At 41.7% G+C, this 144,179-nt stretch overlaps 3 protein-coding genes across 12 annotated transcripts; 2 read left to right on the top strand and 1 right to left on the bottom strand.

Annotated features, from left to right (window-relative positions):
- Positions 1-33,068: 33,068 nt before the first annotated feature.
- CPSF2 (cleavage and polyadenylation specific factor 2) lies at positions 33,069-77,032 on the bottom strand. Of its 3 annotated transcripts, none has more exons than XM_003832778.7 (16): positions 76,639-77,032; positions 72,579-72,637; positions 67,633-67,815; positions 64,590-64,749; positions 64,405-64,510; positions 63,264-63,393; positions 60,419-60,534; positions 56,406-56,593; positions 55,461-55,751; positions 44,308-44,408; positions 43,446-43,646; positions 42,133-42,285; positions 40,883-41,108; positions 39,490-39,789; positions 37,528-37,662; positions 33,069-37,122 (listed from the first exon to the last, which is right to left on the bottom strand). In XM_003832778.7, exons 3-16 carry the CDS (start codon positions 67,779-67,781, stop codon positions 37,030-37,032), a joined length of 2,349 nt encoding a protein of 782 aa, XP_003832826.1. In that variant the 5' UTR covers positions 67,782-67,815; positions 72,579-72,637; positions 76,639-77,032; the 3' UTR covers positions 33,069-37,029. The 3 variants fall into 3 exon arrangements, with proteins under 3 accessions (XP_003832826.1, XP_014203176.1, XP_063452456.1); XM_014347690.5 differs by having other exon boundaries at positions 76,417-76,807; XM_063596386.1 differs by lacking the exons at positions 64,590-64,749; positions 72,579-72,637; positions 76,639-77,032 and having other exon boundaries at positions 67,633-67,766.
- NDUFB1 (NADH:ubiquinone oxidoreductase subunit B1) lies at positions 76,987-82,938 on the top strand. Its single transcript, XM_003832779.5, has 3 exons — positions 76,987-77,122; positions 81,424-81,568; positions 82,832-82,938. The coding sequence occupies exons 1-3, from the start codon at positions 76,987-76,989 to the stop codon at positions 82,866-82,868; spliced, it is 318 nt and encodes a 105-aa protein (XP_003832827.2). The 3' UTR covers positions 82,869-82,938.
- Positions 82,939-92,402: 9,464 nt separating this feature from the next.
- Positions 92,403-135,716, top strand: ATXN3 (ataxin 3). 8 transcript variants are annotated; one of them, XM_034938028.3, is made up of 11 exons: positions 92,403-92,517; positions 102,283-102,447; positions 102,984-103,028; positions 105,284-105,369; positions 105,793-105,859; positions 110,344-110,431; positions 115,955-116,087; positions 116,747-116,913; positions 118,145-118,241; positions 128,213-128,349; positions 134,884-135,716. In XM_034938028.3, the coding sequence occupies exons 1-11, from the start codon at positions 92,494-92,496 to the stop codon at positions 134,976-134,978; spliced, it is 1,104 nt and encodes a 367-aa protein (XP_034793919.2). In that variant the 5' UTR covers positions 92,403-92,493; the 3' UTR covers positions 134,979-135,716. The 8 variants fall into 8 exon arrangements, with proteins under 8 accessions (XP_034793919.2, XP_063452453.1, XP_034793920.2 ...); XM_063596383.1 differs by having other exon boundaries at positions 128,213-134,950; XM_003832776.5 differs by lacking the exon at positions 102,283-102,447 and having other exon boundaries at positions 92,441-92,517.
- The last annotated feature ends 8,463 nt before the right edge of the window (positions 135,717-144,179 follow it).

Here is a 144,179-nt window from a genome sequence, read left to right as displayed (position 1 = left end):
GCCCTTCGTCTCCTCCTTCCTGTTCCTTCTGGATACTGATTAGACTCAAAGCTCCAGCCTCAGGCATGTGGGTGCAGGGAGGAGGTGCCTCTCCTGCTCCTCCTTCTGTTATTAGGGGACTTGTCTGCTCCTAAGCCAAAAAAGGACGTACCTCTTTTTTTTTTTTTTTTTTTTTTGAGATAGGGTCTGACTCTGTCACCCAGGCTAGAGTGCAGTGGCACAATCTTGGCTCACTGCAACCTCTGCTTCCCGAGCTCAAGTGATTCTCCTGCCTCAGCCTCCCAAGTAGCTGGGATTACAGGCACACACACCACACCTGGCTAATTTTTGTAGTTTTTGTTGAGACAGGGTTTCGCCATGTTGGCCAGGCTGATCTTACACTCCTGACCTCAAGTGATCTGCCCACTTCTGCCTCCCAAAGTGCTGGGGTTACAGGTGTGAGCCACTGAGTCTGGCCTAAAAAAGGACATTCCTTACATGGTAATGAAGGGCCCTCATGAGACCTCAGTGTGGGCAGGGCTGACAGGACCAGCTGAAGCCATCGGGAAGCCCCGAGCTCTCCACTCTCATGGTGGACAGGGTGCATGTGTATATTTCATAAAGACTTATGAAAATAAAAAGACAAGCCACAGACTGGGAGGAAGTATTTCTTTTCTGGGAGGAAATTCTGTCTTTTTAGTTTCATAAGTCTTTCAAAGAGCAGAAGTTTTAAATATTGATGAAGTGCATCTTATTATTTTTTTCTTTTATGATTCATGCTTTTTTACCTAATCCAAAGTATCAAAGATTTTCTCCTGTTATTTAGAAGTTTTATAATTTTAGCTTTTACATTTACATCTATGACCTATTTCAAATTAATTTTTTTTTTTTAGATGAAGCCTCGCTCAGTCGCCCAGGCTGGAGTGCAGTGGTGTGATCTTGGCTCACTGTTAATGCCCATCTCCCGGGTTCAAGCATTTCTCCTGCCTCAGCCTCCCATATAGCTGGGATTTCAGGTGTACACCACCACACCTGGCTTATTTTTATATTATTAGCAGAGATAGGGTTTCACCATGTTGGCCAGGCTGGTCTCGAACTCCTGACCTCAAGTGATCTGCTTGCTTTGGCCTCCCAGAGAGCTGGGATTGCAGGTGTGAGCCACCGCACCCGGCCTCAAATTAGTTTTTGTTTGTGGCATGTGGTTGTCTGCCCACAGTTTTTAACCTGGAACTAAGTGGCTCTGGATCCTGGGAGCATCATTTAGGCATTGCCTTAAGATCTGCTACGTAGCATGCAGTTAACTGCTTGGTCCTTGTTGGAAAGATACAGTTGGAAAGATACAGTTGGAAACCCAACTTTCATACTTACTGGCCATGGTGGACATTTATTATTCTGTTTCCCAGCATCCGAACCCCTTTATTTTATGGTGAATCTCCCATCTGAAAAGGTGGAGCCTGCTTCCCACTCTAGCAGTTGAAAATGCCAGATTCTGGCAGGGTGTGGTGGCTCACACCTGTAATCCCAGCACTTTGGGAGGGCAAGGCAAGCAGATCACGAGGTCAAGAGATTGAGACCATCCTGGCCAACATGGTGAAACCCCGTCTCTATTAAAAATACAAAAAATTAGCTGGGCGTGGTGGTGTGCACCTGTAGTACCAGCTACCTGGGAGGCTGAAGCAGGAGAATTACTTGAACCCCGGAGGCAGAGGTTGCATTGAGCTGAGATCACACCACTGCACTCCATCCTGGCAACAGAGCAAGACTCCATCTAAAAAAAAAAAAAAAGGAAGAAAATGCCAGATTCTTCCAGTCCCTGCCTCCCTCGCTTCTAAGGCACGGGAACATGACCCAGGTCCCATGTATTCCTTGAATTCAGCCTGTGTGTTGACTGTCTCTGCTTGAAAACCTGGGGTGTTTTCTGCTTTCCTGGCTGAACACTCGCTGATGCTGGCTGAGCCCATATGCACTGTGATTCAGGCATTTTCATGGCCTTTGTGGCTTCTCTGGCCCACCCAACAACCTTTCTTTTTTTTCAGGTTCATTACAGTATATTTCATATGAAGTGATATTCACTCTTTTTAAGTGTACAGTCCTATACATTTTGGCAAAATTATACAGTTGCATAACCACCCCCACAATTGAGGTATAGACTATTTCCTTCACACCAAAAACTTCCCCTTTGCCCCTTTGCAGTCACTCCCCTCTCCCAGCCTCCAGACCCTTGCAACAATTGACCTGATTTCCTTCCTGCAGTTTTTCCTTTTCCAGAATGTTATGTAAATGGAATCATGCCGTGTGCTGCCTTTTGAGTCTGGCTTCTTTTACTTGGCATCATGTTTTTAAGCCATTCACGTTGTTGCATATATAAGTAGCTTGTACCTTTTAACTGCTGAGTAGTAATTCCATTTATTTTATGAATTTATCAGAATGTGTTCATCTCACCAGTCGATGGACGTTATGAACATTTAGGTTGTTTCCAGCTTGGGGTGATTATGAATGAAGCTGCTGTAAACTTTCACATATAGGTTTTGGTGTGCACACGTCTTTATTTCCTTTGGATACATACCAAGGAGTTGAATTACTGCATCGTATAGTAAATATATACATATACATAACTTTATAAGGAACTGCCAGTTTGTTTGCCAAGATGGCTGTACCATTTTTCATTTCCACCAGCAATATATGAGAGTTCTAGTTGTTCCATATCCTCACCAGTATTTGATATCGTCAGGTTTAAAAAATTTGAGCCATTTTATGGCCAAGAAACATATGAAAAAATGCTCAACATCACTAATGATCAGGGAAATACAAATCAAAACCACAATGCGATATCACTTTACTCCTACAAGACTGGCCATAATAAAAAAAAAAAATAGGCAGGGTGCAGTGGCTTACGCTTGTAATCCCAGCACTTTGGGAGGCCAAGGTGGGCGGATCACTTGAGGCCAGGAGTTTGAGACCAGCCTTGCCAACATGGTGAAACCCCGTCTCTACTAAAAATACAAAAAATTAGCCGGGTGTGCTGGTGGGCGCCTGTAATGCCAGCTACTCAGGAAGCTGAGGCAGGAGAATCGCTTGAACCCAGAAGGGGGAGGTTGCAGTAAGCTGAGATCACGCCATTGCACTCTAGCCTAGGCAACAAGAGCAAAACTGCGTCTCAAAAATGATAAATAAATAAATAAATAAATAGTAGATGTTGGCAGGGATGCAGTGAAAAGGGAACACTTCCACACTGCTGGTGGGAATGTAAACTAGTACGACCACTGTGGAAAACAGTGTGGAGATTCCTTAAAGAACTAAAAGTAGAGCTACCATTTGATCCAGCAATCCCACCACTGGGTATCTACCCAGAGGAAAAGAAGTCATTATTCAAAAAAGATACTTGCACACACATGTTTATAGCAGCACAATTTGCAATTGCAAAAATATGGAACCAGCCTGAATGCCCATCAGTCAATGAGTGGATAAATAAATCGTGGTGTATATATATATACCATGGAATACTATTCAGCCATAAAAGGGAACAAAATAATGGCATTCGCAGCAACCTGGATGGAATTGGGGGCCATCATTCTAAGTGAAGTAACCCAGGAATGGAAACCAAACATCATATGTTCTCACTCATACGTGGGAGCTAACCTATGTGGATGCAAAGGCATAAGAACGATACAGTGGACTTTGGGGACTTGGAGGAAAGGGTGGGAGGCAGCTGAGGGATAAAAGACTACAAATTGGGTACAGTGTATACTGCTTGGGTGATGGGTGCACTACAATTTCACAAATTAACACTAAAGAACTTATGTGACCAAATACCACCTGTTCCCCAAAAATCTATGGAAATTTTAAAAAATTAAAAATTAAAAACATTTTTGAGCCATTTTATAGGTGTGTGGTGATATTTCATAATGATTTCAATTTGCATTTGTCTAATTACAAATGCTGTTGAGCACCTTTTCATGTAATTATTTGCTGTTCTCATATCTTCTTTGGTGAAATATCTGTTTTTTGGTAATTTTTTATTGGGTTTTTTTTTTTATTTTTGAGTTTTAAGAGTTCTTTATACATTATTGTTACCAGCCCTTTATCAGATTTTTTTTTACAAATATTTCCTCCCAGTCTGTGGCTTGCCTTTTTATTTTCAGAAGTCTTTCAAAGAGCAGAAGTTTTAAATTTTGATGAAGTTCATCTTATTATTTTTTTATGATTCATGCTTTTTGTTTCCTAAGAAATATTTACCTGACCCAAAGTATCAAAGATTTTCTCTTGTTTTCTAGAAGTTTTGTAGTTTACATTGACATCTATGACCTATTTCAAATTAATTTTTGTGTATGGTATGGATGGAGGGTTTTTGTTTTTTTTTTTTTTTGCTTATAGATGTCCAATAGTCCCAGCACCATTGTTGAAAAGACTATGCTTTCTTTGTTGAATTGCTGTGGCACTTATGACCAAAATCAATTTATATATGTATGGCTCCATTTCTGGGTTCTATTTTTGGTTGTATTGATCTATGCATCTACCCTTTCACCAATATCAAACTGTACTGATTATTATAGTTATATGATAAGTCTTGAAATCAGGTAGTATGAATCCTACAATTTTGTTCTTCTTTATCAACACTGTTTGGGCCAATTTAGGTCCTTTGCTTTTCTATATAAATATTAGAATCAGCTTGTCAGTTTCTCCAAGAAGCCTGCTGAGATTTTGATTGAGATTGCATTGAACCTGGAGATCAATTTGGGGAGAACTAGCATCTTGACAGTGTTGAGTTTTCAGATCCATTAACATGGTATATATCACTTAAGTCTTTTTTTTTTTTTTTTTTTTTTTTTGAGACAGAGCCTCACTCTTGTTGCCCAGGCTGGAGTGCAACGGCGCGATCTCAGCTTACTGCAACCTTCGCCTCCTGGGTTCAAATGATTCTCCTGCCTCAGCCTCCCGAGTAGCTAGGATTACAGGCATGAGCCACCATGCCAGTTAATTTGGTATTTTTAGTAGAGAGGCGGTTTCTCCATGTTGGTCAGGCTGATTTTGAACTCCTGACCTCAGGTGATCCTCCCACCTCAGCCTCCCAAAGTGCTGGGATTATAGGCATGAGCCACCTCGCCCAGCCCACTTAAGTCTTTTTAAAATTTCTCTCATCAGTGTTTTGTAGTTTTCAGTTTACAAATATTGCACATTATTTATCTTTAAGTACTTCATGCTTTTTGGTACTATTGTAAATGGTACCTTTTTTTTAAACTTTCATTTCTAATTGTTCATTGCTAGCATAAAAAAACCAACTAAATAAATACATAGATTTTAGTATATTTATCTTGTATCCTGCATTCTTGCTACACTGACTTGTTACATCTAATAGTGTCTGGAAATTCTCTGGACTTTTCTATGTAGAAAACCATATTGTTTATAGTTTTATTTCTTCCTTATTCTTATGCCTTTTATTTCTTTTTCTGATCTCATTGTACTGACTAAGATATTAACTAGGAGTGGTAAAAGCAGACATCTTTGCGTGTTCCCCAGTCTTTGAAGGAAAGTGTCCAGTGTCTCACCACTAAATGTGATGTTAGCTATAGGTTTTTTTAGATGCTCTTTATTAGAGTGAGGAAATTTCACTTTAGTAAACTCTAGTTTTTATCATGAATAGATGTCCAACCTTTTAGTACATTTCTTTTATGCTTAAATCAGCCAGAGATGGTGTCTGTTTCAAGTAGAAACCCTGACTGATATACCAGCCTTGCAATGTTGGGTAAGTTCCTTAACCTCACCTGATCTGAACAGAAGCCTAATGATGAAAATTTTAAGTCCTCTTAATTTTACCGCCCAAACATAGTCACCATAACAATCTTCAAACATATCCATTGTGTTGTATAAATAGCTTGACTTCAATTTATTATTTTTCTCCCACTCCACCCTCAGTCACTTTACTGATTATATGTAATTATGTAAATAATATATACCCATTGTAAAGAACCTGAACAGTTCATTAAGATATAAAGAGAGCGAAGGTCACCTGGATGTCACCATCCTGAGATAACTGCCATTAACAATTTGGTGACCATCTATCTTCCAAGCCCCTCTTCATACATGCTCACACATACATATATGATCTTATTTAAATGAGCCCAGGATATACATGCTGTTTTATCCTCGGTGTGTTGCCGCCTCCCCGCCCATCCCACATCAGAACCCCACTTGCCTCTCTCATGGTCCTTTGGATTGACTGGGCTCAGCTGGGTGGTTCCCATATGGAGTTTCTCATGCAGTTGTAATCAAATGTTGGCTGGAGCTGTGGTCATCTGAATTCTCTTCTGGGCTGGATGTCCAAATTGGCTCACTATTGTGACTAGCAGTTGATGCTGTCACCTGGGACCTCTGCTGTAGCTGTTGACTGACGTGCCTACATGTGGCCTCTTCATGTGCCTCAGACTGTTCAAAGCAAGAAGGCCAGGTTCTAAGAGGGAGCATTCCTGGAATAAGAATTTTAAGAAACCCCAATGGAACCTGCAATGCTTCTTGCGACTTGGCTTCAGAAGTCCCAGAACATCACTTCTGCCACGTTCTATTGGTGATGCAAGTCATTAAGGCAAGCCTGAATTCAAAGGGAGGAGAATTAGACCCATGTTTCAAATGAGAGAATTAGCAAAGAATTTATGGCTATCTTTAACTTGCCACATTTATCAAACAATATGTATGTATTGAGCACCTACTACCTGCCAGGCACTATTGCAAGTGCTGAGGATACAGAGGTGACAAGACAAAGTTCCCGCTCTTATGGAGCTTACATTTGAGTGTGGGGCCACAGACAATAGAGAAGTGAACAAATAAAGCTAAACAAGCAATATATGGCCAGGCACAGTGGCTCACACCTGTAATCCCAGCACTTTGGGAGGCCGAGGCGGGCAGATCACTTGAGGTCAGGAGTTTACGACTAGCCTGGCAAACATGGTGAAACCCCATATCTACTAAAAATACAAAAAATTAGCCATATATGGTGGCGGGCACCTGTAATCCCAGCTACGCGGGAGGCTGAGGCAGGAGAATTGCTTGAACCCAGGAAGCAGAGGTTGCAGTGAGCTAAGATTGTGCCATTGCACTCCAGCCTGGGTGACAGAGTAAGACTCTGTCTCAAAAAAACAATAACTACTAAAAAAACAAGCAATATATATATACTTACACACATATATATTGAATTAGCTAATTAAATTTGTCTCCCTTGCTCCGAAGTCCCAGAAGCTTTAGCTGTGCTTTGCTTTGGGCACTGTTGCCTTTCTCCCTTGTACTTTGGGTATTGATTTTCTGGTCAGTATATATTTTGGGGGATTGGCCATTTCTATCCCAGCCATCTCTAAGGGCTGCGTGGGAGCAGACTTTCAACAGTGACTGCACAGTGTGGCGGCTCCAAGCATGAGGGCTCTGGAGTCAGATACTGTGGGTGAAATCCCAGCTCTGCCAATCTGCCAACCGTGTGGCCTTGGGAAGTAACTTCATTTCTCTGTGCCTCAGTTTCCCCACCCATAAACAGAGGAAGTGGGGATAATCACAGAACCAATTTCCTAGAGTTTTTATGAGAACTAACATTCCTGACCCTCTCACAACAGTGCCTGGCACATAGGGGGTGCTAGATCAGTGTTTGTTGAATGAGTGAACAGCTCTTGAAGCCTCTGACAAACCTGAGTCAGCTCTTCTGCTGCAGGTGGTCCAACCAGCATGTAGAAGCCACCCACCCACAGGCTGGCCAGCGCAAGCGTGCACAGGAGCCAGGCTAAAGTGGGCTCCATGGCGCATGTTCCCAAGTGAGCCTTTACAATGGTGATGAGCAGGCATGCTGCACCTGTCATTTCAGGAAAAATAAGCAGACATTCCCCTCAGGGGCTGCAGGGAGGCCAGCTCCACGGCCAGCACATCCCCAGGAAGGCAGACAGGCTTCAGGAGCAGAAGCAGGCCTCACTGATAATTAACACCTCACAGCGAGAGATTTTTTGCCACAGTCAGAGCTTCGTAGTGCAGTGTCAGAATCCAAATCCCAGAACTGCATGGCCCAGGACAGCGACTTAGCCGAGCACAGCCTCAGTTTCTGGTCTGTGAAATGGGAGGGCCAGCACTCGCCCTTCTGTGTGGTTTGTGCCGGCAACATGTTGTGAGTTCTGAGTGTCTCCACACCAGCGTTAAGCTGAATGGCTTACCTCATATGCCTTACAGGCCCGGGGAAGTAGGCTAAGGCCAGCCTGGGAAGATTTGCAGGGAATTAGAGTGGGAGAGAGCAGGATTAGGGCAACCTTCCAACCAGGGGCCCAGCAGCTCCCATCTGCAAAGGACTGGTGCTCCCTTTAGCTGAGAATAGGCACTTGCTGCTCTAAATGTTTACAAATGGTTGACAGGAGGAAAAGTCAGTCATGAGGTAGAGAAGCCAGCTGAGGGGATACCCTCACCTAAGGACGCAATACCTTTAAGGCCAGCACTGCCCTGTTCCCCACCTGGCCCTCCTCCAGGACCTCTCACCAGCAGGGTTACAGCCAGCATGCACCAGTTCTGCAGACGATGGCTGGTGTCATCCGGAAATGAGGAGACCTGGCTGGGTCCCTGCCCTGCCACTCACCAGGAGACCTGGGCAAGCCACCTTCCCTTTCTGGGTCTCATTCCTCACTTGTATAATAAGAGTGCTGGGCCAGTGACCTGTTCAGCTGCCTAGATTGCATGCTCTGAGACAGCATGATTCAAATGGGAAGGGAAAGGATTGAGAAGAAAGGATCCATTTGGAATTCCTACCAGGTTTCAAGGCAATAACAACAAAAAAAGAGACCAAATTGTCACCTGCGGAGAGACAGATTCACAGTCGAACAATGATATGGTTTGGATCTGTGTCCCCACCCAAATCTCATGTTGAAATGTAATCCCCAATGCTGGAGGCAGGGCCTGGTGGGAGGTGATTGGCTCATGAGGGCAGTTTCTCATAGTTTAACACATCTCCCATCGGGTGCTGTTGTCGCGATAGTGAGTTCTCATGAGATCTGGTTGTTTTAAAGTGTGTGGCACCTCCCTCCTCTCTCTCTCTCACTCCTGCTCCAGCCATGTAAGACGTGCCTTGTTCCCCTTAGCCTTCTGCCATGATTGTAAGTTTCCTGAGGCCTCCCCAGAAGCAGAAGCCACTTTGCTTCCTGTACAGCTTGCAGAACCGTGAGCCAATTAAACCTCTTTTCTTTATAAATCACCCAGTCTCAGGTAGTTCTTTATAGCAATGTGAGAGTGGACTAACATAAATGAATAAATGATGAATGAATTAACGAATGCATAAAAGAGGAGATGAGGATGATGTACAGGACTGACCGCTAACAAGCAACAGACTTTCCTCCCAAGGACATGCAAAGGATGTAACTCAACTTACCTCCAAAGGTAAATTACAGAATCCACATGAAATCAACACAATCAGAATTATTCAAACTTTTAATAATATAAATAATTTGCATTTATTGAGCACTTATTTTTCCAGAAGACATTGTTCTTTGTGTTTTACAACTATAAGCTCATTTAATCCTTGCAATAATATAAAGTAGGTAATATTATAACCCCAATTTACAGATGATAAACTGAGGCACAGAAACATCTAAGGGTAGTCTTGTAGTCTTGCTTCGGAGCTCATGGGCTAAAACTCCCAGTACTGCTTCATGGTAGTCAGAATGGCACTGAGCCCAGAGTATCCCCTGGCTATGATATTACTGAGGAGGGCACTGTTTACCTGTGCCCCCACCTCCATCATTCTCTCAAGAGTCAGAGTCCTCCACACCAAATGGGGCCAGAGAAGTTCTGAGCTTTGGGACCCCTGGCTTCTCCAGTTAGAAACCCTGGTGTTCCCCACTGTCCTGCACCAACTCTGCCTGGTGCCACCCTCATAAGTCTGCTGGCCACAGGGGCAGTCTGGGACCCAGAGCTTCCTCCCCAGACACCAGCAGAGGCAAGGCAGAAGCCTTCGCTTCCCTGCAGCACACACAGGCCCGGTCCCCAGCCAGGATCCATACCCCACCACCAGAAGTGCATTCCCTCAAGATCAGGGGTGCCAGGCTTCCTGCAGGATGATCCCACCGGCTCAGAAACCCCCAAGTCTTGCATAACAGCTTAGGGGCCTAGAAGGGTAGATAAGAGTTCCTGTTGAGTTACGGTCTTCATGTTAGTTCCACTACTTAAAACTGACTTCAGGCTGTAATCTCAGCACTTAGGGAGGCCAAGGTGAAAGAACTGCTTGAGGCCAGGAGTTCAAAACCAGCCTGGGCAACACAGCGAGACCCCATCTCTATTAAAAACAAAACAAAACAAAACAAAAATCTCTGAATTCAAGTAAGTCACAGGCCTTTCTCTGACTACCAGGACACACTCTCCTGGTGAGACTGGAGAGGACTGAAATATCAGATGAATTCTTCTTTTGTCACACTCTTGTGATTTCAAGCCCACACAATAACCCTAAGGGGTAAATACATTACCATTTCTCATCAACTCTACGACCCACCATTATTTTATATACCACTAAGAAAAGGGAGTACCTCTAATGAAACTTTGATGTGCAAACAATTGTAACACTTTCCCAGTTTCAGAGGTGCTGTAATATGGGCATATGCGCTTCCTGGAATTGATGAAATGTGGTGTAATCCCCATTTTATGGATTAGGAAACTACAACTTTGGTATAGGTTATTGAGTCAAGTTCATGGGGAAAATAAGGGCAAGCGGTTTTTGAGGTTTTTGCTCTGCCACCAAATCCCATGTCTTCCACCACCTGACCCGCCTTCCTTAGGGGTGTGTAAGACAGAAGAAATGGGCAGGCCATCTTTGCAGAGACACACACATCAGTGATGGGCTATTTATGGGGAATCAGACTTTGCCTCAGGCTACCTTGGGACACTGTAATTGCAGCGAACTCAGAGAGCAGATAGAATGGGGTTGGCATGCAGCAGGCAAGGCCAGGAAGGGATGATTGAAGAGCAGGGAGGAAAGGCAGGAAGAGCCCTGGGAGGAAAGAGAAGAGGGATGGTGGAGCCCTGGACCCCGCCCTCAGCTCTCCCATTCATCAACTGGGTGATCCCTGCCCTGAGCCCCATTAACAGAAGAGGAGCTAGGCATAGTGGCTCATGCCTGTAATCCCAACAACTTGGGAGGCTGAGTCAGGAGGATCAGTTGAGGCCACGAGTTTGAGACCTGCCTAGGCAACATAGTGAAATCCCCATCTCGGAGTGCCTCTGCCCGGCTGCCCCGTCTGGGAGGTGAGGAGCACCTCTGCCTGGCCGCCCATCGTCTGGGATGTGAGGAGCACCTCTGCCCGGCCGCCACCCCGTCTGGGAGGTGAGGAGCGCCTCTGTCCGGCCGCCACCCCGTCTGGGAAGTGAGGTGCACCTCTGCCCGGCCGCCCTGTCTGGGAAGTGAGGAGCGCCTCTGCCAGGCCGCCCAGTCTGGGAAGTGTACCCAACAGCTCCGAAGAGACAGCAATCATCGAGAACGGGCCATGATGACGATGGCGGTTTTGTCAAAAAGAAAAGGGGGAAATGTGGGGAAAAGAGAGATCAGATTGTTACTGTGTCTGTGTAGAAAGAAGTAGACATAGGAGACTCCATTTTGTTCTGTACTAAGAAAAATTCTTCTGCCTTGGGATGCTGTTAATCTATAACCTTACCCCCAACCCCGTGCTCTCTGAAACATGTGCTGTGTCCACTAAGGGTTAAATGGATTAAGGGCAGTGCAAGATGTGCTTTGTTAAACAGATGCTTGAAGACAGCATGCTCATTAAGAGTCATCACCACTCCCTAATCTCAAGTACCCAGGGACACAAACAGGGCCGAAGGCCGCAGGGCCCTCTGCCTAGGAAAACCAGAGACCTTCGTTCTCGTGTTTATCTGCTGACCTTCTCTTCACCATTATCCTATGACCCTGCCACATCCCCCTCTCTGAGAAACACCCAAGAATGATCAATAAATACTAAAAAAAAAAAAAAAAAGAAATCCCCATCTCTAAAGATACACTTAAAAATGAGCCACGTGTGGCAGCACACATCTGCAGTCCCAGCTACTCCACAGACTGAGGTGGGAAGGTCACTTGAGCCCAGGAGTTTGAGGCTGCAGTGGGCTATGACAGCACCACTGCACTGCAGCCTGGGCAACAGGGCAAGACCCTATCTCAATATAAAACAAAACAAACAAACAAAAACCAGAAAAAGCCACGGGAAATCCATTTGAGGAGAATCTTCAATGAGATGCTGAATAACAATGCACTGTAAAAATGATAAAGCATTCTGGCTGGGCGCGGTGGCTCACTCCTGTAATCCCAGCACTTTGGGAGGCTGAGGTGGGCAGATCACCTGAGGTCAGGAGTTTAAGACCAGCCTGGCCAACATGGCAAAATCCCGTCTCTACTAAAAATACAAACATTAGCTGGGTGCAGTGGCTGGCACCTGTAATCCCAGCTACTCGGGAGGCTGAGGCAGGAGAATCGCTTGAACCCAGGCGGAGGCTGCAGTGAGGCGAGATCACACCACTGCACTCCAGCCTGGGGGACAGAGTGAAACTCCATCTCAAAATAAACAAATAAATAAATAAAAATAAAAAATAAAGTAAAAATTATAAAGCAGTCAGCAAATTTAAATTTCCTAAAATAATAAGTAAAAATACACAAACCCAAGCAGCATGTGGGACCCATCTCACAAAAGAAACCCCAAAATGAACTGGAGGATAGAACACTATCACACTTAAAAGAAACCCCAAAACGAACTGGAGGATAGCACGCTATCACTCTTAAAAGAAACCCCAAAATGAACCGGAACGCAAGATAAGTTTTTTTGTTTTTGTTTTTGTTTTGAGACAGAGTCTCACTCTGTCGCCCAGGCTGGAGTGCAGTGGCACAATCTCAGCTCACTGCAACCTCCACCTCCCCGGTTCAAGCGATTCTTCTGCCTCAGCCTCCTGAGTAGCTGGTGGCACAGGCATGTGCCACCACACCTGGCTAATTTTTTGTATTTTTAGTAGGGATGGGGTTTCACCATGTTGGCCAGGATGGTCTAGATCTCCTGACCTCATCATCTGCCTGCCTCGGCCTCTGAAAATGCTCAAAATGCAGGGATTACAGGCGTGGGCCACCGCGTCCGGCCAAGTTAAGTCTTTATTTACTCTCATCTTTTGAAAATTGCCAAAAAGAAATTACGTTCTCTTGCTTGTCTTGTGTGACACAAGTTGTATCTCTTGCAACATCAACCGGAAGCTGTGCTGAAACTCCATTCAGGCTCAATCTGTGTCTCCCTCCCTCCCTTCCTTTTTCTCACCTTGAATTCCCAAAACTTAAAAGAAAACCTAACCTAACCTAACCTTATGAAGGCCTTTCTCACAATTCCTCACATTTCAGAATCTACCCTTTTTCTCTTGCAGGCAGATTTTTGCCCTTTAGAAAAAAACCCAACATTTTTTTTTTTTTTTTTTTTTTTTGAGACAGAGTTTCGCTCTGTCGCCCAGACTGGAGTGCAGTGGCACGATCTCGGCTCACTGCAACCTCTGCCTCCCGGGTTCAAGTGACTGTCCTGCCTCAGCCTCCTGAGTAGCTGGGACTACAGGCGCCCGCCACCACGCCCAGCTAATTTTTGTATTTTTAGCAGAGATGGGGTTTCACCATGTTGGCCAGGCTGGTCTCGAACTCCTAACCTCATATGATCCACTCACCTCAGCTTCCCAAAGTGCTGGGATTACAGACATAAGCCACTGCACCCAGTCTCAATCTACATTTTTTTGACCCTTAAAACTTATTTGATTTCATCCACCATCATAGTTAGCACACCAACCACCTAGGCCCAGAAGCTGCCCACTAGGCGAGGGTGTGGGGAGCATGTTAATACTTCTTGTTCTTGGCATATAAACATAAGCATCAAGGATCTCTTGACCTGTCACAGAGCAGCTGTCAGATTCCTGATTGGGAGGTAGGAATAATGCAAGGTCTAAGTTCTCCCAGTGACTGTTTTTAAGCTATTTCTATGGACACACAAACTTAAGATTTCTCCCCAAACTATCCCTCAGAAAAAGGGAGCTGCCTTATATTCAAGTCCTTACAAAATCTAGCATGTTACAGAAAAAGCTCTCTTGTTATCTTGAACATTAAAATACTAAGAAGATACATTAGTCTGAAGAAAATCAGTCAATGACAATTTGAAATGCTTGTAAAGATTCTGATAATCGCACGATAGAAACAATGAAAAAGGAGACAGAAATACTTAATGCTGATTTAGTCCTTACAGGGAAGGGCCTTACAATTTTGTGAGAAGTTGTTAAAAACACACACACACACACACACACACACACACAGCCGGGCGCAGTAGCTCATGCCTGTAATCCCAGCACTTTGGGAGGCCGAGGTGAGTGGATCTCCTGATGTCGGGAGTTCAAGGCCAGCCTGACCAACATGGAGAAACCCCATTTATACTAAAAATACAAAATTAGCCAGGCATGGTGGCTCATACCTGTAATCCCAGCTGCTCGGGAGGCTGAGGCAGGAGAATCACTTGAACCTGGGAGGCGGAGGTTGCGGTGAGCTGAGATCGCGCCATTGCACTCCAGCCTGGGAGACAAGAGCGAAACTCCATCTCAAAACAACAACAACAAAATAACACACACACTTTTAAAAGACTATAGTGCTTATGATATAGAAGTCATAAATATGTTTCCACAGGAAGAATCATTCCCTGTATTTCTGATGACAGCATCATATATAGTTTCAAAAGATGTGGCCTCTCAACCAATGTGTACTAAGGTATGAAACTGTTAGAGGACTCCAGGGAATGAGGATGAAGATGCTGATGTCAGCCAGGCACCGTGGCCTGTGCCTGGAATCCCAGCACTTTGGGAGGCCGAGGCAGGTGGATCACTTGAGGTCAGGAGTTCGAGATCAGCCTGGCCAACATGGTGAAACCCCGTCTCTACTAAAAAATTTTTAAAAAATTAGCCAGGCGTGGTGGCATGTGCCGGTAATCCCAGTTACTTGGGAGGCTGAGGCCGGAGAATAGCTTGAACCCAGGAGGCGGAGGTTGCAGTGAGCCAAGATGACGCCACTGTACTCCAGCCTGGGCAACAGAGTGAGACTCCATCTCAAAAAAAAGAAAAGAAAAAAATTATTTTTAAGACATTTGATTTTGCCGGTTGTGGTGGCTCACGCCTATAATCCCAACACTTTGGGAGGCCGAGGTGGGCGGATCACCTGAGGTCAGGAGTTTGAGACCAGCCTGGCCAACATGGTGAAACCTGTCTCTACTAAAAATACAAAAATTAGCCAGGCGTGGTGGCAGGCGCCTGTAATCCCAGCTACTGGTGAGGCTGAGGCAGGAGAATTGCTTGAACCCGGGAGGCGGAGGTTGCAGTGAGCCGAGATTGTGCCATTGCACTCCAGCCTGGGGGACAACAGCGAGACTTTGTCTTGAAAAAAAAAAAAAAAAAAGACATTTGGTTTCATCTTTTGAACTATGAATATATATATATATGGAAAATATCTGATTTGGCAATATTTCTGCTCTACTTAGAATTCTCTGAAGACTTTTTGGTTAGAGAGAACAGTTGACTGCAAATTATCTACCGCTATTGTTGTGTGATGTTTTGATTTTTCAAAGTGCTTGTTGGTCTGTCATATTTGATTCCCATCCCCAGCAACCCTGCATGGTAAACAGGACACTCATCTCCAGTTTACAGGTCAGAGGAAGCTTAGGTTTAGAAAAAAATAAAAACTAACAAACATTTGTGTGGCTCTCACAGTTGTTTGGTTCTATGGGGTGGGCACTTTTTAGTGAGAACTCTTCCATTGCAAATTTTGGAAAAACCAGCTCAAACTAGCTCATACGAACAAACAAACAAACAAAGGCCGGGGGAATTCACTGGTTCATATAATAAGTTCAAGAGGTGGATTGAGGGGACCTCAAACAATATCATACTCTCTCCCTGTCTCCTGTGTGGGTGACATTCTCAGGTAGGCTGCCCCCAAGATGTGACAAAGAGGCAGATGATCACCACCCCCAGGATTGGATCCTGCCAGCTTTGCAGCCTGGTAGAAGACAAGGTCCTCTTCCACCACTGTTTTGGTTTGTTTGTTTGTTTGTTTTTGAGATGGAGTCTGGTTCTGTCACACAGGCTGGAGTACAGTGGCATAATCTTGGCTCACTGCAACCTCCACCTCCCAGGTTCAAGCGAATCTCCTGCCTCGGCCTCCCAAGTAGCTGAGACCACAGGCATGCACCACCATGCCCAGCTAATTTTTGTATTTTTGGTAGAGAGGGGGTTTCACCATGTTGGCCAGGTTGGTCTCGAACTCCTGACCTCAGGTGATCTGCCTGCCTCGGCCTCCTAAAATGCTGGGATTACAGGCATGAGCCATCGTGCCCGGCCCACCCACCACTGTTTTTGAAGGTCTGGTGCTGGGACTCTGGCCTGGCCCAAGTCACGTTCTCAGCCCTGAACCAACCAGGCAGCTCTGCCTTGTGTCTGTCGCAGGCTCACCGCTGGCGCTGGGGGTGTGGTCCTTCCCCTCAGTGCAGGGAAAGGATTGGTTTCTCAGAGGAAAACCAGGTGTTGTTACTAGCAGGAGGAGGAATGGATGCTGGATAGGCAGAAACTGCAGATGTCCATTACAGTCACCATGCTCACCATTCAGCTGAAGCAAAGCAGCATTGCCCTGGGTCCCATAACCAGATCGCAGACTCCAGATCTCGTGGCCCATTTCTATATGGGTGGAGACAAATTCATTCACATGCCTTAAAATGGTTGAACTGATAGCAAAACCCAGTCCATCAGCTCTCTGGCTTTAAACTCACACTCATTGTCAGAAATCCCAGCTTGCCCCCATCCTACCATGCCTTGCATTTCTGGCAAATCACCCACGACCGCCCCTGTAAAGCAACACCTTTCATTTAGAAAGAACATATTCCCAGGTACACAGTAAGTCAATGGTCGAGCCTCCCTAAGTTCTTCCTTTAGATTTGCTGGGAGGCAAAGGGAAAGCCATCCAGGGCCCAGCCTTGATTTCTACTTCTAAGGTTACCCCAACCGAGGTACTTTAATAGTTCTCCCTGCTTCCCTGTTTGTTTCCATTGCCCTGCTCTTGAGCATCTATCTATCTGTCCAGTTCTGATTGATTGAAGAGACTGCTCTGTCCATGTTCTTACACATACAACTATTCCAGTGCCAAGACTGTGCCTGATTTGTTTTTCCTCCCCCAGATTCCAGCACTCTGCATGTAGGCCACTTTCAATAAATGGTTCTAACTTGTACCAGCCCCACTTTTGGGGTAACTTGAGGGTTAAGAGGCACAATGTAAGATAGACATTAGTCATTTCTATTTCTAGATTTTCTGATAACAGGTTGTTCCAGAGTGGATGGGAGCAGTTCCATAGGCATTGCATAGGAAGCAAATCTGTCTTCGGGCTGTTTTGTTAATCAAAGCATCCTTTGGTTGCTTTATGGTATTTTTTAAACAGCAATTTCTCTGGATGGTGTCCTTCTTTAGCCTAGCTCTTCCCAATAAAAAGCTCTTCTTTTGTATATCTACATTCTTTCCAGAAAGGGATATTGATGAACTGATATATTTCGTTTCTCTCAAATATTTAAAGGGCCAGGCACAGTGGCTCATGCCTGTAATCCCAGCACTTTGGGAGGCTGAGGCAGATGGATCACGAGGTAAGGAGTTCGAGACCAGCCTGGCCAATATGGTGAAACCCTGTCTCTACTAAAAAATACAAAAATTAGCCGGGCATGGCGGCACATGCCTGTAGTCCCAGCTACTCAGGAGGCTGAGGCAGGAGAATTGTTTGAACCTGAGAGGCAGAGGTTGCACTGAGCCAAGATCACACCACTGCACTCCAGCCTGGGTGACAGAATGAGACTCTGTCTCAAAAAAAAAAAGAAAGAAAGAGTTTAAAGGGGGAATTAATGTTTTTGAAGCCCTGCATGAGTTTTCAAAAATCTGTAGGATGGTGCATTTTTAGTAACTCCAATTAATTACCCTTCTTAAGATCAGGCTGAAACCTTTAGGTTTAGCACCATTGAAAACTACCAATAAAACCAATGTATTATGAAGAGAATATGGTTTCAATATGAAAATACCTCCAGGGGACAGCCATTTGTACAAGAAAGATTTTCCCCTGTTCAGGTTTGAGGAGATCTATAGTAAATCCATCCAACAAAGGAATGTTCTTTGTAAGTGTTAAAATTATGTACACAGCTTTCTTCTTTGCTGAGAACACTGGGCTGAATTAATGTAGTATTTGTTTTCTACTCAGTAAATTATGATGGTAATGAGGAAGGGGAGGGCTGTGTGGAGGATGACAGCTGTGGAGACCCAGAAAGGCACTCTTTTACCAGGTTTCACTTTTATTACCTATTCCCCAGTGTCTTGGATCTAAAAAATACGTGCCCTATCTATTTTTGGCATGCCCTAAGCAGCACAATATATTTGTCTTAGATGGCAGAATCATAAGGTAGAAAAAGATCTCATAAATTATCCAGTTTAACCCCACCTGTATTAGTCCATTTTCACCTGCCATGAAGCAATACCTGAGACTGGGTAATTTATAAAGAAAAGAGGTTTAATTGACTCACAGTTCCGCAGGGCTGGGGAGGCCTCAGGAAACTTACAATCATGGCAGATGGGGAAGCAAGCACATCCTTCTTCACAAGGTGGCAGGAGAGAGAAGTGCCAGCAGGTGAAATGCCAGATGCTTATAAAACCATCAGATCCCATGAGAACTCACTTCCTATCATGAGAACAGCATGGAGGTAACCACCCCCATGATTCAATTACCTCCCACAACACATGGGGGTTATGGGAACTACAATTCAAGATGAGATTTGGGTGGGGACACAGCCAAACCATATCATCACCCAGGGTCCATTTTACAGATAAATAAACCATGAGTCAGAGACGGCAGAGATTTAATCCCATAGAAAGCGGGAGCATCAAGCCTTCCAAATCTCTAGTCAGTGTTCTTTCTACACCAAGTACTCATCTGTTCTCACTCACCATGACTGCCATTCATTTTGGATAGCCAAGGCCTACAAGACCCTAAATACTGGGTGCCAAAGAAAGTGTACATGTTCTTAAATCATCTCACGTAAAACCGTATTTAATATCAGAACTTGTCCAGACTTTTAAAAATGCAATGAATCATGTATTGGAAATGAGAGGGGCATAGATTGGACTACATTGCGATGTCCTCAGAGACAGGGGTCCACTTCATGCAAGGCTAGGCAGTGGGGAACCCTGGGGGAAATGCCTCCAGGCAGTCTCCTCTGCCTCCTGCTCATTCTTCTTCCTCCCCTCTTTCTCCATCACCTCCTCTACTGCCTCTCTTCAGCTCCATTGTATACTGGCACTGAGGACAGAGGAGGTAAGGATTTTCGTGTGACATCCATATCATTTTCTTTCAGCTTAGGTACTCATTGAGGAAAAAGAATTAGTAAAATTCATTGAACATGTGGAAAATTTTCATCTTTAATGCAGACCTGGGTTAGAATCTTTCCTCAGCCATTTAAATATATAGGTTCTTTCCCTTTCTTTCTTCCTTCCTTGTTTCCCTTTCCTTCCTTCCTTCCTTGCTTCCCTTTCCTTCCTTCCCTCCTCCCCTTCCTTCCTTCCCTCCTCCCCTTCCTTCCTTCCCTCCTCCCCTTCCTTCCTTCCCTCCTCCCCTTCCTTCCTTCTTTCCTTCCTGCCTTCCTTTCCTTCCTTCCTTCTTTCCTTCCTTTCTCCCTTTCTCTCTTTCTTTCTGAGATGGGCATCTCACTTTGTTGCTCAGGCTGGTATTGAATTCCTGTCCTCAAGTGACCCTCCCACCTGGGCCTCCCAAAGTTTTGGGATTACAAATATGAGCCACTGCACTCAGCCTCACACACATCTTTAGAAAATATATTACTCTGTCAAGACCAGCCTGGCCAACATGGTGAAACCCTGTCTCTACTAAAAATATAAAAATTAGCCAGGCAGTAGTGGCATGTACCTGTAATCCCAGCTACTCGGGAGGCTGAGGCCAGAGAATCGCTTGAGCCTGGGAGGTGGAGGTTGCAGTGAGCCGAGCTCACACCACTGCACTCCAGTTTGGGTGACAGAGTGAGACCCTGTCTCAAAAAAAAAGAAAAAGAAAAAAGAAAATATGTTATTCTGCAACTTACTGTCATTTTAACATAAACATCTTTCCAGAGTAGTATGCAATATCCATCTCTCAATCTAAATTATTTTTAATGTGTTAGATATCCTGCATATAGATATACATTATCAGCTCAACTACTCCCCTATTTATGAATGTAGTTGGGCTTGCTATTGCAAACAATGCCGTAATAATGTGCCTAGCCCTGCATCTGCCATATAATAAGCCCAAATGTTAGGTTTCCTATCTTCCTTAGCTATTTTGACGCCTTCACGGTCAGAAAGGGAATTAGAATGGACGCTGAGGTTAGCAACTCCAAATACCCCACTACTAATTGTTTTGTACATCTCTCCTTGCTGAGTCTGGAAGTTTCCTTGGTTTCTGAATTCGCATTTGGCACTAGTCCTTTCCCTACTTTATTTCAAAGGCAGAGATCTCAAAATGTTACATCTGTCTGGAGTAGCTCTAACAGCAGTAGAAAAATGCTCCAGAAGCGGGACAGGTGGAGCAGCATCACGCTGTGAAAGCATTTAGAACAAAGAAAACACCATGCAATTCTGGATTAAACCCCAGCTTTAACTAAGGTGACCATTGTTTCTATTTTGAAAGGGTGGTGAGGAAAAGCAAGTCAAAGCCCTAGACATAAAAAGATCCTGAATTCTCAATCCAACGACCAGAGAAGCATGGAGGTTTCCTTTTCAGAAGTATAGGAAATACACTCGTCTTGTTTTATAAGTCTCCTTTCAATCTATACAAATGATTCCTCTTTTTTGAATGCCTATTTATTGCCACATTAGGTCTACAATTGTAGTTACTCCCTTGAAAACCTTAACTATCATAGCCCAAGAGTGTGAACTTTGGAATACACAAATATTCAAATCCATATCCTGGCTATGGCTCTTATTTACTAGTGACTGATACCCAGAGAAATGCTCAGCCTCTCTGGGTCTTCACTTACTCATCTGTATAGTGGGGATAACTGGTTAGATCTGGCATGGGCTACTAGCAAAGGATTAAACCAAAGTAATGGATGGTAAGTATACGATGCATTGTAAGTGCTCAGTAATAGTGCTCTTCAGTCTAGGCCAGCAACTAAATGGAAACACTGGGCCTAGTGTATTAAAGAATGTATAATGTGCCCTATCACATGGCTTACAATGCATTTGCTGTCCTTTGATTTCCATGGAATTGCCAGTAGAAGTTAATCCTTTGAGAGCACTCCAGAGCTAACTAAGCTGACACTGGCCTCACATCCAAGGAAACCTAAGTTATAGAATGAAGAATTCACCCAAAACGTGAGCACTGGCATTTCTTGGGATGTCTGCTTGCGGCTAAAGCCTATGGGTGAGTTTTGGACAGTTCCACAACAGCCCTGCTTGTTCCCATTGTGAAACATATTAAATAATAATTAGGGCTGGGTGCGGTGGCTGACACCTGTAATCCCAGCACTTTGGGAGCCTGAGGCAGTCAGATCACCTGAGGTCAGGAGTTTGAGACCAGCCTGGCCAACATGGCAAAACCCCGTCTCTACTGAAAATACAAAAATTAGCTGGGCATCATGGCAGACACCTATAATCCCAACTACTCAGGAGGCTGAGGTAGGAGAATCGCTTGAACTCGGGAGGCGGAGGTTGCAGTGAGCCAAGATTGTGCTGTTGCCTTCCAGCCTGGGTGACAAGAGTGAAATGCTGTCTCAAAAAATAGTAATAATAATTAGCAATAAGGTAATGAGGAAAGTGACAGTTCTAACAAATCTTTTAAAACCTTGTTCTGTCTTTCCCCGGCTGATCAGGGTCTAATATGGTCTCATAAGTTTTATGAGAGAGAGAAAGAAACCTTCTTTAAAAAATAGGAGGAGGAAAGGCAAATGGAGATAATTAACTTATAAGATGCTGGCACAGGAAGCAAATTCTTCAAGCAGTGATGTATTTGGGGATGACGGTGGTAGACTACTGATGCTCTCATTTAGTTGGTAAATGTTGAAGACTTACCTCCTCTTTCCCAAAGAAAGAGAGTTTACTACATGTAGAACACAGAAAGCCAGGGCATGACTGGGCATGAAGGAATGCTGCAATTTACCTGATCAGCTTCGTGGATGCTTTTAGTGACCCTGAGCTCATTCCTTCATAAGGTTCTCTCTCTTCCAAAAATGAACCCTACTGCCTACTCCAACCTAAATCAAATACCCTTACTTCCTATTTGTTATTGTTTCCAGGTCCTTCAACAAGCTAGTTTCTCCCCTCTGGGCCTAAGTCCATTATTAATGTTACTAAAAAGTGGGATTCAGGGGCTGGGCACAGTGGCTCACACTTATAATCCCAGCACTTTGGGAGGCTGAGGTGGGCAGATCGCTTGAGCCCAGGAGTTCGAGACCAGCTTGGGCAACATGGCAAAACTCCATCTCTAAAAAAAAATAAATAAATAAATACAGAAATCAGCCAGTCTTGGTGATGCACACCTATAGTCCCAGCTACCCAGGAGGCTGAAGTGGGAGGATCACTTGAGCACGGGAGGTAGAGGTTGCAGTGAGCCCAGATTGAGCCACTGCACTCCAGTCTGGATGACAGAGTGAGACCCTATCTCAAAAAAAAAAAGAAAAGAAAAAAGAAAAAGAAAAAGAAGCGGGATTTACCCTATTTGCAATGATTTGCTAGTATCCACCATGAAGCATAATTTTATTCACAAATGTCTGCATTTCAGATTAGAGAAAAAATTGGAAACCATCCAAAAATTGAAGAGAACTGAATAAATAACGATATAGCCACATGATGGAGTATTTGCAGCCATTAAAAGATGTTTTAAAGACAAAAAATGTTTATAAACATGGAAGATTTTTTAAAAGACATGATACAAAATTATATACATATTATATAAACATTTCGCAGAAAAAAAGATGGAGATACAACAAAATGATAAAAGTACTACATTTAGTTGCACTTTCCTGTTTGTTTTTCTATGCCTTCTAAATTTTCCATAATGTGCATGTACTACTCGTTAGAGTGGAAAGTAAAATAAAGGAAGAGAGAGTGTTTCCTGAAGGAAGGGCTTTATTCAGGGTCTTTCTTACCAGTAGAATGAAGCAGCACCACCACGACCTTTATTTTAAACAGTGTATTAGCAATTACAGAGTCTGTTCGTTTCTTAGTAATGTGGCCCTAAGTCCTTTACCTTTTTCGGCTGCTATCTTTATACTCAGCTTATAGTCCAACAAAACCTTTTTTGTAAAACCTAAAATTCTAGACTTTATCTCTCCATTATTTTGTACCATTGGTTTAGAAAGACAGGTGACATTTCATTTTATTAGGTTTAGCCCATTGTCCAAATTTGTCAGGATCCCTTTTGGTACCAACTTTGTCTTCTCATACAAGAGCTACTTCTTCCAGTGGCAGGTCATTTGCAAATTTTCTTAACCTGCCACCAATATCCTCAAATCAGAAATTTATTAAAATGTCACATAAGGTAAAATGAGGACAGAAACTGTGATTTCACACCAGCATAGATCCATCAATGAGCAACCTTTGAAAACAGCTTTGGAAGGGTTAGACACCCACTTCATTAAATCCCTACCCAACCCTCATCTCTCCCTCTTATCCAAAGATTTTATGAGAAATTGTTCAATGACTCTTTGGAACCAACATATAAGCATTCCTGGATAAACATGTTATAAGATTCTCATACAGCCTGTGGATTTTCTTATTTTTGACTAAGGGATACTTGTTTTCTGCTATTCTATGGGAAATAGCATAAAATCAGCAGTAAAGATAAGATTCAGTATCTCTAGATTCATGCATTACCACATTGACCAAACCAGAAAGTTTGCTGTATTTAAATTGTCTTAGGGCCAGGCATGTTGACTCACACCTGTAATCCCAGCAGTTTGGGAGGCTGAGGCAGGCGGATCACCTGAGGTCAGGAGTTCGAGACCAGTCTGGCCAGCACAGTGAAACCCCATCTCCACTAAAACTACAAAAAATTAGCTGGGTGTGGTGGCGGGTGCCTGTAATCCCAGCTACTCGGGAGGCTGAGGCACAAGAATCGCTTGAACCCAGGAGGTGGAGGTTGCACTGAGCCAAAATTGTGCCACTGCACTCCAGCCTGGGCAACATAGCAAGATTCTATCTCAAAAAAAAAAAAAACTGTCTTAGAAAATGTCTAAAGATAAAAATGTGTTAGACCTCTATTAGGTCATATGGTATAAATTCCACTGTTATCTAGAGGAAATTATAATACATTGGAAGTTATCTTAAAGGATTCTTATCTACAAGCTAAAAGGATAAATACTAGAGCACTTATTGGTAGGTAACATAGCATGGTAAAGGTACTGATTCACCAGTGGTCAGCTGCGTGACTGAAAAAGCCACTTGGACCCCCTGCCCCAAGAGCAAGCTTCTTTAAATTGCAAAAATGGAGATGATACCTAGCCTTAGGAGATGTACTAAAGACAGAATGAGGCAATTAATAATTGTTAACATATATTAAGGTGCTGTGTGCCACACTCTACTACTTTGCACGGTTCACATCATTTAGTCCTCACATGACCCTAGGAAGTGCTATGATGACCATCCCCATATATTCGACATGCTAAGATATAAAGTGACTGGCCTGATCCACACAGGAAGTGGTGGCCCTGGCATTTGAAGCCCCTGACTCCAGAGCCTGCACTCTTAGGACTACATCCACAGAGTTAGTATTTATTTTTTGCCTCCCAGCATCCATTCTTCCACCTTTTCGTAATAGATCCTTAAATTCTTAGAGTCCCCCTGTCTGTGTCTAATCCTGGTTAAGACTAACAATCAGGATGTTCATCTCTCTAGCCATGACAAAAGCCAGGCTGGATTTCCCTCATGACATTATACATGGAGGGACCTGATTCATTCCCTCAGGAATGCCTTGAAAGCCTACTGGGGGAGGCCACAGTGGCTCACACCAGTAACCCAGCACACTGAGAGGCCGAGGCAGCAGGATCACTCAGCCCAGGAGTTTGAGACCAACTGGGCCACATGGTGAGACTCAAGTCTCTACAAAAAATACAATAATTAGGCCAGGCACAGTGGATCAACTGAGGTCAGGAGTTCAAGACCAGTCTGGCCAACATGGCAAAACCCCATCTCTACTAAAATACTAAAAATACAAAAATTAGCAGGGCATGGTGGTGCACACTTGTAGTCCCAGCTACTCAGGAGGCTGAGGCAGAAGAATCGCTTGAACCCAGGAGGCGGAAGTTGCAGTGCGCCAAGATTGGTGCCACTGCACTCCGGCCTGGGCAACAGAGTGAGACTCTATCTCAAAAAAAAAAAAAAAAAAAAAATATATATATATATATATATATATATATATATATTAGCTGAGCATGGTGGTACATGCTTGTAGTCCCAGCTACTCGACAGGCTAAGGTGAGAGGATCACTTGAGCCCAGGAGGTTGAGGCTGCAGTGAGCCATGTTTGTTCCACTGCATTCCCGCCTGGACAAGAGAGTGAGACTGTGTCTCAAAGAAAAGACTATTGGGCCTGCTGCCTGGATCCAAAGAGCTACCTGTGGTTACTGTCCCAATAAACCCTTTTTTCCTAAGTTAGCTAGAGATTGTTTCTTTTGCTCAAAACTGAAGAACTGATATGTCAAAACCACTACACACTGTAATGCGTATCATGTGTGAGAAGTGGAGGACTACCAACGACTATAAGCCTCAGTTTCCTCATCTGTAAGTGGAAATAACAGTACCCAAACTGCCCACAACTGTCATGATTAAATAAGACAATGCATGTGAAGTGCTTACCACAGCATTTGGTAGGTAGAAAATACTCCGTGACACCTACTGCTGCTAAGTGCTCAGTTATTTTTTAGAAAAAGGGCACTTGAGCAATTATTCCCATTAGGTGAACCAAATCTCTGAAATGGAAATAATTATGGCCAAAGACTCCATTTTCCCACAGGTAGAGATAAGTTCGAATGATTATTATGCAGGTTGCCCACAGCTGTTACGTAATTGGACTCCAACCTGAGCTTTCCAAGGAATTATTTGTCCAGGGGCATATTATTCCTCCCACTACAAATTATTAAGATTGAATAGCTGACTGTTTAATAAAAGGACACCTCAGCACTCAATACAGCTAACTTGGTCCTGACACTCCTAAAACTTAAGAGTTAAGTGGGTGGATGATCCAAATGAACTGACAGGCAGTTTTGTTTTGTTTTGTTTTGTTTTGTTTTTGCAAGGACAAGTATAAAATAATATTAATACATTACTTAAGATCTCTAACTGTGAATGTGTCCTGGCTTAGACAGCATTTTGGATTCAGACGGCTACTCCTGCCGTACCCATTTCTCCTCTCAATACTGGATTTACGCCTTCTTCCTTTTCATCTTTTCCTTCCTAACTCCTCTCCACAATGATCATTATTTCGTCTGACGCCTGCTTGAACATTATGTATAAGGCTTAACTATAGAATAGAAAGTCATCAGGAAAACATTTTAACAAAATAAGCAAGACAAAAACCCAAAGACTATACACAGTCCAGGACAGACCTTCAGAATCTGTTTATTTCACAATTGCTAGAGCACCATGTGAATTGGAATGCCTGTTTTGGCACTGCCATCTGAGCCAAAAGTGCCTTCTTTAAAATTCCCACTGTGGGGTTCAACTGGCAGGTGCTGTCATGGATCGAGGAAAGGGAGGAAACTCGGTCCTCACAGCAGTGATGTACGGTAGGGGGTGAGGGGCAGAGATGGAGCAAAGGAGACAGCCACGTGGTCAGGAGGTTGGTTAATCACAGGGAAAATGAACAAATAAGCCAATGTATTGAAGACTTTGGAAGTCCAGTTTTTAAATATAGGGTAGAGAAGATACAATTGTGGAAAGGGAGAAGACTAGAATAAACTCTGTGGAGTAGATGTGAAATAGGTATCAGTGTGTACTTGTTTTTAATATATATATATGGATGGATGAGGTAACAAGCACAGACGCATATATTTCCAAATTTGTCCACTGGGAGAACGCACAGTGGCAATGCTAGCACAGGGGCAATGAGCACAGCCTTTAGCATCCGGATCTTGGTTTTAAATACCATTCTCCACTAATATGAACCAGGACTCTTTGGAGAAATGGCTGATGTCAGGAGCGGGGTAGGGAAAATAAAAGACGAGCCTGGAACATCTTGTGGTGCCAGAAAGCAAGGAAGTGCTCAATGAACCATGGGGTATGTCCAAAGGACACAGGAGCTAGCTGGAAAGTGCTCTCGCTAGTCAAATCTTGGACAATGGGGGCATCAAAATAAATCATAACTTACAGATGATAAAACAGGAACCCATGTTCTATACTGATATAAATATTGAATAAATGGGGAAGAAGAGACCCCATTTCTACAAAAACTTTAAAAATAATCTGGGTGTGGTGATGCATGCCTGTAGTCCCAGCTAACTCCAAAAGCTGAGGGGAGAATGGCTTGAGCCCAGGAGTTTGAGGCTGCAGTGGGCTATGATCTCATCACTGCACTGTAGCCTGGGCAACAGAGCAAGACACTGTCTCAAAAGAAAAGAAAAGAAAAGAAAACTACCATTTGGCTATAACTGATCCAGACAAGGATCATCAATGGATGCTAAAAGTAAAGGGTAAAATTTTGAGAAATAGGATATTGACAGTCTCAAAATAGCTACCCACAAAATACGTAATTCCTCATTAATTAATAAGTACCTGTAATAATCATTTCACTATGGATACATATACCAAAACATCATGCTGTACTTTTTAAGTTTATACCAAAAAACAAATACAAGTGGAGAAAATACTAACTTAACAGTGGAGAAATCTTGAAAACATCGTAACCAACTGTTAAAAATTAACATCACCAGTAATGGAAAAAATTGACATGATGTGCCTCCTGATACAATGCAGAGAAGAAGACAGCATCACCTCTCTGGTATTCCTGCCAAAAATTCACAACCTGAATCTAATCTTGAGGAAATATCAGACAAACCCAAAGTGCACATCATTCTACAAAGTACCTGGCCTGCATTCTTCAAAAATGTCAAGGTCACAAAAAAGGAAAAACCAAGGAACCACTCCAGATTGAGGAAGACTAAAGGGAAAATGTAACTAAATGCGTGCTTCATCCTGATTGGACTGTGGACCAAAAAAGGAAAGGGTTATTGTAAGGATATTTTTGGAGTAAATGGCAACATTTGAATGGGGTTCGTGGATCAAATGGTAGAATTTTATCAATGCTGGTTTCCTGATTTTAAGTACCGTGGTTATGTAGGAGTGTCCTTGTTTTTAAAAAGTATACACTTAAGTATTTAGTACCAATGGGACATCACAATTGCAACTTAGTAACAAACAGTTCAAAAAATAATGTGAATACATAGCTAGAGAGTGGTATGGAAAATATGGCAAGATGTTAACAATAGAAGAATCTAGGGGAAGGATATACAGGATCTTTTGAACTATTCTACTTTTCTGTAAGTTTAAAATTATTTCAAAATAGTTAACAAATAAGACAAGTAGTATTTGAGCTGTTAGGAATTTGTCACACTGAGATTTTTGTTGTTTTTGAGACAGGGTCTCACTCTGTCACCCAGGCTGGAGTGCAGTGGCGCGATCATTAGCTCACTGAAGCCTCAATCTCAAGGGATCCTCCTGCCTCAGCCTCCTGAGTAACTGGGACTACAGGCATGAGCCACCACACCTGGCTAATTTTTCTGATTTTTAATAGAGATGAGTTCTCACTAAGTTGCCCAGGTTGGTCTCAAACTCCTGAGCTCAAGCAATCCTCCTGCCTTTAGCCTCCCAAGGTGCTGGGATTACAGGTGTGAACCACTGTGCTGGGCCTACACTGATTTTTATACTATTAGAAAAATCTCTACTTAACGGTTTCATTATCTTAGGTAAAAGTATTCAATAGAATAGTTGAAATAAATGTGAAGCTTTTCTTAATAGGCAGTAATTAGATAAAATGAACAACATTCTCAATCCTCCTCATGCCACATAATTCTCTCCCTGCAAGTTTGTCTCAAAAAAAAAAAAAAAAAAAAAAATCACATATAAGAAAAACCTTGAGAATTTGAATTTGGTTTTTCCTTATAACTGATAAAGAATTTACACAATCTCTTTAGACATTTATGTTTTGATATTTAAATATGAAATTTCAACTATACCATGACCTATGGGTGAAGTTGGAAATTATAGTAACCTTATAACTTCGTCATTATCTACATAATTTGATACTTTATAAAAGTATAATTCCACTACTTGTATTTTAGTTATAGTTGGATATTAAATAGTTAATGTAAAATTAAAAAATCAACCACGGTAGCAAATGTTTGTCCTGAGAGGGTTTTTAAAGTCCTTTTTCTTTTTTAGGGGGTGTGGGGGGGTCATGTAGTAACAAGTGGCAATGCCACATGAGGCCAAGACCACAATGTGTTTCTAAAATAATTTACAATATTCCTAACAAGCTTATTAAATAGACCTGAAGAGAAATGAAGTTCCAAAAATATTTAAAACAAGGGCAGTGGCAGCACCCTTGGAATAAAGTTTCCCACAGAGTTACGTCTGATAGTTTTGAATGTACAGTATGTGGTTCTTTTTGTTTTTAACATAACAATTGTCAGAGAAAAAAGAAAACACCTATGATACATTGGATATTAAAGTCAACATAACCTCAGAGAATGAGGTAGGAAGGCCTCACGAATCCTTTATATATTCTCCACTTGAAATTATCACTATCAAAAATTTTAGTAGGATCATGGAATCCTTAACAATTTCACAAAAAAAGCACATACACTTTTGGTTCTCTTTGACTATATGGAGAGACAAAGAGAGATGGATTCATTCATTCAAGACTCAGTGCAGTCTCAACCTCCCCAGGCTCAAGTGATCCTCCCACCTCAGCCTCCCAAATAGCTGGGACTACAGCCACCACGCCCAGCTAATTTTTCTATTTTTTGTAGAGACAGGGCTTTACCATGTTCCCCAGGCTGGTCTTGAACTCCTGAGTTCAAGCAGTATGCCTGCCTTGGCCTCCCAAAGTGCTGGGATCACAAGTGTGAGCCACGGCGTCCAGCCACGAGGAGAGATTTCAAACTCTTCAAACTTCTATTTTGCTCTTTGGAATCCCATTTTGACTTCAAGAGCTAAAATGAAATGGAGTGAATAATGAATGAAAAGCACCAAAAAATAGAGCTATGTGTGCATGTGCGTATAGTGGTGGGGAGGAAAAGGGAAAAGCCAAGAAGATACTCTCACTTCCAGCAAAGCCCTGGGTTTTTAAATTTTGGTAATTTTTGGTATTTTCCCATAAACACAAAGTGTTTCAAGTGAGACAAAAACCAAAGAGGAGGTAAAAAAATAAACATTTGCTTGGAACCTGCCCAAGTGGGAAGATTTGAATGTTCCTTCTCTAGCCACTCCCCCTGCCCTTTTTTTTTTTTTTTTTTTTTTTGGAGACAGAGTTGCGCTCTGTCGCCCAGGATGGAGTACAGTGGCATGATCTTGGCTCACTGCAACTTCTGCCTCCCGGGTTCAAGCGATTCTACTGCCTCAGCCTCCCAAGTAGCTGGGATTACAGGCACCCGCCACCACACCTGACTAATTTTTTGTATTTTTAGTAGAGATGAGGTTTCACCATGTTGGCCAGGCTGGTCTGGAACTTCTGACCTCAGGTGATCCACCCGCCTCGGCCTCCCAAAGTGCTGGGATTACAGGTGTGAGCCACCACGCCTGACCTTAGTTCCCATTATTGAATCCAAATTCATTCTACATTCATTCTATGGTTACCAGAAAAAAAAAAAACCTGCAATCAACCTCTCAATCACTGAATTACTACCCACTGTTTATACCCTTTAAGTGATAATCAGTCCATCAATATTTTAAAGGACAATAATCTTCTGATAAAACTCTAGACTCTTACATTAATCAAAGAAAAGTACAGAAGAAGATAAGATTTACTCTTTCTCCCCCGACCTTTACTGGACACAGTATAGAATAGAAATCAATCTATTTCTCAGCATGCCATTGTCCTAAATAACAGCTGCCATTCTTAGAGAAGATAAACTGAACATATTACTCCTAAGCAAAGTGAATGTACACTAGGGAACCAAAGCAATAATGCAGTGTAGAAGCAACAATGGATTCTCTAAGACTTGGTTCCAATCCCAACTCTGCCTTTAAACAGCTGTGTGGATCTCAAGCAAATCCCTTTCCTTGCACAGGGCCATTCATTCAATACTAAAATAAATGGGTTGAATTAGATGAGTTCTCTAGTCCCTTTCAGCACTAACATTAAAAGACTCTAAGTTATAAATGTCAACTGCTTTTTACCTCCTATTAAAAACGAGTGGGCTTTTTTGCAGAAATTGGTAAGCTGAATCTTAGGCTGAGTATAGTGGCTCACGACTGTAATCCCAGCACTTTGGGAGGCTGAGGCAGCCAGATTACTTGATGTCAGGAGTTCGAGACCAGCCTGGCCAGCATGATGAAACCTCATCTCTATTAAAAATACAAAAATTAGCCTGGCATGGTGGCATGCGCCTGTAGTCCTAACTACTCTGGAGGCTGAGGCAGGAGAATCTCTCGAACCCAGGAGGTGGAGGTTGCAGTGAGCTGAGATTGAGCCACAGCACTCCAGCCTGGGTGACAAAGCAAGATGCTGTCTCAAGAAAAAAAAAAAAGAAAAAAAGAAATCGATAAGCAGAATCTAAACTCACATGAAAATGCAAGAGACCCAGAATAGCCAAAACAATCCTGAAGGAGAACTAAACTTGGGGAACTCACACTTCCCCAATTTCAAAAGTTACTACAAAGCTACAGTAATGAAGACATGTGGTACTAGCATAGATATATAGATCAGTGAAACATAATTTCAAGTCCAGGAACAAACCCATACACTCATGGGCAACTGATTTTAAACAGGGGTGGCAGAAAAAAATCAATGAAGAAATAGTCTTTTCAACAAATGATGCTGGGACAACTGGATATCCACATGCAAAAAAATGAAACTGGACCCCTACCTCACACCATATACAAAAATTAATGCCAGGAATGGTGACTCATGCCTGTAATCCCAGCACTTTGGGCAGCCAAAGTGGGAGGATTGTTTGAGTCTGGAAGTTTGAGATGACCAGCTTGGGCAACAGAGTGAGAACCTGTCTTCACAAAAAAATTTTAAAAATTAGTCAGGCATGGTGGCACACACTTGTAATCTCAGCTACTTGGGAGGCTGAGGTGGGAGGACTGCTTGAGGCCAGAAGGCTGAAGCTGCAGTGAGCTGTGATTGCACCAATGCACACAAGCCTGCGTGACAGAGACCCTGCCTCAAAAAGAAAATAATAATAATAATAATGATAATAATTCAAAATAAATGAAAGACCTAACTATAAGAGCCTAAACTGTAAAACTGTTAGAAAAAAAAAGAGTGTAAATCTTCACGACTTTAGATGAAGCAATGGTTTTTTAGATAGAAAAAAATTAAGTGTAAACCTTCATGACTTTGAATGAAGGAATAGCTTTTAAGATATAAAACCAAGTCCAGGCAAGGTGGCTCACACTTGTAATCCCAGCACTTTTGGGGGCCAAGGTTGGTGGATCACTTGAGGTTAGGAGTTCAGGACCAGCCTGGCCAACATGGCAAAACCATGTCTTTACTAAAAATACAAAAATTTAGCCAGGCATGGTGGTGGGTGCCTGTAATCCCAGTACTCAGGAGGCTGAGGCAGGAGAATCCCTTTAATCTGGGAAGCAGAGGTTGCAGTGAGCTGAGATCGCGCCACTGCACTCCAGCCTGGGTGACAAAGCGAGACTCCATCTCAAAAAAAAAAAAAAAAAGATATAAAACCAAGCACAAAGAACTGAAGGGAAAAAAACAAATTGGACTTTATCAAAATTAAAAACTTTTGTGCTTCAAATTACACTATGAAGAAAGTGAAAAGACAAGCCACAGAATGGAATAAAATATTTACAAATCAATATATAATGGTTTAGTATCCAGAAAATATATTAAAAAACTCTTACATCTCAACAGTAAAGATAAACAAATTGAAAATGGACAAAGGATATGAACATAAAGATAAACAAATTGAAAATGGACAAAGGATATGAACAGATATTACTCCAAAATATATAAAAAGTCAATAAGCACATGGAAAGAGGCTCCACATCATCAGTCATTAAGGAAATGCAAATCAAAACCTCAGTGAGACACTTCTTCACCCACACTATGATGACTAAAATTTAAAAAGGGAGTAATAAATGTTGTCAAGAATGAGGGGAAAATGGAACCCTCAAACACATGCTGGTGGAAATGCAAAATGTTGTAGCCACTTTGGAAAACAGCCTGGCAGCTCCTCAAAAGGTTAAGCAGAATTACTGTATGCTCCAGCAATTCTAATTCTTAGATATATATCCAAGAAAATTGAAAACATATGTACATACAAAAAAAAAAAACTTGCACATGAATGTTCAGAGCAGCATTCTTAACAGCCAAAATTTGGAATCAACTCAAATGTACATCAACGGTTGAATGGTTAAGTAAAATGTGGTATATCCATTCGGTGGAATAATATTCAGTCACAAAAAGGGTACTGATACATGTTACAACAGTGATGCACTCTGAAAACATTATGCTAAGTGAAAGAAGTCAAACATAAAAGTTCATATATTGTATTATTCAATTTTTATGAAATGTCCAGAAAATGCAAATTCAAGGAGACAAAGTAGATTAATGGCTGCCAGGGGTCATAGGAAGGGGGCATGAGGAGTGACTGGTAGTGGGTATGGTGTTTCTTTTTGGAGTGATGAAAGTGTTCTGGGATTATATAGTGGTAATAGTTGTACAACTCTGTAAATATACTAACACCAATGAATTGTACACTTTAGAAGAGTGAACTTTATGGTATGTAAGTTGAATCTCAATTTTTTTAAAAAGCCAAATGGCTCACCTTAAAAAATTGATTTCCTCACTTCTGTTTCAGGCCACCCAAGATATTTCTAAAAATATAGAAATGTTTACAATGATATTTGACATTTATAATCCTACAGCAACAAATACTACAATCAAATTTCTTTTTAACCAAATTATTTGCAGATATCAGTTGATAGTCTACGTTATACCTATACTTGCTTCTAAATAACAAAGATCTGAAAATTCCGTCTACAGTCATACCACCCTGAATGCGCCCCATCTCATCTGAAAATTCCACTGAGTTCATGATTTATCTCATAGTCATTTTTAAAATTTATATTTTCTGAAGTAATTGAAGCTAAAACAAAGTCTTCATTTGAGAAATTTTAGTAATATTGTCATCTAGAAACAGGTAAAAGTATTGCTCTTGCAATGATTATTATTTAGCACAGCCATCTTAAGGCAATACTTTAAAATTTAATTCCTGTTCATAGGACAAGGTGAGGCAAGAAACAATTTTTCAGTATTGGTATTCATATTAGTCTGTTCTCACACTGCTATAAAGAATTGCCTGAGACTGGGTAATTTATAAAGTAAAGACGTTTAATTGACTCACAGTCCCACAGGCTGGGGAGGCCTCATGAAACTTACAATCATGGTGGAAGGGGAAGCAAACACGTCCTTCTTCACATGGCAGCAGGAAGAAGTGCCGAGCAAAGGGGGAAAATTCCCTTACAAAACCATCAGATCTTGGGCCAGGCACAGTGGCTCACGCCTGTAATCCCAGCACTTTGGGAGGCCCAGGCGGGCGGATCACCTGAGGTCTGGAGTTTGAGGCCAGCCTAACCAACATGGAGAAACCCCGTCTCTACTAAAAATACAAAATTAGCTGGGCGTGGTGGTGCATGCCTGTAATCCCAGCTACTCGAGATGCTGAGGCAGGAGAATCGCTTGAACCCGGGAGGCAGAGGTTGCGGTGAGCCGAGATCGTGTGCCATTGCACTCCAGTCTGGGCAACAAGAGCAAAACTCCATCTCAAAAAACAAAAAAAAAAACACCCATCAGATCTCATGAGAACTCGCCATCACAAGAACAGCATGAGGGTAACCACCACCATGATTAAATTACTGCCCACTGGGTCCCTCCCACAACACGTAGGGATTATGGGAACTATTAACACAATTCAATTTGGTGGGGACACAGCCAAACTGTATCAGTATTACAATACAATATGTAAACCAGATGCTTTAAATCATAAAACAAATTCAGATTTTCGTTCCCCTGGAATATAAATAGCATTATAGGGCTTAATCTATACAGTAATAAGAGTTTAAGTGAAATTTTTCCAAAGCACTAAAAAGAAAACATACTCTTTATATTTGCCTTTTGTAACATTGTTTTGTTTATCTGGTTTTCCATATCAAAAGCCTGTAAACTTTACATTAACACTATAATCTACAATAGTAGCTTTGTAAGCATTTGAAATAGAATGAAATAGTAATTCGAGTCTGATATTACTGGGTTGTTCCACACATAGTTAAATAAGATCGATCCTTCCAAAAATCTAAGGGTAGGCTAGTTGTGGTGATTCATGCCTGTAATCCCAGCACTTTGGGAGGCCTAGGTGGGTGGATCGCTTGAGGTCAGGAGTTTGAGACCAGCCTGGCCAACATGGTGAAACCCTGTCTCTACTAAAAATATAAAAATTAGCCAGGTGCAGTGGCATGTGCCCGTAGTCCCAGCTACTTGGGAGGCTGAGGTGGGAGAATCACTTGAACCCTGGAGGAGGAGGTTATAGTGAGCCAAAATCTCACCACTGCACTCCAGCCTGGGTGACTCTGTCTCAAAAAAAAATTAAGAGTAAAGAAGAGGGCTTAACCATTTGAGAAATAAACATCAAGGTCTGCCATTCCAAAAAAAGCATTAATGGATTACAATAGTTTCAATAGTTTACATGGTTTTCACTCTTTAAGTTCAATGAAAATTGCATATATTGTTTTTACTCTTGAACACAGTGGTTAATACTATATCAGCGTAGTTAGTCACAAGAAAGACGCAAACACAGAAAGGATAACCTTATCCAACTTCAGTATTATTTTAGTAGTAATGTGTATAAAATCCAACCACTGCTTGGGTGACCTTAGGAGACAGCAAGCCTAAGAGATGAAAACATTTACACCTTTTAATTAAATTACACTGTCACCACATAAAAGTGTGAGGTTCAACATTTGTTTCCTTAAAAACAGAGCACTAAACAGTTTAACACAGGACCTAACTTACAGCTAAGATGTTTCTAAAATGTATGCAGAACCCTTAAGACTATACTGCATCAAGTAGTTCTTTTGAATTATGTATACTCAAATGATGGTGTTATAATTTACATTGAAATGCCACAACAAAATCTTGATAAAACAAGATATAGGAGAAATAAAAATTAATTTCTGAACCAAATGTGTACTACCTTACCCTAGAGTAAATCACTGGGAAATACAGGCAGAAAACAGACATCCTGCCTGTGAAAACAATTGCATATTCAAACTGGAGAGAGTCATAGCACGTATGCTTTTAAAAATAAGCTTCGAAAAACTGTTTTATCAGTTTTGTTTTTGTTTTGGAGCATGTCTTTTCTAAATAATTCTCACTGATCATTCCAGAAAATATAACAAACAGTTTGTAAGAACTCATGCAAAAATGTTTCTCTAAGGCCATAAATTGGTTTGCTAAGTTGCATTGTTTTATTCAAGTAAAAAGCCCTTCTAGAACAAGGAGTCTGTAAAGAAAACCAATCACCTTCAACTCTTGGGCCTGTACACCTGTTAGGAGCTCTATCACTCTGAAAGCCAAAAGACAGAATGCTCATTTGAGCATTTGCAAAATGTTCTCTATTTATATTTTTAAAAATCTAATACATGTAAGTTTTTCTGGCAGATTCTTTTTGTATGTTACAAAACAAAACATCAAAAGCTCAGGGTAAGATAAGAATCCCTTTTTCTTAGAAAGGTCAAGCAGATATTTCTTGACATCATGTCCTTTATACAATGGCATATTGTTCATATAAAAGGTCTCTTATCCTATAAAAATCTTGACAAAGGCAGCCTTCTAATCCAATGCGTCCAGTTTCCGTCTAGAAACCAAATAAAAAAAATTCTTTAGTACATTTTCTATTCATTAATATGCAGACATAATAACCAAAATATATGAAATAGATTACTTTATGATTGGTCAGGACATGGGTTGCTCTCATTCACAGCATATGGATATAATATTGAAGTCATGAATTTTACACAGACATAAATGTCAGAAGATTCAAATAATTAAAATTTACAATAAAATTATATATCATTTCTTCAAGAGTCTTTCATAAGCCTTCAAGTCAATAAGACTTCTGTAAGCCTTTGAGGTCATGATCATGAATATAAATTACTGATCTTCAGTTTTGTGAAAATACCAATCAAGAATTACAGAATTTCAAAATGACAAAACATCAGACATACGTGTTCAATTCAGCCCTTATTGAAAACACACTTACTCTGCGGACTGCTACTTGATTGTTGCAAACAAGTACACCTCCTACAAATTCAGCTTGAATCCCCTCCCGTAAGAGAACTTGCTTGAAGTCTGACAGCCTTGGTTCATTCATAAAAACTGACTGATGTCCAGGAACCTTAGATAAGGTCAAAGGGGAAAGAATAACTTCAAGTAAAACACCAGACATACAACTGTACTGAATAAAGTAAAATACTACATTATCTCTAAGAGATTTTCTATTATTCCCTGAAGTCCTTTGACAGATCATTTCAAGACTGTAAATCACATTCCAAGTTGTTATTCTAAATTTTACCCCATTATTTAACATTATTTAACAAAGCCCTTCACATTTTCTGTTTCACAATCAGTTTTGTTAGTCATGCCTCATTATAACAGAGACGTTTGGTAATGTTAGGCTCTTCACTCACCCACTTGCGTAATGGGGTCAACTAGAGTGCCATGGGCAGGACTGAACCAGAAATTCATTTTCTAGATCCCAGTCATTTGGTTACTTCAAAAGACATTTCCTCCCCAATCCCATTTTCCCTGTCCCTCCTTCCTCAGAGCAAATGTAATGGATGCCATAGGTTCTACAATCAGTAACAAAAGTGGTTCTTGCCTAATGCTGCTGCTTTCTGCTTTGACATTACTTTGAAGAGCATTAGCTTTAGCACAGAAGAAAAAAATATTCTTATTCCTCCTCCCAATTTTGAGGGTTGTACTAGAAGGGAATCCAACAACAGAGGCTATCTCTCTATTCTTAATTTCATAGTAGGGCTGAAGACATCACTTGACATGCATGTAGGATTCATAGTTTTAATATTTTTCCAAGTTTAATTACCTAGAATCTTGCTAGTTAACTAGATACCTCTCAAGAATATGTAAATGCTAGACTAAATTATATCTATACTTAAAGATTTCTAACTATATCAAAACCAAAAGTTATTTGAACTGAATAACATAAAAAAATGGAGGTATGACTATTGGCTGGGTGCATTGGCTCACGCCTGTAATCCCAGCACTTTGGGAGGCTGAGATGGGTGGATCACCTGAGGTCAGGAGTTCAAGACCAGCCTGGCCAACATGGCAAAATCCCGTTTCTACTAAAAGTACAAAAACTAGCCGGGCCCAGTGGCTCATGCCTGTAATCCCAGCTACTTGGGAGGCTGAGGCAGGAGAATCGCTTGAACCCGGGAGGCGGAGGTTGCAGTGAGACAAGATCACACCACTGCACTCAATCCTGGGCAACAGAGCGAGACTCCATCTCAAAAAACAAAACAAAACAAAACAAAACAGTATGACTTTCTTAGAAAACTATAAATCTCCTGACTGGAAGCAGGCAGGTGATCCTCACAATCATCAAACTTAAAATTTAAAAATCCAGACCAAAAAAAAAAATCATGAAACAATTATGTACCTTAAAAGATTTGCTAAAGATATGTCATTCCTTAGCTATATAGAATTAATATATACACAGAGACATACACACAGAAGCATGTCACAAGTTCTCTTTTTTAAAAACTCCAAAATCAGCCCAAATGTGAGACATATTTTATGTTCAAGACAGGGTCTCACTCTATCATATAGGCTAGATGCAGTGGCACAATTGTGGCTCACTGTAGTCTCGAACTCCTGAGCTCAAGCAATCCTCCTGCCTCAGCCTTCTAAGCTGAGATTACAGGTGCACGCCACCATGCCGACTAGGTTTTTGACAGGGTGTCCCTATAATAAGGCTGATCTAGAGCTCCTGGCCTCAAGCAATTCTCCCACCTCAGCCTCCCAAAGTGCTGGGATTACAGGCGTGAGTCACTGCCCCCAGCTGACATATATTTTAAATGGTTAAAAATATAAAAGGTTCCACAGACCCACTTAGTTTTAGAAGGGGGGAAAAAAACCAAAAGACATGAAAACTAGAAGGATGACAAATTCAGGAAGAAATCAAAAAAGCACATGCTTTTTTTACCTCATGAGGTGGCAAGGGTTCCAAAGTAGGAATGATCTCACTTTCTTCACCTGTTTCTTTTTCATCATCTCCGAACAGACTTTTCATGGCCTTTTGTTGTGCTATAACGCTAGAATCTGAGGGAGCTTCCACTTGCATCTCTGAGTCTTCTCCATCATCCTTTAGTTCTCCTTCTTCTAAAATAACCCCTGTGTCCACTTTGGAAACTCTCATATCTAAGACACCATCTATCCAAGCTAATTCAGCATCTTTTGCCTTACAAAACTGAAGAGAGCTGACAAGTGAGTCTTTTAACCTCACCTAGACATGCAAAGGAGGGGGAGAGAAATAAAACCCACAGAATACATATTAACAAATTAAATATAACCTATTATCATTTTCTACCTCTGGTAATATGTTAAAATTGGAAAATCACTCATCTGAGTCCCACAATGACCTGCAATGACCTCATTACCTGCAGATCATTGGGCCCCTGCCTACTTTCCAAAATAGAGATTCTTAACCCTGACTACAAAATGGAATCACATGGCAATTAGAACAAAAAGTATATCAGAGCCTCATATCCAGTGTTTCTAACATAACTGGTAAGACTAAGACCAGAACACTGAGTCCCTCTGACCCTCACGAAGCTCCCCAGATGATTCTTACGTGCAGTCAAGGTTGAGAACCACTGATCATTCCCATCCTCTAGTACTTGGCATACTTCAGTAGGTACTGAACTGCTTGTCCTTTCCTGAATATACCACAGAATTTCACATCTCCATATTCTTGGAAGGTTGCTTCTTCTTACTCTGCCCAGAATAAATTTCCTGCCTGGTATGTGCACATCCATTTCTTCCAGATATAGACATCACTCTGGCCTTAAACTGACACCATCTCCCATTACCAGACAAAATTTATCTCTCTACTGTGCTAGTCCTATATTTGGTATCCATCTCCATTTGTTCCAATTAGGAGTAGAACCTTGATATCCGGGAATTCTTCTAAAACTTTTGAATTCTTAATCATTTTCCTCACCTCTGTACTTTTGCAAATATGGTTCCCTCTGCCTAGAACGCTCTTCCCCCCCTTTCCTACTCTGTCTGTCCTGACAACCCATCTAAACATCAGTTAGGATTAGTTATCACTTCCTGTAGGAAACCTTTTCTAAACCTCTAAATGTGGGTGGTTTCCCCTCCTGATACTCTCATAGCATCCTGTACTTCTTCTCTCAGTGGCACAACAACATGATAAACGGTATTTCCTTGTTCTAAGCCCCATACCCTATGAGGTCTGCTAGGGCAGGAGACCATCCATGTCTGTCTCACACATCTCTGTATTTCTAATGTTATCTGTCCTAACCTGCAACAAAAAGTACTTATTTCTACTCAATGGCAACTCCTGGCATGTTTACCTGGTAGATGTGAGTTTCACTAGTGGCATCAACTGTTTCATGTAGCTTTGGCATGTACACTTTAATATCTTTCCCACCAAAGGCGCGACAGCACTCTGCCAGATCTTGACTGGCCTCTGGTGGGCCATGGACGATGATCAACTGTCGCGGTTTCATCTGATTAATGATTTTTTTAATGGAATCCCCATCAGAGCGTCCTTCATAGTCTATGTAGGTAACCCGGGCTCTGTAATTAGATATGATTATTCAAGATAACTTTTCTCATAATTCTAAAAAAAAAATGGCTTTTATCATGTATACAATATATAACACTAGGATTTGAGAAATACACATGTGTTATAGTATCTGTATGATTTATTTATTTATTTATTTTCTGAAATTGGGTCTCGCTCTTTTGCCCAGGCTAGAGTGCAGTAGCATGATCTTCGCTCATTGCAACCTCTACCTCCCAGGTTCAAGCGATTCTCCTGACTCAGCCTCCCAAGTAACTGGGATTATAGGCATGCACCACCACGCAGGGATAATTCTGCATTTTTAGTAGAGATGAGATTTCACCATGTTGGCCAGGCTGGTCTCAAACTTCTGATCTCGAGTGATCAGCCTATCTCGGCCTACCAAAGTGCTGGGATTACAGGCATCAGCCACCGTGCCCGGCCCTATCTGTATTATTTAGATTTTATCTACACCCAAAAATATATACTAAATGATATTACTGGACAAATAAAAAACTTTGTTCTCTGATGACTTAAAAGAAATTCCAAAATGATCACTTACTGGTATTATTTAACTAAGTAGAAAGCGGGAGAAAAAAGGTTTCTAACTACTTCAGATCACAACAGTATTTTCCAGACATTAGGGTCTTAGAGATGTTTAAGTCAAGGAGTATATTTTATGAAACAAGCAGTTACTCAGAAAAATTAAACTGTGAGTCACACTATTCCCTTTCACCTGCTTACAGAATAAAAAGGCCAAAAATAATTTTTCTTCATATAAATGTACAATTTAATGTTACAATTTAGCACCCCCCCCACCAATTCAATTAATTTGGCATTCAAATACCATTAATGAAGAGAAAATATCATGCCACCATACTTCACAAGTCTCTTCATACAAAAATAAATTAAATTTTAAAAGCACAAACTTACTAAAGAATATTCAGAAATTTTGCTTGAAATAATGTAAATTATATAATTCAAATGCTTGAAATTTTATCTTATAATGTATTTTCAAAATGTCACAAAAGCACTTACTTTATTTCAATAGACTCTGTTGTAGAAATACATTTAGTAGGAACATCAGATAAATCCTGATCCATAGGTTCATCTCCATTTGTCAAACCAGATTCTAATTTGCTTTTTTCTTCTTCAGTAGCTTGAAGCTCTGGCACTAAGAAATCCTCTGGTCTAAATAATAAGTCTCTAATTAGAAGCAGTAAAAAGCAAGCTAATACTACATAACATATATGACTAGTAGGTGGCATAATTTTTGGAGTCCTCACGTATCTCAAGATTTAAATATACATTTCATCCAAAGCTGATGCAATTTCATATCAATTACCAGATGGCTGTATGTATTGCGTTTTTTGTTTTTTTTTGAGGTAGAGTCTCCCTCTGTCACCCAGGCTGGAGTGTGGTGGCGCCATCTCGGCTCACTGCAACCTCCGCCTCCCTGTTCAAGCAATTCTCTGCCTCAGCCCCCAGAGTAGCTAGGATTACAGGTGCCTGCCATCAGGCCCGGCTAATTTTTTTGTATTTTTAGTGGAGATGTGGTTTCACCATCTTGGCCAGGCTGGTCCTGAACTCCTGACCTCATGATCCACCTGCCTCGGCCTCCCAAAGTGCTGGGATTACAGGCCTGATCCACCACACCTGGCCTGTATCATGTTTTTCTTTTTTTATTTTTCACACAGGATAGTAGTGTTTTCAAATTTGCAATTACAACATGTGATTGCAGTTGTTTTTCTAATAGTATAGATTTTGTAGATTTTTCCATGATTTCACTCATGCTATCTCACATTCCTCTTAATCTCATAAAACTTGTATAATACTTAAGACATAATCCATTGGTAATGCAATCACCAGCCATCCAAAGTTCTTTTTTTTTTTTTTTTTTTTTAAAAGATAGAGATGGGGGTCTCACTATATTGCCTGGGCTGGTCTCAAACTCCTGAGCTCAAGTGATCCTCCCATCTCGGCCTCCCAAAGTGCTGGGATTACAGGCATGAGCCACCACGCACAGCCCCAAAGTTCTTCCTATCCTACATCTTCCTCTCTTTTTAAGTGGGGGAAAAAAGTCTTGATCACGTGATCATGTTTTTAAACCTTTACACAACTAAGTCATAAACTGCCAGTTTTCTCTCAATATTCTCTAGATGTTTCTCAACATCTCCATTTTTATGTTTCAAGTTACAAGTCTTCTGTGTCTTCAGGCTGAGGTACTCAGAAGCTAACCCCATACATGTGACTAGAAAGATCAAGTGAAAGATCAAATTCACTGAAATGAAATGATAACACAATTAATACCTCCAATTTGTAAGAGAGAAAAGTTTGTTTTGCTCACATACTTGATAATCTCTCCGTATTCATCCCATTTAATTCTTTCTTCTGGGGCAGGAAACATAGGATAGGACTTTTTTGCCTGTTTGAAAAAACTTCCTTTACGACTGCCTTCACCTTTCATCATCAAGTCATGCTTCGTCTTATGAGCTGATGGCTGGTCAATATCTTCCTCAATGTCACTCTCATCACTGGAATCTATATCTGCCCTAGGAGGATTTTAGAATAGATCAAGGTCATAAAGTTTCAAAGACATTTTAAATTAATATTTATCAATTTATTACTGAATCCATACTCAATATTATTAATTCAATATTAAACGATAATATACAGTTATGTCGGTCAACAATAGACCACATATACAACAGAGGTCCCATAAGATTACTGTACCTTTTCTATGTTTAGATACATTTAGATACACAAATACTTAACATTGTGTTACAATGGCCTACAGTATTCAGTACAGTAACATGCTGTACAGGTTTGTAGCCTAGGAACAATGGGCCATATCATATACTCTGGATACACAGTAGGCTATACCATCAAGGTTTGTGTAAACATATATCCTAATGTTTGCACAATGACTAAATCCCCTAACGACACTTTTCTCAGAACTGTCCCCATCATTAAGTGATGCATGACTGGAATAACATTCAACATTATTGGACTGACATTTTATAAAACATAACAAATAAATGCATAATAATATTAGCACTGACAGGATCTGGTATTCTAGACATTTGAAAGATGTCTGTAACAAAATTAAGTCTTACGAAAATTTAAAAATATTTTCAATGAAACATTTAAGTCAAGGACACATTCTTCTCAAATTGCATCCATAAATTTATAATCTGTCTGAAAATGACTCACTCTTTTGACTGCTCAAGCTTTTTGGCAGCTTCTTTCTTTAGTTTCTCTTTTTCCAAGTATTCTTCAAGTTCTTTCCCTTCAAGCTTCACACGTTTTCTCAACTAAAAAAAAATAAAAGACAAAAGGAAATGTTAATATTAGGGGGTTAAAGCAGTGGGATATGAGATACATCACATCTCTAAATTGCTCCATCATCTTTAAACTGATTGTTTCCTCTGAAATTAATCAAGTTTCCATTACATACAATTATAGGTCCTATTTAGATTAGTATTAAAATTGAGCTGTCACACATCATCTAGAATGGGTTTAATTTAAATCAAACTGGTTGGCCAGGCACAGTAGCTCACACCTATAATCCTAGTACTTTGGGAGGCCAAGGTGGGAGGACTGTTTGAGGCCAGGAGTTCAAGACCAGCCTGGGCAACATAGGTTGACTCTGTCTCTAGGAATAATTTAAAAATTAGCTGGGAGGCTGGGCACGGTGGCTCACACCTATAATCCTAGCACTTTGCAAGGCAGGAAAATCACTTGAGTTTGAGACTAGCCTGGGCAACATAATGAGACTTTGTCTCCACATAAAAAAAAAAAAAGCCAGGAGTGGTGGCATGTGCTTGTAGTCCCCGCTACTCAGGTGGTTAAAGTGGAAGATCACTTGAGCCTGGGAGGTCAAGGCTGCAGTGAGCTGTGTTCACACCACTGTGCTCCAGCCTGGGTAACAAAGCGATACTCTGTCTCAGAAGAAAAAAAAAAGCCAGGAGTGGTAGCATGCACCTGTAGTCCCAGCTACTCAGAGACTGAGTATCACTTGAGTCTGAGACCGAGGATCACTTCAGTCTGACAGAGCAAGACCCTGTCTCAATCAACCAAACAATCAAACTGGTTAAAAATCACCAATCAGGAAAAGAAAATACAGATAAGCATTTTTATAATTTGGAGTAGGTGAGGCCCAAAAGCCATAATGGGAAACATAAATAAATACAGCAACATGAATAAAGAAAATCTCCCTTTGACATTTTAAATCTCATAAAATAAGAAACTGAAAAGAAAAACAAAAAAGAAACAGAAAAATATTTTCAGCACTATGACCAATAAAAACGATTTTTTCCTAAGAGCTCTTCCAAATTAGTTAAGAAAAGGATGATCAACACATGAAAAAGCACAAGATACTTAAAAAGGCAATTTACAAAATAAGAAAGACAAATAACTACTGGCCATGAAAAGATCCTTAATTTTACTAATTTTTGAAAAGCACGAAATATAAAAAACATAATTGTTTTCATCTATGAGATTGGCAATGCCATACATGGGGAAAGAGTACCTTCTTCCATTATCTGTTGGAAAATTAGTGCAACTATGTTAAAAGGCAATTTGCTAACATCTAAAAATAAAAATTTGTCATTTGACACAGTATTTCTACTTCTAGGAATTTATCCTACTGAAACAATCACAAATGTGTAAAAAAAAAAAGTACATTCATACATTGCAGCAATGCTTATAATAGTAAAAAACTGGACAAAATTTTTAAATCCATCAAAATGGAATGATTAAATCAGTAGTTCTCATATATTTATCTCAGGACTACCTTAGACTCCTAAAAATTAGAGAACCCCAAAGAGCTTTTTGTTTTTGTGGGTTATATTTATCAATGTCTACCTTATCAGAAATTAAAACTGAGCAATTTTTAAAATATTTATCTGTTCATTTAAAAAATAATAAAACCAGCAGGGCATGGTGGCTTATACCTGTAATCCTAGTACTTTGGGAGGTCGAGGCAGGCAGATCACCTAAGGTCAGGAGTCCGAGACCAGCCTGGCCAACATGGTGAAACCCCGTCTCTACTATAAATATAAAAAGTAGCCAGGCATGGTGGCACATGCCTGTAATCCCAGCTACCCAGGAAGCTGAGGCAGGAGAATCGCTGGAACCTGGGAGGCGGAAACTGCAGTGAGCCATGATCGCACCATTACACTCCAGCTTGGACAACAGAGTGAGACTCCAGCTCAAAAATAAATGAATTAATAATAATAATAGGCCGGGCGCGACGGCTCACACCTGTAATCCCAGCACTTTGGGAGGCCGAGGCGGGCGGATCACCTAAGGTCGGGAATTCGAGACAAGCCTGATCAATATGGAGAAAGCCCATCTCTACTAAAAATACAAAATTAGCCAGGCGTGATGGCACATGCCTGTAATTTCAGCTACTAGGGAGGCTGAGGCAGGAGAATCACTTGAACCTGGGAGGCGGAGGTTGCAGTGAGCCGAGATGGCACCATTGTGCTCCAGCCTGGGCAACAAGAGCGAAACTACATCTCAAAAATGAAAAAATAATAAATAAATAATAAATAAAACCACATGGCAACATTAACAGATTTTTACAAAAAATAATTACATTTCCCAAAGCAAAAAAAAGATAGTGGGAAGAACGGCATTTTTTTTTTTTTTTGAGACAGGGTCTTGCTCCATTGCCCAGGCTGGAGTGCAGTGGTGCAGTTATAGCTCACTGCAGCTCAATCTTCCAGCCTCAAGCGATCCTCCCACTTCAGCCACCCACCACTCCCAGCTAATTTTTGCATTTTTTTTGTAGAGACCGAGTCTTGACATCCTGCCCAAGCTGGTCTCAAACTCCTGGAGTCAAGCAATCTGCCCTCTTCAGCCTCTCAAAGTGCTGGGATTACAGTCATGAGCCACCGCACCTGGCCTATAGCATTATTCTATATTTTTGCAAATCTCTTTAATGTCTAGCTCAACAGAAGACAGCTGGATTCTCACATTTGCTTCTCCATTCAGTCTCTTGCAATATGTTGTTTTGGTTAAAGTATATGAAGAAAATCCAGGCTTATACACATGTATAGTTGGAAAGGGAAAAATATGTAAATAGTCCTTTCATGGATATTATTCTTTGATACTACATTAAAACTCAGAAAGTGGTAGTTTCTTCAAGGTTAGTTTTAATGCAGAACCTGAAACCATACTAATAGACTTTTTGTACTCTGTTGCGTTAATTTTTTTTTTAATGTATCTTACACTCTTGTTTTTTGTTTTGTTTTGTTTTGTTTTTGAGACAGGGTCTCACTCTGTTGCCTACGATGAGTGCAGTGGCATGATCACTGCTCACTGCAGCCTCGAACTCCCAGGTTCAAGCAACCCTTCTACCTCCCAGCCTCCTGAATAGCTGCGACCACAGATGCGCACCACCATGCCCAGCTGACTTTTTATTTTTTTGTAGAGACAAGGTCTCGCTATGTTATCCAGACTAGTCTTGAACTCCTGAACTGAAGCCATCCTCCTGCCTCTGCCTCCCAAAGTGCTGGGATTACAGGTGTGAGCCACTGTGCCCAGCCTGTATTTTAAATTTTGAATGGATCTTTTAATTTGTGCATTATTTTCTAACATAATTAATTGGTTATTTGGAAAATACTAGTTCACCAAGTTATCCAGATCTTACAAATGTTGACAATATTTTTAAAATCACATTTGTAAATATCACCACCAATCTTATCAGAAGTCTTTTCAGTTTAAGTTGTCAATCTCACAGTGCTGGGTATAAGTTTTCCAAAATTCTAAATTTTCATTTGAAAATTAGAATTTTATCAGATTTAAGCCAACAAATGCTGTCAATTGTTTTCTTTAGAGTGACAGGCTCAATGTATTAATTTTCAAGAAAATGTCTGCCAAATACCCAAATCTGAATAACCCTGTCATTATTTCACATAAAAATGGTGTTCCAGACTGGGCACAGTGATTCATGCCTGTAATTCTAGCACTTTGGGAGTCGGAGGTGAGAGGATTGCTTGAGGCCAGTTCGAGACCATACGGGCAGCGTAGTAAGACCCGGTCTCTACAAAAAAGAATTAAAAATTACAGATGTGGTGAAATACACCTGTAGTCCTAGCTGGTAGGAAGGCTGAGGCAGGAGGGTCACATGAACCCAGAAGTTCAAGGATGTGGTGAGCCACGATTGTGCCTCTGCACTCCAACCTGGGCAACAGAGACCCAAACTCAAAAAAAAAAAACACACACACACAAAACAGGGCCTGGTGCGGTGACTCGCGCCTGTAATCCCAACACTCTGGGAGGCCGACGCAGGTGGATCGCCTGAGGTCAGGAGTTCGAGACCAGCCTGGCCAACATAGTGAAACCCCATCTCTACTAAAAATATGAAAAAAAAAATTAGCTGGGCATGGTGGCACACACCTGTAGTCCCAGCTACTTGGGAGGCTGAGGCAGGAGAATCGCTTGAACCCGGGAAGTGGAGGTTGCAGTGAGCCGAGCACTCCAGCCTGGCGACAGAGCAAGGCTCCATCTCAAACACAAGAAAAAAAAAAAACCAACAAAAAAAAGGTGTTCCCAGAAAAAAGTGGCTAGTTTAACTCACGACTCAAATAAACATACAAGTGTTTTTCTTGGAGACAGCCATTGTACTTTAGTACACAACGCAAGTTCTTTATTAATACTTCCCATCTTGTCACCCAAATTATTTTTAAAAATCTTTTACTAGGCCAGGCGCAGTGACTCATGCCTGTGATCCCAGCACTTTGGGATGCTGAGGCAGACGGATCACAAAGTCAGGAGATCAAGACCATCCTGGTTAACATGGTGAAACAATGTCTCTACTAAAAATACAAAAAATTAGCCAGGCGTGGTGGCACACACCTGTAGTCCCAGCTACTCAGGAGGCTGAAGCAGGAGAATCGCTTGAACCTGGGAGGCGGAGGTTGCAGTGAGCCGAGATCGTACCACTGCACTCCAGCCTAGACGACAGAGCAAGACTCATCTCAAAAAAAACAAAAAAACTTTTACTGAAAGAACTTAGTAATATTAGTAACTTTTACTATTCCCTCAAGGACTTTTTTTTCTTTTTTGTAGAGACAGGGTCTCGCTATGCTGCCCAGACTGGTCTCAAACTCCTGGCCTCAAGCAATCCTCTCCCCTCAGCCTCCCAAAGTGCTGGGATTACAAGCATGAGCCAGTATGTCTGGCCCCTCAAAGACATTCTCTTTCAAATTTCTTTTGTTTAACATACCTTTATACTTTGTAGAGGCAGAGTGTTGCTATGTTGCCCAGGCTGGTCTGAAACTCCTGGCCTCAGGTGAACCTCCCATCTTAGCCTCGCAAAGTGTTAGGAATAGGCATGACCCATGACGCCCAGCCTCTCAAGGACATTCTTAAGTGAAACTAGCTTTTTTTTTTTTTAATGACGTGTACGGTGGTGAAAAATGCAGTGGCTACTAGTGGAGTTTTAGGCCAAGGTGTAAGCACTTCATGCACCACTGATCTTACTCATCAGTACAAATGTAGGCACAGTGAAAAGGCAAATATCATCTTACCAGTATTATGAAAAATAGTTTTGGCTTTGTGGACTCCCTGAAAGGGTCTCAGGGACTCCCAGGCATCCTCAAACCACACTTTTGAGAACCACTAGATTAAATAATCACAGCACACATATAAAATGTACTATTATAAAATTACTAAAAAGCTTTCATTTATTTATCCAAAAACATTTAAATGTTTGTAATATACCAGGTACTATGTAAGGTAGACCTATATCTTCTTACATTGTTCAAGAAGGACTCAAGTGAAAATACAAGTCTCAGGATATGTGGAATACATGATAATTTGGTCCCATCTCTCTCTCTCTACATATATATATATACATTTTTTTTCTTTTTTTTTTTTTTGAGAAGAGGCCTTGCTATATCGCCCAGGCTTGCCTTAAACTCCTAGGCTCAAGCAATCCTCTTGCCTCAATAGCTGGGACTACAGCCACATGCCACCACACCTTGCTCCCATCTCTTTAAAAAAATAAAATAAAAACCAGGTATTAGTATATCAATAAGAAAAAAAAAACCCAGAATATATATGCTTCAAAAATGTCAACAGTTATGACAATTAAATGCAGTATGTAGTCATGGATGCAAACCTGGACAAAAAAGGAAAGGGTAATTATAAAGGACATTGTGGTCATCGGTAAAAGGTGAATGCTGAATGGGGTCAATGGGTGAAATGGAAGGATGGTATCAATGTTGATTTCCTGATTTCAATGGATGTAACATAGTTTTGCTGGAGATTGCCCTTGTTTTTAGGTAACACACACTGGCAATATTTAGAGATAATGATAAAATATTTGCAATTTTTCTTCAAATGGTTCAGAAAAAGTAATATTGTGTTTATGTATATATAAGTGATAAAGCAAATCCAGTAAAATGTTGACAATTGGGGAATCTGGGTATAATATTTTTGTAACTTTCCTGTTTGAAATTTTTTCAAAATTAAAAGTAATGGAAAAGGGGGAATCTCTCTGAAACTATTCTAGTTCAGGGGCTGCCCAGTGGGGTAAGGGGAGGGGAGACAAGTAAAAACAAAAAAATTAAACCAAAATCAGATTATTTTCATGTATAAAATAAATGGGTGATTTACATGTTTAAGGCCAGGAGCAGTGGCTCACACCTATAATACCCACACTTTGGGAGGCCAAGGTGGGAGAATTGTTTGAGGCCAGTAGTTCAAGACCAGCTTGGGCAACACAGCAAGTTCCCATCTCTATAAAATTTTTTTTAAATTAGCTGGGCAAGGCAGCACATGCCTGCAGTGCAAACTACTTGGGAGGCTTAAGCAGGAGGCGCGCTTGAGCCCAAGAGTTCAAGACTGCAGTGAGCTATGATCATGCAACTGCACTCCAGCCTGGGTGACAGGGAATGACATGACCCTGTCTCAAAAAATAAAAAGTTAAAATAAACAAATAAATACATGTTTATATTTGGCATCTCACATTTGCCTAATAACTTATTTGAAAATAAGTTTCATTCAGAAAATAGTGGGTTTTTTTTAAAAACAGTTAGCAACCTACATAGATGCCTTTTACCCACCAATAATCTTTAACAAAGTATTTACCTCTGTGATTTAGTTTATGCCTGTTGCTATAAATTTTTATCTCCATCTTATTTTTCATTTAAAATATGTAAGATTAATGGCTTATTCAGAAACAGATTTCTAGAATAACCAACTCAAAAATATTTTTCTTCCTACTCCTTCACCGTATTACCTCCAACTTACTCCTTTTTCTAATCCAAATCTACTCCAACCTATTAATCCTTCGTTGTTCATTTTTGCTTTTTCTAAACGAGTAAGACTTGACTTAGAAGGGCATTAGATATAGATGAAAAAATACCATACTTGGTAAACTTTTCTTATCTAACATAATCAGAAATCTAGTTTATTCCATATTCACTTTTTTGATTATTCATGAATTCAACCAATGCACTCACTGAAGACCTCCAATATGTCAGGCACAGTTCTGGGTGCTAGGGATACCAAAAAACAAGGGCCTTTTTCTCATGGAATTCATATTCTAGTTGATGGTGGGAAGAGGAAGACAACAAAAAAGAAATACATCAGATGGTAATGAGTGCTAGGAAAAATACTTCAAGTAAGGTGATGGGCAGCTAAACCGGGCAGGTATTTTAAATCTGTAGTCAAAGGCCTACCTGAGGGGGTTAAACCTGAGGCCTGAATGACCAGGAGCCAGCCATGCGCAAAGCCAGGAAAGAACACTATAGGCAGAAGAACAGCTAGTACAAAGATCCTGATGCACCGTAGGGCATAGAGAAAGTGGAATAAGCTAAGGTCAGAAGGTAGGTGGGGATTAGATCATGTGGGATCTAAGAAGCCTGCGTAAGTAGCATGGATTTTATTGAAAGAGAAGAAGGAAGGCTTTGGAGCCATTTAAGCAAGTGAATGACATGAAATGATGAATGTTTAAAAGCTCTCTCTGGGATCTGTTATCCAATAGGTACAGAGTTTCAGTTTTGCTACATGAAAAAGTTTTAGAGATCTGTCATACAACAATGTACATATAGTTAACACTACTGTACTGTACACATAAAAATGGTTAAGATAGTGAACTGTATGTGTTTTTGTTTGTTTTTTGAGATGGAATCTCGCTCTGTCACCCAGGTTGGAGTGCAGTGGCGTGATCCTGGCTCACTGCAATCTCCACCTCTCAGGTTCAAGCGATTCTCCTGCCTCAGCCTCCCAAGTAGCTGGGATTACAGGCGCCCACCACCACGCCAGGCTAATTTTTTGTATTTTTAGTAGAGACAGGGTTTCACTTTGTTGGCCAGGCTGGTCTCGAACTCCTGACCTCGTGATCCGCCCGCCTCTGCCTCCCAAAGTGCTGGGATTACAGGCGTGAGCCACCACGCCCAGCCTTCTATTTCTTTTTTTACCATTTCCATTTTTTACCTTAGTTGGATCTGCCCAACATGCCACAGAAATATTCTATTTCTCGATCAGGGTACAGGCTAGACAGGTGCATTCAATTTTTGTAAAAGTTCATCATGCTATACACTTAACGTAGGTTTCGGTACATATTACGCTTCAGTGAACATTTTTTAAACTTCCAAATTTTTGGCTTGAATATGTGGGAAGTGCTGTCTGAGATAAGACAGAACAGTATTGGGAGTAGGGGAAGAATAAAAATTGTTTTGGATGTGATCAAGTAGAGGGAAAACTGCTAGATAATGAAGATAGGCGGGATAACTGCAAAAGAACTATCGCTAAGAAGGTGAGCAAGAAAAGGTCCCTGAGCATCAGCATTAGTTATTAAAAAGGTCAAAAACTTAACATTTGATGTTTTGGCTGTTTCTCATTTCTTTAGCATGCTTCTAAACATCATTGTCTATTTTTTTCCAAACTTAAACCATTTTTCTTTTACTAATTCCTCAAATGGTTTATTAGACCTAATTGAATTTCTAGTAATTAAAATTTTCAAATTCAGTATTTCCTATCTGATGAAATTATTTCAAGTATTTCTGAGTTCTTTTAACCTTGTATTTCTGAGCTACTAAATAACCCCAAAGACACCATTTTACTTTGCTATACTTGCTCAGAATCCTTGCTCAACAATTCTATAATTATAGTACATATATCTCAGATTTTAGTTACTGATGTTATGATTTTCTTAAGTAGAGTTGGCAGACAGATATCTCTACCACATAGCTTTTAACAAACTAAACTTTCCTTAAAATGACTGCTAAGGGCCAGGTGCAGTGGTTCATGTATAATCCCAGCACTTTGGAAGGTGGAGTGGGTTAGGGGGTGGGGTAGGGACAGCTTGAGCCTAAGAGTTTGAGGGTACAGTGAGCTATGATGGTGCCACTGCACTCCAGGCTGGGTGACAGAGTGAGAGTCTGTCTCTAATTAAATAATTATATGAGTGCTACAAAGACAAAATGAGAAGCAGCTTTATGATACTGCTTTATGTTAAGGTTTGTTACAGCTCTATGTTAAGGTTTAGTCACCTAAACCTTTGTACAACTCTGGCAGTTATTAACCATCCCACTATATCAATTGCTACAAACTTTAATGATATACTAATTTTGAAAAATCGATAGATTTGATGGGCTGGTTATTAAGCAAATGATCTTTGGGTATACTGGTTAGTGAGCTAATCGTCTTGTTCCTATAACAGGAGATAAGGCAGCAAATGCAGATGCAGAATCAAGTTAGTACATTTAGTGGTGGAAAGATAAAGGAATTCCTGACTCACTGCTTTGACTTCTACGTTAAGTTTGAGACAAGATTATGTGCTATGAATGAAGGCTGAGAGTGAGCTGTAGGATGTTTGAGGAGAAAGAAGATATACAATTACCCTACCGTGAGAAAGGGAACATCCTACCAAATGCTGAGTACTGGTATAGGGTCCCCTTTTGAGATGTGAAGTTATGAATGTGAAAACAAATCTGTCTACACCATAGTGTTTAACTTCAGAAACATAAAGCTGCTTAAGTACAGGCACAAACCAAGCAAATGGTTTAACTAAGGTCAAAGCCTTTCCAGGCAACTAAAACAGAAGTGTAGGAGAGTTAAATGTATTTGCAAAATTTTGATTAATTGCAGACCACTGAGTTTAAGGCTGGAAGGATGACGGACTGTAAAAGGTGAGGTTCACGAACTGAAAGTCCCAATGGAACCGAAGAGTTGCTGTCATGGGAATAATAGGGAAAGTCCGCTGTAAATTCAGAATGATATGCTTGAGGTGGAGAACTGGAGACCTTTCAGCCATAAGAAGGTTACAGGCAATGACCACAGGAGCAGATAGCATGATAGCAGGAATGGATGTCTGAGGTAAGACGAAGGAAAAGATTAAGAAATAAGGTGTCAAGTAACTGAGAAGAACCAGACAGATCATACACATGGATGCTAAAGTCAATGAGAATAAAGTCCTGAACACAAGTGGACAGGAAGACTGTGAATCAGGGTCAAATGATGAATGAGTAACAGAATGACCAAGAGATCATTAAATGTCAGAAACAAGGAGGGGTCAGCATATCAGCAGGTCTGAAGGCAAAAACTGCAAATGGAAGATAAGTAGCTAGGAAGCTGCAATACAGAACAAGGAAGACATGTACTCCATTCAAAGTACATGAAACACTGAAAGAAAGAGTAATTACTTCAGGGGGCTACAGGATAAAGAACGTCTTTAGGAAAGAGTCTGATTTAAATTAAGCAAGAGACAGGAAAGGAACCTTTCACAGATTGAGAAAACACTGTATATGCTTACCCTCTGGGTAAACTAGAGGGTACCACGGAAAAGTTTAAGAATGAGAATTTCTTTTGAGACCACCCATGGCAACATAATGAGACAACGTCTCTCCAAAAAATAAAAATAAAAAAATAGCCAGGCATGGTGGCACATGTCTATGGTTCCAGCTACTTAGGAGGCTGAGGGAGGAGGATCCTTTAAGCTCAGGAGTTTGAGGCTGCACGGAACTATGATAGCACCACTGCACTCTAGACTAGGTAACAAAGCAAGACCCCATCTCAAAGAAGAATGAGAACCTCCAGTTAAGGAACTCTGAAATTTGTGCTATTAAAGGCTCTCTTCTACAGTAATTTTTTTTTAAGAGATGGGGGGTGGGTCTTGGCATGTTGCCCAGGCTGACCTCAAATTCCTGGGCTCGAGTGGTCCTTCCACCTCAGCCTCCCGAGTAGCTGGCACTACAGCACACACCACCACTCCTGGCTCTCAAGAGTAATTCTGATAAAAATCCTAAAACAATTTCAAGTTTTATTTTTGGTCACTATTTTTTATACATCATGCACAATGTATCCCCCAAACAGTTTTAAGATAAAGTTCACATACAAGTGCTTACCTCTATTTCTGTAATTTTTTCAGAAGGATTATCAATTAGGAAACGTGCTAAAGTCCCAGGAGTAGTTCTGTAGGTTAGAATGATTGAGTTTTTAGGGTCCTGACACCACTGAATAAAGAGATCCCTTGAAAATCCACATTCCAGGTCAGGTTGGCTGGCAAGTACAACTTTAGGGCTAGGTACTCGGGCCAAGTCAGAAAGACCATGACATAAAGAGAGATGGCGAAACTGAAACGGATTATTTCTTTTGTCTTCAAAACATCTCATCAATTTATCACTCATCCATTCTACCTAATATGGGGGGAAAGATGACAAGAATTAGAAATACTATATTATAACTTCAATATATTCTGTAATACTCAAGGAATTCAAGTTCTATCTTTTACCCCCACTGGTTGCTTAAATTTGTACTGTTTTGACAAGCAGCTTATTTTCTGCTTCCATTTCCCATTAGATTATCCCACCCTCACTTTCATCCCAAAAAAACCAATTTTGCATTATATTTCACATATAAATCACCTTAATCTTTTTGAAAAGGCAAGGTATATGTTCTAAATGAAAATCTTACTCCCAAAGACTGCTATTTCAAGGCAAAAAGCTTATTTAAAAGAAACAACAATGAATTCTAACATGCCAATGCTATGAGGTAGGTTCTATTTTTGTCCCTATTTTACAGACTGGGATACTAAGAGTTAGAAGGGAAGCAATTTGCCTAATCTTTAAAACAGGGACACAATGGAAACTACTTAATAGAATAAGTAGGGATTAAATGAAATAATACATTTAAAGCACACAGGACAGTAAATGGTTAATGGCAAGTTATCATCTTATTAACAATCTCTTCAAGAGAAAAATAAAATCCAAAAAACATTTAAGACACCCACTTCCACAGACCCAATCACTGTAGCAAACTTCTTTATTACAAGTGACAACATGAGAACAAACCTGGGACTTAGAAAACTCCACCACATTGTAACTGACATTATTTAGGAGTGCCAATGAGTAAACACCCAATCCTGCATCTTTAGTCCTCCAAATCTGATCAAGAAGTTGAGCAAGTTCCAAAACTCTGCCTGCTGTGTCCACTGCTATTAACACATTTCCATCACCTCGAAGTGTTTCCAGGACATTTGCTAGAAAACAAGAATGTAAAATCCCCATAGAACGTAACAATACTATGCTACAAAATTAAAGATAATTTTATCTCCCTGTTTTATTAGAAAGACTATAATTTACAAATAAGCAACTACTAGGCCAAGTACAAAATGAAGGAATTTTGTTCAGGTCATTACAACTGCTTTTGATTCTGTTGAATATCAAACTTCATATATTCAGTGTCATTAACTCTCAATCTTTCTTCATTAAAAAATTATAAATCAGTAGTCCTCAACACTTTATACATCATGATACACATAGAAAATGGTGTGTGTATCACTGAGAAAATTGTATGACCAGGCCAAATGTAACCAGCCTGGTGTTTCCGGGCTACCCTGGTCTCGCCTATCCACCCCAGTGAACTCCATTATGATGAATTCCCAAATTTATATACATACATATATACACTCACATAATTATATATACAGCCATCCCTCAGTACCCATGGGTACTGGCCCCGGGACTCCCACGAATACCAAAACCATCAGATGCCCAGGTCCCTCAAATAAAATGGTGGCCAGGCGCAATGGCTCACACCTGTAATCCCAGCACTTTGGGAAGTCAAGGCAAGAGGATGGCTTGAGTCCAGGAGTTCAAGACCAGCCTGGACAACATAGGGAGATCCCATCTCTATAAAAATAAACAAATTAGCTGGGCATGGTGGCACATGCCTGTGGTCTTAGCTATGTGGGAAGCTAGAGGGAGACTGCTTGAGCCCAGGAGTTTGAGGCTGCAGAGAGTCGTGATTGTGCCACTACACTCCAGCATGTACAACAGAGAAAGACTTTGCCTCAAAAAAAAATATATCTGCATATAACCTACGTACATCATCCTATATACTTTAAATCATCTCTAGATTGCTTATAATACCTAATACAGTGTATTAGGTATTATACACTGTATAATGTAAATGGTTGTTACACTGTTTTTTTTTTTACTTATATTTTTTAAACTATTGCATTATCTTCTTTTATTGTTTTTTCAAATATTTTCAATCCACAGTTAGTTGAATCCTCAGATGTGGAACAGCAGCTACAAAGGCCAACTATGTATGATACATAGTTTGTATGTATGTATGCCTATAGAATAAAATATAGATCATATTCCCTTCCAACAAGTATATCTTTATGGATTTCCTTCCTCTAGATGAAAGTCCCCTTGGAAATATGTGGTAAAACTGAACTCTAGCAAAACTAAGACTTAAAGAGCTGCTACTTTTTTTGTTTTTCAGTTTGTTTGTTTGTTTGTTGAGACAGGGTCTCGCTCTGTCACCCAGGCTGGAGTGCAGTGGTGTGATCATAGCTCACTGCAAGCCTCAACCTCCTGGCCTCAAGCAATCCTCCCATCCCAGCCTCCCAAGCAGCTGGAACTACGGGCCTGTACCACCACGCCTGGCAAAAATTTTCTTTTTTTTTGTAGAGATGGGGGTTGCGGCCAGGCATGGTGGCTCACACCTATAATTCCAGCACTTTGGGAGGCCAAGGCAGGCAGATCACGAGGTCAAGAGATCGAGACCATCCTGGCCAACATGGTGAAACCCCATCTCTACTAAAAATACAAAAAATTAGCCGGGCATGGTTGCACACGCCTGTAATCCCAGCTACTTGGGAGGCTGAGGCAGGAGAACCGTTTGAACCCAGGAGGTGAAGGTTGCAATGAGCCAAGATCGCGCCACTGCACTCCAGCCTGGCGACAGAGCGAGACTACATCTCAAAAAAAAAAAAAGAGATGGGGGTCTCACTATGTTACCCAGGCTGGTCTTGAACTGCTGGCTTCAAGCCATCATCTTGCCTCAGCCTCCCAAAGTGTTGACCATTGACCACAATGTCAGGTGTGAACCACAGTGTCTGGCTTGAGCTTCTTAAAATTGGTGCAACACGGTATATTATTAATAGTTACACTTTTAGTGGCAGGGCGCGGTGGCTCACGCCTGTAATCCCAGCACTTTGGGAGGCCGAGGTGGGCGGATCACAAGGTCAAGAGATCAAGACCATCCTGGCCAACATGGTGAAACCCCGTCTCTATTAAAAGTACAAAAATTAGCTGGGCGTAGTGGCGCACGCCTGTAATCCCAGCTACTTGGGAGGCTGAGGCAGGAGAAGCACTTGAACCCAGGAGGCAGAGGTTGCAGTGAACCAGGATTGTGCCACTACACTCCAGCCTGGCGACAGAGCAAGACTCCATCTCAAAAAAAAAAAAAAAAAAATAGTTGTACTTTTAAAGTAGATGAACTAAAAACAATGGTTGAAAACATGTTTAAAAATGGAATCCAATTTTCCTTGCTGAAATCCCTTATACCTTATTTAAAAAGAATATAAGGCCGGGTGCAGTGGTTTACGCCTGTAATCCCAACACTTTGGGAGGCTGAGGCGGGAGGATCACCTGAGGTCAGGAGTTCAAGACCAGCCTGGCCAACATGGCGAAACCCCATCTCCACTAAAAATATAAAAATTAGCTTGGCATGGTGGCGCATGCCTGTAATCCCAGCTACTTGGGAGGCTGAGGCAGAAGAATCACTTCAACCCGGGAGGTGAAGGTTGCAGTGAGCCGAGACTGTGCCACTGCACTCCAGCCTGGGCGACAGAGCAAGACACCATCTCAAAAAAAAAAAAAAAAGAATGTAAGATGAAGCAAGCAGCAATGGTCTACTATATTAAAGTGTAAAACACCCAAAATTAGTGGAATATTTATACCCTCATTTATCCACTTAGCTCTTTGTTCATTTTTCTTTTTTGAGACAGAGTCTCGCTCTGTAGCCCAGGCTGGAGTGCAGTGGCCAGATCTCAGCTCACTGCAAGCTCCGCCTTCCAGGTTTACGCCATTCTCCTGCCTCAGCCTCCTGAGTAGCTGGGATTACAGGCGCCCGCCACCACGCCCGGCTAATTTTTTGTATTTTTAGTAGAGACGGGGTTTCACCGTGTTAGCCAGGATGGTCTCAATCTCCTGACCTCATGATCCGCCCGCCTCGGCCTCCCAAAGTGCTGGGATTACAGGCGTGAGCCACTGCGCCTGGCCTCATTTTTCTTTTAGAGTGTATTTTTCTAATAGATTTGTACGAGGTCTTTACATACAGACATATGCCAGTGAGTGCCAGGGATAGCTAGCTATGTACTGACTGGCAAAAAGAAGCCAGTCTTTACACACTGTTCCACAAAAGTTAAATTCAAACCAGCTAAGTTTCTTCTTATACAAAAACTGATGGTCACATAATATTTTTTTCAAAAATACTAAAGTTAACCAATCTCTTATGACCAAGAAAAGTGCTAAACAGAATACAGTCATTCCCACTACCATGCATTTCCACAGCTCCTTGAAAAGGACATTATACATTGGGTACAACATTCACGATTCTGGGGACGGATACATTAAAAGGCCAAACCTCACCACTGTGCAACATATGCATTAAGAAACCTATACTTGTGGCCGGGCGCAGTGGCTCATGCCTGTAATCCCAGCACTTTGGGAGGCCAAGGCAGGTGGATCACCTGAGGTCAGAAATTCAAGACCAGCCTGGCCAACATGGAGAAACCCTGTCTCCACTAAAAATGCAAAAATTAGCTGGGCGTGGTGGTGCACACCTGTAATCCCAGCTACTTGGGAGGCTGAGGCACGAGAATCACTTGAACCCAGGAGGCGGAAGTTACAGTGAGCCGAGATCGCGCCACTTCACTCCAGCCTGGATGAAAGAGCGAAAGTCCGTCTCAAAAAAAAAAAAAAGAAACCTGTACTTTTATGTACTTATATTCCCTAAATATACAAAAAGTTACAAAATAATAATCATAAGGACGTGAAAGAATACCTACTCAGAAGCTGCTCATCTCTCTGTTTTCTTCTAGGCTGTACATATGTAGCATTGAATGAATCTGTGATAAGTAGGGAAGGCCTGCTTAGCATTTCCAGGGAACATCCATTTAAATGGCTATAAGAAAGTTTAAGAAGAGGAATATTTTATATCATTTCAAGTAAACAATAATAGCTTCTCTTACTTAAAAAATAAGCAGCTTCATTTATAAGGTGTTCCCTCCTCTAACTATAAAAATAGACATGCTCATTGATAAGAAATCCAGTAACTTCAAAAAAGTATAAAGAAGAAAATAAAAATCTTCCAGAGTACCATTACTCAGAGATAACTGACATAATATTTTGGTGCACATCCTGCTAACCATATAAGTTTTTCTATGCACATATGTATTTTTTTTATTTTTCTTTTTGCCCTGTCTTATGGTAAGTACTGATATACATATGTATTTTACAAAGCTGATATCCCATATACATTCCTATACGCTCAGTTCTATATCCTGGTTTTTACCCAGGACATAAAAATTTTTTTCTAAACTAAATGTTTATAAAAACATTTTATTGTGTCTACACTGTATTTGATCCTTTCCCTTTACTGATATTTCGGTCACTTATTTTTGCCATTATAATCTTTCAAAGACCATTTTTTACAAAAGCTTCAATTGCATTTCTGATTGTTTCTTTAGGTCACATTCCTAGAAATGTATTTACTGTTAATACATAGTACTGCTAAAAGGCTTTCCAGAAAGATTTAACCTCATCCAGAAAAGTTCAATCAAAAAGACTGACCAATTCTACATACTTCCCAGAAGAAAATCACCATTTAAAAATAATTTTGGACTAGTGCAGTGGCTCATGCCTGTAATCCCAACACTTTGGGAGACAGAGGTGGGCAGATCACTGGAGCCCAGTAGTTCAAGACCAGCCTGGGCAACATGGCAAAACCTCATCTCTACTAAAATTACAAAAATAGCCAGGCATGTTAGAGCGCACCTGTAGTCCCAGCTACTTGGGAGGCTAAAATGGGAAGATTGCTTGAAGCTGGGAGGTCGACACTACAGTGAGCCGTGATTGTGCCTCCAGCCTCGGTGACAGAGTGAGACTCTGTTTCAAAAAAATACATAAAAATGTAAATAAGAATAATAATAATTTTAATGGTATCTAACAAAAAAAGATCATTTAAATTTTCTCTTTTGACTTTATAACTTTTGTCCATCTTGCAACTGGTATATTTTTATTAATAAATTAATACTTGATCTTATATATATGTTGTAAGTTTTTGGGCAACTTGCTGCAAATATTTTCCTACTTTAATTTTTTTTTTTTATTTGTTGTTTCAGACATTTGAACCTGTATGTCATCAAATCTATCAAACTTTTCCTTTGTAACTTGGTTCATTATTTTTATGCTTACAAAGTCTTTTCCAAATCAGAGATCAGACTCACCAATATTGCTTCATTTCTATTTAGTTCTAATCCATCTGAAATTTCTTTTGTTATATAATTAAAAGGACACAAATTGATTTTTTTCCAAAATGGTTAAATCCTTCAATACCATTTACTCAAATAGCCATGCTGCAGTTTGCCACGGTTACTACGAGACTGAACGAAGAAGGACGAATGCAGAAATGAAAACTTAAAACAAAAGTAACTATTTTAAAGGAAGGGGTCAGGAGAAGAAGAAGAGAGCTCCCTGCTTCTAGTGAGCAAAGGGAGCCGCCTTCAGCTTCTACAGCCCTTCATATTTATTGGGTAGAAAGAGCAGGGAGGACGAGGTAACAATTGGTCAGCTGCTTAATTGATCACAGGTTCACATTACTGCTAACAGGCTTCAGATGTGTCTAATCACAAGAAACACCTGCACCTGAGGCCTGACTGCCCTCAGCATTCCTTCTGGGTGGCAGACACAGTTTGTCAGTTTGCCAATTTTCTGCGTTTATGAGAACAGTTTGCTGTTTACTCATATAGCCTCCAGTGGTATACTGAGTTGATCACGACCCTCACTCTTTTGCCCTGCAACATAGCCATCCTTTCCTCATTAATCTATAGTTATAAGTGTCTAAAATTCAGTCTATTTGTCTTAAATATTTCTTAATATAAAGATCCTGAGACTATTGTAATGTAACACAAAATAGCTATGAACTTAGTGTACAGATAAAACAAAACGAGCCTGTAAGAGACTAAACACCAAAATATTATATAGTAATGCTCTGAGTGCCACATGAAGTGTGTAAAATCATAACTAGAATTGAGTTCCCTTTCAAAGGGACTAACTTTAAACATACAGGGCAGTTATATTAGATGGTAATTACATTATGTGCAAGGCAACTCCTGTTTCTAAAACTATCAGATCTTGTGAAACCCGTTCACTATCACAAGAACAGCACGGGAAAGACCCAACCTCATAATTCAATCATCTCCCACCGGGTCCCACCCACAACATGTGGGAATTATGGGAGCTACAAGATGAGATTTGGGTGGGGACACAGAGCCAAACCATATCACGTTACGAAACAAAAGAACAACCCATCCACAAAGTTGTGTTAAATAGCAGGTCAAGAACATGTAATTTGATACGTAAAAAATTCATCTCCTTTGCAACATCTCCAGGGAGATACCCGTTTTGTAGAGTGTATACTTAACCTATAAATTTTTTAAATCTCTTATGTCTTATACCATACTTTCCCCCTTACTATGCAAATAATTAATTTTGAAAACATTCCCTATTTGACGGTTTTAAGTTGCTCTAAATTTCTGGTAACCAAAACAAAAACTGTGTTTCTTATTTTTTCTCCAAAGAATAAAATAATACCAATTGCATTGCCTTTAGCTTTTCTCTTGATATACCTACATCTCCCTCTTGTGGTTGAAGTCAACTGCATAAACAATTTCTTCTTCTCCATCTTTGACTATTTTCCATATTGTTCCACCTATCATATGACCAGCTGGCAGAGGTGTGATAGACAGGCCATGTCCTTTACCTATGTCAACAAGATAACAATACTCAGATTTCTTTTACAACCCTAAAGAAAGGTTATTTATTTCTCAACTATAATATTTTAACAGGTAATACTGTATATGCAATAATACAAATTTCAAAAGTAAAAATGCATATAGTGAAAGCAGGCTTCACTCTCCTGTCCCCCAGCTACTTCACTCCCTCACTAGAGGCAAACATTCTTGTTACTATATTATGTAATCTTGTAGAGTTATTTGTGCTTATAAGTACAAGGCTAGAGATTAGATTTAAAAGCTAGTACGCTATTAAATTATTTAGTATGAACTAGCAAATTTTAATGTGTATTTTGTATATACAATTACCAAATGTTTCCATTTTTGCTAACGTCTAAACTAACAGAATAATTTAAATCTCATTGTGCTAAAGAATTTATCCTGCAGAAAAATTAACTAGAAGCAAAACTGTTGAGACTGTTGTTATTTCTGGGCTAAATCTTCAGAGTCCATTATTGCACCATTTTATCAACGCCAGGGTTCGTATCTATGAAAATATCTAATACAATTATCTCTGTAGATGATAAATATAGACTTAGTATAGGACTTCCTAATTCAATAATAAACTTTTTAACGTCCGATGCTAGAATTCATTATCTACTCTGCTGCCATAGCACTTCATTTACCCCAATCACTACATTTAGCCATCTCAGCTACTTTGTTGCCTCAGTCTAACTGTAAGCTCTGAGGAAGAGGAAATGGCCACATTATCTTTTGTTTATTGTACACAGTAAACACTAAATGAGTTTTTCCCAAGTTAAATATCAAAAGGCCTGAGCTATTAACATTCTGTTAGCATTTTTTCTGAAATATTTTAAAATTCAAATGGAAGTTAAGAGTTCTGTATCAAGGCAGAATGTGCTAATTTTTTTATTCTTCAGACCATAATGCCTATAATTTTCTCTCTGAATTCTCCTCGGTATTTTCCAGCAAGTTAAACCCCATTCGTCTAAATACTTACTACTGGAAATTCTTTTTACCTTTCAAATTCACAATCTGAGAGAATTTTAGCTGTTGTATTTTGTCAAAGGCTGCATCCACATCATCTAATGTAAAGAGTGTAAAATCTTCTGTATTGTGTCGAGACTAAAAGAATAACACAAATAAAGGTGAAAAACAATCACTGAAGGAGTGCTAACAAAATTTTTTTAATTGCTTAAATTACCTGATAAAGATCATACATGAACATCTGTCCCATTTTATAAACAGGAATGGTTGCATAGATAGCACAGTTCAGACCCAACTTTCCGACAGCATACGGGAGGGCACCAAGGTGGAGAGGATCAGGGTGAGACAACAGCACTGCATCAATCTGGTGAACATGCCTACAAGAACACAATCCAAAGGACTACTTCTTGAATCTTTTTAAGGGTAAAGACAGAATATTCAAAATTATTCACCAATTCTGGATTGAAGACTACGCTGGGGCAGAAGAGCAAAACTAAGAGCTAAAATTATGATTACCTATGAATTTCAATTATTACTACCTGTGCTCTCCATAGCTACAAAAAATGTGGTATAAGGTACACTTAAATATATGGTGTGTACACACATTTTAAACAGAAAAGAAGGCCATGTGTGATGGCACACACCTGTAATCCCAGCACTTAGGGAGGCCAAGGCAGGCAAATCGTTTGAGCTCAGGAGTTCAAGATCAGCCTGGGCAACATGGCAAAACACCGTTCTCTATAAAAAATACAAAAAAAAAAAAAGCCAGGGGTGGTGGCATGAGCCTGTAGTCCCAGCTACTTGAGGGGTGACATGGAAGGATCACTTGGGCACAGGAGGTTGACCTTGATGAGATCATGCCACTGCACTCCAGTCTGGGTGACAGAGTGAGACCCTGCCTAAAAATAAAAACAAGAACAAAAACAAAAAAGAACAGTAGACACCACAAGTAAGTTGATTTTTTTTTTTTAGATGGAGTTTTGCTCTTGTTGCCCATGCTAGAGTGCAATGACGCAATCTCCGGCTCACCACAACCTCTGCCTCCCGGGTTCAAGCGATTCTCCTGCCTCAGCCTCCCGAGTAGCTGGGATTACAGGCATGTGCCACCACTCCCAGCTTATTTTGTATTTTTGGTAGAGATGGGGTTTCTCTATGTTGGTTAGGGTGGTCTCGAACTCCCAACCTCAGGTGATCCGCCCGCCTCGGCCTCCCGAAGTGCTGAGATTACAGGGGTGAGCCACCACGCCCGGCTGTAAGTTGATTTTTAATAGCTATCCTGCATACTATTTTTTTTCTTTTGGAGATGTAGTCTCGCTCTGTTGCCCAGGCTGGAGTGCACTGGCGCAACCTCGGCTCACTGCGACCTCCACCGCCCGGTTCAAGCAACTCTCCTGCCTCAGCCTCCTGAGTAGCTGGGATTACAGGTGTCTACCACCATACCTGGCTAATTTTTTTATTTTTAGTAGAGACACACTTTCACCATGTTGGCCAGGCTGGTCTTAAACTCCTGACCTCAGGTGATCTGCCCTCCTCCACCTCCCAAAGTGCTGGGATTGCAGGCATGAGCCACCACACCCAGCCTCACTTAACTCTTTTTGTTTTTTTTGGTTTTTTTTTGAGACGGAGTTTCACTCTTGTTGCCCAGGCTCTAATGCAATGGTGCGATCTTGGCTCACTGCAACCTCCGCCTCCCAGGTTCAAGTGATTCTCCTGCCTCAGCCTCCTGAGTAGCTGGGATTACAGGCATGCGCCACCATGCCTGGCTAATTTTTGTAATTTTAGTAGAGATGGGGTTTCACCATCTTGGTCAGGCTGGTCTCGAACTCCTGACCTCAAGTGATCTGCCCACCTCGGCCTCCCAAAGTGCTGGGATTACCGGCATTAGCCACTGTGCCTGGTCGCAAACTATTAATTTAAGTTCAAGAACTCAGCTTAGAATTTCAGAAATTATTATTGGCTGGGCATGGTGGCTCAGGCCTGTAATCCCAGCACTTTGGGAGGCCGAGGTGGGTGGATCGCCTGAGGTCAGGAGTTCGGGACCAGTCTGGCTAATATGGTGAAACCCTGTTTCTACTAAAAATACAAAAACTTAGCCAGCCGGGTGGTGCATGCCTGTAATCTCAGCTACTTGGGAGGCTGAGGAAGGAGAATAACTTGAACCCTGGAGGCGGAAGTTGCAGTGAGCCAAAAGCACGCCATTGCACTCCAGCTTGGGCAACAGAAGTGAAACTCCATCTCAAAAAATAATAATAATAAAAGAGAAGAATTTCAGAAATTATTAAGGAGAGGATATTTATATGGCCACATACTTATAATGGATTTTTGTCCCAGCTTTTTCGCATAGTAACCACAGACAGTTTTGCTAATTGAATAGTAAAACTTCAGTTAATCAGGGAAGCATATGTTCTCATCGACACAAGAAATTAATAAAATGGTTTGGATTTTATTTCTCAAGTTCTAAAGTTTTTTAAATATTTAAGTCCTCTTCTCTTGCAAAATTAGTATAATACTGCAAACATCATTGATTTTTTATTTTATCTTATTTTTTTTTTGAAACAGAGTCTTGCTTTGCGCCCAGGCTGGAGTGTAGTGGTACGATCTCGGCTCAGTGCAATCTCTGCCTCCTGGGTTCAAGCAATTCTCCTGCCTCAGCCTCCCAAGTAGCTGGGATTATAGGTGCACACCGTCACACCCGGCTAATTTTTGTATTTTTAGTAGAGTTGGAGTTTCACCATGTTGGCTAGGCTGGTCTCGAACTCCTGAACTCAAGTGATCTGCCCACCTCAGCCTCCTAAAGTACTGGGATTGCCAGCGTGAGCCACTGTGCCCAGCCCATAATTGATTTTTTTTTTTTTTGATGAATCAGTATCTCATGGTCATTCTGAGAACCAGCTGACAATGTTAAGCATCAAAAGATGTAGAAAGTAAGCTAATGTGATCTGACCACAGAACTTTCACATGGAAAATGTTTCCTCTTCTCAAATTCTTATGTATTCTTGTTCTTTCCAAAAATTAGCATGCAAAAGTTTCTACTGAAATTCATTAGCTTGAGATTTTGCTGAATTTCAACAAGCAAAGCTTATAAGTCAATCAAAACTTTACAAGTTAAAATGTCACTATAGGTTTTTGGCATAAGTAAAATTAAGCCTTTTGCTATGAACTAGTGTAAAAAGGCAGTATTTATCACATCGAAATGGTATTACAGTACAGAAAAGAGAAGTTGATTTAATAAAAACATAGAATTATGAAATGTAACTTACTTCCTCAGGGAATCAATAATATCCATAGAAAAGTGCTCATCCCAGCCACAGTCCAATAAAAATCTAAACTCATCAACTTGGAGAAGATAGCAAAGGGCAGATTCTTCTTGGACCCCAGAAAGGGTAGTTAATTTGATAATAGACGTCATTTTTTTTGGTCCAGAAACAGCAAGCTAGAAGGGTCTTTCAAATGAAATGAAAACATAATTAAACCTAAAAGCACAGTCTGGCATATATAATAGACAAATTGATTAAAATTATTTCAAATCTTTAAGTGCATAGAAATTCCATTAACACGAAAAGCAGTTTAAAGGCCCATTTCCATCATTGCCAAGTTTACTTTTTTTTTTAAAGTGAAAGCAAGTTTATTAAGTCACTGCCAAGTTTAAAAGCACAAAGATAATCTTAGACATAATGAGCCCTTTAGTGGCTCCCTAGTGGGGTAGTGAATGTTGCAATCAAATAGACCCATATATGAATCTACTCCTATGTGATTTGAAGCAAGTTAATTAAACTTTCCTCACCTATGTATCTCAGTCTATAAAACATTAGTATAAGTATACATGTAAAAACAATGTTGAAGTATTTCAAATAATGTATAAATTACCTATAACAGATACTACTGCATCCAAGTTCCTCAATAAATAAATGTTTAGGAATTAATGAACTCATCCTTCAAGGTGAATCTCTTCCTCTTTTATCTTGCTTTGTGATGGCACTGATTTCACTGTATTACAATGATTAGTTTACATGTCTTTCCCATTAATTAGACCAGTGGTCCTTAAATAGACCCCCTTGAGAATCTGATAAAAACCTATGGACCCTCCCCCTCCCCCACCAACTCTCAACACACCCAAACAAAAAACAAGAGTACATATACACGTAGAAATTCACAAACTTTTCAGGGAGTTTAACATTAAGAACCCTTGCATTGGAATGTGAGCAACTGAAAAACATAGGTGGCATATGTTTGCAACTCCCTAAATAGAACCTGATGCACGCTCCAACATATATCTGATGAAATGCAAATTGGGATGCCTACTACATATATTTCAGGAAAATATAACATGAACACATCTACAGGCCAGGCACGGTGGCTCACGCCTGTGATCCCAGCACTTTGGGAAGCCGAGGCAGGAAGACTGCTAGAGTTCAGGAGTTTGAGACCAGCCTAGGCAATGTAGTGAGACCCTGTCCCTACAAAAAAAAAATATAAGAAAACTGGCTGGTGGCATGTACCTGTAGTCCTAGCTACTCAGAAGGCCAAGATGAGAGAATTGCTTGAGCCCAGGAGTTCGAGGTTACTGTGAGCTATGAGTGCGCCACTAGACTGGGCACAGAGTGAGACCCTAGAGTGTACCCTAGACTGGGCAACAAAGTGAGACTTTGTATCTAAAAAATAAATAAAATAAAATATATACATTTTTTAAAAATGGGATTTAGAACCTGGAACTGTGTGCTATTAAGCAGAAGTTATGAAAATATTCATTAGCAAAGTTCAACTCCACAGCAACATTTCAGATTTTAGCTCCCTAAAATAAATGAGCTTTTCCTGGCTAACTATGCAAGTAGGAGAGAAGGCCACCAAGTTACCTAATAATTTCTTACCACTACTCAAGGCCATCAACAAACTAAGGTAAACTGAATATCCACCTTTCGTAAGAGGCTGACAGGGGCTGCTAAACCCACCACATCTCCCAGCCTTGTTTATCTGAGTGACAGCCAAAATCACAAGACTGCTAGGTTATCAATTATCAACGATGTGTACGTCTCCCAGTAAGACCTAATCCCCTACCTCTTCTCCCTCTCAAATCCTTTCAGGATGCTCTCTGGAACTGTGATCATACTCACCTGTAACTGCAACTGCTTCTCTGAAAATTCTCTTCACCTGCTTGTCTTCCCAGGTACCTGGCTGTTCCCTAATCATACTCTTCCTCTTACGGCCTTCTCAAGGTTTTTTGTTGTTGTTGTTGTTTTAACTTCTTGTACCCCCTGTACTTGAAAAGCAGGAGGTATGTGTTCCTTGCTCCTCACTGCAGCTTCTAAACCATGTCTTCTCTGTCCTCTTTCAAATAGTCTAGTCCCATTAAAGCTCTTGCCACCCAGCAGTTCACTATTAGTCTTCCACATTTCCTCTTCACTATGGCATCTATTAACCTGGCCTCATTCACTGAGGACTTTTACATGACCCGTTGTTCCTCTCAGTAACTTCAATACTGACCTGTTGGTTCCTTGACTTCCTCAACTCCAATAATCATTTCACTTCAGCCACCCACCACTACGATTACACCCTAGACCTTATCACTACCAGTAACTGTTCTACTTTCAAAATTTCACTTCAAGCATCTCATTCTCTAACACCTTACTTACTCTAGTATTCCCATTGCAAAAATCCTCTGGGGTCAGTGGTATCTCTCTAATTCGCTGACTACTTTTTCCCTATCCATGACCCCCTCCTGTTTTTACTCAGGTCCTCACCTTCAATTCATGATCTGTTAACATTATTTGCAAACACTCAAATCTCTTGCTCCTCTAGGTACTTCTCTCTACTAGGCTGGCAAAACCCCACTCCTGATTAACTCCAATCGTGCGGGGAGGGGGGGGGATGGGATATGGAGGAGAATTACAGCTGTGCTATTTGCTTTTTTTTGAGACGGAGTCTCACTCTGTTGCCAGGCTGGAGTGCAGTGTCACGATCTTGGCTCACTGCAACCTCCATCTCCCGGGTTCAAGTGATTCTCCTGCCTCAGCCACCTGAGTAGCTGGGACTACAGGCATGCACCACCACGCCCAGCTAATTCTTTTTAGTAGAGACGGAGTTTCACCATGTTGGCCACAATGGTCTCGATCTCTTGACCTCATGATCCACCTGGCCCATATTTTTCTTTTTTTTTGAGACAGAGTTTCACTCTTGTCACCCAGGCTGGTATACAGTGGCAAGATCTCAGCTCACTGCAACCTCCACCTCCTGGGTTCAAGTATTTCTCCTGCCTCAGCCTCCCGAGTAGCTGGGATTACAGGCACCTGCCACCACACCTGGCTAATGCTATTTGCTCTTTAAATTCATGGCCAAAGGCCTCAAACAGGCCGTTAAGTATTACCCTTCAATCTGACTTTTCTTAGTAGGTTGACTTTCAATTTCTGAGACTACTACTCCACACCTCCTCCTCTTTGTTCAAAGATCACCCATCCCTCCCTCCACCCTAGTCTCAGCTGATAATCTCATTTCATTCTTCAATCAGAAAATAAAATTAGACAATAATTTCTCATTTTCCAGATACTACATCTATTAACCTATGTGCATGTACACTGTTGGTTCTCCTGTTGTATAGAATAGTCCTGCTCCCATCCAAGGCCAATCCCTCTATGTGTGCCGTTGATCCCATTCTTATTCACCTTCTCAAAGACTTGACATCTTCAGTCATTCGCTCTTTCCCCTGCATCAACGTATCACTGATGTACCATTCCCACAAGCTTATAAAAATACTCTAGAATTTCCCAACTTATAAGAACCCTCTCTTAACCCTTCAACCCCCAACAACCACTACATCATTTTTGGGTTTCCCTTTCACAGCAAAAGTTCTCAGAATATTTGTCCACAGATACATCTCCACTTCCTCACCTCCCATTTGCACTAAGTCTGAGAAGCCAGAGAAATGTCCATTGGCTTAAGTTGTATAGAGGTTTATCAATGACCTTTATAACACTTCCAGTGATATACTTTCATAACAACTCATTATATTTCTCAAATTTTCTTCTCTCTTCACTGTGACCAAAACCTCTAACTTTTATATATATTTTCCCTGTCTCTAATTTATTGAGTCATTCTCAGAGGTAGTCATTCTCTGACCACCCTAAAGTCCTTCTTCACATCCATTACAACATCATTCTATTTCCCTCAAAATACTTAGTGCTCTCTAATTGCTACTTATTTATTTACTTGCTTTGTCTGTCACCTTCTCCCCTCCTGTGTCCACACTGGAATGCAGACTCCATGAAGGTAAAGACCTTCTCTGTTTTCATCACAGTTACATTCCAGCGCCTCCACAGTGCCTAATATACAGTGGTAGCCGATAAATGTTTCTTAAAGGAAGGAATGGGGCATGGCTAGTATTAAATAAGCTCACTGTCCTTACCACACCATAAACCAGAACCCATCCACATGTATTTGCCCTTGCTTGGAAGAGCTCTCTGAGTACAGGAGTTGGCTTGATCCATTTTTTTATCCTTAGTACATTAGCACATCCCTGCACATAGTGGTTGTTCAATAAATAACCGTTGGTAAGTTAAAATTTAAAATATATTGACTTGTTTTTGTTTCCTGAAACAGGATCTTGCTCTGGTACCCAGACTGGAGTGCAGTGGTGCAATCATGGCTCATTTGCAGCTTCAACCTCCTGGGCTCAAGTGATCCTCCCACCTCAGCCTCCTGGGTAGCTGGGACTACGGGCACGCACCACCACACTCGGCTAATTTTTTGTAGAGACAGGGTTTCACTATGTTGCCCAGGCTGGTCTTTAACTCCTGGGCTCAAGCGATCCACCCACCTTGGCCTCCCCAAATGCTGGAATTACAGGTGTGAGACAGCACGCCTGGCCTTCATGTGTTCTTATTTGGGGTACAAAGACATTAATTCTCTATTTGATGAAAAATGTTTATAAATACAATTTTGGAAAGGACCTTGGAAATTATCCCTGTCAAAAAGCTTACTGTACCACAATTATATTAATGGCCTAAGGGAAACTCTTTTCTACTTAAGTCTTCCTTAATTCCCACTTTCTTCATTTAGATTATGAAGTAACATGCAAGGTATCTTGCAGCTAGAACTGAGTAAGTTCATATTAAAACTGTTTTGCAGACAGACCAAGATTTCAACAGATGAAAAGATATTTTCACTATAATTATTCATAATAAAGCTATATCTTTATCAAACATTCACTACTTACTGATATCTTAGTCGTATATATGATGAAACACCAGGAATTCTGAAGAGTTCTTTATTAATCTAAAAAATAAATAAAAGCCTTATGAATGTGGTATTATGATTTCATTCTGTTTATAATTATGGTGTTTAATTTGTATCTTGCCCTAAGGCATCAGGAGCAGCAGCAAGTAGTATAATACGTGGTCCTTTTTTAAAAAAGAGATCTGTCATAATTTTAGGAATCTTAAGCTTACATAACAGATAATAAAAGACATAAAAATATTTAGGAAGTTTTTTTTTTAAGTTGACATTACCTTATGTTATTGAGAATCATAGAAGAGGTGGGATTTAAGATTACTCACTAAGGATTGGTAAGACACGGGTAGAAACAAAGAGAAGGTACTCAAAACAGAGGAATAACAGGAGTAAAGGAATACCAGACATCTCAGATCTCTACACTTTTGAGTAAGTTTTAAAGTACCAGTGAAAAAACTAGCCTGGAAAACATTCACAAAAGCAAAAAATAAAAGATAAGGCCTAATGAACAGAAAGGGGCCAGATAGTGAAAGGCCTTGGAAACTTGGAACCTAGTCCTGCAGGCAACAGAAACATTTTAAGACTCATTATCAAGTAGAAAGATGGCATGATACAGGTAATTCTGTATTTTGGGGATATTCGCTGGTGTGTATGATTGATGAGATGATACAGAAAGCAGGGAGATAAAAAGCGAAAGTATTTAGTGGACCACCCCTTCCTAACGTTACTGATTCTATCTTGTGACCAAATTTCTTCAGTCTCAAATTGTATTTCATAGCTCTGCGACATGAATATATTAGTTGTTATCTAAGTAACCAAGGCTTGAAATGCTACATGCTGATTCTTCACTTCTGGGACAGTCTATTATTACCAGCTCCTGATTATTCTTCCCTCAGGAACGCTTTGCACATCATTCCCTTTTTATCCCACTGCCAGTACCCTAATACAAGAAGGGCCTCACTACCTTATGTTTGGGTTTCTCAGTTTCTCTGCCTCCAGTCTTTCCTCCCTTCATCCAACCTAAACATTGCTACCAGATTCATCTTCAGAAATACCCTGCACCTATTACCCCTTGCTCAGAAATCTCTGAAGGCTTCTTACTGCTTGAGAAAAGACAAACCAAATGCCTTAACTGGCAATGGAGGTTGCCAGGAAGCCACCCTGACATCACTGCTCAATGTCTTCAGGCCCAGCTCATGTTCCACCTCCTTACAAATTCCCACATCTAGTCTAGACTAGAACAGCTCTGTCAACAGACATATAATGCGTGCCACAAATGTACTTTTTAATTTCTTCATGGCCACATGGAAAAGTGAAAAAGAAACAGGTGAATTTTAATGTATTTTATTTAACCCAATAGAACCAAAATATTATTTCAACATGTAATCATGTTGAATATTTTACATTTTCATATTAAATCTTCAAAATCCACTGTGTATTTTATATTTACAGCACATTTCAAATAGACTAACCACATCTGAAGTGCTCAATAGCTACATGTGGCTAGTGACTATAATAACAGTGCAGATCTAGACTCCAGACCATAAAAACCAATGCTTTACACTATAGAGCATCATGTTGTCACCCCTAAAGTGCAGGTTGGCACCATCCTATGTTTATGTACATGTCTCAGACTAAGTTTTAATAGTATTGCCAACCATTTACTCTCCCAGACTAAAAACTCAAGTCACCTTCTTACCATTAACTTAGCAGTCAGCAGGTGAATCCCATTTGACATTTACTTAGTGTCTCTCTGACCTCCTTTATGTCCTGCCTCCATGGAGGCCTCATTGCCTTACCTGAATGATTGCCAATTTCCTTTCATCTAGTTTTTCTGTTCCCAGTTGATCCTCCATATAGCTGTCAGAGACCATCCTAAAAAAACAAATATCCTCCTGCTCACTCCTTGCACAAAATATCCACTGGATTCCTGGTAACTACTGAATAAAATCTAAACTCCCTATTGGAAACCAAGATCCTTCACAAGCTGATCTTAACCTACCTCTTGCTTCACCAATCACTCGTGCACTAAATGCTCAGGCAGGTTGATTATCCCACTCTCCCTAAGTATGCTAAAGCTTCTCAAAGCTCTGTATTCCTGTACTGAATCCCGAAATTACCTTCTCCTTTTGAGCTCAGCAAATTCCTTTTGATGCTATATGACCCAGCTCACATATTTACTCCTTTATAAAGCCTTTTTGTTGCCCTAGGCAAAGTTAGTTATTTTGTTATAAAGGAGGCACATAAAGTATTTGTTGAATGGATGTTCAATGTATAGAGGAGTAAAAGTGATCATCTTTGTATATCCAATACCAACTTCAGTGGTCAAGGCAGCATAAATGGGTACTGCAAGAAGGAATGAAGCCTCATCATATCATAAATTCCTTCAGAGCACTGGTTTTGACAGATACTACTTCATCGCAAATATCTCACAGTTACTTGCCCTCTTAATAATAATCGTGCATGTTGCCGGGCGCAGTGGCTTGCGCCTGTAATCTCAACACTTTGGGAGGCCGAGGAGGGCAGATCACTTGAGCTCAGGAGTTCCAGACCAGCCTGGGCAACATGACAAAACCCCTTCTCTACTAAAAACACAAAAAAGTAGCCGGGCGCGGTGGCTGCGCTGGTGACCCCAGCTACTTGGAAGGCTGAGGTGGGAGGATTACTTGAGCCCAGGAGGCGGAAGTTGCAGTGAGCTGAGATGGCACCACTGCACTCCAGCCTGGGGGACAGAGCGAGACCCGGTCTCAAATAATAAATCGGCCAGGCGCGGTGGCTCACGCCTGTAATCCCAGAACTTTCGGAGGCCGAGGCAGGCGGATAATCCTGGCCAACAAGGTGAAACCCTGTCTCTACTAAAGCTACAAAAATAGGTGGGCGTGGTGGTGCGCGCCTGTAGTCCCAGCTACTCGGGAGTCTGAGGCAGGAGAATCACTTGAACCCGGGAGGCAGAGGTTGCAGTGAGCCGAGAATCGTGCCACTGCACTCCAGCCTGGGCGACAGAGCGAGATTCCTTCTCAAAAATAAAAAATAATGACCGTGCATGTTGATGACAACTAAGGTGAACTAAGCAAAATCCAAGGGAAAACAGAGGAGTTTGGGTTAGCCCTGGAGCTCACTGTGTGGGGAAGGCTCTTCCCGGTCAGTTGAGGGAGAGCCCCAGTTTCACACTGGGGTTGCAAGGCCGGGCATGGCGGCTCACGCCTGGAATCCCAGCACAGGCCAAAATGGGAGGATCTCGAGCCCAGGAGTTCGACACCGGCCTGGGCAACATAGTGAAACCCTGTCTTTATTAAAAAAAAAAAAAAAGAAGAAAAGAAAGAAAGAAAAAAGAAAGGGGTTAAAGGGGTTGTAAAATTAAAAATTAGGGGATGGGTATAAATGATAGCTCAGGTTCGCCTGGTCACAGGAGGCCAGACTTGCCGGGGTTACAATCTGACCTCTTGTTTTCTAAAGAGCACGTAAAATAGTACGAAGTCAAAAAAGAATTAGAACTTCGCAGTGATAGTGGAAGCGCTAGAGGGCGATGGCGGGAGGGCGCGAAGGGCCAAGACCCTTTTAGTACAGTGTGGTACAAACAACCGAAAGGTCTCCGGAGTCGATGAACTAAAAGGACGCCTAAGCGGTGTCCAGAGCTTAGCAACCTCGTGGTCTCTCAACCCAAAACGACGGGAAGAGCCCGAGCGGGGGAGGCTAAGAACGCCGTAGCCACGAAGCCAAGGAGCTAAAGCTGGCGTCGGTTTAACTCCTCCAGCGCCAAGAGATGAAAGGGGAAGCAGAGGGAAGCAGAAAGGAGGGAAGAAGATCCCGGGAGGGAACCGTACGGGCTGCCGCAAAACAGCTGGAGCTTGAAACCCATGGAGAAGTCACTTCTCTTTCCCTCGCTGACCACTTCTGCCGGGAACGACCGGGACAGTCGCAGCCGAAGCGGCGGGGGCGAGTCCTCGGGGGAGACCAGGTCGGAGTCGGGGCCCCGTGCTCCCGGAGGGCCAATGACGCCGCCTTCCCCAGCCCGAGGCTCGCTCCTTTCTCCCGCCCTCACTTGCCTCGTCAGGCCTCCCCCAACGCCGTCCACAGCCCTTCCCAACCCCTAGGCGAATCCAGGTTCAAGACGTAGAAAAGCCGATGCTGGGTCAGCAGCGCCAGGGACTACCGGCCGGCAGAAGCCCCACAGTGGCGGCCGCCATTTTGGAGCTGGAGACTAGCGGCGGAGACGAGGAGGAACCAGGACGAGACCATCTCCGGGGGGTGGGCACGGTGCTGTCGGAAGGCGACGGCGGTCACGCCTGCACGCCTCGTCTGTCTGGAGCTAAATTTTATTCAGAAATTATTGGTAATGTTTGGAAGCTAAAAAAAAAAATGAGAGGAGTCAACCCTGAGGAGGAAAAAGTAGTATGATTTGCTGGCGTCACCCCTCTGCTCCGTGCGGGCGCGGCGAATGGCAGGTCCCGAGGTCGCAGCTTCCACTGGCGCGGGTTGAGTTCCCTGTTGCCCTTGGTCTCGGGGTCGCTGTCGGCGCTGAGGCTGCAGGTGGGTTTGGGGAGCCCGGGGGGCCGCCGCGACGAGGATCACGGCGACGGTGGCGGGGAGGGTTCTAGGCAAGCCCTCGGTGCTGTGCATGTGTGGAGGGGTGGTCTGGGCTTCCCTGGGGCTTCCGAACGAAGGTGACGGGAAAGGAAAATGGGGTTTTCTTCGGGTGGAGGATGGGATTTCCGGGCCGGAGCTTTTGGAAAGGGTTTTCTGAGGCTGTCATAACAGGAAAACGTCCGTAGAGATGTGACCCAGTGACCGCCCGCTAACCGGACTGGAGAGGAGACCGGCCCGGATCCCACGCCTGGCCTGAAGCAGGGAAGACGCTGCCTCCCCTCCGCGAGCAGCTTACATTCGTCCAAGTTCCAGCCTTCTGTCTTCTCGCTAACCTCGCTCTCTTCCAAATCGCAAATCCTCTTGAGCCGACACCGTTGCGCCTAAATGATGCGCTTACCCTTTTACTTTGCTTTTTTATTTTTGAGACAGAGATTCACTCTTGTCACCCAGGCTGGAGTGCAATGGTGCAATCTCGGCTCACTCCAACCTCCGCCTCCCGGGTTCAAGCGATTCTCCCGTCTCAGCAGCCCAAGTAGCTGGGATTACAGGCGCCCGCCACCACACCCGGCTAATTTTTTGTATATTTAGTAGAGACGAGGGTTTCACTATGTGGGCCAGGCTGGTCTCGAACTCCTGATCTCGTGATCCACCCGCCTCAGCATCCCAAAGTGCTGGGATTACAGGCGTGAGCCACTGCACCTGGCCCACCTTGCCTTTTAAAAGACAAAAGTATGGCCAGGCTTAGTGGCTCACGCCTGTAATCCCAGCACTTTGGGAGGCAGAGGTGGCCGGATCAAGAGGTCAGGAGTTTGAGACCAGCCCGGCCAACAGTGAAACCCCATCTCTACTTAAAAATACAAAAATTAGCCGGGCGTGGTGGCACCTGCCTATAGTCCCAGCTACTCGGAAGGCTGAGGCAAGAAAATCACTTGAACGGCCGGGCGCGGTGGCTCACGCCTGTAATCCCAGCACTTTGGGAGGCCTAGGCGGGCGGATCACGAGGTCAGGAGATCAAGACCATCCTGGCTAACATGGTGAAACCCTGTGTCTACTAAAAATACAAAAAAAATTAGCTGGGCGTGGTGGCGGGCGCCTGTAGTCCCAGCTACTCGGGAGGCTGAGGCAGGAGAATGGCGTGAACGCGGGAGGCGGAGCTTGCAGTGAGCCAAGATTGCGCCACTGCACTCCAGCCTGGGCCGCAGAGAGAAAAAAAAAAAAAAGCCGGGCGCGATGGCTCACGCCTGTAATCCCAGCACTTTGGGAGGCCTAGGCGGGCGGACCACCTGAGGTTGGGAATTCAAGACCAGCCTGACCAACATGGAGAAACCTCGTCTCTACCAAAAATACAAAATTAGCTGGGCATGGTGGCGCATACCTGTAATCCCAGCTACTTGGGAGGCTGAGGTAGGAGAATCCCTTGAATCCGAGAGGCAGAGGTTGCTGTGAGCCAAGATTGCGCCATTGCACTCCGGCCTGGGCAACAAGAGCGAAACTTCGTCTCAAAATAAAAAAAAAAAAAAGGAAAGAAAAAAGTATGAATTGTATAAGTATGCCAGTGTAAGAGGAGAGGCAGAAATTCGGTCTACATAGTCCTAGCACAGCTTAGTGCTAAGCACTTTTGTTGGCAATAATGTATTGATTGTCTTTCTAGGATGTTGTCATATGTCTTCTTAGTCATTGTACATGATTTATTAGTTTAGTCCAAACGCACACAGGTGTATTTTGAATTCATCTGTATGCACGAATTTTTACAGAAAATTGGCAATCCAACTATGTTTTTATTGAATTAGTGCAATTTGTTTTCCACATGATGTCTATTACAGGTTCAGTATCCCTGATCAGAATGTTGGAAATCCAAAGTGCCCCCATATGTGAAACTTGGGGCCACAAGTTTGAGACCAGCCTGGGCAACATCGCAAGATCTTGTCTCTACAAAAAAAAATGTTTAAAGAATTTTTTTAAATTAGCAGCTGTAGCTCCAGCTTCTCAGAAGATTGAGGTGGGAAGATCACTTGAGCTCAGGAGTTCAAGACTGCAGTGGACTATTATAACTCCACTGCACTCCATCCTAGGTGACAGAGCGAGACTATTTAAAAAAAAAAACAGTTTCATATAAGATTACCTTCAGGCTATGTGTATAAGGTATATATAAAGCACAAATGAATTTTATGTTTTAATTCGGTCCTATCCCCAAGATAGCTCATTATGTGCATGCAAATATTTCAAAATCAAAAAATTGAAAACACTTCGGGTCCCAAGCATTTCGGATAAGGAAAAACCTATAGTTCTATTCCTCCTCATCTACCTTCTGGAAACTCAGCATTTAAAAGCTTTTAAGTACCATAAACATCAATTCAGGAAGGGGTTTCTTAGGCATGGGCTATAATAGCAGCCAGAGCTGTAGAGTGAAGCTGAATTTGAACTCCAGCTCTGTACTTAATAGCTATTTGGATTAAGCTGTTTTCTTATCTGTAAAATGTAAATAATAGTTATTTCACATTACATATAGAAATAGATGATGGCTCTGGTACCTAGTAACCTAGTAGTCTTTTTTTTTTTTTTTTTTTTGAGACAGCATCACGCTCTGTCGTCCAGGCTAGAGTACAGTGGTGTGATCTCAGGTCACTGCAACCTCCGTCTCCTGGGCTCAAGCAATCCTCCCACCTCAGCCTCCGAAGTAGCTGGAACTACAGGCATATACTACCACACCCAGCTAATTTTTTGATTTTTTGTAGAGACAGGGTTTTGCCATGTTAACCAGGCTAGTCTCAAGCTCCTAGGCTCAAGCGATCCATCTGCCTTAGTCTCCCAAAGTGCTGTGGTTACAGGCATGAGCCACCTAGTAGTCACTCTATAAAAGTAAATTTTCTTCTCCCTTTGCCTTTTTTTTTTTCTTTCTTTTTTTTTTTTGAGACAGAGACTCGCTGTATCCCCCAGGCTGGAGTGTAGTGGCGTCATCTCAGCTCACTGCAACCTCTGCCTCCCGAGTTCAAGCAATTCTCCTGCCTCAGCCTCCTGAGTAGCTGGGACTACAGGCATGTGCCACTACGCCCACCTAATTTTTGTATTTTTAGTAGAGATGGGGTTTCACCATGTTGGCCAGGCTGGTCTCGAACTCCTGACCTTGTTGTCGTCCACCCACCTCAGCCTCCCAAAGTGCTGGGATTACAGGCGTGAGCCACTACACCCGGCCCCTTTACCTTTTTTAGAGTAATTTATATTCATATCTACAGTGACATTATTGAATATAGTTTTCTTTTTTCTCTCATATCTTTTAATTTCCTTTCTAAATTTAGTTTTCAGTAATTACAGCTTTACCTAAAGAATTCCATTTCTGGCAAAATTGTATTAAATTTGTTTTTGCATTGTGAGAGGTTCTAAATATGTTTTACACAAGTAAAAGTCCTAAATGAGAGCCAGGTGCAGTGGTGTATGCCTGTAGTCCCAGCTACTTGGGAGGCTGAGGCAGGAGGAATACTTGAGCCCGGGAGTTGAGAGCTGTAGTGCCTGTGAATAGCCACTGCCCTCCAGCCTGGGCAACATAGCAAGAGCTTGTCTCTTTTACAAAAAAAAGTTCCAAAACAACATGAGGAGGGTGCAAACAATCAGCTGTTGCAGGTAGAATTTTTTTACATACCATCTCTGTTTCTCTGCTCTGTATCGTATCACATCACTATTGAAGCTAGTAGTAAAATGTAATAAATAGACCCAGTGCAGTGTAATTTTATATTAATCATTGTCCCGTATGTAATCTTCATCAATTAGATTTTAAAGTATTATACTACATTCTGATGCCAGGAAAACAAAGAGGCGTATTAGGCTTTTAACATCTATTACATCTATGTCTATCATCTTCTTGTTTCAGATGCAATTTATTTATTTTATTGAGATGGAGTCTTGCTCTGTCGCTCAGGCTGAAGTACAGTGGCACGATCTTGGCTCACTGCAACCTCCGCCTCCTGGGTTCAAGCAATTCTCCTGCCTCAGCCTCTCCAGTAGCTGGAATAACAGACGCGCACCACCACACCCGGCTAATTTTTGTGCTTTTAGTAGAAATGGGGTTTTGCCATGTTGGCCAGGCTGGTCTCGAACTCCTAATCTCAAGTGATCTGCCCACCTCAGCATCCCAAAGTGCTAGGATTACAGGCATGAACCACCGCACCCGGCCCAGATGCAATTTAAAGGCTATTTCAAAAAAAAACAAAAAAAGCAGTTGTATTTCTGATAATTTTTTTTTCTTTTAGCTATCATGGTGAACTTACTTCAGATTGTGCGGGACCACTGGGTTCATGTTCTTGTCCCTATGGGATTTGTCATTGGATGTTATTTAGACAGAAAGAGTGATGAACGGCTAACTGCCTTCCGGAACAAGAGTATGTTATTTAAAAGGTTAGTCTGCATTTTTTTAAACCAGCAATTGGCCAAATTTGGGGAATATTCTTTTTGATATGTGCCAAAAATAAATAGAAGGGGTAATTTTTCCCCCTTGAGGACTTATATTCAAATGATACTGTTTTTAGTCTTGTTTGTTATTGAATCCTTGGATAAAACAGTATGATTACCTCTAGAATTTAAAGTCTTCATTTAATGAATAGGCTGTTTCAGGTCTTTGAAAGTATTGTCTTTTTTTAATTCAAAGTGCATTTTAATACAGAAACAGTTTAAAAGTAGCTGACCAAAGCCTAGCTTATATACAGCTTCCACATATATTGTCATATATTATCTTACTTAAGACATGCTATAGCTGAGATAAATAGTAATAACAGCAGCTAGGTGCTGTGTTCTTAGCAGCACTACCTGAGAGCTTTAGACCTGGTGGTAGAGTGATAGCAACTGGCAGCTGCCTGGTCCCATTGTGCCTCTAGAGATGGCTCCTCCGGCAGCAGAGAGTTCCAGTTAGCAAGACAGGATGCCTGCCAGTGGGCATACAGCTGGGTAGGAGGAAGCCTGAGGGGCAAGAGAACTGAGCAGCATCCACAGTGGGTATGGAGAGATGGTAGAAGTGATTCACAAATCAGGGATTTCAAGAAAGAAAATAAGCTGGAAAGTGTTTAGAAAACATTTCGAATGAACTCACTGAGCAGAGATAATAGCTTTCATATAAAGATAAACTTAAGTAATTACAATTCTTTAACCCAGAAAAATGAAGCTAACAATATGGTAAAAGTTAAAATCATGAATGAAAAGAATACATATGATGAATCTAATATGTAAGTTTTTTAAATGGATCAGTGTAATAGAAAATAAAATATTGACCGGGTGCGGTGGCTCACACCTGTAATCCTAGCACTTTGGGAGGCCGAGGCAGGTGGATTCCTTGAGGTCAGGAGTTCGAGACCAGCCTGGCCAACATGGTGAAACCCCGTCTCTACCAAAAATATAAAAAATTAGCTCGATGTGGTGGCACACAGCTGTAATCCCAGCTACTTGGGAGGGTGAGGCAGGATAATCACTTGAAGCCAGGAGGTGGAGTTTGCAGTGAGCCAAGATCGTGCCACTGCACTCCAGCCTGGGCTACAAAGCCAGACTTCGTCTCAAAAAAAAAAAAAAGAAAATGAAATATTGCAATCATTCTTCTGACTTCCCCTTTTATCTCGTATCACAGTTTTATTTGCAGTTTTTCCATTTCTTCCTTTTTTGCTTTCCACACAGGGAATTGCAACCCAGTGAAGAAGTTACCTGGAAGTAAAGACTGGCTAGATTACCGAATGTTCACATTTTAAAGTTCTGAGAGAAATAAAAACATGAAGAATCTGAAATGTCTTTCTTTTCATACAAAGGTAGCCCTTCTGGTAACAAGCATACTTAAAAAATAATTATTAGGGCCCAGCGCGGTGGCTCACACCTGTAATCCCAACACTTTGGGAGGCTGAGGCAGGCAGATCACCTGAGGTCAGGAATTCCAGACCAGCCTGACCAACATGGTGAAACCCCGTCTCTACTAAAAATACAAAAAATTAGCCGGGTATGGTGGCGCATACCTGTCCTGTCAGGCAACAGAGTGAGACTCCATCTCAAAAATAAATAATAAATAAAATAATAACTATTAGGTACCTGATTGTATACCGTGGTATTAAATTTATAATTAGCATTTAATTTGCTGTTTCTCATTTTGAACCACAGTATTATTAAATCATGGAGCAAATTTTTTATCATATTTTTCAAAAAAAATTTCAAACCTTGTGCTTCAACGGGACTTAAAAAGGATGATGCCAAGATTTTATTTGATAAAAATCACATACTGAAAATTTTAAGTGACCTTAGCTTTGGCAAAGCTTTTTCCTTTTTCCAAATGTAGGATACACACAGGAAGCAAGGATTTTTAAAATACAACACACAAAACATGAATTAATTTAAAAAATAAGTTGTACTTTATCAAAATTTAAAATTTTGCTCTTCGAAAAACACATCTAGAATATGTAAACAATCCTTATAGCTTAAGAATAAACAACCTAACTTTTTTTTTTTTTGAGACGGAGTCTTGCTACGTCGCCCAGGCTGGAGTGCAGTGGTGTGATCTGCAAGCTCCGCCTCTTGGGTTCCCACCATTCTCCTGCCTCAGCCTCCCGAGTAACTGGGACTACAGGTGCCTGCCACTACACCTAGCGAATTTTTTGTATTTTTAGTAGAGACTGGGTTTCACCATGTTAGCCAGGATGGTCTCGATCTCCTGACCTCGTGATCCACCTCAGCCTCCCAAAGTGCTGGGATTACAGGCGTGAGCCACTGCGCCCAGCTTCAACAACCTAACTTTTTAAATGGGCAAAAGATTTTAACAAACACTGCCAAAAGAGATAAGAGGATGGCAAGTAAGCGCATGAAAAGATACTCAACATTAGTAGTCACTAGAGAAATGGAAATTAACAGCAAAATGAGATGGCACTACACACCTATTAAATGGTTAAAATTAGGCTGGCTCACGCCTGTAATCTCAACACTTTGGGAGGCCGAGGCGGGTAGATCACCTGAGCTCAGGAATTCAAGACCAGCCTGACCAACATGGTGAAACCCCATCTCTACTAAAAATACAAAATTAGCCGGGTGTGGTGGTGCATGTCCGTAATCCCAGCTACTTGGGAGGCTGAGGGAGGAGAATCACTTGAACCCCAGGAGCGGAGGTTGCAGTGAGCCAAGATCATGCCATTGCACTCCAGCCTGGGCAATAAGAGCAAAACTCCATCTCAAAAAATAGATTTAAATAAGTAAAAATAAAATGGTTAAAATTTGGAAGACTACCAATTGTTGGCAAGGATGTAGAGCAGCTAGAAGGCACACTGCTGGCAGGAATATAAAATGTAGCCACCAGTGGTTGTCCCACCTTGGAAATAAGTTTAGCAGTTTCAGGTAAAACACACCTACCACTTGACCCAGCCATCCCAGTCTGATTTATTTACCCAAGAGAAATGAAAGCATATATCCACACAAAGACTTTTACATGAATGTTCATAGCAGCTTGATTAGTAACAGCCAAAAATGAGATAACCCAAATGTCTATCAACATAGGAATGGATAAAGTGTGTTGAATCCGTATCATAGACTACTACCCAGCAATGAAAAGGAATGATCTATTGATACATAATATGGATGAATTTCAAACTAACAGTGCTGAATGAAAGAAGCCAGATAAAAAAGAACACATGCTATAGGATTCTGTTTATATAAATAGAAAATGTTATAAACAGCAATCTGCAGTAACAAAGCAGTTCAGTGGTTGAGAGATCAAGGTCTGGAAGGTGTTGAAAAGAATTACAAGGAGGCTGGGCCAGGCGCAGTGGCAATGCCTGCAATCCTAGCACTTTGGGAGGCCAAGGTGGGCAGATGGCTTGAACCCAGGAGTTCGAGACCAGCCTGGAAAACATGGTGAGACCCCGTCTCCACTAAAAATACAAAAATTAGCTGGGTGTGGTGGGGTGTGGTGGGTAGTCCCAGTTACTCAGGAGTCTGAGGTGGGAGGTCACCTGAGCCTGTGGAGGATGAGGCTGCAATGAGCCGTGATTGTGCCACTGCACTCCAGTCTGGAAGACAGAGTGAGCCCCTGTGTCAAAAAATAAAATATAAAATAAAAATAGAGAAGTAAACTCTTTTAAAAATATTCCTTTGCCTTCAATATATGAAAGAGGAGATTGATGAATAATACTTGAAAAATCTGTAATCAGGAAGAGCAGAATATTTTTAGAAAGGACAAAAATAGCACTAATCAGAAACATTAGGTTGTATTTCTTTTGTTTTCTTTGGTTTGTTTCAAGCATATATACTTTATTGCAAGCAATATTACACCTAAGTCTTTTGTCCTTAAGGGATATATGGAGAGTTTCAACACAATGCTGTTGTGTGTATTTTTTTCTACCTCCCTTTCCTGGAAATACGTGTAGCATTTTTTATGAAACATAAATTGCTAATGCCAAGATCTGTAATAGTAAATTGGATTATCTCTTGATTCATTTTTTATAACACAATATCATCAAGATTCAGTTATCAATTTTTAAAAACATAGCCGGGCACGGTGACTCACATCTGTAATCCCAGCACTTTGGGAGGCCGAGGCAGGTGGATTGTTTGAGGTCAGGAGTTTGAGACCAGCCTTGCCAATATGGTAAAACCCCATCTCTACTAAAGAACAAAAATTAGCCAGGCATGGTGGTGCATGTCTGTAATCCCAGCTACTTAGGAGGCTGAGGCAGGAGAATCACTTGAACCCGGGAAGCAGAGGTTGCAGTGAGCCAAGACTGCACCACTGCACTCCAGCCTGGGCGATAGAGTGAGACCCATCTTAAATAAACAAACAAATAAATAAGTAAATAAATTGCCAAGTTCTACTACCTCTTCTTGGAAGCCAAATTTTATTAATTGTTTTAGGTAGGATTGAATTTAGGAGAAGATTACACTGAAAGGATACCATTTAGTTACCACTGATTTGTGTTGCAAGTCTGAACACTTAATACGCATCATAATTTTTAAAATGCCAAACATTTGAAATTCTGTTAAACTATTTCATTTTGGGTAACAAAATTCATGCGAGTTTGGATTTAATAGGTACAGTGTTCAAGAAGATGGAGATAGCTCTATGCAATCTCTCTTGTTAACACAAGATTTCTTTTTTTTTTTTTCTTTTTTTTTTTTTTTGAGACGGAGTTCACTCTGTCGCCCAGGCTGGAGTGCAGTGGCACGATCTCAGCTCACTGCAAACTTCGCCTCCCGGGTTCATGCCCTTCTCCTGCCTGAGCCTCCTGAGTAGCTGGGACTACAGGCGCCCGCCACCACGCCCGGCTAAATTTTGTATTTTTAGTGGAGATGGGGTTTCACCTTGATTATGCCTACATTAAAGCACCATTACATCATACTGGAAGTATTACTTTATATACTACTGAACTATCAGCTTTTGAGGGGGCAGAGGAATCTTACTCTTTTTTTTTTTTTTTTTTTTTTTTGAGACGGGAGTCTCGCTCTGTCGCCCAGGCTGGAGTGCAGTGGCACGATCTCAGCTCACTGCAACCTCCGCCTCCCGGGGGTTCACGCCATTCTCCTGCCTCAGCCTCCCAAGTAGGTGGGACTACAGGCACCTGCCACCACGCCCGGCTAATTTTTTTGTATTTTTAGTAGAGATGGGGTTTCACCGTTGTTAGCCAGGATGGTCTCGATCTCCTGACCTCGTGATCGGCCTGCCTTGGCCTCCCAAAGTGCTGGGATTACAAGTGTGAGCCACTGCGCTCGACCTTTTTGTTTTTGTTTTTGTTTTTGAGACGGAATTTTGCTCTGTCACCTAGACTGAAGTGCAATGGCACTATCTCCTGCAACCTCTGCCTCCCAGGTTGAAGTGATTCTCCTGCCTCAACCTCCCGAGTAGCTGGGATTACAGGCACATGCCACCACACCCAGCTAATTTTGTATTTTTAGTAGAGACGGGGTTTTGCCATGTTGGCTAGTCTGGTCTCGAACTCCTGACCTCAGGTGATCTGCCTGCCTTGGCCTCCCAAAGTGCTAGGATTTGAGCTGTCATGCCCAGCCAACACAAGATTTCAATGAAGAAGATTACAGAAAAGGTGAGTAGCCTAAGATGACATAGAAAGTGTACTGGAAGTGCATCTACATGGTCTATTCTGTCTCCATGAACTCTTTCCTGATTAGCTCAGTAACTTCTCTCTCTCCTACTGAATTATTGGTAATTTTTTGTGACAGTCAATCAAAAAGACTTCATGCATTAATTCATTGCTCTATAGCAACCCTTGACCCAAAGATTAAGATTCCTGCACTTTGGGAGACCGAGGCAGGCCGATCACGAGGTCAGGAGATCGAGACCATCCTGGCTAACATGGTGAAACCCTGTCTCTACTAAAAGTACAAAAAAATTAGCCGGGCATGGTGGAGGGCGCCTGTAGTCCCAGCTACTTGGGAGGCTGAGGCAGGAGAATGGCGTGAACCCCGGATGCGGAGGTTGCAGTGAGCTGAGATCACGCCACTGCACTCCAGCCTGGGCGACAGAGTGAGACTCTGTCTCAAAAAAAAAAAAAAAGAGTAAGATTCCTCTGCCCCTCAAAAGCTGACAGTTCAGTAGTATATAAAGTAATACTTCCAGTATGATGTAATGGTGCTTTAATGTAGGCATGCTCAAGGTGTAGCGGTGGCACAAAATACTTTTCCTTAGTGAACTTTCCAGAAGTAAAAGGAAGAAGCTAGTATGACTAGAGTCTGGAGTGACTGGGGCAGAGAGAATTTGGGGAGAACAGAACAGGACAGGTGGTTGGTCCAGATCACAGAGCTTTTCAGGCCAGCAATAGGATGGCAATAGGAAGTCACTGAAGGATTTTTTTTTTTTTTTTTTGAGGCAGAGTCTCACTCTGTTGCCCAGGCTGGAGTGCACTGTTGCGATCTCATCTCACTGCAACCTCTGCCGCCCAGGTTCAAGCAATTCTGCCTCAGCCTCCCAAGTAGCTGGGATTACAGGTGCCCACCACAACACCCGGCTAATTTTTGTATTTTTAGTAGAGATGGGGTTTCACCATGTTGGATAGGCTGGTCTTGAACTCCTGACCTCCGGTGATCCACCCGCCTCGGCCTCCCAAAGTACTGGGATTACAGGCATGAGCCATTGCACCCGGCCATCACTGAAGGATTTTGAAGTAAGAGTTGTGTAATCATTTAAGAATCCCTGCCAATGTAAGTCCCCTGAAGGTGGGACTGTTTGTGTTTTTCATGGTTATAGTCCCAGGGCCTGATATGCAGTTATTCTTGTTAAACAAAAGAAAATCTTGTGAGATTTGCATTTTTGGAAGATCACTGACAGCACCATGAATTAGACATATTGAGACTGGAATCAGAAGACCAATTCAAAGATCCTTGGACTAGACTACACAAGATACCAAGAGGGCTTGAACTAAGTAGTAGCAATGAAGACAAGGGCAAGAGAGAGTTAGGAGTGGATTTATAGCATTTGAGGACTGATTGGAATAACGGGTGACGTGGAGAAGTTGTGGGAAGAGAATAAAAAATGATTCCCAGATACTTGGTGCTATGATCTGAATGTTTGTATCTTTCCAAAATTCATTTGTTGAAATGTAGTCCCCAGTGTGTTGGTTTAACAGATGGGGCCTTTGGGAGATGATTAGATCATAAGGCCAATCCTTGTGACTGGGATTAGTGCCCTTATGCAGAGAGGAAGCTTGTTTGCCCCTTTTCCCCTTCCACCATGTGAGGACAAAAAAATGCACCACCTACGAGGAATGGGCCCTCACCAGACACTAAATCTGTTAGAGCCTTGATCTTGGACATCCTAGCCTGTAAATTTATTACAGATCTGTAATAAATTTCTGTTTATAAATTACTCTAAGGTATCTTGTTAAAGCGCCCCAAAAAGACTAAGACCTTCGACTTCATTAATTCATTTGAAAGACATCAACTACAATTTAAAAAAACAAAACAAAAACAGAAAAGGTGGTTTGCAATTTTTTTCACTTCATGAGACTATGATTTATTTCCCTGGGTAGGCCACACAAATCCTTAAGAACATGGACTTTCCCCCATACAAGGCTGTGAACCGTGCACACAGAGATGCTCGATAAATGGTACCGAATCCTCTCCTTCAGCACCTGGTCCTCTCTGGCAGTCTCCATTCTCTTACCTCTCACTGCCCACTCTGCTTCTCTGAACCTGCAGTCCCCAAAGTCACCAATGGTCTCCATAGCAACAAAATTTAGTGGGCTCTTATACGTCCTTATATTGCTTGACTTCTTGGCAGCAACTTACACCGACTACCCCTTGAAGCATCCCCTGCCCAGGCCTTCCACAATGTCACACTCTCTTGCTTCTCCTCCCTCCTCCTTGTTTATTGCTTCTCCTATCCTCACGGCTCAGCTCTAGCCCTCTTCTCAATCACTTCCTTTTCCCTAAAATGATTTTATTCACTCCTATGGTTTCAGTTACTTTTTTTTTTTTTTTTTGAGACACAGTTTCACTCTGTTGTCCAGGCTGGAGTGCAATAGCACGATCTTGGCTCACTGCAACCTCTACCTCCCGGTTCAAGTGATTCTCCTGCCTCAGCCTCCTGAGTAGCTGGGATTACAGGCATGAGCCACCACGCCCGGCTAATTTTTGTATTTTTTGTAGAGATGAGGTTTCACCATGTTGGCCAGGCTGGTCTCGAACTCCTGGCCTCAAGAGATCTGCCTGCCTCAGCCTCCCAAAGTGCTGGGATTACAGGCATGCACCACCACAATGGCCTTAGCTACCTGTTTTTTAATGACAATTCCTCACTGAGTTCAAAGCAGCCTCCTGAACTTCAGACTCAGTATCCAACCATTACTCAACATAATTACTCAAATGTCCATAGACATTTCAAATTCAGTATCTCCAAAATGTAAACTCTATCTTATTCTCTTCCCAAAACCTTGCTGCTCCTCCCATGTTTCTGCTCTCAATACCACTCCTGCCACAGTGGCTGCCCAGGTCACAAACCCAGAAGTCACCTTCACATTTCTGTCTCCTACCTTCCCCAATCCCTCATTGTGGTAGGAGTTATTAAGAAATTATTTTAGGCAGATAGAGAGGAAAAGGGTCCTTGGAAAGTTTTTGTCTCTTTTGAAGCAGCTCCTGAAACGTTTCCTGTCTAGCATAAAAGCCCTGACTTTTAGACCCGAGCTGGCAACCTTTAATATGCAAATGCAGGCAGTTAGAAACTGGGTCCACCAACACGGTGATTCCCACCATCGTCCTCTTGCCCTTGTTGTCACATGTGCCTGGCAACATGGCCACCCCCACATATCCCCACATGAGTAGAACATCATGGCGCCCTGCATTTGCATATTAAAAGGCTAGGGTGGAATGGCCAGTTTTATTAGCGGGCTACATGAATGACATGCGTGGTCAAACCAGTCCCCTGAGCCCTATGCAAATCAGACACCGCCTCCTGCAGCCTCCTCCTATAACTGGCTGGTATCTCCCACGCACTCTGGGTCTCCTCTCTCAGCTTTGGAGGACCCATCCCTCTGTCTCTGTACAGGGGAGCTGCTTCTTTCTTTCTTCTCCCTTCCTTCTTGCTTATTAAACTCTCCGCTCCTTAAAACCACTCCACGTTTGTCCATGTCGTTTTATGTAATTCGACTCAAGACGAAAAAGGCTAGTATTCCTCCACTCGGTATCATCACCACATTCTGTTGAGTCTCTTTACGTCCAAAGAATCTCTCAAAATGGCCTATTTCCATCTTTAAGACACTCTCTTAAACCACCATCGTCTCTCCAAAGATTCCTTCAATAGGAACTGCTTTTTTCTGCAGCCAGTGATCTTTCTAAAAGGCAAACATGACCACATGTCTTCTTTTAAAATATTTATATAGCTCCCCACATCCTTTAAAAGGTACACTTTGGCCAGGTGCGGTGGCTCAGGCCTGTAATTCCAGGACTTTGGGAGGCCAAGGCAGGTGGATCACCTGAGGTTGGGGGTTCGAGACCAGCCTGGCCAACATCGTACAACCTCTTCTCTACTAAGAATACAAAAATAGTTGGACTTCGTGGTGCACGCCTGTAATCCCAGCTGTTTGGGAGGCTGAGGCAAGAGAATCACTTGAACCCAGGAAGCAGAAGTTGCAGTGAGCGGGGAGATTGTGCCACTGCACTCCAGCCTGGGGGACAGAGAGAGGGCCGTCTCAAAAAAAAAAAAAAAAAAAGTACACCTTAATCTGGTTTCAAGGTGCAAGATCTGCACCTATCCTTCCATTTAAGTTTCATCAAACCGCTGCTACCTCCCCGTCTCCCACACAATTTATGGGACTTCTAAGTTCCCTCTAAAGGGTCCGAACACCTACACTGGTAACAAGCCACCTGGATTTGAATCCTGGCAAGACAACTTACTATCTGACCTTGGACATTGTGCTGTTCTTAACCTCTCCGTGCCTCGGTTTCCTCATGTGTATGAATAACAGCAACACCTACATCAAAGTTTGCTGTATTAAATTTGATAATATATCCAAAGCATTTAGAAAAGTTCCTAGCTCATAGAAAGCCTTATATAAATATTAACTATCATTTTTTTTCTTTTTTGGGGTGGTGGGGGAGGGGTTTCGCTTTTGCTGCCCAGGCTGGCGTGCAATGGCACGATCTCGGCTCACCACAACCTCGGCCTCCCGGGTTCAAGCGATTCTCCTGCCTCAGCCTCCCGAGTACCTGGGATTACAGGTATGCACCACCACGCCCGGGTAATTTTGTATTTTTAGTGGAGACGGGGTTTCTCCATGTTGGTCAGGCTGATCTCAAACTCCCGACCTCAGGTGATCCGCCCACCTCGGCCTCCCAAAGTGCTGGGATTACAGGCGTGAAGCACCTCGCCCGGCCTAGCTATCATTTTTATACAAGTGCTAGGTTTTGGGAGAATGTAATGATGGCTTTTTTCTTACTAAACTTTCAGTGCAGGAGGAGGAGAAAGAACGTAAATAGTTATATGAACACAGTAGAAAGTCAAAGTGGAAAACAAAAAGAACATGGAACTCAGGTGAGCGGTCCAGACCTCCCCCCGGAAACCTAAGAATCCATAGAAATGGGTGGGAAGCGGAGAAGATCCTCCAGACAGCAGGTGGCGATGTAGCATCCCCCAGAAGGCCCGCTAACAGAAGCTAGGAGGACGCGCTACCAAGGTCACGTGTCCCCGGCGTTCACTCGCTCTTAGCTTCACGTCACTCGCATCCTCGCGGGTGATTGGCCTGCGTGCTGCACGTGGGCGGGGTACTGGGGCGGGCCGGGGAGGGGCGGGGTGGGCGGAGGAGAGGGGCAGGGGGCGGAGCTGGAGGGGGTGGTTCGGCGAGGGGGCCGTTGGCTCCAGACAAATAAACATGGAGTCCATCTTCCACGAGAAAGTGAGTGTCCGCGTTCGGTGGGGAGCTGTCTGCCGCGCGGTGGCGGGCGTGGAGCGCGGCATCACCGCCTCTCGGAGGGCTGGGTGGGGCCCGAGTCGCCCCCATGCCGATCTCGCCCGGCGAGGGGCGACGCCGCAGCCTCCCGCCTCCTCGGCTAGAGGAGGGGAGCATCACCTACGCCCCCACTTCCCCCGCGGCCCCCGCCCTGGGAGCCGGGAGGGAGTATGGGCGGGGCCGGGGGCGTCTTGGGACACGGGAGTGGGGTGGCGCCCAGTGGGTTTGCTTCTGCCTTTCTCCGTCACTTTCCATCGCTTTTCGGAGGATTCCTTCACCCCTCCCCAATCCTTCCCTCTCCCTAGGGTCTAGCTAGAGTCATCTCTGGGACACCTCCCTCAATCCCTCCTACCCTAATCCTGGCAGAATTAACTTTTTCTCCTCCGGACTGCTCAATTCTATATTGGAGTCTTCCCTACACGTAGATCTTTGGGGTCTTGTTCGTGTCTTGCCCCTGCACTAGGTCCGCGAGCCTCTCGAGGGAGGAGACCTTGGCTCGCCCACTGTAGGGCCTGACATTTAGGAAGTGAAGTAGGAAACCCGGCGTGCCCCTAAACAGGGAAGTCGTCACAAGAGTTTTTATTACGGGATGTTTGGGTTTGGTTTCTTTTGGTACTCCCATCTTTCCGGAGCAGGCGGCCAGCTTTGTTTTTAGGTATTAGGAGTGGACTGGGATGATTTTGTTGTGGTCTGCCTAGCCTACTGTCCCTTTAACTCTTCCGTGACCATGCACTTGAAGATACTGTTTGTGATATGTGAAGAAACTCCTCGTTTCTCTCATACTATTATCCAGCCATTTGTGTGTGAGTGAAGCCTTCCCCAGGACAGCTTTGGCACATGGTATCATGTTTCATAATGGTTTCGTGTTTGGAAAGAGTTGCTGGTAAGGCTATTATTTAATAGGAGGAGCAAAGGGTTTTTGTTTTATTAAATACTTATAAATGATCATTTATCCCAGACGTTTAAAATTCACACACACACAACAAATAAAGCAAAGACAAAAGAATACATTTACCAAATGTAAATCTGTAGCATAAATTTTTTTTAATTCTTATTTTAAAGATGGGGTCTCATTCTGTCACCCAGGCAGGTGTGCAATGGAGAGATCATGGCTCACTGCAGCCTTGATCTCCTAGGCACAAGCGATCCTCCCGCCTCCGCCTCCAGAGTAGCTGGGACTACAGGTGCATATCGCCAGGGCCAGGTAATGTTTTTGGGAGAGACGGGGTCTCGCTGTGTTGCCCAGGCTGGTCTCGAACTCCTGGACTCAGGTGATTCTCCCACCTCAGCCTCTCGAAGTGCTGTGATTACAGGCGTGAGCCACTGTGCCTGGAACAAATTGTTAAGTATAATGCTTTTCATTGTAGAAAACATCTCAGAAACTTTTGAAATAGGCTGATGTTCAGTGGGGGAGGAAGGACTCAGTCGTATAGTTGTCACTAATTTTTTGACTTGATTGACATGACTCGTAAATCATAGACAATATTTTGTTGCTTGGCTGAGTAGAGTGCGTGAAAAATACACACGTACTTTTTTTTTTTTTTTTTGAGATGGAGTTTGGCTCTTGTCACCCAGGCTGGAGTGCAATGGCGCCATCATGGCTCACTGCAACCTCCGCCTCCCCGTTCAAGCGATTCTCCTGCCTCAGTCTCCCCAGTAGCTGAGATTACAGGCGCCCGCCACCACGCCCAGCTAATTTTTGTATTTTTAGTAGAGACAGGGTTTCACCATGTTGGCCAGGCTGGTCTCCAACTCCTGACCTCAGGTGGTCCGCCCGCCTGGGCCTCCCAAAGTGCTGGGATTACAGGCGTGAGCCACCGCACCCGGCCGTATTTTTGTTATTAATTTTCAAAGGCTTTGGTGTGGGACCACATTTCAACATGGAAGGCCTTAAACATGTTCCACACTACTTCCTGAGAATTAGACAAGATTTTTAACAATATTGTTACCTAGTTGGGACACATTTCTACTGACCCATGGGATGAAAAAAAGCTGGGTGCTAGCCTAGTGAAAATCTACTTACCCGAAAGAAATCCCTCTTAGTCTGGGTGCAGTGGCTCACGCCAGTGCTTTGGGAGGCCCAGACGGGCGGATCATGAGGTCAGTAGTTTGAGACCAGCCTGGCCAACATGGTGAAACCCCGTCTCTACTAAAAATACAAAAAATTAGCCAGGTGTGGTGGCAGGCGCCTGTAATCCCAGGTACTCTGGAGGCTGAGGCAGGAGAATTGCTTGAACCCGAGAGGCAGAGGTTGCAGTGAGCCGAGACCGTGCCACTGCACTTCAGCCTGGGCAACAGAGCAAGACTCTGTCTCAAAAAAAAGAGAAGGAAAAAAGAGTCCCTCTTAATTATCAGCATGTGTATAGGCCTACAGGTACTTCAGGAATACCTTTACCATTATCATCAGCTTGTATCTACATAGCATGTGAAGATTCAACAATTTAGTTTTTTGGGCGTCCTCAAGAGTATGCACCTATAACCATATGGCCCAATTGTTAATCTCCTATACAGTCCATTCTGGGAATGTTTGGGCTTACTGTGCCATTTTTCAGTTCACTGCCTTCCCCTCTGCAATATACCTTTAACCCTTGCTAGGTCCTGGGTTTGGAGAGCCAGAGAACCAACTTTGGCCCTAAAGAAGCTGTGTAGGTAGGAATATCTGCCTACAAAGGGCCTCGCAACCATTTCCTCTTGGAACCTTGGTTTCCTCTTTCTGAGTAGTCACTTTGAGTACCCTTTATTAAGTTAGAATGTAAAAACAGTTTCTCACTGATATATCTGCAGTGCCTGAGAGAGGGCCTGGCACAGAGTAAGTACTCAATAAATATTTGAATGGGGCCGGGCGTGGTGAGACCTGTCTCTACAAAGAATGAACAAAATTAGCTGGGCGTGTTAGCACATGCCTGTAGACTTGGGAGGCTGAGGTGGGAGGATTGCATGAGTCTGGGAGGTCGAAGCTGTAGTGAGCCACGATCGCACCACTGCACTCCAGCCTAGGGGACAGAGCAAGATCCTGTCTCGAAAGAAAAAAATGTATATATTTGAATGGATAAAGAGACGACTTTGAGTTTCTGAGATATATATGGTGCTGTTTATCTAAAGTAAACAACTTTTCTGTAAATATTTTAAGGCTTTGCAGGCCAGCTGTAGTCTCTGTCACACATTCTTATTTGGGCATGTTTTTCCCAACCATGTAAAAATGTAAAGTGCATTCTTAGCTACTGGGGCAGGTTGAATTTGGCCCATGGGCTAGAGTTTGCCAACCCCTAACTTAAACCTTTGTACTAACTTTATGACCACTACTGGATTTTTGTTGTTGTTTGTTTTAGTTCTGGTGCCTGCTTTCTTTCTTTTTTTTTTTTTTTAATCCTCTTGCTGATGTTTCTTGGTGCAGTCACTGTGCCATTTGTATTGGTGCTTTTAATGTAATGCAAACTGGTAATAATATCTAAACTTGCTGGGGTTGTACATAAAATTATTGAAAAGATTGAAAAGATGCTGAGCATTGACTCTGGCATTCATTATGCCCTTTTGTGATTGCTGGATTTTAGCCATCTTTAGGACATTTGAGCTTTAGGAGAAGCCAAATTCTGTATAAATGACTTGAAGTGCTAATAGCACAGGTTTTGAAACCTCTACCTGGGTTTGAGTCTCAGCTCTGCCTTTTACTACCTGTGTGATCCTGAGCAAGTTACTTAGTATCCCTGTCCTCTAGTTTCCTCCTCTGTAGTGTGGGGATAATAACATAGACATAACCTGAGAGTTAGAGTGTAGAGAAGGCTCCCTGGCAGATAGTGCTGTAGAAGTACTGGCCATTGCCATTACTCAGATGCTTGTGTTTGCTGAACCTCATAGTAAGGGCTCGGAGAGCACTAAGAGGAGGTGAGAAATGCTGCTAGATTGACAGCTTGTCCCCAGATAGCCCATTCCCGAGAGCACCTTAGGTTTATACCTGATTTGTGTTGTAGTTAGTAGTGTCTCTGGTAATTTGAACTAGTTTCAGGTTGGTCTTGAAAACCTGGGGAGGTTGGGGGTAAATGATTTGGTAGCAGTTCTCTTTTGTGATTTTATACATTATCTTTGTAGAACTGCAGTTTGCTAATTCTCTGAGCCCAACACAATGAAGTCCGGGCCTAAAATCATAGGATTTCTTTTATTTTTTTTTGTTTTTAATTTATTTATTCCCTTCCTCCCTCCTTTCTTCCTTTTCCTTCCTTCCTTCCTTCCTTCCTTCCTTCCTTCCTTCCTTCTTTCCTTCCTTCCTTCCTTCTTTTCTTTCTTTCTTTTCTTTCTTCGGAGTCTCACTCTGTCACCAGGCTGGAGTGCAGTGGTACGAACTTTCTTCGGAGTCTCACTTTGTCACCAGGCTGGAGTGCAGTGGCGCGAACTCAGCTCACTGCAACCTCCGTCTCCTGAGTTCAAGAGATTCTCCTGCCTCAGCCTCCCGAGTAGCTGGGACTATAGGCGTGTGCCACCATGCCCAGCTAATTTTCTTATTTTTAGTAGAGACGAGGTTTCACCATGTTGGCCAGGATGGTCTCGATCTCTTGACCTCGTGATCCACCTGCCTCAGCCTCCCAAAGTGCGGGGATTACAGGCGTGAGCTACCACGCCCAGCCTATTTTTTATTTTTTGAGGCAGAGTCTCACTCTGTCACCCAGGCTGGAGTGCAGTGGTGCAATCTCAGCTCACTGCAACCTCCGCCTCCTGGGTTCAGGTGATTCTCCTGCCTTAGCCTCCCGAGTACCTGGGACTACAGGCGCCTGCCACCACACCTGGCTAATTTTTATATTTTTAGTAGAGGCGGGGTTTCACCATGTTGGCCAGGCTGGTCTCGAACTCCTGATCTCAAGTGATCAACCTGCCTTGGCCTCCCAAAGTGCTGGAATTACAGCCATGAGCCACCATGCCCAGCCAAATCATGAGATTTCAATACCGCTGAACTTTGATTATGGCAAAGTGAACTTCTGCTTTGATTAAAGCTTGATGAGAGAGGTGGCTGGGGATAGTTTGAGATAGGGGCAAGGCAGGAAAATGCATAATCTTAGGTGGGCTCATTGTCATTGTACAATTCTTTTGGTCCATGTGGAATTTGATCCGTCCTATGACTTAAGTTATGTTTATTTTTGTTTTTATTTTTATTGATTTTGTGTCTTTTTGAGAGACATGATGTTGCTCTGTCACCTGGGCCAGAATACAGTGGCACAATCTTAGCTCCGTGTAGCCTTGAACTCCTGGGCTCAAGTGATCCTCCCACCTCAGCCCCTCAAACAGTTGAGATTACAGTATGAACCACTGTGCCTAGCCTTAAGTGATTTTTAAATTTGTACTGAACAGTTTGTCCTTTCCTTCCATTAAATCATATTAGAAGTACAGAACTTGATATTTCCTGTAGCAATACAGTTTTTCTTTGATGAAGTTTGATTTCAAGTACTTATTTTTCATAATTTAAAGCTATTTGTTATAGAGAGAATTTTAATCAAATATTTGGATGTCACTATTGCTATATATGGTATTAAGTATGGTGACCATAGTTTGTAAACTCCAAACTGACAGCAGGACAGGAAATTTGTGTTAGCAAAGGCTTCTTTCTTACTGTTTGAATTTTTTAAAAATTAGATACAATACAGAGAGGAGCACACAAATCATTAAGAGTACAGCTCAGCGGATTTTCACACAGTGAACATGTGTAAACAGCAAGTAACAAAAGATTTACCTGCATCCTATAACCTCCCATTATTCCCTTTTCTAGGTACTGTCTCTCCACTGCATTCCCACCAAAAATAACCACTATGCTGAATTCTGACATCATAAATGAGTTTTGCCTGGTTTTGAGCTTTTGTGACTGGAAGCGTACAGTGTATATACCCTTTCGATTCTGTCCTCTTTAGTTTACCATTGTTTGAGAAATTTATCCATACTGTTCCAGGTAGTTGTAGTTAATTCATCCTCGTTGTTATCTAGTATTCTTTTGTGAGTAAACACAATTTCCATTCTACTGTGATCCCAGCTATCCATTTGGGTCGTTTCCAGTTGGGGTCCATTACAAATAGTAATGCTATCTGTAATGCTGTTTTGTATTACTACAAATAGTAATGCTATTTTGTATTACTACAAATAGTAATGCTATTTGTAGCACAAAAATACTGCTTTTGTGAACATTCTTATACATGTCTTTTGATGAATGTATGTTTGCATTGCTGTTGTTTACATTATGTACCTAGTAATGGAATTGCTAGATCATAGGAGATGTATATATTAAGCTTTAGTAGATGCATTATGTAATTATTAGTTATTATTGGTTATACCAATTTATCCTCTCATCAGTAGTATACAACAGTTTCTGTATCTCTAATCTCCAACATTTTAGCCATTTTAGAGTTTGTGTACTAACACATTGTGGTTTTAATTTACATTTCCCTGATGACTAATAAAGTTGAGTACCTCTTTTGTGTTCTTTATAGCCATTTGACTGTCTTGTGAAGTGCTTGTTTGTCTTGCCTATTTTCTTTTGTTTCTTTCTTTTTCTTCCTTCCTTTCTTTCTTTCTTCTTTCTTTCCTTCCTTCTTTTCTTTTCTTTTCTTTCTTTTCTTTTCTTTCTTTCTTTCTTTCTTTCTTTCTTTCTTTCTGTCTTTCTTTCTGTCTTTCTTTCTTGTCTTTCTTGTCTTTCTGTCTTTCTTGGTCTTGCCCTGTCACCCACGCTGGAGTGCAGTGGTGCAATCTCAGCTTACTGTAGCCTCGACCTTTTTGGGGCTCAAGTTATCCTCCTTTCTCAGCCTCCCAAGAAGCTGGACTACAAGCACGCACCACCATGCTCAGTTAATTTTTTATTTTTTGTAGAAATGGGGTTTCACCATGTTGTCCAGGCTGGTCTCAGACTTCTGGGCTCAAGTAATCCTCCTGTCTTGGCCTCCCAAAATGCTGGGATTACAGGCATGAGCCACCGCAGCCAGCCTTGGCTATTTTTCAAAAGGATATAAGTAGAACATCTGTATATCCCTTCAATTTGCATATTATTCAGTAAGAGTTGCACTCTGGTAGTAGAAATATAGAAGGAGGAGAAAGAAGAGGAAACAAAAAGTCTATTCTCATGAGAAGACTCGGGGGATAGTGTTCTCTCTAGCTCCAAGCTACTTATTCCTTACGAAAAGTTGAAGATAAACTTATCTCAGACTGAGGCTGTCTCAATGCTGTCTTCCTATTCCATTATACACATATAACCCATATTTTTTTCACCAGCCGAATTTTGCTCCTAGAAAATTGATTCATCAGGAAAAATATCCGTCTTGCAAGGTGGTTCTCTTTAGAGTCTGCTGTGTGACATAGCTCAGGACAAATTGTGTGATGTCAGATAGGTTGGGTTAAGGAATAGACCTTATTGGGGAAAGAGAGAACTTGGAGGGCCAAGGTTAGCAGGAGAAGGAAATGTTCTCTCATCTGCCGTCAATTCAGGGAGGGGCAAACCTGGTGTCTGTGTTCACAGGGAGGGATCCATCCATCTGTGATTCTCCCTTCTTATCAGGTAGCATGGGAAAGCTACACTGTTGCGGGGAGGAGGGTCACACGCAGGCTACTTAATACCAGGCACCCTGGACTTGGATTCAGGTTGCCAGTTGTGTGAGAAACTGCCCAGCACCTGAAGGCCCTGAACCCATGAGAAGTTGTACCTACCTCCCATGAGGAGGAATCCTGTCATCCCATGGGACCTGAGCTTGGGTGCAGTCCCTCTTGCTGGCTTGTCCAGGAGTGAGCTCCAGGGTTGTTTGGGACAGTTCTGCTCATTGCTTTACACTGTGTATACATTATCTGTAGAGTTCCATGAAGAGAACTTCATCTCTGTAACTGCAAGTTTTAACATGGAACAGAATTTTTCTCACCTGTATTAATTCTTAAGATTTGAAATTTTATCAACAAGCATTTAGATTGTGTGGAGATTTTTTTATTTTTATTTTTGGAGACAGAGTCTTGCTCTGTCACCCAGGCTGGAGTGGCAGTGGCATGGTCTTGGCTCACTGCAGGCTCTACTTCCTGGGTTCAAGCGATTCTCATGCCTCAGTGTCCTGATTAGCTAGGACTACAGGTACACACCACCATGCTGGCTAATTTTTGTATTTTTAGTAGAGACGAGGTTTCACCGTATTGGTCAGGCTGGTCTCGAACTCCCAGCCTCAAGCAGTCCACCCACCTCGGCCTCCCAAACTGCTGGGATTACAGGTGTGAGCCACCATGCTTGACTGACATCATCATGTTAAAAGAATAAATGTTCTAGGGAGCTGGGCACAGTGGCATGTTTCTGTAGTTCCTAGCTGCTCGGGAGGCTGAGGCAGGAAGATCCCTTGAGCCCTGGAGTTCAAGTCCAGCCTGGGCAACATAGTGAGATCTCTTTTTTTAAATAAATAAATAACTGTTCTAGGGACTAAAATTTCCTTTCACCATTAGTAATTTACTGTAGAATCTCCAAGAATGAACTTATTTTAGGTACTGAAAATGAGGGAGACTAAATGTTTTATACAGTAGTTTTTAGTAAAATATGAGATTTGATGCATTTGATAGATGATAATGTTTGTTTAAAATAATTCTTAAATTTTTGATCATGTAATTATAGTTTCATTAATGGTAGATTTGTAAAATAAATGTTAACAAATGAAAATACATGTACCTATGTTAATTATCCTTGTCTAAAGCTGAAAGTTCAGTTCAACTATGTTAAAACATAGTAGGGGCCGGGCAGGGTGGCTCATGCCTGTAATCCCAGCACTTAGGGAGGCCGAGGTGGGCAGATCACGAGGTCAGGAGATCGAGACCATCCTGGCTAACATTGTGAAACCATATCGCTACTAAAAATACAAAAAATTAGCCGGGCATGGCGGTGGGCGCCTGTAGTCCCAGCTACTTGGTAGGCTGAGGCAGGAGAATGGCGTGAACTCAGGAGGCAGAGCTTGCAGTGAGCCGAGATCATGCCACTGCACTCCAGCCTGGGTGACAGAGCGAGACTCCATCTCAAAAAAAAAAAAAAAGTTGGCCAGGTGTGGCGGCTCACACCTGTAATCCCAGCACTTTTGGAGGCCGAGGCAGGCGGATCACAAGATCAGGAGTTTGAGACCAGCCTGGCTAACATAGTGAAACCCTGTATATACTAAAAATACAAAAATTAGCCAGGCATGGTGGTGCATGCCTGTAGTCCCAGCTACTTGAGAGGCTGAGGCAGGAGAATCACTTGAACCCGGGAGGCGGAGGTTGTGGTGAGCTGAGATTGCTCCACTGCACTCCAGCCTGGACAACAACAGAGCAAGACTCTGTCTCAAAAAAAAAAAAAAAGTTAATGATTAAATTATTTAGGGGAGCCGGGCGCAGTGGCTCACGCCTGTAATCCCAGCACTTTGGGAGGCCGAGGCGGGCGGATCATGAGGTCAGGAGATCAAGACCATCCTGGCTAACACAGGATGAAACCCCGTCTCTACTAAAAATACAAAAATTTAGCTGGGTGTGGTGGCGGGTGCCTGTAGTATCAGCTACTCGGGAGGCTGAGGCAGGAGAATGGCATGAACCCGGGCGGCGGAGCTTGCAGTGAGCCAAGATAGCGCCACTGCACTCCGGCCTGGGTGAAAGAGTGAGACTCTGTCTCAAAAAAAAAAAAAATTATTTAGGGGAAGATACTATACAATTCTGTTTAACAAGTCACATTTTAATTTTTTCTTTTGGAAATATTAGCAAGAAGGCTCACTTTGTGCTCAGCATTGCCTGAATAACTTATTGCAAGGAGAATATTTTAGCCCTGTGGAATTATCCTCAATTGCACATCAGCTGGATGAGGAGGAGAGGATGAGAATGGCAGAAGGAGGAGTTACTAGTGAAGATTATCGCACGTTTTTACAGGTACTGATTTTAAACTCACTAAGTCACATTTCTTTTTTTTTTTTTTTTTTGAGACGGAGTCTCGCCCTGTTGCCCATGCTGGAGTGCAATGGCGCGATCTCGGCTCACTGCAACCTCTGCCTCCCGGGTTCAAGCGATTCTCCTGCCTCAGCCTCCCAAGTAGCTGGGATTACAGGCACACGCCACTATGCCCGGCTAATTTTTTGTATCTTTGTTAGAGATGGGGTTTCACCATGTTGGTCAGGTTGGTCTCAAACTCCTGACCTTATGATCCACCTGTCTCGGCCTCCCAAAGTGCTGGGATTATAGGTGTGAGCCACCACACCCGGCTTACATTTCTTTTAAAAATGTGGATACCATTTAGAAAAGGATGGGCCATTCTTCCTATAGGGATCTGACTGGTGAATTATAACTGTGCTGTTAACTTTGGAAATGGGAATGCACAAGATGTTGTTTTAAATATGCACGCTAATGACAGTTTGTATCCTTCTTTCCCCACCCCCACCCTTGCTTCAACTACCTGTCAAAATTAACAGCAGCCTTCTGGAAATATGGATGACAGTGGTTTTTTCTCTATTCAGGTAAGTAGTCACAAGCATGTACTATGTGTTGCTTACATCCCAGGCACCGTTTCACAGCCTTTCAATAGTCACTGTAACAAGGCGACCTTCGGAAGTTCTGTCTACAGAGTATAGATTATACTCTAGAGTACTAGATTTTTTTTTTCTTGAGACAGAGTCTCGCTCTGTCACCTAGGCTGGAGTGCAGTGGCGTGATCTTGGCTCACTGTAGCCTCTGCCTCCCGGGTTCAAGCGATCCTCCTGCCTCAGCCTCCCAAGTAGCTGGGATTACAGGCACCCGCCACCACACCAGTTAATATTTGTATTTTTAGTAGAGATAGGGGGTTTCACCATGTTGGCCAGTCTGGTCTCGAACTCCTGACCTCAGCCTCCCAAAGTGCTGCGATTACAGGTGTGAGCCACTGCACCTGGCCAACTAGAGTACTAGATTTTTATATAGATAAATGTGAAAGGATTGTAGAATCTTCATATTAGAGTGGGGCATTTAAAAATTCCTTCTTGAGAAAGATTAATTTGCATCTGGATGCTAATAATAACCTTAATTCTGGCCGGGCGCAGTGGCTCACACCTGTAATCCCAGCACTTTGGGAGGCCAAGGTGGGCGGATCACGAGGTCAGGAGATTGAGACCATCCTGGCTAACATGGTGAAACCCCGTCTCTACTAAAAATACAAAAATTAGCTGGACATGGTGACACGTGCCTGTAATCCCAGCTACTCAGGAGGCTGAGGCAGGAGAATCGCTTGAACCAGGGAGTCGTAGGTTGCAGTGAGCCAAGATCGCGCCACTGCACTCTAGCCTGGTGACAGAGCGAGACTCCATCTCAAAGAAAAAAAGAAATCCTTAATTCTAATAAGTCACAATGTCTCAAACTTACCATCTGTTGGGTAAATTTGAGAAAATGCAATACCTTGCTACCATCCTTTTAAATCAGCCTACCAGACTGGATTTCCTTATTATGGTTTGTGGCTTTCGATTTTTTTTTTTAATGTATAGCTCTCTTTGAATTCTTTGGTGGTTATATATATGTGTACTTGCAAGATTCTTTTATCTGTGGGTCTTTCATTCTTTTTCTAACACTGTGAGTTGTATCCAGAGTACTTTCGGAACCTCTCCTGAGCGACCTATCTCTGCAGATATCTTTGTTTATGTTTCCCTTGTACTGCCCTCCTGGACTCTTCCTCATCCACCAGCATTTCCATCTAGTGCTTTACCGTGCCACTGCTAACAGATAATGGCTACTGCAGGGCTGAAATCAGAGGCCAGAGTAGACCCAGCACTTGGCGTTTCCTATTTGTGCCTTGCTGCTCTTGGTGCCTGTTCATGTGTGCCCACTACCTTGCACTCAGTTTCTGTCTTTGCTGGTACCTGGCTCATTTGCTTCTTTGTTGGCTACCTTGGAGGGCAGATAGTGAATTTTCAGAAATTTCCCTTTTTTTGTCAGACAGATTGAAATAAACAGGTTTGCATTTTGTTTTTTCTACAAGTGGCAAGCCCATGACCCTAGAAGTCTGACATCTATGGAACCTTCAGTTTAAATGCCCAGGGAGAACTTATTTTGGTAGACATGATTTCTGACATTGCAGGTAGCAAGTTGAAGATAATTTTTCTAAAGTAGCACCCACAGCAGCCAAATTATCAGATGTATATAGTAGACTAGTCTTAAGAATAGCACTTATGGGTAGAATATACATCTGGATTTTTGAGGCAGTTTTATTTAGGAATTGTGTGGTTTTCTGGAACATCTCAGAGACCTGGTATGAAAAGCACTCTTCTAATATATATGTGTATTTTTTTATGGATTTAGTGATATATCTATACACACACACTTTTTAAAACCTATAGCCGGCTGGGCGTGGTGGCTCATGCCTGTAATCCCAGTACTTTGGGAGGCCGAGGCGGGCGGATCACAAGGTCAGGAGATTGAGACCAGCCTGGCCAACAAGGTGAAACCCTGTCTCTACTAAAAATACAAAAATAGCTGGGTGTGGTGGCGTGTGCTTGTAATCCCAGCTACTCGGGAGCCTGAGGAGGAGAATCGCTTGAACCTGGGAGGCGGAGGTTGCAGCAAGCCGAGATCGTGCCACTATACTCCAGCCTGGGCGACAGAGCAAGACTCCGTCTCAAAAAAAAAAAAAAAAACCTATAGCCTTCTAGAGAAATTTATATATGAAGTACACAACTAACATAGCTACACTTCCTAAATTTGGAATGGAGTGGTTTAGCTTATGAAAAGTTGCTATTTTTCTTAACAGGTTATAAGCAATGCCTTGAAAGTTTGGGGTTTAGAACTAATCCTGTTCAACAGTCCAGAGTATCAGAGGCTCAGGATCGATCCTATGTAAGATTTTGTTTTGCATTTCATACATTTCTTTTCCCAAATTTGATTTTTAAAGTTGTAATTTCTTGAAGAGAAATATATTTTGAATACTTTTGTTTTGATGTTCCCTGTTTCATTCACTCAGACTTTCCTATTTCACCTTTGTGATGTCCATGAGCATCTGCCCTGTAGCCTTCCTGGCACCCCAGTGTCTGTGGCAGCACAGAGCTGACCCATAAGTGGTGCATGAGGCCATCTTGTGGCACAGCATCACTAAGCTGCTGCAGAGACGTTCATATGGTTGTGTGATCTTTTAAAAACATCAGTGACACTTAACTGTAAATATAATCTTAAATTATCACAAATTTTATATAATATTTGCCAGTAGACAACATAAATATGAATTCAATATTTCAAGTTAATATTGTGTGTTTTCTTTTTTAGAAATGAAAGATCATTTATATGCAATTATAAGGAACACTGGTTTACAGTTAGAAAATTAGGAAAACAGGTAACATTTCTTACCCTTCCTTGTCTTTTTTTCTTATATTGTACCCCATTTAAAACTAAAATGTGGGCCAGGTGTGGTGGCTCATGCCTGTAATCCCAACAGTTTGGGAGGCTGAGGTGGGGGGATCACTTGAAGCCAGGAGTTTGAGACCAGCCTGGGCAACAAAGGGAGGTCCTGTCTCTTAAAAAAAAATAAAAATAAAAAATAAAAACAATAAAAAAAAACAAAGAGCCAGGCATGGTGGCTCACATCTGTAATTCCAGCTTACTTGGAAGGCTGAGTCAGAAGGATCACTTGAGCTCAGGAGTTTGAGGCTGCAATGAACTATGATTTTGTCACTATACCCCAGCCTGGGTGACAGAGTAAGACTGTTCTATAAAACATAAAAATAAAAAAAAAATTTAAAAATTAAAAAAAAAAAGGATTGCTGACTTTAAAATTAGGAAACTGACCAGTAATGTGTGTGTGTGTGGCATGGTTTATCCTTCTTGATAGATAGAAATTTGTCATTTTAAAAGATAATATCAGTTTTCCTTATAATTTTATTTGTGACAAATATATGCAATTTAACTATATCATAAGAAAAATTCTATATTAAAGATAATACAAATGTGGTTATTTTAAGTGGGTTTTTATGTGATGACTATGTTCTGTCAGTTAATTATTACATTTATAGATTTGTATTTAGCATAGTGCTGTCACAAAGCCTGAAATAGTGTCAAGCATGAATAAAGCATTCAATTATGTTTGCTTTAGTGTAAGATTATTCATTATGATTCCAAAAGCCATGTAATACATACGTCTACAGAAAATCACTTCTATTTTTTAAATAAAACATGAAATATGTCTTGAGCAAGCTATTTTAAGAAACAATCATTTAACGTCCTTGTTATTAGAATTTTGAATCTTTGAAAGAGGGTTATTGAAAACCAGCTAGGACAGTAAAAAAGAATAAACTAGTGATACATGCAGCAATATGGATGAATCTCAAAATAATTATGCTGAAAGAATAACCCACAAACAAAATACTACATGCTGTATGGTATCATTTATTAAAGGTCTAGAAAAGTGCAGATTCATCTGTAGTGATGGAAAGCAGATTGACCAGTGGTTGCCTGGGGACGAGAAGGCTATGGAGGAGTGAGAGGGGAGGGTTACAGAGAGGCACGGGAAACGTGGCAGTGAGGAATGTGTTCACTATCTTGGTTGTAGTAATGGTTTCATGGGAGTACAGTATACAAATGTCAAAACATTTCAGTGGCCAGATGCAGTGGCTCATGCCTGTAATCCCAGCACTTTTGGAGGCCAAGGCAGGAGGATTGCTTGAGCTCAAGGAGTTCAGGACCAGCCTGGGCAATGGCACAAGACCCCATCTCTAAAAAAAAATGAAAAAAAAAAAAATTGGCTAGGCGTGGTGATGCATGGCTATAGTCCCAGGTGCTAGGGAGGCTGAGGAGGGAGCCCAGAGGTCAAGCCTGCAGGGAATCATGATCGTGCTACTGCACTCCAGCTTGGGTGACAGAAGGAGATCCTGTCTCAAAAAAAAAGTTTCAAATTGTACACTTTAAATATGTGCAGTTTATTATATGTCACTTATACCCCAATAAAGCTGTTTTTTAAAAAATGTAAATAAAAGCCAAAAAAGGTGTAAGTCAAAATATATTGAATTAAATCTGTAAGAGATAATTCAAAAACAAAAACCCTATTGTTATCTTTTAAGTCACCCAAATCAAATTTGGGAAAAGTCACCTACTTAGCTTCATCCTAAGTTGGTTCTTTCTTTCTTTCTTTCTTTCTTTCTTTCTTTTCTTTCCTTCCTTTCTTTCTTTCTTTCTTTCGTTCTTTCTTTCTTTCTTTTTTTTTTTTTTTTTTTTAGATGGATTCTTGCTCTATCGCCCAGGCTGGATTGCAGTGGCGGGATATTGGCTCACTGCAACCTCCGCCACCTGGGTTCAAGCAATTCTCCTGTCTCAGCCTCCCGAATAGCTGTGTCTACAGCCATGCGCCACCACACCCAGCTAATTTTTGTATTTTTAGTAGAGACAGGGTTTCGCCATGTTGGTCAGGCTGGTCTTGAACTCCTGACCTCAGGTGATCCGTCCGTCTCTGCCTCTCAAAGTGCTGGGGTTACAGGCGTGAGCCACCATGCCGAGCCCTAAGTTGGTTCTTTCTTAAAGTTCTTCCTGAGGAGCCAAGAGCAAGTTAAGGAGATGTAACGTAGAAGCTTACAGTGGAGGCTAGCTGGGTGCAGTGGTTCACGCCTGTAATCCCAGCACTTTGGGAGGCTGAGGCAGGGAGATCACTGAGGCCAGGAGCTTGAGACCAGCTTGGCCCAACACAGTGACACCTTGTCTCTACAAAAAAAAAAAAAAAAAAAAAAGGCAGCTTACAGCAGTAGAGGCTGATGCGAGTGGGAATCACCTCTAGGTAAAAAACAGTGTAGCGTACTGCTGAGATTATTTAACCTCTGGGTTTTATTTATGTGTTTTTAAAAATTATGATCCAGTATTTTTTACTTTTTTTGTATAAAGTAAGCACTGAATTTTTAAGGTTGTATTAATTTGCAAATAAATGTCTAGCTTATTATTTTGAGAGATTTAAAAAATTTTAGTTCTTCAAAATTGCATTTTCACATTTTGAATTATGTTATCTTTGACAAATACAGAAGATGTCAAATTTTGGTTTATTTTCTTTGGTTCTAATTTATATTTTTGTTTAAAACTATATTTTTCACTATAGACTCTTTCTGTCTCTCGAGGTCCCTATATAATGAAAAAGAAGGCTAGAAAAAGATTGTCAAAATCCAGGAAAAATAGTTGGTCATGATATTGATCGTTAACTTTAGAAACTTTTTGTATCTTGTGGGTTAAATTAGGATTACTATGTGGTAGTGATAAATGATGTTAATTAGGGCCGAGTGCAGTGGCTAACACCTGTAATTCCAGCACGTAGGGAGGCTGAGGTGGGAGGATGTCTTGAATCCAGGAGTTTGAGACCAGCCTGTACAACATAGTGTAAGACCCCTTCTCCACACAAAAAAATTAGAAAATTCGTCAAGCATCTTGGTGCACACCTGTAGTCCCAGCTGCTTGGGAGGATGAAGCGAGAGAATCACTTAAGCCCAGGTGTTCGAGGCTGCAGTGAGCTATGATTGCACCACTGCACTCCAGACTAGATGACCATCTCTTTTAAAAAAATGTGTTTATATGTTATATGTGATAGTGCTTTTTAAAAACATTTTTAAATTATAGAGACAGGGTCTCACTATGTTGCCCAGGCTGGTCTCAAATTCCTGGGCTCAAGCAATCCTCCCACCTTAGCTAACCTCCCAAAGTGCTCGGATTATAGGCATGAGCTGCATGCCCAGCTAATTTAGTGATTTTTAAAAACTGAGTTGGTAATTATAAATTTTCTTCCTGGAACTTCTGACTTTCTCACAATTGGAATCTTTTGACAAAAATTATCAGTAATGGGAAAACTTTGCGTAGTTGTCATTTTTCCTCCCATCAGTATGATAGATATGATTGGAGTTATGTTGGACTGATATTTTGAAAAAAGATTTAATTATAGCTATTAATAAAGACATTTAAACTACTGACTATGCATTTTTATTCTTTTGGGAGGGTTTAATGTTTATAGTTTAAAGCAAACTGTTGTTTTTAAAAAAGTATTTAACAGGGCCGGGCGCAGTGGCTCACACCTGTAATCCCAGCACTTTGGGAGGCCTAGGCGGGCGGATCACAAGGTCAAGAGATCAAGACCATCCTGGCTAACATGGTGAAACCCTGTCTCTACTAAAAATACAAAAAAATAGCTGGGTGTGGCGGCGTGCGCCTGTAGTCCCAGCTACTCGGGAGGCTGAGGCAGGAGGATGGCGTGAACCCGGGAGGTGGAGCTTGCAGTGAGCCGAGATCGCGCCACTGCACTCCAGCCTGGGCGACAGAGCAATACTCTGTCTAAAAAAAAAAAAAAAAAGAGTGTTTAACAGAGGCCAGGTGCAGTGGCTCACGTTTGTAATCCCAGAACTTCGGGAGGCTGAGGAGGGCGGATCATTTGAGGTCAGGAGTTTGAGACCAGCCTGGCCAATGTGGCAAATGTGCTGTCTCTAACTGAAAATACAAAAATTAGCTGGGTGTGGTGGTGCGGACCTGTAGTCCCAGCTACTTGGGAGGCTGAGGCAGGAGAATCGCTTGAACCTGGGAGGCAGAGGTTGCACTCGGATCACACCACTGCACTCCAGCCTGGGTGACAGAGTGAGACTCTTCTCAAAAAAAAAAAAAGTATTTAATAGTGATAAATCTGCAGTATTCTCTTGTAGTTTTTAAGATCATATTATTCAGTCAAAGAAAAGAGCTCAACTTGAAATATTTCCAGAGTTTAAACAATCTTACTAAGCTTTGATGGGTTGTATCTATTCTTAACATGTGAAACTTCCTTATTACCTATAATATACACTAACTTAAATATTGACAATTTTTTTCCAGTGGTTTAACTTGAATTCTCTCTTGACGGGTCCAGAATTAATATCAGATACATATCTTGCACTTTTCTTGGCTCAATTACAACAGGAAGGTAAGTAAAGGCTGAACATTTTGTAATGTTACCTTTCGAAGTAGTTAAATAACCAGGCACATTAGATGACAGTGTGATAAAACTGTTTTTCTGGCAGTGGCAGTGAAACAATCTTTAGTTTTGACGTGGTGATAGGCTGTGATTTGGGTGACGCTGTTCAGTTAGAGTTCTCACTGACACCTGGCCCTTCCTCTTCTGAGGATGCTGCTTTCTTTGCAGCCCTTCTAAGTAATGGCTTTTTCTTTTATACATCACATATCACACGGCTGAGAGGAGGGATAGATGTTTTTCTTCTTTGCCTCTTCTAGGCCACTGTTCTTCCTTATAAACTCCAGTTTCTTTGAAATACATGCCCCTAACAGCTGGGCATGGTGGCTCACGCCTGTAATCCCAGCACTTTGGGAGGCTGAGGCAGGCGGATCACGATGTCAGGAGATCGAGACCATCCTGGCTAACACGGTGAAACCCTGTCTCTACTAAAAATAACAAAAAATTAGCCGGGGTGTGGTGGCGGACGCCTGTAGTCCCAGCTACTCGGGAGGCTGAGGCAGGAGAATGGCGTGAACCCAGGAGGCGGAGCTTGCAGTGAGCTGAGATGGCGCCACTGCCCTCCAGCCTGGGCGACAGAGCGAGACTCCATCTCAAAAAAAAAAAGAAAAGAAAAAAAAAGAAATACATGCCCCTAGATTAAACTATCCCTTGTCCTTTTGCACTCATCCACAAGTCTCTTTTCATCAGTGATTTTAGGATCTGACTCGTTGTCTTTTTCTCTACTTCAACTACTTTTATCATTCTTAATTATTTCTGTATCGTCAATCAATCCAGTACCTGCCTCTTAGTTTCAAAATCACTTACTCTTGCTTAGCTATTACCAGTAATCATAACCACTGTCAAATCTCAATTGCAAGCATATTACTCTTTAACTACCACCTCCTATCTTTAAACCATGTTTTGTCTGTTTTTTTTTATTCCAGCCATTCTTTAAACCCTACTGTGGGGCCCAAGCATTTCCTTTATATGCATTCTTCCTTTCTTCTACTGCTTATTTTCTGTAATCCGTCATCATAGTCACTCCATTGCATTCTTCAACATGTTTCCCCTCTCTCCCTCCATCATACTTGAATGACAAAAATCTCAACCCTGGTTAAACCAAATCTTGGCCTTGTCCATTCCTGTACCAGAGTAGCTGGACGTGGCTAAAAAATAACATAAAACATGATGATTGGTTTTACTTTTTTCTTAAATGATCTATCCATCCATTCACCCATCCATCTGTCTATCAAAGTGACTAGGCCTGTCTCTGAAGCCCAGGCTGGAGTGCAGCAGCATAATCATAGCTCATTGCAGCTCCAAACTCCTGGGCTCAAGTGATCCTCTTGCCTTAGCCTGTTGAGCAGCTGGGACTACAGGCTTGTGCTACCACACCTAGCTAAGGTTTTACTTTAAATTTATTATAATCACAAAATTCAGATGAGCCTTTAGTGCTGTCTGATATTTCTACTATGTTTTCTTAGTAAATCTATGTACCACCCTCCAAGATGTTTATAAAAAATCATGTACCACTCTCCAAGATGTTTATAAAAAATAATGTGCCACCCTCCAAGGTGACTAATTTCACAGCTTATGTCTTTAAACCTTTAAGCACTTTCCTCTCCCTTACACACCTTCCTTATGGCTTTCCGTTACATTCTGCTGAGAACATAGAAGCAATTAAAATTATGTTCTTTCTACCAGCAAATTTATCAATTTGCTTATATCTTCACCTGTGCTTTGAGCCTATTTAAATAGATGAATGGTCCCCTACCTCTAACCAAAACCAGTCCCTCACTTGTGGGCTGGATCCCAGCTCCTCTCACCTACTCAAGATGTTCCTGCTTTCATCTCTCCACTCTCTTATATAATCAGTTCCCCCCCCCTTTTTTTTTGTAATATTCCTATAAGCAGTAAAATAAGCTTTTTATTTCCATTGATTAAAAATAAAAATCCTCTCTTAATTCCATGAAACTCCAGCTGCCTCCCCATTTTTATTTTTTCCTTAGGATTGTCTCTAGTGTGCCTTCTCCTTTTCTTGAACTCCACCTCCTGGGTTCAAGCGATTCTCCTGCCTCAACCTCCCGAGTAGCTGGGATTACAGGCGTGCACCACCATGACAGGCTAATTTTTTTTTTTTTTTTTTTGAGATGGAGTTTCCCTCTTGTTGCTCCGGCTGGAGTGCAATGGCGTGATCTCGGCTCACCGTAACTTCTGCCTCCCGGGTTCAAGCGATTTTCTTGCCTCAGCCTCCCGAGTAGCTGGATTTACAGGCATGTGCCACCACGCCTGGCTAATTTTGTATTTTTAGTAGAGATGGAAGGGGTTTCTCCATGTTTGTTAGGCTGGTCTCCAACTCCTGACCTCAGGTGATCCGCCCACCTCGGCCCCCTAAAGTGCTGGGATTACAGGCATGAGCCACTGCGCCTGGCCCCAGCTAAATTTTTTTTTTTTTTTTTGTATTTTTAGTAGAGACAGGGTTTCACCATATTGGCCAGGTTGGTCTCGAATTCCTGGCCTCGAGTGATCCACCTGCCTCAGCCTCCCAAAGTGCTGGGATTACAGGCGTGAGTCACCTTGCCTAGCCATCTTTTAGTAATGGTATTTGGAGATCACAATTTGAGTGCTGGCATGCTTATTGCTGCTGGGTTTGTTATGTAGTTATTGTGAATTCACATTTAGGAATATAGGGTTTTTAATTCTTTGATTTTAGATACTTATATCTTTTTTCTTTTATATTTAAAACCTTGGTTCCTGATGATATCCCTTCTTAGAAACCCTGTCTATCTTTGGCCTCCAGCCCACCATGCTGTGGTTTTCCTAACTTGTTGCCTGCACTTTTCAGATTCCTTTCATGGATCTTAAATATCATCTGTAAATAAGATCTATGTGTCAATAATTACCAAACTTTTATCTTTAGTCTTGACATCTACCCTGAACACCTAGCTTTGACTAACTCCTAGCTTTGGCATCTCCACTTGGAACCTCTTCCAATTTCCACTTGGAAGTCCAAAAAGCGTTTCAAACTGAACATGTCTATGAAAGACTTATTTTTTTCTCTCTATCCATGCTATCCATCAGGTTTTCCATTTCCATAAGGGTGACTCTTCTTGTACTCTGGTTCCTATATATTATACCGACAGAGCAGCTCAGAGTGCTTCTTAACCAGTATAAGGCCTGTTATGTCCCACCCTCACTCTTTGTCCTTCAGTGGCTTCCCAGCACACTTAGAATAAAATCTGAAGTCTTAGGCCGGGCATGGTGGCTCATGCCTGCAATCCCAGCACTTTGGGAGGATGAGGGGGCAGATCACTTGAGGTCAGGAATTGAGACCAGCCTGGCCAACATGGTGAAACCCTGTCTCTACCAAAAAATACAAAAATTAACTGGGTGTGGTGTTGTGCACCTGTAGTCCCAGCTACTCGGGAGGCTGAGATAGGAGAATCACTTGAACCCGGGAGGCAGAGGTTACAGTGAGCCAAGATCATACCACTGCACTCCAGCCTGGGTGACAGAACGAGACTCTCAAAAAAAAATTAAAAAAAAAAAAAAATATGTGAAGTCTTGAATAAAACCCAAGGTCTTTACCGTGGCCCCTGAACAGGGCAGAGTATCCATTCTTCAGACACTCTTCATAGAATACCATGGTGAGCTGGCATATTTATTATACAATACAGAAACAATTTTACTGGCAGAAAACACATTAAACTGTCTAAACTCTGAATACAGTTGTCCTCATAAAAAATGTTCAATGTACTGTTTTGAGGTTTTCCATTAATAGTTCTTATAATCTTTGTCCCATTATGTGTTAATCCAACAAAGGATATCCAATAACAAACACCAAAGTTTAAGAAAAATGTGCTAGGCACGGTGGCTCACACCTGTAATCCCAGCACTTTGGGAGGCCGAGGTGGGCAGATCACCTGAGGTCAGGAGTTCGAGACCAGCCCAGCCAACATGGTGAAACCGTGCCTCTCCTAAAAATACAAACATTAACCGGGCGTGGTGGTGGGTGCCTGTAATCCCAGCTACTCAGGAGGCTGAGGCAGGAGAATCGCTTGAACCTCCTGGGAGGCAGAGGTTGCAGTGAGCTAAGATTGCACTACTGCACTCCAGCCTGGGTGACAGAGTGAGACTCTATCTCAAATTAAAAAAAAAAAAAATTAATGATAGAGAAACTTAAATCAGTTAGATTGTTTTAGGTATAGCCCATCCTTGGTTTTTGTGTGTAGCATCTAGCTTGGGGAAACCCTGGATTTCTGGAATCATATTTATACACAGTCACACTAGACTAATGTAATTCTTTTGGGATGCAAACCACACGTTTGACACCTTAAATAGCTTTTAGGTATTTGGCTTCCCAGCCCCTATTTTTAGTTACAAGGGGTGTACATGTGTGGGTCAGGGTGGGGGTAGCTCTTTCCACAGATGATTAGTTTTAGCCATGTTACTAGTTATTGCACACATTATCTGTGTCCTCACAGCAGCCCTGTGAGTAAGTGTATTAGGGTTCTCTAGAGGGACAGAACTAATAAGATAGATGTATATATGAAGGGTAATGTATTAAGGAGTATTGACTCATATGATCACAAGGTGAAGTCCCACAATAGGCTCTCTGCAGGCTGAGGAACCAGGAAGCCAGTCCAAGTCCCAAAACCTCAAAAGTAGGGAAGCTGACAGTGCAGCCTTCAGTCTGTGGCAAAAGGCCCGAGAGCCCCTGGCAAACCACTGGTGTAAGTTCAAGAGTCCAAAAGATGAAGAACTTGGAGTCTGATGTTTGAGGGCAGGAAGCATCCAGCATGCGAGAAAGATGAAGGCTCAGCAAGTCTAGTACTTCCACACTCTTATTTCTGCCTGCTTTATTCTAGCTGAGCTGGCAGCTGATTAGATGGTGACCACCCAGTTTGAGGGTGGGTCTACCTCTCCCAGTTCACTGGCTTAAATGTTAATCTCCTTTGGCAACACCCGCGCAGACACACCCAGAAACAATAATTTGTAGCCCTCAATCCAATCAAGTTGATAATATTAACCATCACAGGAAGGTACTAGTATCATATGTTTAACAGTAGAAACCAAGACAAATGCAGCTAGGAAGTGGGAGAACTGGGATCAGATGCAGGCGGTCTGATTCTAAATCAGTTGCTGTTACCCACTCCTTTACTCTGTCTCTGACAACAGTAAGTGAGTAGCCTGCTCAGTCAAGTACTATATTAGTAGGGCCCTTTACAGACATATTTATTTCTCACAGTCACTCAATGAGACGGCTCTTCCAGTCTTACAATGGAGAAAGTGAGGCTCAGAGACTTTAAGTAACTTATCTTAGATGACTTTACTAGTAAGTATAAGAATCATTATTTGGACTAAAGTCTTTCTGAATCCTCAGCTTGTATTTTTTTCCAGTGTTCTGTGCTGCCTTTTTATCTACTAGTGTTTTACATCAATTTTGAATCTCTTTACTAACTGTTTAGGTTGATTTTTGCCTTTTTTTTTTAGGTTATTCTATATTTGTTGTTAAGGGTGATCTGCCAGATTGCGAAGCTGACCAACTCCTGCAGATGATTAGGGTCCAACAGATGCATCGACCAAAACTTATTGGAGAAGAATTAGCACAACTAAAAGAGCAAAGGTAAAAATGAGGCCTGCAGTATGGAATATATGATAGTATTTCATTATGAGAATTAAATTTTCATGCTTAGATTGAATATATGGTCCTTGTGTTGTTGGCGACTCTATTTTGGACCTTATATTTTAGTGAAGTTTATTAGTTTAAACTTGAATCAACTCTTTGAAATACTTAAATATATTAACTTAGTTAGCTGGTGTGGTATATTCCTAGCACTTCGGGAGGCTGAGGCAGGCTGATTGCTTCAACCCAGGAGTTCAAGACCAGCCTGGGCAACATGGCAAAACCTCATCTCTACAAATAGTACAAAAATTAGCCAGATGTGGTGGTGTATGTCTATAGTCCCAGCTACCTGGGAGGCAGAGGAAGAAGGATCACCTGAAACTGGGGAGGTAGAGACTTCAGTGAGCCATAATCACACTACCGCACTCCAGCCTGGTCAAGAGAGTCAGACCCTGTCTCAAAAAAAAAAAAAAGGAAACAGAAAAAAAAAACTTAGTTGGATTCAAATTGCAACACAATCATTATATTACTAGAGCTTATTTGCCAGAAAACATTTTAAGTTTTGACTTACGTAAAGCCTTTACATTACAAATGCCTTTATGTTATGTCTAAAATAGAAGATTGGTTGCAGTTATTACCAGTGCTTTTGTGCTTTATAGAGTCCATAAAACAGACCTGGAACGAGTGTTAGAAGCAAACGATGGCTCAGGAATGTTAGACGAAGATGAGGAGGATTTGCAGAGGGCTCTGGCACTAAGTCGCCAAGAAATTGACATGGAAGATGAGGAAGCAGATCTCCGCAGGGCTATTCAGCTAAGTATGCAAGGTAAAGACATTCTGATGTGTGTTGTATTCATTGCTGAAGAATTGATTCCAATTATTCTTAGATTTCATGGAAGTTAATGTACTCTCAGAGGTGTTTTGACAATTACTGCAGAAGCAATAGCTATATAGTGGGCTTTCCCTTTAGATTTCTTATAATGGAAATCACTTTTTACAACCTATATTTTATTAGGAGTAGTTATATTTTTACTCCTGGTTATTTTATTTGGTCTCAACACTGTACTAACACAATAGTAAATTGTGGTGTTAATCTTTGTGGATATCAGTTGACCCTTATCCAAATCAGCTGTTTCATAAATATGTGCCATTAGACACTATGGAAGGGCCTGGACAGGGAATAGAAACTGATTTTACAAAAACCCAACATTTATTGGCTATGCAACTTAAACCGTAAGCCCACTTTGGTGGGCCCAGTTTTTTAGTGATATAAACTATCAATAGAGAAAAGTGAAAACATATCCCCTAGACAATCTAGGCAAAGAAAAATGTTAAGACATAGCTCAAAGTAGCTTAATTAAAAGTTTGAAGTGGGTTTTTTGTTTTATTTTTTTCTAACTCATATGTATTTGCTTCTACTTTCTAATGAAATTATTTACCAGTTGATTTCCTTAGATATCTAAATAAAATTGAAATTCCATTAATGGGAAGATTATTTTTATCCTGAACTTTTCTTGCCTCTGTGCATGCCTCTGAGTACTCCATATGGTGTGCAATCCCATTTTTGATTAATAGAGTCCTGCTGGATTAGCAGGGACAGAAATCAGCTTTAGATTTCTTTCTTTTTCTTTCTTTCTTTCTTTTTTTTTTTTTGAGTCAGAGTCTCACTGTCGCCCAGCCTGGAGTGCAATGATCTTGGCTCACTGCAACCCCTGCCTCCCAGGTTCAAGCGATTCTCCTGCCTCAGCCTCCTGAGTAGCTGGGACTACAGGCGCCTACCACCACGCCCAGCTAATTTTTTGTACTTTTAGTAGAGATAGGGTTTTGCCCTTTTGGCCAGGCTGGTCTTGAACTCCTGACCTCAGGTGATCCACCTGCCTTGGCCTCCCAAAGTGCTGGGATTACATGTGTGAGCCACCACGCCCAGCCAGAAGAGTAGAATATTCTTAAAGAAAAAACGTTTTAAAGGCTTACTCAAATGAGTATAAACAAACATATTGTTGCTTGAATTGGTAAATACAGTGATTGGTTTTTGTTCTGTTGTGTTTTGTTTTCAGGTAGTTCCAGAAACATATCTCAAGATATTCCACAGACATCAGGTACAAATCTTACTTCAGAAGAGCTTCGGAAGAGACGAGAAGCCTACTTTGAAAAGTAAAGTAGTTGGTACAAGTTAAAGTAGCATGTTTAATATTTGCTTTGGCTATTTTGTCTATTTGTAAATGGTTACTGCCTGAATCCTGTGAATATTTGAATGTATTTTTTAAAAATTTACAGCAAATAGGATGGGCACGGTGGCTTACGCCTGTGATGCTAGCAGTTTGGGAGGCCAAGGCGGGCAGATTGCCTGAGGTCAGGAGTTCGAGACCAGCCTGGGCAACACAGTGAAACCCCATCTCTACTAAAAATACAAAAGAATCAGCTGGGCATGGAAGCGTGCGCCTGTAGTCCCAGCTGCTTGGGAGGCTGAGCCAGGAGAATTGCTTGAACCTGGGACGTGGAGGTTGCAGTGAGCCGAGATCGCGCCACTGCCCTCCAGACTGGGTGACAGAGTGAGACTCCATCTCCAAAAATATATGTGTATATATATATATATATATATATAAATAAAAATAAAAATTTACGGCAAATAACATGAAACAAAAAAACCTTGCCCCAATACTGGATAAATTTTTTAAACTGAGTGAAGGAAACCTTATAAAATTTCATTTATTAAAAGAAAAATGAAATTAGGACAAGGCAAGAAGAATGCCTATTGATCCTTTGGATGTACTTCTTGCTTACCTGATTAACCCTGCAAAATTCCTCTACCAATCAGTACGAAAAACAGCTTTGGAGGTATGGGAGCGCATTCCCAAATAGACGTGGTAGTTCATTTAGCTGCTCATGGCCGCTTCAGGCAGTCCTGTAGGCCTGTTAGCATCAGGGGAATGGATGCAAACCATAAATCTGGATCAACTCCTAAAACCTTACCTTGTGCCCAGCCTTGTAAGTGCTTGCTAAATAGGAATTCCACCATATGAAAATACATTCTTTTCAAGTAACTATCATTCAGACTTTTGTCCCCCACTTTTTTTTTAAAAGAAAAATAAAAGGCTGGGCACGGTGGCTTACATCTGTAATCCCACCATTTTAGGAGGCCAAGGCAGGTGGATCACCTGAGGTCAGGAATTCAAGACCAGCCTGACCAACATGGTGAAACCTCATCTCTACTAAAAATACAAAAATTAGCCGGGCATGGTGGTGGGTGCCTGTAATCCCAGCTACTTCGGAGGCTGAGACAGGAGAATCGCTTGAATCTGGGAGGCAGAAGTTGCAGTGAGCTGACATAGCGCCATTGCACTCCAGCCTGGGGGACAAGAGCGAGACTTCGTCTCAAAAAAAAAGAGAAAGAAAACTTCATGTTAAAGATTACAAGATAAATAATCAGACCCACTGATCCTAGGTCAGAAAACAGAGTCATAGCTGAATCTGACTTACTATTTGCTGTATTTCGTCCATTCTGAGATGCACATAGTTTCACATTTCAATGTCTCTGAAATTGAGAAGCATCTTACAATCATAATTGACAGTATATTAGCAGCACCTATAAATATTGGCTCATTTTACATTTGATGGTATAATGAAGAAAATATTTACCTTTTTTTCTGTTTTGTTTTTAAGTCACAACTCAGAAGTAGATGAAGGAAAATTCTGATCAGCTGACATCCTCTTAATGTGAGATATTTCTAGTCTTTATTCAGCATAGATTAATGGCTAATTATATGTTAAATTTCAAAGTAGTGCTTATTAGTGCTTTTTACTTTTAAGTTTCAAAATTAACTTTTTTATTATAATAAACTCCAAATTTATACAAAAGTAGAAAAACTAGCATACTTCTGTTTATGACCCAGATTCAACAAATACTAGCACACGGCCAATCTTGCTTTTTTTTTTTTTTTTTGAGATGGAGTCTTGCACTGTTGCCCAGGCTGGAGTGCAGTGGCACAATTTCTGCTCACTGCAACCTCTGCCTCCTGAGTTCAAGCGATTCTCCCACTTCAGCCTCCCAAGTAGCTGGGATTACAGGTACACACCACCATGCCTGGCTAATTCTTGTATTTTTAGTAGACACGGGGTTTCACCATGTCTTCCAGGCTGGCCTTAAACTCCTGACCTCAAGTGATCCACCTGCCTCGGCCTCCCAAAGTGCTGGGATTACAGGCATGAGCCACTGCGCCCGGCCCAATCTCGTTTTATAATACTCCCATCTCCCATTTTTTCCACTGTCCCACCTGCAAGTTTGGATTATTTTGTAACAAATCTCAATCATCATATTATTCTATAACCATTTTAATATGTGTCTCTAAAATATGTTAGCTTTATTTTTAACATAGTTAAATGCTATTGTCATAAAATAATAATCATAATAATTAATTGTAATTCTATATCATCAATTATCTAGTTAATGTAAAAAATAAATCTAAGGCCAGGCGCGGTGGCTCACACCTGTAATCCCAGCACTTTGGGAGGCTGAGGTGGGCGGATCACCTGAGGTCAGGAGTTCAAGACCAGCCTGACCAACATGGAGAAACCCCATCTCTACCGAAAATACAAAAAGTTAGCCAGGTGTGGTGGCGCATGCTTGTAATCCCAGCTACTTGAGAGGCTGAGGCAGGAGAATCGCTTGAACCCGGGAGGCAGAGGTTGCGGTGAGCCGAGATCGTGCCATTGCACTCTAGCCTGGGCAAGAAGAGTGAAACTCCGTTTCAAATAAATAAATAAATAAATAAATAAATAAATAAATAAATAATAAAAAATAACTTAAATCTACTTAATTAGAAAAACTAACATTCTAAAAATTTTATTTTAAGAAATATCAAAATTGGCTGGGCACAGTGGCTCATGCCTCTAATCCCTGCACTTTGGAAGGCTGAGGTGGGCCGATCACCTGAGGTCAGGAGGGTCAGGAGTACAAGACCAGCCTGGCCAACATGGCGAAACCCTGTCTCCACTAAAAATACAAAAATTAGCCAGGCATGATGATGGGCACCTGTAATCCCAGCTTCTCAGGAGGCTGAGACAGAAGAATCGCTTGAACCCGGGAGGTAGAGGTTGCAGTGAGCTGAGATCACCCCACTGCACTCCAGCCTGGGTGACAGAGTGAAACTCCGCCTCAGAAAAAAAAAAAAAAAAGAAAAGAAATATAGAAATTAAAGCATACATGGCCAGGCGTAGTGGCTCATGTCTGTAATCCCAGCACTTTGGGAGGCTGAGGCAGGCAGATCACTTGAGGCCATGAGTTCAAGACCAAGCTGGCCAACATGGCAAAAGCCTGTCTCTACTAAAAATACAAAAAAATTAGTTGGGCATGGTGGTGCACACCTGTAATCACAGCTACTTTGGAGGCTGAGGCAGGAGAATCGTTTGAACCCAGAGGTGGAGGTTGCAGTGAGCCGAGATTGTGCCACTGCACTCTATCCTGGGTGACAGAGCGAGACACTGTCTCAAAAAGAAAAAGGCCGGGCGCGGTAGCTCACGCCTGCAATCCCAGCACTTTGGGAGGCCGAGGCAGGCAGATTACGAAGTCAGGAGATGGAGACCATCCTGGCTAATACAGTGAAACCCCATCTCTACTAAAAAATACACAAAAATTAGCTGGGTGTGGTGGCAGGCACCTGTAGTCCCAGCTACTCTGGAGGCTGAGGCAGGAGAATGGCATGAACCCGGGAGGTGGAGCTTGCAGTGAGCAGAGATCACACCACTGCACTCCAGTCTGGGCGACAGAGCGAGGCTCTGTCTCAAAAAAAAAAAAAGAAAGCATACTCTCACCTCCTTCAGTGACTGATGTTAGTATTTTGGCACATTCTTTTTCTGTGACATATACACACTTACCTTGTAAGTGTTGTACTCATTTCCTATGACAGTAAATAGTCTTTGTAACAGGCTGCATGATATTTCATAAAATGAATGGATGTGGCATAATTTATATGTGAGCCTTTTGAATTCTGCTATTATAATTAATATTGCAATGAACAATTCTTATATTGCCTCTATGCCTCAAATGTCTTATCATTTCTTCTAGTTTTTCTGAGGATGTCAGATTATTGGGTTAAAGGATATGAACATTTTTAAGGCCTTGGAACAGATTTCTAAATTGCTTTCCAGAATAATTCCCATGTGATACTTTCACCATGTTTATTTCAGACTTTTTTTTTTTTTTTTTTGAGACGAAATCTCACTCTGTCACCCAGGCTGGAGTGTAGTGGCATGATCTCGGCTCACTGCAACCTCCGCCTCCTGAGTTTAAGTGATTCTTCTGCCTCAGCCTCCCAAGTAGCTGGGGTTACAGGCGAGTGCCTCCATGCCTGGCTAATTTTTGTGTTTTTTGTAGACATGGGGTTTCACCATGTTGCCCAGGCTGGTTTCGAACTCCTGAGCTTAGGCAATCTGCCTACCTCGGCCTCCCAAAGTTCTGGGATTACAGGTGTGCACCACCGCACCCGGCCATCAGAGTTTTTTTTGTCAAAATAAAATGGTCTAAAGACATACATCATAGAGAAACTATAATACAAAATTTACAGGTATATCTAAGAAAAGGAAAGTATATTTAAAGCATAAAAACAAACCACTCTTTTACTTAAAATTTTTTAAAAACTGGATTAAAAATATGAAACTTCCAACAAATTGAGCTTTTTTTTTTTTTTTTCTTTTTTGAGACGGGGTCTCGCTTTTGTCACCCAGTCTGGAGTGCAGTGGCGCAATCTCGGCTCACTGCAACCTCCACCTCCCTGGTTCAAGCAATTCCCCTGCCTCAGCCTCCCAAGTAGCTGGGATTACAGGCGCATGCCACCATGTCAGGCTAATTTTTTTTGTATTTTTAGTAGAGAGCGGGTTTCACCATGTTGGCCAGACTGGTCTCGAACTCCTGACCTCAGGCAATCTGCCAGCCTGGGTCTCCCAACATGCTGGGATTACAGGCATGAGCCACTGCACCCAGCCTGAACTTTTTATAGTAGTAAAGATAATTCAGTAATGTCCAATAATGACTAAGTAAGTTACAACAAGCACAATGTCAGCAATAACTAGTGCTTTTTAGTAAACAGGGTCAGGCAACCTTGTACCCTTTTAAAAATGTTCGAATATCGATATACCTCCTTCCTAATTGGTGGAGGATTGATTGAGGAGGAAAGTGTGCAGTGATGGTTACCAGCTTCAGCCTCTTGGCTTGACTTTGCAAATACTGGTGAGAATTTGGAAAGAGCTTGAGAATACCTTACATAGTCACACGTTGCTGAGAAGAGTTAAGAACTAACTTCTTGATGTTCATTTTTAACAATGGCTTGCATTCAAAACCTTATAGAGCTCATTAGTAGGAGCTAAGAAGCTAATATTTGCCTTTCACTAAAATTCCTGATTACTTAGCCTAGGTAGTTCGTTGTCTCTCTAGGTTCTGTCTTTGGGAGCTTGGCTCTAAGGTTATCAAGCTAACTCTTTCTTCCCTCTCACCCTTCCAAATTGACCCTGGTGCTGATTTGTTATTCATACGATTTTCTAGTTTTTCTTTTCCCTTTTTGAGTATTTGAAGCTTCATACTGAATATAGTAATCATAGTATTCATGCATAAAGAAAATCATAAAGTAATTGCATAAATGCATAAAGTAATCACAGTTTTCATGCATTAAAAAAACTAGTTTCGGCTGGGCGCTATGGCTCACGCTTGTAATCCCAGCACTTTCGGAGGCCAAGGCAGGCGAATCATCTGAGGTCAGGAGTTCGAGACTAGCCTGGCCAACATGGCGAAACCTCTTCTCTACTAAAAATACAAAAAAATTAGCCGAGTGTGGTGGTGGGCGCCTGTAATCCTAGCTATTTGGCAGGCTGAGGCAGGAGAATCACTTGAACCTGGGAGGCAGAGATTGCAGTGAGCCGAGGTTGTGCCATTGCACTACAGCCTAGGCGACAAGAGCGAGACTCCATCTCAAAAAAAAAAAAAAAAAAAAACTCCCTATTACAGATTCATAATTTATGAGTCATTAAATAATATTTTCAAGCCATGACATTTTTTCCAGCAGTAGTCTCTAAATCTGTTTTACCATCATAAAACCCCAAGCAAAACTCTACGACATCAGCTGTGTCACTGTAAAACCTGCCTTAACTCACATAAGCATGAAATTAAGCAATGTGTGTGAAACTATTTTATAAACTGTAAAGTATTCCATACATACATTTTGGCAGTTATTAATGTCTTCTCTAGGTGTGGCTTTGAAATGGATGCAGATTCTTTCTGTTACAAAAAATATAAGTTGCAAATGTTCTATAACAAGGAGAGACACAAATATTTTCATGGACATGGATTGCTATGAGTGTTTGATTGCCTAATACTTGAGCCACCACTTCAGTGATACGGTATAATTTATCAAACAGTGTTGAGAAACAGAAACTACTGGGGATGTTTTAAAGAGGAAAGTACTTAATATAGAAATTAGGGGTTTACATAATCTTAAGAAAGGATGAAGGTGCAGCTCTTAGCCAGGCCTCCAGAGTACCACAAACCAACTTGCAGGAAGAGCTGTAACCACTGCCCCAGTTGGGACTGGGTAATGAGGATATTAAATTTAAGAACATACTGCTATAGCAATGATCCTTGGCATAGAAAGCTGCCACCACAATTGCCTAGAGATGGGAACATGAAGTCTGGCCCCCATTGCAACAGCAGTGAAGCAGAATTTTGGGACTGGCATCTCCCAAATGGCTTTGCTTGCCACCAGAGAACAACCAAAGTGGAGGGAGATGGCTAGGCCTCATTTCTGCCTATTTTATTTTATTTTTTGAGACGGAGTCTTGTCTGTCGCCCAGGCTGGAGTGCAGTAGTGTGATCTCGGCTCACTGCAGCCTCCGCCTCCCAGCTTCAAACAATTCTCCTGCCTCAGCCTCCTGAGTAGCTGGGATTACAGGCACCCGCCACTGTGCCCAGCCAATTTTCTTATTTTTAGTAGAGGTGGGGTTTTGCCACGTTGGCCAGGCTGGTCTTGAACTCCTGACCTCAGGTAATCTGCCCACCTCAGCCTCCCAAAGTGTTGTGATTACAGGTATGAGCCACCATGCCTGGCCCATTTCTGCCTTTTTTTTTTTTTTTTTTTTTGAGATGGAGTCTCACTCTGTTGCCCAGACTGGAGTGCAGTGGTGCAATCTTGGCGCATTGCAACCTCTGCCTCCCAGTTTCAAGCAATTCTCCTGCTTCAGCCTCCTGAGTAGCTGGGACTACAGGTGTGTAGCACCACACCTGGCTAATTTTTGTTTTTGTTTTGTTTTTTTTTGAGACAGAGTCTCACTCTGTCACCCAGGCTGGAGTGTAGTGGCATGATCTGGGCTCACTACAACCTCCACCTCCCGGGTTCGAGCAATTCTCCTGCCTCAGCCTCCAGAGTAGCTGGGATTACAGGTGCGCGCCAACACACCTGGCTAATTTTTTTGTATTTTTAATAGAGATGGGGTTTCACCATGTTGGCCAGGCTGGTCTCGAACTCCTGACCTCGTGATCCGCCCGCCTCGGCCTCCCAAAGTGCTGGGATTACAGGCATGAGCCACCGTGCCCAGACAATGTTTGTATTTTTAGTAGAGACAGTTTCACCATGTTGGCCAGGCTGGTCTTGAACTCCTAACCTCAGGTGATCCGCCTGCCTTGGCCTCCCAAAGTGCTGGGATTACAGGCGCAAGCCACTGTGCCTGACCCATTTCTGCTTTTTAAAGCTCATGTGAGCACTTAATTTGTAACCAGAATCCTACTTGTAAAATAATCTAAGACATGTAGCTTTTAGCTTTGTAACCTCTATAATATTGATGGCACAGTGGGAGTGGATGCTGAGTACCACTTGAACATGTTCCACCTCAGTGTCTTCACAGCTGGAAGGTGTCTACATTGTTTCAAGGTGGACAATTGATTTACTTCTCATTTTTCATAAACTAAAAGTAGAATAAAGGCTATTCCTCTAAAATTGCTATCTCACCTGTCACTCCCTTGCATTCTCACATACCTTCTTGAGTGGAGGGGAAGAGGGCATGGAGTGATAGCGGATGTGCCAGGAATTCTCCATAACTCAGTCCGTCCCTCTTGTGCTATGTTGCAGCATCAGGATTTGCTAATGGGAGGATACGTCCCTCTTGTGCTATGTTGCAGCATCAGGATTTGCTAATGGGAGGATACTGCCCTTACGTGCATCATTAGCCATGCACACTAAGGTCTTACACCTACACACAGGTCAGTATTCTGGCTCAGAGACCAACAGGGAGAAATTGCAGTTCTCATTAGTTGAACTTTCTTTATTGTTCACAGTTTTAAAACACAAAATTGAGAGGAACTCTATAAAAAATGTGCCATTCTATTAATAATTGTTGCTGGTAATTTAAAAATCCTGGTTCCTTTTCAAATTCTTATATACCTTTTTTTTTTAAAACACTTGAGCTTAGCCAAAAGACCGAGAAGCAATCTTTTTTTTTTTTTTTTTTTTTTAACCTATAGCTTCTTACTGAGATTGTCAGCTGTTTGTAAGTTTTGGTTTTTGGTTTTCTGTGTTTGTATTTACATATATGAAATATAGATTGAGTATCCCTTATCCAAAATGCTTAAGACTGGAAGTGTTTTAGATTTGGGGTTTTTTAGGATTTGTGAATATTTGCACTATACTTACCAGTTAAGCATTCCAAATCCAAAATCTCAAATCTGAAGTGCTCCACTGAGCACCTCTTTTGAGTATCATGTTGGTGCTCAAAAAGTTTCTGATTTTGGAGCATTTGGATTTCTGATTCTCGGATTTAGGATGCTTGACCTGTAATTTCAGATTTACATAAAAGCAGAAATAGTACACAGAGCTCCTTATATCCTTCACCCAGATTCCCCAATTATTGGCCTTTCTGAACCATTTGGGAATAATATGCAGATATGATTTTCCATTATGTCTCAGTTGTTCAGTGTATATTTTCTAAGTACAAGAATATATTCCTACATATTTACATCATAACCGTCATGTTTAAACATTTTAAAATGGGGATTTGTATTACATTGTTTCTCTTTTTGAAAAAATTACAGAGGAGCTTAATGCAATCAGTATTACTTAAAATCTGATAATGTGTGTTAAATAGTAGTTTTCATTTATTTCATTTATCAGGTGTTCAGTGAATGCTTACTATGTAACAGTACAGTTATCAGCACTGGGGAAATAGATGAACAAGATAAGATTTGCACTTTCATTAGCTTACATGCCATAAAGAGGGAAATAAAGAGAACACCAGATGATGATAAGTTTATGCTGAGAATTAAAATGAAGTGATGAAATAATGGGAATGTCAGGTGGCTACTTTTGGTGGGATGGTCAGGAAAGGCATCTCTGGGGAGATAAATTTTAAGCTCAGACCTGAGTGAAAAGAATGAGCCAGCCATGGAAACATTATGTTAACTCACATGGTAGTTTGAAATGCTTTATCTGATCAAAGGTACTTATTTTTGGTGACTTTCAACAATATTAAGGGTCTGTAAACCAACACTCATTTGCATAAGAATAACTACCAGTGAATCTTTTTGTATGATAGGTTTTTTGTTTGTTGTATTTTTGAGACAGACTCTCGCTCTATCGCCCAGGCTGGAGTGCAGTGGCGCGATCTTGGCTCACTGCAACCTCTACCTCCCCGGTTCAAGTGATTCTCCTGCCTCAGCCTCCCAAAGTAGCTGGGATTACAGGTGCCTGCCACCACGCCTGGCTAATTTTTGTATTTTTAGTAGAGATGGGGTTTCACCGTGTTGTCCAGGCTGGTGTCAAACTCCTGACCTCAAGCCATCCACCCGCCTCGGCCTCCCAAAGTGCTGGGTGTGAGCCACCACTCCTGGCCATGATAGGTTATTTTGTGATGAAAATACCTACCTCTTAATTTGTCTGATAAATTTAAATTTTATGTCTAGATTTCCTAAGATCAGCACTTCCATATTTTAAAGTAATCTGTATCAGACTAACTGTTCTTGCATTCTTTTAATACCAGTGACTACTTTGATTCATGAAACAATGTATTTTCCATATGAATAGTTTTTCTCATGGTGTATTTATTCTTTTAAGTTTTGTTTTTTAAATATACTTCACTTTTGAATGTTTCAGACAGCAGCAAAAGCAGCAACAGCAGCAGCAGCAGCAGCAGCAGCAGCAGCAGCAGCAGCAGGAGGACCTATCAGGACAGAGTTCACATCCATGTGAAAGGCCAGCCACCAGTTCAGGAGCACTTGGGAGTGATCTAGGTAAGGCCTGCTCACCATCCATTATGTTCACTACCTTCACACTTTATCTGACATACGAGCTCCGTGTGATTTTTGCTTTACATTATTCTTCATTCCCTCTTTAATCATATTAAGACTCTTAAGTAAATTTGTAATCTACTAAATTTCCCTGGATTAAGGAGCAGTTACCAAAAAAAAAAAAAAAAAGCTAGATGTGGTGGCTCACATCTGTAATCCCAGCACTTTGGGAAACCAAGGCAGGAGAGGATTGCTAGAACATTTAATGAATACTTTAACATAATAATTTAAACTTCACAGTAATTTGTACAGTCTCCAAAAATTCCTTAGACATCATGAATATTTTTCTTTTTTTGAGATGGAGTCTTGCTCTGTCACCCAGGCTGGAGTGCAGTGTCGCGATCTCGGCTCACTGCAAGCTCCGCTTCCCGGGTTCATGGCATTCTCCTGCCTCAGCCTCCTGAGTAGCTGGGACTACAGGTGCCCGCCACATCGCCTGGCTAACTTTTTGTATTTTTAGTAGAGACAGGGTTTCACCGTGTTAGCCAGGATGGTCTCAATCTCCTGACCTCATGATCCACCCGCCTCGGACTCCCAAAGTGCTGGGATTACAGGCGTGAGCCATCGCGTCCGGCCAGAAATCATGAATATTAGTAGGTGAAAAATAAACACATTTTACCACCTGGAAAATGAAAAATACTTGACTATAATCTAAATAACAATGGGCAGTGCAGAGTTACTTTCCAGGTCTCGGTTTAAATATGTCTTAAACTTTGGCCAATTAGTAGTAGAAGTTGAGAGAAAAAGTAACTATCTGACAAAGAAATTATAAGCAGAATATATAAAGAACTCTTAAAACCGAATAATCAGAAAACAACTCAATAAAAAGGTGAAGGATTTGAAAAGATATTTCACCAAATAAGACATAGGGATGACAAATAAGCACATGAAAATACTCTCAGCATCACTAGTCGCAGGGAAATGCACGATAAAACCACAGTGAGATACCATGGCACCCCTGTAGGTATGGCTTTAATGAAGAAATAAAACTGACAATACCAAGTGTTGGTAAGGATCCAAGCAGCTGAGACTCATATACTGTTAATGGGAATGTAAAAGTGTACAGCTTTGGAAAACAGTTTGGCATTTTTTTGATAAATGTATACTTAGCCATGTGATCCAGCAGTCCCAATCATGTATATATAAGCAAGAGAAAAGAAAACTTAGGTTCACATAAAAACTTATATCAAATGCTTATAGCTGACCAGGCATGGTGGCCCATGCCTATAATCCCAGCACTTTGGGAGGCCGAGGTTGGCAGATCACCTGAAGTCAAGTGTTCGAGACCAGCCTGACCAACATGGCAAAACCCTGTCTCTACTTAAAATACAAAAATTAGCCAGGCGTGATGGCGGGCACCTGTAGTCCAGCTATTCAGGAGGCTGAGGCAGGAGAATCACGTGAACCCGGGAGGCAGAGGTTGCAGTGAGCCGAGATCGTGCCACTATACTCCAGCCTGGGTGACAGAGCAAAACTCTGTCTCTAAAAAAACAAACAAAAAAAAGGCTGGACACGGTGGCTTACGCCTGTTATCCCGGCACTTTGGGAGGCCAAGGCCGATGGATCACCTGAGGTCAGGAGTTCAAGACCAGCCTGGCCAACATGGTGAAACCCCATCTCTACTAAAAATACAAAAATTTGCTGGGCATGGTGGTGGGCACCTGTAATCCCAGGAGGCTGAGGCAGGAGAATCACTTGAACCCGGGAGGCGGAGATTGCAGTGAGCCAAGATTGTGCCATTGAACTCCAGCCTGGGTGACAAGACCGAAACTCCATCTCAAAAAAAAAAATAAAAAAAGATTATAGCATCTTTATTCATCATTGCCCAAAATTACAAACTGCGTAAATGTAGACCTTCATTTAGTTAATGAATGCACAAACTGTGGTATATCCAAACAATTGAATAAAAAAAGGGATGAACTGGTACTTTTTTCTATTTCTCCTGTTTAAGTACAGCCAAAACACCTCAACATTTGTATAAAACATGAGCTGGGCTGGGCGCGGTGGCTCACACGTGTAATCCCAGCACTTTGGGAGGCTGAGGCGGGTGGATCACCTAAGGTTGGGAGTTCAAGACCGGTCTGACCAATGTGGAGAAACCCTGTCTCTACTAAAAATACAAAATTAGTCGGGCATGGTGGCACATGCCTGTAATCCCAGCTTCTTGGGAGGCTGAGGCAGGAGAATTGCTTGATCCCGGGAAGCGAAGGTTGCAGTGAGCTGAGATTGCACCATTGCACTCCAGCCTGAGCAACAAGAGCAAAACTCTGTCTCAAAAAGAAAAAAAAACCATTCAGCTGAATCTCAAAGGCAGAGAGAAGACAGACTGGCTAGGGACCTTGGAACCAGAGGAGCAGTGTGGTGGGGAGTGGACTGGATTTTCTTTTTGCCTCGTTTATCCTGGACTTGGTGCTGGAGAAGCTATGGGCTCAGACCAAGAGAAAACCCCATGAAAAGCCTGCTCTCTCTAGCCAAAAGAGGCAGCCTAGCAAGATAAAAACCTTCAGATAATAAGCACTTGACTCCAGTCAAACAAAACAGAATAAACTGGCCCCATTCACCCCTGTCAGCAAAGGCCAAGTGGGAGCCAAGATATGTACCCCAACCTGGAAGTCATAAGGTACACTTCTCCCCTTTCCCAGCCAAGGTGGTGTTAGAGAAGGCTGACTGGGGAGCTGGGATTTTCATTCCCTCCAGGAGGTGATAACACTCCTTTCACATGGTGTCAATGGTCACAAGGAGGCTGAACTTCCACCCAATAATACATAGGCATCTCTCTGGCTCCTATATGGGTGATGTTGGAGAAGAGGCCGAGTAGAGAATCCAGACTGTTGCTGACACCCAGCAGTAACAAGGACACCTCCACAATGTCCGTGGAGGCCACGTGGAGATCAGTAACAAGGCACTGCTCTCCCTCCCAGTCAGAGAGATGTCAGTGGAGGACTAGGGGGCTAGAACTCCCATGTGCGTTCAGCAGTAATCCCCATGACCGCCACTCCTTGTCATCACAGGCCTTGAAGAAACCTGGACTTTCACTCCCCTCTGGTTGTAGCGAGGTGGCACTCCCTTTTCCCTGCTGCCAGTGCTGTGTCAGAGGAGGCTTGCTAAATTGGAAGATGTAAATAAGATTCACATTCTCATAACATAATACCCCAAATTTTCAAGATTTAATTGAAAATCACTAAGCTGGGCATGGTGGCTCACACCTGTAATCCCAGCACTTTGGGAGGCCAAGGTGGGCCAAACACTTAAGGTCAGGAATTCAAGACCAGCCTGGCCAGCATGGTGAAACCCTGTCTCTACTAAAAATACAAAAATTAGCCAGGCGTGGTGGCACATGCCTGTAATCCCAGCTACTGGGGAGGCTAAGGCAGGAAAATCACTGGAACCTGGGAGACGGAGGTTGCAGTGATCCAAGATCGCATTAGTGTACTGCAGCCTGGGCAACAGAGCAAGACTCCATCTAAATTTGTGTCAGGATTCCCAGAAGGAGATGAGAAAGGGTGGGGCTGAAAAAAATTGGGGAAGAAGTCATGGCTGAAAATTTCCCAAATTTGGCAAAAGTCAGAAACCTACAGATTGAAAAAGCTGAATGAAGCTCAAATATGATAAACTCAAAGAAGTTCACACAGAGACACATCACAGTCAGATTTCTGAACACTGCAGACAAAAAATGAAGATCTCGAAATTAGCAAGAAATGACCTTACCTAAGCAATTTGAATGACAGCAGATTTCCCATCAGAGATCATAAAGGCCAGAAGGAAGGGGTACATACAACATTTTTTCTAGTGCTGAAAGAAAAAAACGCTAGGCTGGGCATGGTGGCACACACTGTAATCCCAGCACTTTTGGAGGCTGAGGCAGGCAGATCACCTGAAGTCAGGAGTTCGAGACCAGCCTGGCCAACATGGGGAAACCCTGTCTCTACTAAAAATACAAAAATTAGCCAGGTGTGGTGGCGCGCACCTGTAATCCTAGCTACTTGGGAGGCTGAGGCAGGGGAATCGCTTGAACCTGGGAGGCGACGGTTGCAGTGAGCCAAGGTCATGCCACTGCACTCCAGCCTGGGCAGTTGAGCGAGACTCCATCTCAAAAAAAAAAAAAATTATCCAGGCTTGGTGGTGGGCGCCTATAGTCCCAGCTACTTGGGAGGCTGAGGCAAGAGAATTGGTTGAACCCAGGAGGTGGAGGTTGCAGTGAGCCAAGCTCATGCCACTGTACTCCAGCCTGCGTGACAGAGCGAGACCCTGTCTCAAAAAAAAAAAAAAAAAAAAAAAACAAGAAAAAAACTCTAAACCCAGAGTTACATATCCAGTGAAATATCCTTCAGGAGTGAAGGGAAAATTAACAATTTGTCTTCAGGAGACCTACCCTAAAAGAATGGCTAAAGGAATTTCTCTAAACAGAAAAGAAATGAGAAAAGAAGTAATTTTGGAACATCAGGAAGGAAGAAAGAATAATAAAAAGAGTAAAATGTGGGTAAACACAATAGACTTTCCCCTCCTTTTGAATTTTCTAAATTGTATGATGGTTGAAGCAAGAATTATAGCACTGATTTGGTTTTCAGTATATATATTGGAAATATTTAAGGCAATTATGTTACAAATGAAGGAGGGTCAAAGGATATAAAGGGAGGTAACCTTTCTATATTTCTTTTGTACTGATGCAGGCACTTTGGAAAATAATTTCGCTATTTGTTTAAAAACTGAACATACCCTGACCATATGACATAGCATCTATACTCCTGGGCATTTATCCCAGAGAAACAGAAATTTATTTATTTATTTATTTTTAGTATTACACTCTGTAAGTGCTGTAATACTAGCACTTAGGGAGGCCGAGGCAGGCAGATTGCTTGAGCCCAGGAGTTCAAGACCAGCCTGGGCAATGCTGCACAGTCAAAAAAGAAAAACAAACATTTAGAAAACTATTTTAAAAGTCTTTAATTGCTGAATGCCTCTTTGGCTAATATTTGGAAGATCATTATTATTATTATTTTTCTTTTTTAGGCAGAGTCTCGCTCTGTCACCGAGGCTGGAGTGCAGTGGCGCCATCTCGGCTTACTGCAACCTCTGCCTCCCGGGTTCACGCCATTCTCCTGCCTCAGTCTCCCGAGTAGCTGGGACTACAGGCGTGTGCCACCATGCCCGGCCAATTTTTTGTATTTTTAGTAGAGATGGGGTTTCACCATGTTAGTCAGGATGGTCTCCATCTCCTGACCTTGTGATCCGCCCACCTCGGCTTCCCAAAATGCTGGGATTACAGGCGTGAGCCACTGTGCCCAGCCTGGAAGATCATTATTTAGTCCTACAGCTGACACATTGTTCCACTGACGCAATTGCCCAGGCTGGTCTTGAACTCCTGGGCTCAAGCAATCTGCCTGCCTCGGCCTCCCTAAGTGCTAGTATTACAGGCTTGAGCCACTGTGCCCAGCCAAAAATAGAAATTTATATTCTCACAAAAACATGTACATGAATGTTTATAGCAGCTTTACTTGTCATAATCAAAAACTGGAAACAACCAAAATGTCCTACAGTGAAACAAACTGTAGTACATCCATAGCATGTAATACTCTACTGTCAGGATTAAAAAGAAACCCACTGTTGGCACAGGCAGCACTGTGGCTGGATCTCAGGGGCATTATGCTGAGTGCAAAAAAGCCTCAAAGGGTCTTACACTGTATGATTCCACTTGTTCAACTAAAAATGACAGCTGTATAGAGATAGAGAACATATTAGTGGTTGCCACTAGTTAGAGAAAGTGGGTAAAAGAGAGGTGGGTGGGAATATAAATCGATAGAAGGGAGATCTTTGTGGTATTATAACACTTCTATGTCTTGATTGTAGTGGTGGTGGTTACATGAATACACATGTGTGATAAAATGCCATGTAGAACCGAACTACATATAACGTGCCAATGTCAATATCTAGGTTTTAGTTTGATCTTTAGTTACATAAGATGTAACTATTGGGTGAAATTGGGCAAAAGAGTACACGAAACCTCTCTTAAATATCTTTGCAACTTCCTTTGAATTGACAGTTTTTCAAAATAGAAAGTTGGGTTTTTGTAAATACATGAATTGTTGATATACACAACAAGTCTCAAATGCATTATGCTAAGTGAAAGAAGCCATATTCAAAAGGCTACATACCTACTGATGCCTTTTATATGACGTGCAGGAAAAGATAAAACTGTAGGACAGAGAATATACTGGTGGCTATCTGGGATTAGGAATTGGGGATTGACCACAAAGGGGCAGCATGGGGGAATTTTCTGGGGCAGTGGAATGGTTGTGTATCTTGATGGTGTATTTGTCAAAATATGTAGAACTATAAAAGTAAATTTTGCTTTATATGTATTAAATCAAAAAAAGAAACTCGTGCTCAAATAGAAATACATTTTCTGAGAACTTACCTTTTGATGACTTTGAGAATTTTCTGGAAATTTTAAAGAAATGTGGTTTTGTTTCCCAACAGGTGATGCTATGAGTGAAGAAGACATGCTTCAGGCAGCTGTGACCATGTCTTTAGAAACTGTCAAAAATGATTTGAAAACAGAAGGAAAAAAATAATACCTTTAAAAAATAATTTAGATCTTCATATTTTCCAACATTATCCTGTGTGATTACAGCATAGGGTCCACTTTGGTAATGTGTCAAAGAGATGAGGAAATAAGACTTTTAGTGGTTTGCAAACAAAATGATGGGAAAGTGGAACAATGTGTCAGTTGTAGGACTAAATAATGATCTTCCAGATATTAGCCAAAGAGGCATTCAGCAATTAAAGACATTTAAAATAGTTTTCTAAATGTTTCTTTTTCTTTTTTGAGTGTGCAATATGTAACATGTCTAAAGTTAGGGCATTTTTCTTGGATCTTTTTGCAGACCAGCTAATTAGCTCTCGCCTCAGGCTTTTTCCATATAGTTTGTTTTCTTTTTCTGTCTTGTAGGTAATTTGGCTCACATCATGTAATAGTGGCTTTCATTTCTTATTAACCAAATTAACCTTTCAGGAAAGTATCTCTACTTTCCTGATGTTGATAATAGTAATGGTTCTAGAAGGATGAACGGTTCTCCCTTCAACTGTATACCGTGTGCTCCAGTGTTTTCTTGTGTTGTTTTCTCTGATCACAACTTTTCTGCTACCTGGTTTTCATTATTTTCCCACAATTCTTTTGAAAGATGGTAATCTTTTCTGAGGTTTAGCGTTTTAAGCCCTACGATGGGATCATTATTTCATGACTGGTGCATTCCTAAACTCTGAAATCAGCCCTGCACAAGTACTTGAGAATAAATGAGCATTTTTTAAAATGTGTGAGCATGTGCTTTCCCAGATGCTTTATGAATGTCTTTTCACTTATATCAAAACCTTACAGCTTTGTTGCAACCCCTTCTTCCTGCGCCTTATTTTTTCCTTTCTTCTCCAATTGAGAAAACTAGGAGAAGCATAGTATGCAGGCAAGTCTCCTTCTGTTAGAAGACTAAACATACGTACCCACCATGAATGTATGATACATGAAATTTGGCCTTCAATTTTAATAGTAGTTTTATTTTATTTTTTCTCCTATGACTGGAGCTTTGTGTTCTCTTTACAGTTGAGTCATGGAATGTAGGTGTCTGCTTCACATCTTTTAGTAGGTATAGCTTGTCAAAGATGGTGATCTGGAACATGAAAATAATTTACTAATGAAAATATGTTTAAATTTATACTGTGATTTGACACTTGCATCATGTTTAGATAGCTTAAGAACAATAGAAGTCACAGTACTTAGTGGATCTATAAATAAGAAAGTCCATAGTTTTGATAAATATTCTCTTTAATTGAGATGTACAGAGAGTTTCTTGCTGGGTCAATAGGATAGTATCATTTTGGTGAAAACCATGTCTCTGAAATTGATGTTTTAGTTTCAGTGTTCCCTATCCCTCATTCTCCATCTCCTTTTGAAGCTCTTTTGAATGTTGAATTGTTCATAAGCTAAAATCCAAGAAATTTCAGCTGACAACTTCGAAAATTATAATATGGTATATTGCCCTCCTGGTGTGTGGCTGCACACATTTTATCAGGGAAAGTTTTTTGATCTAGGATTTATTGCTAACTAACGGAAAAGAGAAGAAAAAATATCTTTTATTTATGATTATAAAATAGCTTTTTCTTCGATATAACAGATTTTTTAAGTCATTATTTTGTGCCAATCAGTTTTCTGAAGTTTCCCTTACACAAAAGGATAGCTTTATTTTAAAATCTAAAGTTTCTTTTAATAGTTAAAAATGTTTCAGAAGAATTATAAAACTTTAAAACTGCAAGGGATGTTAGAGTTTAGTACTACTCCCTCAAGATTTAAAAAGCTAAATATTTTAAGACTGAACATTTATGTTAATTATTACCAGTGTGTTTGTCATATTTTCCATGGATATTTGTTCATTACCTTTTTCCATTGAAAAGTTACATTAAACTTTTCATACACTTGAATTGATGAGCTACCTAATATAAAAATGAGAAAACCAATATGCATTTTAAAGTTTTAACTTTAGAGTTTATAAAGTTCATATATACCCTAGTTAACGCACTTAAGAAAATATGGCATGTTTGACTTTTAGTTCCTAGAGAGTTTTTGTTTTTGTTTTTGTTTTTGTTTGAGACGGAGTCTTGCTATGTCTCCCAGGCTGGAGGGCAGTGGCATGATCTCGGCTCACTACAACTTCCACCTCCCGGGTTCAAGCAATTCTCCTGCCTCAGCCTCCAGAGTAGCTGGGATTACAGGCGCCCACCACCACACCCGGCAGATTTTTGTATTTTTCGTAGAGACACGGTTTCATCATGTTTGGCCAGGCTGGTCTCGAACTCCTGACCTCAGGTGATCCGCCTGCCTTGGCCTCCCAAAGTGTTGGGATTACAGGCATGAGCCACTGCGCCTGGCCAGCTAGAGAGTTTTTAAAGCAGAGCTGAGCACACACTGGATGCGTTTGAATGTGTTTGTGTAGTTTGTTGTGAAATTGTTACATTTAGCAGGCAGATCCAGAAGCACTAGTGAACTGTCATCTTGGTGGGGTTGGCTTAAATTTAATTGACTGTTTAGATTCCATTTCTTAATTGATTGGCCAGTATGAAAAGATGCCAGTGCAAGTAACCATAGTATCAAAAAAGTTAAAAATTATTCAAAGCTATAGTTTATACATCAGGTACTGCCATTTACTGTAAACCACCTGCAAGAAAGTCAGGAACAACTAAATTCACAAGAACTGTCCTGCTAAGAAGTGTATTAAAGATTTCCATTTTGTTTTACTAATTGGGAACATCTTAATGTTTAATATTTAAACTATTGGTATCATTTTTCTAATGTATAATTTGTATTACTGGGATCAAGTATGTACAGTGGTGATGCTAGTAGAAGTTTAAATAAGCCTTGGAAATACCACTTTCATATTTTCAGATGTCATGGATTTAATGAGTAATTTATGTTTTTAAAATTCAGAATAGTTAATCTCTGATCTAAAACCATCAATCTATGTTTTTTACGGTAATCATGTAAATATTTCAGTAATATAAACTGTTTGAAAAGGCTGCTGCAGGTAAACTCTATACTAGGATCTTGGCCAAATAATTTACAATTCACAGAATATTTTATTTAAGGTGGTGCTTTCTTTTTTTCGTCCTTAAAACTTGATTTTTCTTAACTTTATTCATGATGCCAAAGTAAGTGAGGAAAAAAACTCAAAACCAGTTGAGTATCATTGCAGACAAAACTACCAGTAGTCCATATTGTTTAATATTAAGTTGAATAAAATAAATTTTATTTCAGTCAGAGCCTAAATCACATTTTGATTGTCTGAATTTTTGATACTATTTTTTAAATCATGCTAGTGGCGGCTGGGCGTGGTAGCTCACGCCTGTAATCCCAGCACTTTGGGAGGCCGAAGTGGGTGGATCACGAGGTCGGGAGTTCAAGACCAGCTTGGCCAAAATGGTGAAACCCCATCTGTACTAAAAACTACAAAAATTAGCTGGGCGCGGTGGCAGGTGCCTGTAATCCCAGCTACCTGGGAGCCTGAGGCAGGAGAATTGCTTGAACCCTGGCGGCAGAGGATGCAGTGAGCCAAGATGGTGCCACTGTCCTCCAGACTGGGCGACAGAGTGAGACTCTGTCTCAAAAAAAAAAAAAAAAAAATCATGCTAGTGCCAAGAGCTACTAAATTCTTAAAACCGGCCCATTGGACCTGTACAGATAAAAAATAGATTCAGTGCATAATCAAAATATGATAATTTTAAAATCTTAAGTAGAAAAATAAATCTTGATGTTTTAAATTCTTACGAGGATTCAATAGTTAATATTGATGATCTCCCGGCTGGGTGCAGTGGCTCACGCCTGTAATCCCAGCAGTTCGGGAGGCTGAGGTGGGCGAATCACTTCAGGCCAGGAGTTCAAGACCAGTCTGGGCAACATGGTGAAACCTCGTTTCTACTAAAAATACAAAAATTAGCCAGGCGTGGTTGCGCACACTTGTAATCCCAGCTACTCAGGAGGCTAAGAATCGCATGAGCCTAGGAGGCAGAGGTTGCAGAGTGCCAAGGGCTCACCACTGCATTCCAGCCTGCCCAACAGAGTGAGACACTGTCTCTGAAAAAAAAAATATATACATATATATGTGTGTGTATATATATATGTATATATATGTGTGTATATATATATATGTATATATATATGACTTCCTATTAAAAACTTTATCCCAGCCGGGGGCAGTGGCTCATGCCTGTAATCCCAGCACTTTGGGAGGCTGAGGCAGGTGGATCACCTGAAGTCAGGAGTTCGAGACCAGCCTGGCCAACGTGGTGAAACCCCATCTCTACTAAAAATACAAAACTTAGCTAGGTATGGTGGCGGGCACCTGTAATCCCAGTTACTTGGGAGGCTGAGGCAGGAGAATTGTTTAAACCCAGGAGGTGGAGGTTGCAGTGAGCTGAGATTGTGCCATTGCACTCTAGCCTGGGCAACAAGAGTAAAACTCCGTCTTAAAGGTTTTTTTTTTTTTTTTTTTTTTTTTAATCCGGAAACAAAGAGGCGTTGGGCCGCTATTTTCTTTTTCTTTCTTTTTTTTTTTTTTCTGAGATGGAGTCTAGCTCTGCTGCCCAGGCTGGAGTACAATGACACGATGTTGGCTCACTGCAATCTTACGTCCTGGGTTCAAGCGATTCTCCTGCCTCAGCCTCCCAAGTACCTGGGATTACAGGCACCTGCCACTACACCTGGCGAATATTTGTTTTTTTTAGTAGAGACGGGCTTTTACCATGTTAGGCTGGTCTCAAACTCCTGACCTCAGGTGATCTGCCTGCCTTGGCCTCCCAAAGTGCTGGGATTACAGGTGCAGGCCACCACACCCGGCCTTGGGCCACTGTTTTCAAAGTGAATTGTTTGTTGTATCGAGTCCTTAAGTATGGATATATATGTGACCCTAATTAAGAACTACCAGATTGGATCAACTAATCATGTCAGCAATGTAAATAACTTTATTTTTCATATTCAAAATAAAAACTTTCTTTTATTTCTGGCCCCTTTATAACCAGCACCTTTTTGCTTTAAAAAATGACCTGGCTTTGTATTTTTTTAGTCTTAAACATAATAAAAATATTTTTGTTCTAATTTGCTTTCATGAATGAAGATTATTGACATCGTTGGTAAATTCTAGAATTTTGATTTTGTTTTTTAATTTGAAGAAAATCTTTGCTATTATTATTTTTTCCAAGTGGTCTGGCATTTTAAGAATTAGTGCTAATAACGTAACTTCTAAATTTGTCGTAATTGGCATGTTTAATAGCATATCAAAAAACATTTTAAGCCTGTGGATTCATAGACAAAGCAATGAGAAACATCAGTAAAATATAAATGGATATTCCTGATGCATTTAGGAAGCTCTCAGTTGTCTCTTGCATAGTTCAAGGAATGTTTTCTGAATTTTTTTAATGCTTTTTTTTTCTGAAAGAGGAAAACATACATTTTTAAATGTGATTATCTAATTTTTACAACACTGGGCTATTAGGAATAACTTTTTAAAAATTACTGTTCTGTATAAATATTTGAAATTCAAGTACAGAAAATATCTGAAACAAAAAGCGTTGTTTGGCCATGATACAAGTGCACTGTGGCAGTGCCGCTTGCTCAGGACCCAACCCTGCAGCCCTTCTGTGTGTGCTCCCTCGTTAAGTTCATTTGCTGTTATTACACACACAGGCCTTCCTGTCTGGTCGTTAGAAAAGCCGGGCTTCCAAAGCACTGTTGAACACTGAGGATTCTGTTGTTAGTGTGGATGTTCAATGAGTTGTATTTTAAATATCAAAGATTATTAAATAAAGATAATGTTTGCTTTTCTATTTCCTTTTGAATTTGTGTTTATTGTTAATTCATAGCTATTCAAAGTGTGATTAGAGCTGGGCTTGGTGGCTTGCATCTACAGTTCCAGCTACCCAGGAGGCAGAAGCAGGAGGATTGCTTGAGCCTAGGAGTTCGAGGCTGCAGTGAGCTATGATCTTGCCACTGAATTCTAGCCTGGGCAACAAAACAGGAAAAAAGTATGGATGGGGAGGACCAGCAGCATCTGTATCACCTGTGAGTCTTTCAGAAATGCAGAGTTTCAGGCCACACTCGGACCTACTGAATCAGAACTTGCACTTTTTACAAGATCCCCAGGACACTAAAGTATAGAGTGAAGCTTGAGAAGCGCTGTTGTGTGGATTGTTCTTAACCAGCTGCAGTGATGAATATGAATAACGCAGGCCAGCACAGTCCATTGATATTCTATTCCAGCTTACTGCCTGCCAAAAGGTCCGTTATTACGGGATCCTCAGTCTTTTCCAAGAGAAGCTAAGAATTCCAAATTTTTATTTGAAATATATTTTTTAAATGTTTGTTCAACTGGCCCAGTGCCAGTGGCTCATGCCTTTAATCCTAGCACTTTGAGAGGCCGAGGTGGAAGGATCACTTGGCCCCAGGAGTTTGAGACCAGCCTGGGCAACATAAAGAGACCCCATCTCTATTAAAAAAAAAATAGAGACAATGCTGCCTTAAAAAAGTCAAATAAATGTTTGCTCAACTGATTTTTAATACTGAGGGCCAAACAAAGCACATCGAATTTTTAAGTGCTGCTTTTCCTCATTTTATCCAACTCTGGACACCAGAATCCAAATGTAGTGATTGGAATCCACCTAGACTGATAGAGGAATATATTGTCCTCAAATTTTATGAGGGTTGACTATTCATTTTAACTTTAATTAGGATTGGGCACAAATTTTGAAACATAATAACATTACAGGACCGGGGCCCGATCCAGACCCCAAGAGAGGGTTCTTGGATCTTGTGCAAGAATGAATTCAGGGCAAGTCCATAAATTGAAAGCTAGTTCATTAAGAAAGTAGAGGAATAAAAGAATGGCTACCCCATAGGCAGAGCAGCCCTGAGGGCTGCTGGTTGCCGTGTCCACCCCTGCCCCCCCTCCCCCCGCTTTGTTGTTGTTGTTTAAGACAGAGCTTTGCTGTGTCATCAGGCTGGAGTGCAGTGGCATGATCTCAGCTCACTGCAACCTCTGCCTCCCGCGTTCAAGCAATGCTCCTGCCTCAGCCTCCTGAGTAGCTGGGGCTACAGGCGTGCACCACCACGCCCAGCTAATTTTTGTATTTTTAGTAGAGACGGGGTTTCACCATGTTGGCCAGGAAGGTCTCAATCTCTTGACTTCGTGATCCACCCGCCTTGGCCTCCCAAAGTGCTGGGATGAGCCACCTCGCCTGGCTGGTTATTTCTTGATGATATGCTAAACAAGGGGTGGATTATTCATGCCTGCCCTTTTTAGACCATTTAGGGTAACTTCCTGGCATTGCCATGGCATTTGTCAACTGTCATGGTGCCAATGGGAGTGTAGCAGTGAGGAGGACCAGAGGTCACTTTCATCACCATTTTGGCTTTTTCAGCTGGCTTCTTTACTGCAACCTGTTTTATCAGCAAGGTTTTTATGATCTGTATCTTGTGCAGACCTTCTATCTCATCCTGTGACTTAGAATGCCTTAACCATCTGGGAATGCAGCCCAGTAGGTCTTGGCCTCATTTTATCCAGCCCCTATTCAAGACGGAGTTGCTCTGGTTCAAATGCCTCTGATATTTCCCTACTCCCTTTTATAAGAAAACCCTTAATCCTAAGGGTTGCAGAGGGATAAAGATCCATCTTCTGTAACTTCTTCAGGCTGAATAGGGGTGATGATATTCCTGCCTATGAGAGTCTCTTGTATTAGGGTAGAGAGGAGCTCAGTCAGTCAGTATGGCTCCCTATCCTTCCTCCCTTCCCCAGCCCCTGACAACTACCATTCTACTTTGTCTCTATGATTCTAAGTATCTCCTATAAGTGGAATAATTCAGTATTTGTAGGGTTTTTTTGTGACTAGTGTATTTCACTTAGCATGTCAAGGTTCATCCATGTTGTAGCATACGTCCAAATTTTCTTCTTTTTAAAAACTGAATAGTATTCCATTGTATGATATATGCACATTTTGCTTATTCATTTATCCATCAAAGAAAACCAATAGCTTTTTTACATACCGGCAGTAACCTGGTTAAAAAAATAAGATGGAAAATACCAAGCCCGAAAATGTCAAATTCTTGAATACCAGACAGGTACTATAATCCAAGCTGAGCAGAGAGGAATGGCCCTTGTCTCAGCCCTGAGCCACATGTCACTACATGGGCCCCAAGGAGCTCTTGTGCCCAGAGTCCTGCTAAGGCTCGTTCTTCACCCCTCTAAAGTGGCTCAAACTAGCGTAGGAGGCCAGGAGGGAGCAGATTCTATGCCACCTCCATTGCTTCCGTGCCTTCTCCAGATCCATTTTTTCCAAAAGCTGTGTTTGAATTCTGCACAGGGGCATCTCTGTCTCCAACACTGAAACCCCTTTTGCCAGACCCAGAGAAGATTTAACTGCCTTTTTTTTTGAGACAGGGCCTCGTTCTGTCACCTAAGCTGGAGTGCAGTGGCATGATCTTGGCTCACGGCAACCTCTGCCTCCTGGGCTCAAGCAATTCTCCTGCCTCAGCCACCCGAATAGCTGGGATTATAGGCGCAGGCCACCACATCCAGCTAAGTTTTGTATTTTTAGTAGAGACGCAGTTTTGCCATGTTGCCCAGGCTGGTCTAGAACTTCTGAGCTCAGGTGATCCACCCGCCTCGGCCTCCCAAAGTTCTGGGATGACAGGCATGAGCCACCTAACCCGGCCAGATTTAACTGCTTTGAGCCACCGTCTCACATATCTTCCAGGAGCTTCTAGTCAAATGCAGAGGATTAATAGTGTATAATTCCATTAACATAAGAACTCATAGAGACAGAAAGTAGAATGGTGGTTGCCGGGGGATGGTTGAGGGGAAAATTAGGAGTCGTTTAACGAGTATGGAGTTTCAGTTTGGGAAGATGAAAAAAGTTCTGGAGATGGACAGTTGTAATGGCTGCACAACAACGTGAATGTACTTAATGCCAGTGAACCGTATAACCATTTAACAACTGAAAATGGTTACAAAATGTTGTTATATATATCTTATCACAATAAAAAATATAGAGGATTGATCACTATATTTGCTCCCTTCCAAAATCTCACCTAGGTTAAAGTAAAGAAAAATATATAAACCCACAAGAACACAGGGACCAGGAGAGGAGATGCATTCATTGGATTACGTTTGGTTGTAAAAAAAACAAAAACAAAATCCTCCCCGGCGCGGTGGCTCACACCTTGTAATCCCAGCACTTTGGGA

This window comes from Pan paniscus, chromosome 15 (assembly GCF_029289425.2).
Source record: "Pan paniscus chromosome 15, NHGRI_mPanPan1-v2.0_pri, whole genome shotgun sequence".
NCBI lineage: Eukaryota > Metazoa > Chordata > Mammalia > Primates > Hominidae > Pan > Pan paniscus.
The sequence above is the reverse complement of the archived record's forward strand: the minus strand, read 5'-3'. Positions and strand labels throughout refer to the sequence as shown.

What these genes read in the sequence shown, in the direction of transcription:
- ATXN3 (XM_063596383.1), top strand. Translation starts at nt 92,494, where the DNA reads ATGGAGTCCATCTTCCACGAGAAA. An exon ending in AGTCCATCTTCCACGAGAAA is followed by an intron (nt 92,518 to 102,282) that starts GTGAGTGTCCGC and finishes TGGAAATATTAG; the next exon opens with CAAGAAGGCTCACTTTGTGC. An exon ending in AGGCTCAGGATCGATCCTAT is followed by an intron (nt 105,370 to 105,792) that starts GTAAGATTTTGT and finishes TTTCTTTTTTAG; the next exon opens with AAATGAAAGATCATTTATAT.
- NDUFB1 (XM_003832779.5), top strand. Translation starts at nt 76,987, where the DNA reads ATGATTTGCTGGCGTCACCCCTCTGCTCCGTGCGGGCGCGGCGAATGG. An exon ending in TGTCGGCGCTGAGGCTGCAG is followed by an intron (nt 77,123 to 81,423) that starts GTGGGTTTGGGG and finishes TTTTTCTTTTAG; the next exon opens with CTATCATGGTGAACTTACTT. An exon ending in AAGAGTATGTTATTTAAAAG is followed by an intron (nt 81,569 to 82,831) that starts GTTAGTCTGCAT and finishes CTTTCCACACAG; the next exon opens with GGAATTGCAACCCAGTGAAG.
- CPSF2 (XM_003832778.7), bottom strand. Translation starts at nt 67,781, where the DNA reads ATGACGTCTATTATCAAATTAACTACCCTTTCTGGGGTCCAAGAAGAA. An exon ending in TCATGTATGATCTTTATCAG is followed by an intron (nt 64,511 to 64,589) that starts GTAATTTAAGCA and finishes TTATTCTTTTAG; the next exon opens with TCTCGACACAATACAGAAGA. An exon ending in TCAGATTGTGAATTTGAAAG is followed by an intron (nt 63,394 to 64,404) that starts GTAAAAAGAATT and finishes TTGTTGACATAG; the next exon opens with GTAAAGGACATGGCCTGTCT.